The sequence below is a fragment of the Oncorhynchus gorbuscha genome, linkage group LG19 (genome assembly GCF_021184085.1).
Source record: "Oncorhynchus gorbuscha isolate QuinsamMale2020 ecotype Even-year linkage group LG19, OgorEven_v1.0, whole genome shotgun sequence".
NCBI classification, from domain to species: Eukaryota; Metazoa; Chordata; class Actinopteri; order Salmoniformes; family Salmonidae; genus Oncorhynchus; species Oncorhynchus gorbuscha.
This window is the reverse complement of record NC_060191.1, coordinates 48,531,317-48,653,212: the sequence shown is the minus strand read 5'-3', so window position 1 is coordinate 48,653,212 and position 121,896 is coordinate 48,531,317. Positions and strand designations below refer to the sequence as shown.

At 43.1% G+C, this 121,896-nt stretch overlaps 5 protein-coding genes across 8 annotated transcripts; 2 read left to right on the top strand and 3 right to left on the bottom strand.

Moving 5' to 3' along the window:
- Positions 1 to 4,798: 4,798 nt before the first annotated feature.
- On the bottom strand, positions 4,799 to 14,124 carry LOC124006290. Its single transcript, XM_046316209.1, has 4 exons — positions 13,437 to 14,124; positions 12,351 to 12,508; positions 9,039 to 9,086; positions 4,799 to 6,621 (listed from the first exon to the last, which is right to left on the bottom strand). The coding sequence occupies exons 2-4, from the start codon at positions 12,484 to 12,486 to the stop codon at positions 5,810 to 5,812; spliced, it is 996 nt and encodes a 331-aa protein (XP_046172165.1). The 5' UTR covers positions 12,487 to 12,508; positions 13,437 to 14,124; the 3' UTR covers positions 4,799 to 5,809.
- A 9,079-nt stretch (positions 14,125 to 23,203) lies between these two features.
- LOC124006098 (TLC domain-containing protein 2-like) lies at positions 23,204 to 44,843 on the bottom strand. The gene is made up of 5 exons (XM_046315870.1): positions 44,559 to 44,843; positions 44,079 to 44,161; positions 38,402 to 38,484; positions 24,518 to 24,686; positions 23,204 to 23,493 (listed from the first exon to the last, which is right to left on the bottom strand). The coding sequence occupies exons 1-5, from the start codon at positions 44,735 to 44,737 to the stop codon at positions 23,252 to 23,254; spliced, it is 756 nt and encodes a 251-aa protein (XP_046171826.1). The 5' UTR covers positions 44,738 to 44,843; the 3' UTR covers positions 23,204 to 23,251.
- Positions 44,844 to 49,497: 4,654 nt separating this feature from the next.
- On the top strand, positions 49,498 to 82,152 carry LOC124004818 (vacuolar protein sorting-associated protein 53 homolog). 2 transcript variants are annotated; one of them, XM_046313629.1, is made up of 23 exons: positions 49,498 to 49,733; positions 52,630 to 52,784; positions 53,223 to 53,303; positions 54,624 to 54,673; positions 54,761 to 54,827; positions 61,418 to 61,504; positions 62,292 to 62,407; positions 62,834 to 62,953; positions 64,873 to 64,951; positions 65,102 to 65,245; positions 67,262 to 67,404; positions 67,836 to 67,977; positions 69,639 to 69,734; positions 69,970 to 70,064; positions 71,033 to 71,275; positions 72,264 to 72,411; positions 72,486 to 72,568; positions 72,692 to 72,770; positions 72,865 to 73,013; positions 73,171 to 73,240; positions 73,389 to 73,526; positions 79,544 to 79,648; positions 79,795 to 82,152. In XM_046313629.1, exons 2-23 carry the CDS (start codon positions 52,695 to 52,697, stop codon positions 79,957 to 79,959), a joined length of 2,490 nt encoding a protein of 829 aa, XP_046169585.1. In that variant the 5' UTR covers positions 49,498 to 49,733; positions 52,630 to 52,694; the 3' UTR covers positions 79,960 to 82,152. The 2 variants fall into 2 exon arrangements, with proteins under 2 accessions (XP_046169585.1, XP_046169584.1); XM_046313628.1 differs by lacking the exon at positions 49,498 to 49,733 and having other exon boundaries at positions 52,346 to 52,784.
- Positions 82,153 to 82,535: 383 nt separating this feature from the next.
- LOC124004819 (refilin-B-like) lies at positions 82,536 to 85,416 on the top strand. Of its 3 annotated transcripts, XM_046313632.1 has the most exons (5): positions 82,542 to 82,577; positions 82,705 to 82,841; positions 82,980 to 83,173; positions 83,411 to 83,505; positions 83,829 to 85,416. In XM_046313632.1, exons 3-5 carry the CDS (start codon positions 82,982 to 82,984, stop codon positions 84,145 to 84,147), a joined length of 606 nt encoding a protein of 201 aa, XP_046169588.1. In that variant the 5' UTR covers positions 82,542 to 82,577; positions 82,705 to 82,841; positions 82,980 to 82,981; the 3' UTR covers positions 84,148 to 85,416. The 3 variants fall into 3 exon arrangements, with proteins under 3 accessions (XP_046169587.1, XP_046169586.1, XP_046169588.1); XM_046313630.1 differs by having other exon boundaries at positions 82,537 to 82,841; XM_046313631.1 differs by having other exon boundaries at positions 82,536 to 83,173.
- Positions 85,087 to 87,301, bottom strand: lg19h17orf97 (linkage group 19 C17orf97 homolog). Its single transcript, XM_046313633.1, has 2 exons — positions 86,734 to 87,301; positions 85,087 to 86,072 (listed from the first exon to the last, which is right to left on the bottom strand). Exons 1-2 carry the CDS (start codon positions 86,915 to 86,917, stop codon positions 85,657 to 85,659), a joined length of 600 nt encoding a protein of 199 aa, XP_046169589.1. The 5' UTR covers positions 86,918 to 87,301; the 3' UTR covers positions 85,087 to 85,656.
- Positions 87,302 to 121,896: the final 34,595 nt, after the last annotated feature.

The following is a 121,896-nucleotide window of genomic DNA, read 5'->3' as shown; positions in this document are numbered from 1 at the left end:
TTAACATGTTATGTTCATACAAATATTTACACGTTTCAACAACTGAAACAAACTGAACAAGTGCCACAGACATGTGACTAACAAAAATGCAATAATGTGTCCCTGAACAAAGTGGGGGTCAAAATCAAAAGTAACAGTCAGTATCTGGTGTGGCCACCAGCTGCATTAAGTACTGCAGTGCATTTCCTCCTCATGGACTGCACCAGATTTGCCAGTTCTTGCTGTGAGATGTTATCCCATTCTTCCACCAAGGCACCTGCAAAGTTCCCAGACATTTCTGGGGGGGAATGGCCCTAGCCCTCACCCTCTGATCCAACAGGTCCCGGACGTGCTCAATGGGATTGAGATCCAGGCTCTTCGCTGGCCATGGCAGAACACTGACATTCCTGTCTTGCAGGAAATCACGCACAGAACGAGCAGTATGGCTGGTGGCATTGTCATGCTGGAGGGTCATGTCAGGATGAGCCTGCAGGAAGGGTACCACATGAGGGAGGAGGATGTCTTCCTGGTAATGCACAGCGTTGAGATTGCCTGCAATGACAACAAGCTCAGTCCGATGATGCTGTGACACACTGCCCCAGACCATGATGGACCCTCCACCTCCAAATTGATCCCTTGCTCCTGTCTAGGCGTCTCACAGTACGGACATTGCAATTTATTGCCCTGGCCACATCTGCAGTCCTCATGCCTCCTTGCAGCATGCCTAAGGCACGTTCACGCAGATGAGCAGGGACCCTGAGCATTTTTTTTTCTCAGAATCAGTAGAAAGGCCTCTTTAATGTCCTACGTTTTCATAACTGTGACCTTAATTGTCTACCGTCTGTAAGCTGTTAGTGTCTTAATGACCGTTCCACAGGTGCATGTTCATTAATTGTTTATGGTTTATTGAACAAGCATGGGAAACAGTGTTTAAACCCTTTACAATGAAGATCTGTGAAGTTATTTTGATTTTTACGAATTATCTTTGAAAGACCGGGTCCTGAAAAAGGGACGTTTCTTTTTTTGCTGAGTTTATGTTTCTAGATTTCAGAGCTGGTGTTCGTCATCAAACTGTATAATCCATGGTAAACGCATTCAAAAATATAACACACGATAGACAAACTTTAGTCAAACCTAACTTTTATTCAAATAACGTGTACAGCTCTATGCTCTACAGTAAGCTAACACAGTAGTGCGGTAGAGACAGGGGTTGGGGTGCTCAGCAAGGGACCATATGATACAGCACACCTCGGGGTCTTGAGAGGAAGCGCCTTCAGAGTGTCTCACGGCATACATTATGTTGTATGCCAGAGGGAACGTATGAAGTGGTGCCTTTTTTATTGCTTGAAAAAACCAAAAATATCAAACAATATTATAACCAAATACTTATTAAAATGCCCATGTAGCGGACATGAGTCGGACTCGATGAGGTAATGGTGACACCCACTAGTATGAAATAATGTTGCGGATTTACCTCAGTGATCTCTGACTTTTGTCGGGATTGACCCCTGGGCGTCAATGGCAACAACAACAAAAAAATGGCTCATCAAAATGGAAGACATTCTCTGCAGGAGAAATGTATTCAAATGTCTCCCTCATCATAATTTTCTTCATGCCAGTGAGTAAATATATAGAGAAACATTTGAGGAAATGTGGAATTGGAAACCAGATAGAAGATAGAAGTGATATAGTATCTCAAAAGTCTTTACTTGATTCCTTGTGTCTGTTCTCTTTGACACCTCCTCAAAGCATCAGAAGGATAACAGAAAGAGGATAACATTGACAGAACTCAACACTAAGGCTTGCCTAATAAATCAGACTGATATGAATTATTGGTATACAGTCTGAAACAAAGTTTCCTTTCAAGCCAGAATCTAAAATAAAATTACTTTTGAACTTACTCTACCTGTTGTGAGGTTGGTCCTTCAGAACATCCACAGGTAAGCATTATTTACCCAACGTTTACCTGCCGTTGCAATTTCTATCACCTGGCACATTCGCAAATCCATGTAAACACCTGCAAGACTTCGGTTAGTATTCATTCATCTCGCGCATATTCCTTTGGTCTCGAGCAAACGAATATTGATTGCCACACACAGAGACCTGCGTTTTGAAGTTGGTTTACTAATTTTGATCAACTGAATGACCAACCCCACGCACAATTGGCTGAGTAAGTTCAAATATAATTGTATTCAACATCCGTGGCACTCAAGGGACGTTTCGTTTTTTTCTATGTAATTGTGAATGGCTGTGCTGTAACTCTAAGACAGAACACCAGGCAACTGTGTTGGGCCTCTTTGGCTCATCATTGTCATCATAAAACATCTTTCACCACAATCTGATTCAACAGGATATTAAAAGCTGTTTAGCATTTTGATTCATTAAGAATAAAGGGATAGTGTTTTTATTTGTTATTTATCTGTGATATAATATCGTATCAGCGTGTCACTCTTACACATTTCAATGTCCAAAATGTGTAAGATTTGAAGTGTCAGTCTTCTCTGTTCTTATTGCTTAGTTGTAGAGTATTTTGGACATGGCTGGCTCTAGCCACAGACCACATCTGTACCTACACCACTATAAGCACAGGTATATCACAGGTACATCATCCAAGGATGTTTGCTTTACACGAAAGCTTAACAGTCTGACTTCTAGTTCCCTAAGAATCACATGTGCTGTATAAAAACATTTTCAATGAGGATTGCCATGTTACTGTAATTTTGACATTGAATAGGGAATGTGTTCTCAGGAGCTGAGGAAATAGTGCACAGTCATGACAAATTGCTTGCCTGCAGGCTAAGGGTTAAATTACATTGACCATTAATCTGGGCACCATGGCAGAACCTCCTTGCATTTTTTTTTACACGGAAAGAACGCTGTGCCTATGGGACATGGGGCATCTTTTAGGGGGCTTGACAGCAATTGTTGCCAGCAACGGTAACCGTTGCAATTTATCAGTCGGTTACTTTTCAGTAATGAGACAGGTTCTTCTTACATTGTTGTTTTTTACAACGTTAAATGTCTGCACTAAATTCAACCCATCTTCACTTATTCAAAGGCATTCCATGACAATTCCTCCTCCAAATGCCTTATAGACAGATAAATACGGAAAATAACAATAGTTTTATAACATTATGTGATATAATAAACAATCAGTTAAATAAGTTTAAATATTAAGTTAAACAATTGTAATAAAACATATCCTTCTAATACCTTTTACAGTATTCCATTTTACTACATGTATATAATAATCCATAGATGACTCTTCCTGTGTGGTTCAGTTGGTATAGAACGGTGCTGCTAACGCTACGGTTGTGGGTTTGATTCCCACGGGGGACCAGTATGAAAACCTATACACTTACTTACTGTAAGTGTCTGCTAAATGACATTATTTTTTATGTCCTCCTTGTTATATTTAGTTATAATCAGACTATATATATGTGTGTGTATATGTACATTCATATAAGGGTTATGATATATTACCTACCGAGATAAACGGTTTAAAAATGTAAGAATCTGACATTGAATGTAAAATCCACCAATTTTATCAACTAAAAGCTCATAAAAAGTCAAATAGATTAGACTAAATCTTCAGATCCATTGACACCCCACGTCTTAATCTGTTTGGGTGCTATTCTGTCTCTACACCACTGGGGTCCGCCAAGTGCAACTCAATGTCATTGGCTGTTTCTATTGTGTCAAATAATGACTTTCAACAGATGCTGCCTCCACAGCTTGGAATCTACCGTGTATATAACCAATATGACCCTTTTACTTAAGAAACATTTTCTCCTCTCAGCTCTCTGAGACTTGAGACAAATCTGCCAGAAGGCCCTAACAACCCTTTTTGCTTGACTAGTAATAGTGAAATCAATAGTGAAATCAAATCAGCCATAAAAACACAAAGAATTCAAATCAAATCAAACACTCTTCTCTGTGTACGGTATTACAAACACCTCACAAAACCTGAGAGAAACATCTGGCCAAACTGGTCCCAATATATTATCACCCAAAAGTGTCCTGTTTATGCAAAGCATCTGCTAGATTACAACCTATTCCTATTTACCCAGGAACTCCAGTTTAACTCATCCAAAAGCTTCAACAATGTTTGAAGATATTCCCCTAGTGGTTTTGGGGCTGTGGTTGGCCCTGTCTGGGGGTATCGTTGGACGGGGCCACAGTGTCTCCCGACCCCTCCTGTCTCAGCCTCCAGTAATTATGCTGCAATAGTTTGTGTCGGGGGGCTAGGGTCAGTCAGTTATATCTGGAGTATTTCTCCTGTCTTATCCGGTGTCCTGTGTGAATTCAAGTATGCTCTCTCAATAATATCTCTCTATTTTTTCTCTTCTTTCTCTCTCTTTTCTTTCTTTCTCTCTCTCTTTCTCTCTTCTCCCAGAGAACCTGAGCCCTAGGACAATGCCTCAGGACTACCTCGCCTGATGACTCCTTGCTGTCCCCAGTCCACCTGGTCGTGTTGCTGCTCCATTTTCAACTGTTCTGCCTGTGACTATGGAACCCTGACCTGTTCAACGAACGTGCTACCCTGCTGTTTTCGACTCTCTCTCGACGGCACCTGCTGTCTCTAACTCTGAATGATCGGCTATTAATCCTGAGGTGCTGACCTGTTACACCCTCTACAACCACTGTGATCATTATTATTTGACCCTGCTGGTCATATATGAACGTTTGAACATCTTGGCCATGTACTGTTATAATCTCCACCCGGCATAGCCAGAAGAGGACTGGCCACCTCTCAGAGCCAGATTCCTCTCCAGGTTTCATCCTAGGTTTTCTGCCTTTCTAGGGAGTTTTTCCTAGCCACCGTGCTTCTACATCTGCATTGCTTGCTGTTTGGGGTTTTAGGCTGGGTTTCTGTGTAGCACTTTGTGACATCGGCTGATGTAAAAAGGGCTTTATGAATACATTTGATTGATTGTAATCCTGTGATCTAATATGTTTTTCGTTTTTTTAAAGTTCAGAGGCACATTTTATTTGAAACCCACTAAGATGTTTGTGTCAGGCCAGTGAACTAATGTTACTTTAAATGATTGTATAACATATATAGTGTGCTGTAGGCCTACCTATTGTATGACCAATGGAATAAAGAAAGATTCAGAGGGATAGGACGGCATGACTACCCCTCTTGGACCTGTGGGACCTTTGCCAGTGAAGGCCAACAATGAAGATCTGAAGATCAATCGAGTTCACAGCAAGGACATACACAGATGCAGATGCTCAAACGCTACCCAACTGTGACTCAGCGCAACAGAGGTCAGACACATTTTGTCTACAAGGGCAACCCAGTGTTGATTTATGGTTGGCCCTAAAACGACACAGTAGGGTAAGGTAATTGCACAGTAGGTGCTGTGGTCTAAGGCTACAGGCCATAGGTTAAACTAACCTCCACAAAGGACGCCACACTCGGATAAGGCCCCATAATAACGTTATATAGAGCGACGCCAGTGTAAATGCATTCAACTACATGATTCCACACATTGACGTGAAGTGATTTGTAACAACAACCCCCTTTGGGTGTTCGTACACCTGGAAGTTTGAGTTAATTCAGGTCATGTCAAAATGTATAATTATAAAAAGTGTCCATTATAGCAATACATCTAAATACCAGTCATTCGAGTTAATAGGATTATAATCAACAATGCTATATTAATTTCAGAATCAATTCCATCAAGGTGTAGGATAATGGGCAATTTACAGTATTAATAAAATCAGACGGTCATAGGGATGATGATTACAATTATTATGATGATAGTAATGATGATGCTAGTGATGATGATGCATTTCTAGGGATGGTCACAGTGGGGCTAGCTATTCAGCCTTGATCTGACCAGCCAGCAGTTGGCGCTGTGGCCGTGGCTGCCATTCTAGGAGGAGCTCCATCCTGGGGCTCCATTGGCCCCTCTCCACCCCCCTCCTCCTCCCCTCTTTCCCCCACCAGAGGAGGCTGTCTGTGGGCCGGGGAGTGGGAATGCCTGGCCCTGGACCTGTGGTGTCTGCGGTGAGGGTGGAGGAACAGCGCTGGGTCAGGCATGGCGGTGGGCTCTGCGGGACCCATCACCTTCTCCTGGGGGACACACTCCCTGGCCCTCTCCGCCCGGAGCTGGTGCCCTGATGTGGCCCTGCTGCCCCTGCGTTTAGGCTTTACCACAGGGGAGGCTATGGCGGAGCTGGCGTTGGAGGCATTGGAGAAACCGGAGGGCGACTGAGGAGAAAATGGAGAAAAGGTGGCGGTGTCCCACTCAGCTGCTTGGCTGTACTGGAGCCCAGGGGGTTTCCCATAATGATCCCTATTCTCCCTGTTCTCCCTGAGGGCCTGCTGCCTCTGCTGCAGTCTCTGGTGGTGCAGTTTCTGGCGGGCGGCGTGCAGCTGGAAGGAGAGGTAGGCTGCCGCCTCGGTCTGCTTCTGCAGCTCTGTGTTGAGCACCGTGGAGCGGTGGCTGCGGCTCTTCAGCTCGTCCAGGAAGCGGCGCTCCTTGTCCTTGAGGTTAGCCCGCAGCGCGCCTACCAGCGCCCCCTTGTGAATCAGCTCTTTACGCAGCTCTCCCAGGGTGCACTGCTGCTCGGCCAGGCGATCTTCGACCTCCAGACAGCGGGCCTCCAGCTGCTCTTCCTCCTCCGCCAGGTCTGAGGACAGACACACAAAAACACAAACAGATAAGCACACACAAGTCAAATCATCAGAGATTCACAGACAGATGAGTAACATACAGACAGAAAAACAAGCAGCTGCCAGATTTACATTAAGGGCAGTGTGTACTTGGCATCTATTACCCATGCTGACATATTACCCACACATAGCACTCCTAACCCCATCCCCCAACCCCCTGTTCATCTGGACATAGGACCAGAGAACAGAGCATAGAGCACATACAGAGAAATAACACACAGCCTGGATATGATCCAGTCATTCAAATGGATATGAAATGAAATAATGACCAGAGCTTGCTGCTTTCAATCACCAATTTACCCTCAATGCACATTTGTGGATAATCTGGCAGATAGGAAATGGTATGTGGGTTTAGGGATTGCCTGGACAAAGGCAGAAGACTGAGCACATATGTGCAAAGGATTACAGAGCCATTGAGGAAATCCCTGCCAGTAGCCACCACCCAATCCCTACCAACCACGGCATGGCCACTGGCAGGATGTGCCATCTGCTGCCACTTACCCACTATAGAGAGAGATTGAAGATAGCAGACTGGCAGACTGCTCACGTGCAGTGGTGGTGTGATTGGAGGGGAAGGAAGGTGATTGTTTTGGTGGGTTGGTGGCCGATATTTAATTCAATCTAGTAACATAATAACTTATTTCCCAGTGGACAAAATTGGCTGCACTGATGTCATCATTACACCAGGAATTGGCAGTGATAACATCATTGCATCCAGTTTTAACCGCCAGTTTAAAATCATTGTACAACATTTTCAGGGGTTTTTGGTCAAACCTACGGTTCTCCATCACATTGAAATCCCTCTAGTAGGAAAAAAGCCTTAGTCAGACCTAACTGTAGCTGTACTGTAGCTGTGGATTTGGGCTTAGACAGCTGTGCAAAGGGAGAGGAATTACACCACAGCCTCTGGTATGCTGGTTGACCCAAGAATTAGGTCAAAGAAGACGGATGGGAAGGAAGAATCCCCCAAAAAGAGAAGCAAACGGTGCTGTGATTAGTTGAAACTTTGATATGAAATCCTTGTAAAATGATCAGTAGAGATATTTGTTAGGCCTTTATTAGGACTGCTGCATTACGTTTAAAATAGGAGGAACCTGATATTCATATAAGTAGCCATTCCTTCCTCTATCTCCTTTCTCACCCTCCTCTCTTTCTCTTGTTCTTCTCTCCTCTCATCCCTCTTAATCCCTCTCTCTGTACCAGTCTCTCTCATTCCATACCTCTTTCTCCATCCCTCTATCTTAATTCTTCTCCCGATCCCAATCACTATTTTACAGATTTTTCTTTCTCTGTCTCTGTTTCTCCCCTCCCTCCCTTCATGTCTCCCTCCCCTCCCCCTCTCCCTGGGTAACCCCAGCTCTCTCTCTCCTGGGTGTAGTTCTCCCTGGTCTCTGTCTAACTGTCACCCACTAGACCAGGGTGGTGAGGTCATGCTCCAAATATAGAAAATGCTATGTAATCTAATCTCCATTTCTCCATCCTTTTCCCCTCCCCCGTTCTCTCTCGCTCTCCCTCTTTCTCTCTCCCTCTTTAGTACTTTATCAATCTCTCTCTTTCTCTCTCTCCCCTCTCTCTCACTCCCTCTTTACCACTTTCTCTGTCTCTCTCTTTCTCTTACTGTCCCTCTAACACTTTCTTGTGCCCCCCTAACTGTACCATCCTCCCTTGTCACTCCACCTCTCTGTCTCAGCAAACAGACTGTAATTGGATCCCTCCACCAGGGCACAGAGGCACATGAGAGGGGAGTAAAAATGGATGGATCAATTTGCGAGGATGGAGGAGTGGGGGGGCTGTGGCAGAGTGATAGAGCAAGGGATGGACTGCTCTGGAAAAAGAGGGGGGTCCTGGGCTGCAGATGGGCATGACCCCCCCATCTCCTCCTTTCTTTCTCTCCACCACCCTTCCCTCCCATCCCCTCTGTCTCTGTAATTATCTAAGCTAAGATATTAGCATAATATCCATCTTGTATCTAGACATTCCAATTCAACAAACAACCTATTAAGGTGCATACACAGCCTTTTGTCTGATGGTTCATGTTCATATTCATGAACTCTGCTGCCAATCTACCCAATGCCCATCCTCCTATATGTTTTTCCTGGTAACAGCAGATCAAAAGCCATAAAATGTCAATCCCCTATATGATGATTGTTTTGGAATATGGTCTTTCTGGGAGAGGGAGAAGGGAGAGATTGTTTGGGGAGGTCGATCACAGGGATGTCCGTTGGGGGATGGGTAAAGTGAGGGTTACTGCCATGAGGGTGAGATGGGGAGTTGGGGTGATGAGCCAAAGAGGACAAACAGTCAGTGTCACAAAGCCAAGCTTGGAGAGAGAGGGGGGAAGAGAGAGAGAAAGAAAGAGAGACACAGAACTTACCCAGTTCACTCTTGCCTGGAGGCTTCACATTCAGCTCAGATGTCAACTCTGAGAAAACAGAGACAAGAAATGAGACATCAGTGAGACAGAGACATGAATGAGTAATGTGTGAGACAGAAATTAGTCATATGAGTAAGTCTAGGAGACAGATAGGAATTTAAAAATATAAAAGAAAGGAATGCGGGGATGTGTCTCATTCAAAGACTAAATGCTAAAACTGATCGAAACTAGGGATTCATATTTTCACAAAAATCGACAAAGTTTCAATACCAGGAATAATTCATATTTAACCCGAGAGTCTCAGGGAAATAACGCAAAAATCGGAAGTGCCATCATAGCCGCGGGAAGTGCTGCAGCACCCCCTGATAAATCACCCCAAAAATACTAAACTGTTGTGCACTAGGTCTTTATTACTCCTGTATGAGTGGAGCAAAATACTCTTCAACAGAATATTTCCTCAACACTCATATGGGCAGCAAGTCGGCCTTGGCTATGAGTCAGCGCAGAGAAGCAGGGGAAATGTTATTGTTATTGATAATGCAACCTATGGATTACAGAATAAAGATAGGGATTTTCATGCAAGACAGGAATCAGGATTTTAGGTTTCACTAGGATTGGGACTGGATAGGAAAATATCCTAGGCTCTAGGACAGAAGACTACATTTTCCTCATGCCTCCCCGAATTGTTTACAGACTTCATGTCTGTGACAGAGATGCCTATGTAGTGAATTGTGTATAAGCCTACCAAATTTGTGACTTTCTGAAGATTCACCATGACAGCTAAAAGAGGCACACGTTATTTTGTAGTCAAAAGGCTTATAGTAGAGGTTTCCTGTAGGGTTTAACTGCATTCGGGTTGCGTGTGCAGTCCGGCAGTGCATACACTTTGAATTTATGGCGACTTTGTGTGAAGTCAATGCGCTAGATAGACTAAAAGCTTCATTGACAATTTGTTTGGATAATCTGCTGTTTTGTTTTTTGCTGATCTGACACTGCGCATGTGAAGGGCCTGCATTAGTGCTAACATTGATCTGACACTGTGCATGTGAAGGGCCTGCATTAGTGCTAACATTGATCTGACACTGTGCATGTGAAGGGCCTGCATTAGTGCTAACATTGATCTGACACTGCGCATGTGAAGGGCCTGCATTAGTGCTAACATTGATCTGACACTGTGCATGTGAAGGGCCTGCATTAGTGCTAACATTGATCTGACACTGTGCATGTGAAGGGCCTGCATTAGTGCTAACATTGATCTGACACTGTGCATGTGAAGGGCCTGCATTAGTGCTAACATTGATCTGACACTGCGCATGTGAAGGGCCTGCATTAGTGCTAACATTGATCTGACACTGTGCATGTGAAGGGCCTGCATTAGTGCTAACATTGATCTGACACTGCGCATGTGAAGGGCCTGCATTAGTGCTAACATTGATCTGACACTGTGCATGTGAAGGGCCTGCATTAGTGCTAACATTGATCTGACACTGTGCATGTGAAGGGCCTGCATTAGTGCTAACATTGATCTGACACTGTGCATGTGAAGGGCTAGTGCATTAGTGCTAACATTGGGGGGAAATTGTGTCATTTTTCATGTCTTTCATTGAATTTTTTCAGGAAATGTGAAGTGTTCTCGGGACAGTCCCGGGATCCCTGTTACCCATGTTCATCTCTACTTGTAATTGTAGTGCTATTGAAGTAGCCTAGTGGTTAGAGTGTTGGGCCAGTTACTGAAAGGTTGCAAGTTCAAATCCCAGAGCTGACAAGGTAAAAATCTGTTGTCCTGCCCCCTAGGCCGCCATTGAAAAAGAAATAGTTAAATAAAGGTTTAAAAAAGTGTTGCTATTGAATATGTCCAATATATTTGTTTGCACCTAGTCTGTCAAGTAACTTGATTGCAGACAGTTCAAACAGACATGATTAGGGCCTTGTGTAGACTGGGCATACAGTAATCACATTGAGTTAAACTGATTCTGTTTATCTGGGTGGACTCTAAGCACTTCTCCAGTCAGCACAGACAGACGCCATGCTTGGGTTGCCCTCAAGGACAAAGACTAAAATATACTGTGCAGTATTTATTTTCTTTCCCTGCCCATGCCCTCTCACTCACATGAATAGACAGTTTACCTCCCAAAATAAGCACAGTAAATCCTTTAACCTATCACCCTTCTTTGCTTGCTCAGCAAATCCCACCAACCTCCACAGAGAGAGAGAGAGAGAGAGAGAGAGAGAGAGAGAGAGAGAGAGAGAGAGAGAGAGAGAGAGAGAGAGAGAGAGAGAGACAGACAGACAGACAGACAGACAGACAGACAGACAGACAGACAGACAGACAGACAGACAGACAGACAGACAGACAGACAGACAGACAGACAGACAGACAGACAGAAAGAAAGAAAGAAAGAAAGAAAGAAAGAAAGAAAGAAAGAAAGAAAGAAAGAAAGAAAGAAAGAAAGAAAGAAAGAAAGAAAGAAAGAAAGAAAGAAAGAAAGAAAGAAAGAAAGAAGGAAAGAAAGAGAAAGGGATGATGAAAGAGAAAGAGGAGGAGGATAATAGATGAACCACAGCAGAGAGGAGGAATCATACCCTCTGACTACCAGGAACAGGAAGGTATTGACCTGTGGTTCCCTTTCATGGAAACCCTGGCTGTAGTGGGGAGAGGATTCACTGAGGTAAACCTGCTCTGTTAAAGTTAATAGTCCCAAGGAACTATTGTGCTGAGAGACTAGTACAGTAGGCTACATTGAGTTTGTATCTAAGATTTGATGGCTATAGCATCTCTGCTGTGTATAAGCCTAGTCTGTCAGTCAAACCATAACACCATGTGGTGATGCCCTTTACAACAGTAGGAGAGCTGAGGGCAGAGAAGAGATGCATCGATAGGGATGCTTCATGGCCTTCTTGGCTACATCTTGTTTTGCAGTGAGGGCTCCCTCTGCATGGCTTGCAGTAATACTGCTGTTGTAAAGAGGGTCACAGTCTACTCCACTAGTCTAATTTGATCTGACCACCCCTTCTCTCTCTCCCTCTCTCTCTCTCTCTCTCTCTCTCTCTCTCTTGCTCTCTGGATCTGTTCTTTGCTGCTGACGTGTCAAGTGGACAGAGCTGAGCCTCCTTCATATTGGTTATGACATCTGTCTATGGATTATATATGATGTGTGTGTGTGAGAGAGAGATAGAGTGTATTAATTCTGTAATGGATTCTGTCCCACATCGCTTGCCACAAAGCCTGATTAAATACATACCACACCATACATTAGTCACTGACAGGAAATTATGTAATTATGTGTGTGTGATTGTGATGTATAGACGCACCGGTGCATCGTTTCTGCAAGGACAGGATCTCCAGGTGTAGGCCATGCAGTAGGGTGAGATGTTCCTGTCTGAGAAACACTGTACTCCTCTCAACACTCTTCATCTGCATGTCCAAGGTGGAGCCTGTAGGTTCCATGATGACACACCTGTCCTGCACCCTGCACAGAGAACGGGGTCACAGGGCGTTAATTAAGCAATAAGGCACTAGGAGGTGTGGTATATGGCCAATATACCACAGCTAAGGTCTGTTCTTACGCACAATGCAACGTGGTTTATAATGGATGTCTTGAGCCCTGAATGCTGATTGGCTGACATCCGTGGTATATCAGACTGTATACCACAGGTATGACAAACCATTTATTTTTACTGTTCTAAATAAGTTGGTAACCTGTTTTTAATAGCAGTAAGGCACCTCGGGGGTTTGTGGTATATGGCCAATATCCCATGGCTAAGGGCTGTATCCAGGCACTCCACATTGCGTTGTGCGTAAGAACAGCACTTAGCCGTGGTATATTGGCCATATATATACCACTTAGTGCCTTGTGGCCTAATTATACCTGCGTGTGTATAAGTGTCACTTTTCTGCTACTAATGATGAACAATAATAAAAGGATTACAAATGTGTGTGTGTGTGTGCGTGCGTGCACGTGCGTGCGTGCGCGCGTTTGTGTGTAATGATGCATTTGCAGTATCTTTCCCCCTTCTTTATTGCACTTCCCTGTAGGTTAATTATTTAATGTTACTTTATAATGCAGTTTAGAATACCACCCGACATACATTTTCCTTAAGCATTACAACAAGAGAAACACCGAAGTCTCCATGTATTCCAAGATAAATAAAAACCCACATTGATTGATGATGGTGATGTCAGGCAAGATAACATGTGTATGAGTTCACCATTGAGGTCATGCGGTAAAAGGGTCATCGATCACCCAATAGAGAGATGGGAGAAACCAACGCAACATGTTTGGTAGGTTACGGTATGTTGACAGTCCTAAGACGAGTATAATTCAATTTATCAATAGATCACATGCCTACAATACACTCAATAGATGTGGAAATGTTATGAAAATGATCCATGCTTACCGTGCTATTTTAGATAATTTTGAACGGAGTCCCACAGAATTACTATATGAAATTCATAAGATCTATAAACAAGTTCTTCGATCCATACATGATTGTTTTCCAGGAATGTTCCAAAACCATTTATACTATTCGTCCAATAATTGAGCTCAATTCAACATTATCTGCCGACGACAACGTTGTATCAAGGACGAAAGACGACGAATCTATCAAGGATAGCCTGTATGCAGAAAAAAAATCAGCGACGCATCACACAACGGTCCTGGGAGGCTACAACAGGATAAATATATATTCCTTACTGCCGCACCATATCGCTGCGTCAGTCAATGTTATTGCAAAAATAATACTCATAACAAGGTCACCATAAGCAAGTAGATTGTAGCCTACATCTGTGTAACATATTGAAACGGAGCGCGATACATTTCGACAGGCGCAGCATCCCTCTCCTCCCTAGTCTGTTGGGTTGCGCTGGTTGAGCTGGTACTGTAGGCTACTGTCGTATGATGAAAACAAGACATCGTGACCGGAACACGCGAGATGATCGTACGACTAGACTGCAGCTTGTTGTAAGAAGTGGCCGTACCCAATATCGACTTTTGCCAGGATCGATATAGCAGTAGTCCGAAGGTAGAGACAGGACAGGAGAGCCTTTATTATGAATATTAAAATGACTGTACTTTTGGTTAGACAAATGTTGGGGTGGCACCAAAGCCTGCTTATTCCAGCCAGGTCTCTTACGATATCAAATGGGCTACTTTGAGAAGGGGGGGGGGGCAATGTCTTGCTAGGCTTGACGGATAGGCCTAGCTGTTAAGACTATAGGGAAATGATCTACGTTTCTAAATAGTTTCTCAACATTTGGCATAATAATTAGGCTTAATTGGCCATGAATTAAGTCTGTCAATCATTGAGTCAACCTGGTCTCAGAGCATTTAGTATTTTTCTTTACGTTAATCCGAGACCCTACATTTAGTATGAAGTATGATATGCTACATTTGGTATGATATTTATTAATTTGTGAATGTCCATCACCCATTCATATGATATGTTACAAATTACAATTCGTATTATATGTTACGAATTTGCAAAGCGTACAATATGTTATCAATTTGCTAAATGTATGATATCTTTACGAATTCAAGCTAGGTGGCTAAGGTTAGCTAGTTGGCAAACGTTAGCTATGCTAGGGTTAAGGTTAAGTTTAGTGTTAGCTAAAAGGGTTAATGTTAGGGTTAGGGAGGGTTAGCTAAGATGCTAAGTAGTTGCTAAGTAGCTAAAAAGTAGTAGGTAGTTGAAAAGTTGCTAAAGTTGTCCGAGATGAGATTCAAACCTTTGGGTTGCTTGATGTTTGTGTTATATGCTCACCCCGACCAATCATCTGTCTTATGTAACCATATCTAACATAACATATCATACTAATTTGGGTGTCCCGGATTTACCTTTACTAATGTTACGTCTAGTCTATGAGACCAGGCTGTGATATTGAGTTACTGATGCCTCAAAGATGTTGGAAAACATCTGCACCCTGTAACGTAGCTCTAGAGCATGGCGCTTGTAACGCCAGGGTAGTGGGTTCGATCCCCGGGCATGGCTTTGGATAAAAGCGTCTGCTTCCAACTCACACCCTCAAACATGTATTTCCCCTGAACGCAGATCCCAATGACCTGAATTCTGATCACCTGTTCACACATCTGTATGTCATTATCCCACACTATTTAGTTCAGTTCTTTGCACCCCATCACTGTGAGGTGTTGTTTGTTTTGTGACACACAGCTTTTTGAGTGCTGGGTTTCCCATGAATGATAGGCGTTGTTAGCGAGGCAGGCAAAAACTATTCCCTGCCTGTACTTTATCAGATTTCCTGTTATCTCCCTATTGCCTGATCTCCCGGACGATGTTACTAGCCTTTTCCCTGCCTGTACTGTTGCACTTTTGGACCCCCTGTGTATGACCTTCTGCCTGCCCCTGGACCCAGCTACCTTCCTCCTCCTGTGTATGACCTTCTGTCTGCCCCTGGACCCAGCTACCTGCAACCTCCTGTGTATGACCTTCTGCCTGCCCCTGGACCCAGCTACCTGCCTCCTCCTGTGTATGACCTTCTGCCTGCCCCTGGACCCAGCTACCTTCCTCCTCCTGTGTATGACCTTCAGCCTGCCCCTGGACCCAGCTACCTTCCTCCTCCTGTGTATGACCTTCTGCCTGCCCCTGGACCCAGCTACCTTCCTCCTCCTATGTATGACCTTCTGCCTGCCCCTGGACCCAGCTACCTGCCTCCTCCTGTGTATGACCTTCTGCCTGCCCCTGGACCCAGCTACCTTCCTCCTCCTGTGTATGACCTTCTGCCTGCCCCTGGACCCAGCTACCTGCCTCCTCCTATGTATGACCTTCTGCCTGCCCCTGGACCCAGCTACCTGCCTCCTCCTGTGTATGACCTTCTGCCTGCCCCTGGACCCAGCTACCTGCCTCCTCCTGTGTATGACCTTCTGCCTGCCCCTGGACCCAGCTACCTGCCTCCTCCTGTGTATGACCTTCTGCCTGCCCCTGGACCCAGCTACCTTCCTCCTCCTGTGTATGACCTTCAGCCTGCCCCTGGACCCAGCTACCTTCCTCCTCCTGTGTATGACCTTCTGCCTGCCCCTGGACCCAGATACCTGCCTCCTGTGGTCCTTTGCAATAAACACCTGGTGCGCCCTGCGCTTGTAACCAGATCTCTGTCTTCCCCCGTGTTCATTACTCAACCACTGATGGAACGAATACACAAAATCATTTCCAATGTTATGTTTTTTATTTTCAGATTAAAATACTAAATATCTGTTACATTGGAATCTTATTAATTAATTACAAAACCCCAATTAATTTAAAAAAAACAGAATAAAAAAACAAAATTATCATCCTATACATAGTTTAGACAAGATTGTATGACATGATCTACTCAGGGGGAAAGGCAGATAGGCTTAAACATACACAGGTACCTGCCAAAATAATGGAAACACTTAAGTAAATGAAAGGGAAAGGTGCATAGGTGCAATGAAAGGGAAAGGTGCATAGGTGCAATGAAAGGGAAAGGTGCATAGGTGCAATGAAAGGGAAAGGTGCATAGGTGCAATGAAAGGGAAAGGTCAGTTGTACAATTGAATGCATTCAACTGAAATGTGTCTTCCGCATCTAACCCAACCCCACTGAATCAGAGAGGGATGAAATGTATATTGAAAGCAGGTGCTTCCACACAGGTGTGGTTCCTGAATGATTTCATAAGCAATGAACATCTCATCATGCTTAGGACCATGTATAATAAAAAGGCTGGCCAAGTTATTCTTTTGCCTTTTATTTTGGCTACCATGGCTATGCCCCCATAGGATGACAATGCCTCAAATCTTCAGGGCATGAATGGTCGCTGAATGGTTTGATGAGCATGAAAACGATGTAAACCATACGCCATGGCCCCACTGTCACCAGATCTCAAACCAATTGAAAACGTATGGGAGATTCTGGAGTTGTGCCTGAGACAGAGTTTTCCACCGCCATCAACAAAACACAAAATTATGGAATATCTGTTGTGTTGTGACAAGGTATACAGAAGATAGCCCTATTTTGGTCCATATTACGGCAAGAACAGCTCAAATAAGCAAAGAGAAATGACAGTCCATCATTACTTTAAGACATGAAGGTCAGTCAATTTGGAAAATTTCAATAACTTTAAAAGTTTCTTCAGATGCAAAACTATCAAGCGCTATGATGAAACTGGCTCTCCACATGAATGGAAGACCCAGAGTTACCTCTGCTGCAGAGGATAAGTTACCAAACTCAGAAATTGCAGCCAAATAAATGCTTCAGAGTTCATGTAACAGACACATCTCAACATCAACTGTTCAGAGGAGACTGTGTGAATCAGGCCTTCTTGGTTGAATTTCTGCAACAAAACCTCTACTAAAGGACACCAATAATAAGAAAAGACTTGCTTGGGCCAAGAAACATGAGTAATGGACATCAGATCAGTGGAAATCTGTCCTTTGGTCTGGAGTCCAAATTGGAGATTTTTGGTTCCAACCGCCGTGTCTTTATGAGACACTGTGTGGGTGAACGGATGACCTCTGCATGTATATTTCCCACCATAAAGCATGGAGTAGGAGGTCTTATGGTATGAGGGTGCTTTGCTGGTGACACTGTCTGTGATTTATTTTGGGCAGCCCAGCTGTTTTTAGAGAAGATTGAATTGCAAGGTATGCTATATGTGTAGGATATGCTGTGTTGGCTAATATGTACATGACTGTTCAAAAGTTTGGGGTCACTTAGAAATGTCCTTGTTTTTGAAGAACAAAAGAATGGTCCATTAAATTAATCAGAAATACAGTGTAGACATTGTTAATGTTGTAAATTACTATTGTAGTTGGAAAAGGCAGATTTTTTAATGGAATATCTACATAGGCGTACAGAGGCACATTATCAGCAACTATCACTCCCGTGTTCCAATGGCACGTTGTGTTAGATAATCCAAATGTTTCATTTAAAAGGCTAATTGATCATTAGAAAACCCTTTTGCAATTATGTTAGCACAGCTGAAAACTGTTGTTCTCATTAAAGAAGCAATAAAACTGTCCTTCTTTAGACTAGTTGAGTATCTGGAGCATCAGCATTTGTGGGTTCGATTACAGGCTCAAAATGGCTAGACAAAAATAACTTTCTTCCGAAACTCATCAATCTATTCTTGTTCTAAGAAATGAAGGCTATTCCATGTGAGAAATTGCCAAGAAACTGAAGATCTGGTACCACGCTGTGTACAACTCCATTCACAGATCAGCGCAAACTGGCTCTAACCAGAATTGAAAGAGTAGTGCACAACTGAGCAAGAGGACAAGTACAGTCCTCAACTGGCAGCTTCATTAAATAGCACCCGCAAGACACCAGTCTCAAAGTCAACATTGAAGAGGCGACTCCGGGATGCTGGCCTTCTAGGCAGAGTTGCAAAGATAAAGCCATATCTCAGACTGGCCAATAAAAATAAAATATTAATATGGGCAAAAGAACACAGACACTGGACAGAGGAACTCTGCCTAGAAGGCCAGCATCCCGGAGTCGCCTCTTCACTGTTGACGTTGAGACTGGTGTTTGCGGGTACTATTTAATGAAGCTGCCAGACCAGAGGTGGCAGAACGGAGTGCTCGGGTTGGAGTATAGGGTTTGAGCATAGCCTGAAGGTAGGGAGGGGCAGATCCTCTTGCTGCTCCATAGGCAAGTACAATGGTCTTGTAGTTGAGGGGCATGGGAGTTCTGACTGGTTCCAAGTTTGGCGAATTTGCCTGAGCAGAGTGTTGAAATATACTTATGAGAAAATGTGAAAGAACTGAAGGTGCCAACAAATTTTCCGGTCATCATAAGAATGTTGTACTCTCATATATTTAACAAAAAATCAGCTCCTCCCTCGACGGGGATCGACCAACTTCACGTTTTTTGGCTTCGCCCCACCACTTATGCAACACTGTAAGTATTGTCGTATCCTTTATTACCAAAGTTACAAAAGACTACAACAATATACAGACACTTACCAACCATCTAGGCCACAATGGTACTTTACAATTATAATGGCAAATAGCAATAACAGTATGTCATTCCTGGTATCATATCATTACAAAACAGCACACAATATAAAGCTCACAAGTTAATGCAAGTTTCAGATATTTACCATCATAACTGAAGGTTAAGCTGCTAGAAAATAAACAAATATAGCACATACATATACGTGGCGAACAAGTGAAGTTCATTCAAGAGTCTTTTCGCGAAAAAAGGCAACTTTTGAATTGAAACAAATGACTGTTTTTATAGACAAATCTTCAGCCCTTCATTGACTCTCTGTTGTTAGGGAGGTCTATTCAAGCAGCTGAAGCAAGCTTGTTAATTATTCTTTGTTAATTAGCTTCATATCAAACATCATTAGTGTCTTTTCATTGTCGATAGTAGGTACAGTATAGCAGTGTGTTGCCATTGGTAGGGTCATCTAATTTTGCTATTCTCATCATACTATTCCATCAAGAATTGGTCAAATAGAATTACTGCTTGGATGTAACCAAAACGTGCACCCACATCAGCCCTTGCAGGGTAAGACTGCCCACCCCTGCAATAGTGGATGTATTTAGTCAGAGAGCAAAATAAGCAAAAAGCAAAAAAGAATAAAGTCTCTTTCCAAAAGACCCTCATGGATGTTCTAGACTCAGGGAAACAGGCAGAACACCTCACTGGTTACAGAAACACCACAATGCCCAACAGCTTATACACCACATACTGTAGCTAGCAATCCATGTATCTCTAGCTAGCAATCCATGTATAAACAATATTATTCCAAGGGTTAACTGTGTTCATTAACAATATTTATACTTTTATTCACCCTTGACAATTAATCCACATTTTTTTAGAGTACAAATAAATTACAAATATAAAAACATTTAATTAAATAAAAACAGGAACAAAACATAGAAATACATCTTGTTATAAAATCTTCAGCGCAACAATACCGAAGTGCCGGAGTGGTGCCACACTTTCCCATCCCTAACAAACACAGCTGATTAAACTCATTTCATTCTAAACTGAAGATCATGATTAGGTGATTCTAATTATTTTTTTGTATATATATTTTTTTGTTAGTTGCCTTTTTCTCCCCAATTTCTTGTCCCATCACTGCAACTCCTGTATGGACTCGGGAGAGGCGTGCATCCTCCGAAACAGAACCCAACTAAGCCGCACTGCTTCTTGACACAATGCCCGCTTAACCCGGAAGCCAGTCACACAAATGTGTCGGAGGAAACACCGTACACCTGACTGTGTCAGCATGCATGCACCCGGCACAGAAGTCGCTAGAGCGCAATGGGACAAGGAGATCCCTGCCAGCCAAACCCTCCCCTAACCCGGACGACGCTGGGTCAATTGTGCACCACCCCATGGGTCTCCAGGTCACAGCCAGAGCCTGGACTCAAACCAGGATCTCTAGTGGCACAGCTAGCACTGCAATGCCTTAGACCACTGCGCCACTCGGGAGGCCCATGATTAGGTGATTACTGGAGTCAGGTGTGTTAGCTGGTGGGAAAGTGTGATATCAATCAGGACTGGAGCTAATCAATCAGGACTGGAGGTTGAAGTTGCCCTTTTAGGCACAAATCCAGGATTAGTTCACCTGTCCCATATCCTTCCTTAGAGACTGTAAGGAACCCAACCCCTGACCTAGATTATGAATCTATGGAGAATGCTGCCTCCTTCAGGCCAAATCTGTAAATGACACATCAATGACCACCACCCCACGTGAGTCATCAGACACCAGCCTAATGGCCCGTGGGGCTGGATGTCATTAGTGATGTCATTAGCTGGTGGGCGTGGGAAGACCTTTGTCTCTTGGTTGTCAAGGTGAATGTGTGAACCTAGAATTGACGGGTACACTCTAGACTTAAAAAGCAATCTCCAAATTGACTAACATAGCAGCTGTTGCCTCTGTGTGTGTGTGTGTGTGTGTGTGTGTGTGTGTGTGTGTGTGTGTGTGTGTGTGTGTGTGTGTGTGTGTGTGTGTGTGTGTGTGTGTGTGTGTGTGTGTGTGTGTGTGTGTGTGTGTGTGTGTGTGTGTGTGTGTGTGTGTGTGTGTGTGTGTGTGTGTGTGTGTGTGTGTGTGTGTGTGTGAGAGAGAGAGAGAGAGAGAGAGAGAGAGAGAGAGAGAGAGAGAAACCCAATCTGAAGTCAGCCTTGTTGTTTGGTTAGCAACCAAACAGTTTTGATGAATACCAACATGCCACTTCTATATCTTCTATTCTTAATTTGGATGATTTATTATTCTTCTGGTTGAAACATTAAAGACTTCAACAACCGAACAACCAGTCAAGTTCATCAACCTTCAAATAAAAAGGCCAATTTCTTTTTTACCGGTTTGTAATTGGCAACAAGACAGCTGAACCCTTACAACATAGATAGCAAAGCTCATGTTGGGAACAGATGCAGCTGCTACAGACTTTTGAGGTAGCAAGTGTTTAGTTTATATAAGAATTGGCCAATAAACGTCTTCAATTCTTAGTGCTAGTGTTAATCAGCATGTTTACAATATGTTCAAGAAGACACAGGTTTGGATTCAATAATTCCCTCTAGTATGTATATTTTTATATATATATATATGTTTTCTTTGTCAGTGCTATGGGATTTGCACCTCAACTTGTAAGACATTTCATATGTATAATTTCAAATGTCTTGACTTTTTCCACATTTTGTTAGGTTACAGCCTTATTCTAAAATTGATGAAATTATTTTTCCCCTCATTAATCTACACACAATAACTCATAATGATGAAGCAAAAACAGGTTTTTAGAAATGTATTCAAAATTTAAAAAACTGAAAGACACTTTGCTATGAAACTCGAAATTGAGCTCAGGTGCTTCCTGTTTCCATTGATCATCCTTGAGATGTTTCTACAACTTTGATGAATTAAATTGATTGGACATGATTTGTAAAGGCACACACCTGTCTATATAAAGGCCCACAGTTGACCTTGCATGTCAGAGCAAAAACCAAGCCATGAGGTCCAAGGAATTGTTCGTAGAGCTCCGAGACAGGATTGTGTTGAGGTACAGATCTGGGGGAGAGTACCAAAAATGTATTCAGCATTGTATGTCCCCAAGAACACAGTGGCCTCCATTATTCTTAAATGGAAGAAGTTTGGAACTACCAAGACTCTCGTCTGATGAAAGATTGAACACTTTGGCCTGAACGCCAAGCATCACATCTGGAGGAATCCTGGCACCATCCCTACGGTGAAGCATAGTGGTGGCAGCATCATGCTGTGGGGATGTTTTTCAGCGGCAGGTACTGGGAGACTAGTCAGGATTGAGGTAAAGATGAATGGAGCAAAGTACAGAGAGACACTTGATGAAAACCTGACAAAGATGAAAACAGGACAAAAACCCTAAGCACACAGGCAAGAGTGGCTTCGGGACAAGTCACTGAATGTCCTTGAGTGGCCCAGCTAAAGCCCAGACTAGAACCCAATCGAACATCTCTGGAGAGACCTGAATATAGCTGTGCAGCAATGCTCCCCATCCAACCTGACAGAGCTTGAAAGGATCTGCAGAGAAGAATGGGAGAAACTCTCCAAATGTAGGTGGGCCAAGCTTGCAGCGTCATACCCAAGAAGACTCAAGGTTGTTATCGCTGCCAAAGGTGCTTCAACAAAGTGCTGAGTAAAGGATCTGAATACTTACGTGAATCATTTAACAATTACATTTAAGTCATTTAGCAGACGCTCTTATCCAGAGCGACTTACAAATTGGTGCATTCACCTTATGACATCCAGTGGAACAGCCACTTTACAATAGTGCATCTAAATATTTTAAGGGGGGGGGGGGGGTGAGAAGGATTACTTTATCCTATCCTAGGTATTCCTTAAAGAGGTGGGGTTTCAGGTGTCTCCGGAAGGTGGTGATTGACTCCGCTGTCCTGGCGTCGTGAGGGAGTTTGTTCCACCATTGGGGAGCCAGAGCAGCGAACAGTTTTGACTGGGAATGTGATATGTCTGGGGTTTTTTCAAATTAATTTGCAAAAATGACTTTGTCATATGGGGTATTGTGTGTAGATTAATAAGGAAAAGATGTAATCCATTTTAGAATATGATTGTAACGTATCAAAATGTGGTGAAAGTCAAGGGGTCTGTATACTTTCCGAATGAACTGTAAAACATCAAATGTAATGAATAGTAGAATTGTATATTTTATACATACGTGTATTTTTGGCTATCATTCAATGGACTTGTGTGAATTGTAAATGCCTGTACCCCAAAACAGGAGAGAGATTATCCCACACTACGTCTCCTTCTTTCCCTCTCCTTGCCCTCTACTCTCTTTAACCTCTGTGGGCATGGGTGCACTACTCTTGAGGAAGTCAGACCTCAGCAGGCGGTAGAAGAGGACTATATTCATGGCGGTCATGACGGCAAGCCCTACACTCCCAGCTGTGTAGCTGAACAGGGGGACATTGTCCCGGTTCAGGACCAGCCAGCGGGTCATCCAGGCCAGCGTGTTGATCCGGAACACCACGTAGGTACCTGGAATGATATGCAGGTTGTTACTTTCAGCACAACGTCTTAGCACCAAGAACATATATTTATTAAATTATATGTATTTCTATACTGAACATAAATATAAACGCAACATTAAACAATTTCAAAGATTTTACTGAGTTACAGTTCATCTGAGGAAATCAGTCAATTTAAATAAATTCATTAGGGCCTAATCTATGGATTCCCCATGACTGTTGGTCACAGATATATATATTTTTAAATGGGCCTGACAATCTCGTCATGATGACAGTTATTTCTGTGCATTGAAATTGCTATCGATAAAATGCAATTGCGTTCGTTGTCCGTAGCTCATGCCTGCCCATACCATAACCCTACAGGCACCATGGGCACTCTGTTCACATCAGCAAACCACCTGCCCACATGATGCCATACACGTGCTCTGTGGTTGTGAGGCCGGTTGGACGTACTGCCAAATTCTCTAAAACAACGTTGGAGGCGGCTTATGGTAGGGAAACAAACATTCAATTATCTGGCAACAGCTCTGGTGAACATTCCTGTAGTCAGCATGCCAATTGCATGCTCCCTCAAAACTTGAGACATCTGTGGCATTGTGTTGTGTGACAAAACTGCACATATTAGATTGGCCTTTTAATGTCATCAGCACAAAGGGTACCTGTGTAATGATCATTATGTTTAATCAGCTTCTTTATATGCCACATTAGTCAGGTAGATTATCTTGGCAAAGGAGAAATGCTAACTAATAGGGATGTAAACAAATTTGTACTCAAAATTTCATAAAATATGGGACCAACACTTTACATGTTGCATTTATATTTTTGTTCTGTGTATCTCTAATTCTGTATGTAATTCTATGGTGCTAACATTTGTATAATCTACTCACAACAGTGCTTTACAACAGTTGAAACGTCATGTAAACAAACCCCTTCATGGCAACTCATGATGTGAAGTTATAGATAATGACTAGCAAAAGCTAGCTGTTCATTAAAAATATGCTTTCATCATTGAAACCTTATGAACATGACAGTACCTAGGTTGACCATGCTGTTGATGCGGTAGAGGTCGCCCGCTGCTAGGCTGGCCATGCATAAGATCTGGCGCAGGTGGAGGAACACAGAGTTGATCTCAACCAGGAGGGCCACCACAGCAAAGCCAACGTAGCGGCCGGTCAGGACGGCGATGCCAAAACAGCTGATCACCTTGGAGGAAGAAGAGTGAGAGAGAGAATGAGAGAAAGTTAGTCACTTAGTGGCAGTGATGTATTCAGGTTCCTAAGTCGAGAGTTTGACTCAAGTCCTAAGTTCCAGCTTTCGAGTCCAAGTCAACTCACGAGTCCTATAACATAACAAAAAAACATCTAACTCTTCTACCCAGAAGTCACATGGTTAACCATCATCTCATGAGGTCGTGGTGGGATGACTGGGATCTCATGACTTAGGTCATGTCTACCACATTAACAACGGTGCAAAACGCACCACACCCTGTGACCATCTCTGCCTGACTCACAACACTACAGCCTTTGTTTTTATGATAAATATTGTATTATTTCCAGGAAAATGTCATAGTTAGATTCTCATAACAAGCCCTTGTTTGTTTTTCCTTTATTTGATACATGCCTCTGAACGTCAAACACTATATAATTACATTGAGGAAGGGCATCATGCTTATCAAACATCTGCAAGGTCATGGTTATGAATTTAAAGTCAGTGAGGTTACAGCATATCAGATAGTCAAAGATTTATGTAACTAATGTGAGCAAATAAGTCATAGTGGGCAGAACAAGCAAGGAGGTGGGCAGAGCCAAGCACGAGCTAGCGAGATCTTATTAGCCGGTTCTAGCATACATCTGCATATTTCCGTTAGGGAACGCCTACTCTGTGAAGTGTGCGTATGCAATAACTCAATTCGCCTTTGCACTCCTTCTAAACAACTCAATTTTTCAAAGTCTATAAAATGTAGTCCACTCTGTTCTTAACAGATTATAGTTCTAGGAACAGAAAACTGTATTGAGATCAAATGTTTCATCGATGAGAACATTTGCAGAAGGTCGGCCAAAATCCATCTTGTTCCATCTTCTCCCACTGCCGGCCATTGGGCTTCCTCTCACTACCATATTTGGTAGTGAGTAGAAACGCCAAGCAGATGCTTCACATATACATCCTGTGAAATATCTGTCTCATTGTTCTATCTGTGAGTCTTTGGTAACAGGGCGTGATGTTGTAGTAGCGTAACAGAACCAATAGGTGGCACCCAGCGCCAGGCTACAATAGAGACACTATGAATGTATACGTACTGCTCTGTGATACAACAACTTCAGGGAAATCTTTTGAAAAATATTTTATTAGACTGCAGCTGCCTTTACAAGGTCTGTATTGTATTGTGTGTCAGAGTTTGATCAGTAAATCTCACATCCAACTTAGTTACTGTAGCAGACTGGAGGGCAGATTTATGTTTTCCTAAAAAATCCCATTCCAAAAGAACAACACCCTAGTAGTACAATGACCCTGTCCACACTGTTACTAACCCTAACCTTCTCCACACTGTCATTACTCTCCATTCAAAGCACTGGATTACTCAGCCTGTCTCCCAAATGGCACCCTATTCCCAATATAGTGCACTATATGCTTGTGCACAAAAGTAGCAAACTACATAGGGAATAGGGTGCCAATTGAAACACAGTCTTAACCCCCCAGAACTAACTGTAGACCATGTTACATAGCAGTTACTGGCACACCAATGTAGCAATGTAAAGCACAACGGTTCAAACATCCTCAATGGCTTGGTTGTGAGACTGAGCTTAACAAGGCAGGACCCAATGGGAGGCTTTAAGTGTGTGTGAGTGAGTGTGTGTGTGTGGCCCCAGGGGTGAGGCTGAAGTCAACGGAGGAGGTGCCGTCCCTAAACTGACAAATGGTCATGTGATATACAGCACCACACACACACACACACATTGGGGTCTAGTCTAAAGGTCAGCACATGTAACAGTATAACTGTAGTCCGTCCCCTCGCCCATACCCGAGTTCGAACCAGGGACCATCTGCACACATCAACAAGTGACGTCACCGATTGAAATGCTATTAGCGCGCACCACCGCTAACTAGCTAGCCATTTCACATCCGTTACACACACACACCGGCTAGTGGCAACCCCCTCCACAGGAATAAAAAGACAGAATGAGACACTTACATGTAGCAACTCAAGTCCAAGCATGTCTGAATAATAACACCTATTTAGCCAGACTACCAGTAGGCCAGCACTGACATGAGATACAGTACTATGTCCTATCTTCCCCTTGTTTTCTAATGTAGAGCCCTTAATCACATGCTGCTCTTAGTCAATAAGGTGTGTGTGACTCTTTCTCCAGAGAGAAGCCCCAGGTAAACACCCCAGTCTCTTATATATACACACTCACACTAAACCTCAAGCTGTCTTTTCATTCCTCCTGGTCACACACAAACAGACATGTTCTCAGGGACACTCAAAACAGGAACCGTGGTGGTCAAATAATAGCCTTATACAATGCCCTGATAAGAGACCTCATGGCCAGGATTCTGTTTACATACTGTAGTTATTTATCACCTAGCAGCTCTCTCTGTTACGTCTTGTATGGTCTCTCAACGTTGATCCTTGGCACTCACTGTGTAGACTGGTTCTCACTTCAGCTGAACATCAAGACAGACACTTGCTGTATGTATTAAGAACAACTGCGTGGTTAATTAGAACACACATTTTTTAATCACCTATTTCATAAATACTTTTAGATATTCAGACACTATTTTGATTACCTATCTGTGATACTGAAATAGTAGAATTTGACCATGGATTACTGGTTGAAATAAACAGCCTGCATACGACAGGTTGCCTAGTGGTTAGAGCTTTTGGGCAAGTAATTGAAAGGTTGCTAGATCTGATAAGGTAAAAATCTGTTGTTTTGCCCTGAAAAGGGCAGTTAACCCACTGTTCGTAGGCCGTCATTGTAAATAAGAATTTGTTCTTAACTGACTTGCCTAATTAATAATAATGATTCCTGGGACAATAGACTTATCAGACTCATTGGAGATCCTAGTATGTATGTTTATGCCTGCTTGTATGTCCATGGCTTCCTTGATGATATTTGAGGAGTGTTGTTAGTGAGTGGGATCTTCAGTAAAGTCACTGATTGTAGTTTCCTCCCTGGTCTTGGGAAGGTAGGGGGTAATCAGAGCCATGTATATAATAACTGACTGTAATCATTGATATAAGTGGGTGAGAAGGCACTCACTCAATAACCCCTTACACAATCTCCACACTATATTACCTTACATAAGCTACACACTATCACCTTACACAATCTCCACACTATATTACCTTACATAAGCTACACACTATCACCTTACAGTCAGGGCATCATCTGGAGATGGTAGTCCCAAAGCAGCGAATATGTCCCAACTGACCCATCTGAACTCATCCTGAGAGAGACAGGGGTCATCACTAGGCCCGAGCTCAGGCATGTGGCTCTTTGTGGGGTAGGATTAGGACCAGAGACCATAGCCTGGGTCCTGGCCGGGTCTTGTCAGTCAACCTAATTAAATCAAATCAAACCATGAGAGGGGATGAATCCCCAAACCGTGCCTGACCTTGGGCCCCACTGATTGGGGTTGAAGCTACTGTAATCCCCCTTCCCTGGATCAACACAGATAAGACAGCCCCCTGGACCATTAGAATGATTCAACATTATCAGGCGATCCCCTGCTAAGCCAAGGTAAGGCTGGACGTCTAGCTGCTGGTAGCTCATTAACAGTGCCACAGACAGACGCATAGTGGATACACACAGGGCCAGGGTGATGAGACTGCTGGCAGGGGACCCAGTCTGTGGGCACGGTGAGGTTAACCTTGTCCCTACAGTATGTGCTGCTGTGTCGTGTTCAGTAGGGTACAACGTAGCAATACGTTTTCAAACGGAAAGCAAAAATCAGCAGTAGAAACCTTGTTTCAAAAGAGTTATCTCGTTTTGTGTATATTGAACAGGTTGGGATAAAGGAGAAAAGGTGAAACAGTATGTGTGAGTGTGTGTGTATATTTCCTCAACCACAGTAAAGAATGGCAGATAAAGGACAGATAGAGCCAAGATGGCCGATATGGTTCAGGAAGAGCCAAGGTGACACACAGCAGTGGCAGACCTACGAAGGCGGAGGATAAAAACAAAGGTGGCATAGATACTCAATTTGTAGGAATAACATAGAATGGACTTTGGTGTAGAAAAAGCCTTTAGATGCAACTTCCTCCGACCACGATTTGAGGGTCATGGCAAAGATGTCAGAGAAAGATAAAGCAGCAGAGAAACCAAAATGTCAGACAGGTGTGAACGGAACAACAGAGTCAGTTCATCCTCTCTCTGAGCGGTAGAGACACACCTGGAACCAAACCTGTTCCCCTGGTTACAGATGGATTGAAACCTCTCGACAAAATAAGGCTTCCGGAGTGAATGTTGGCAGCCTGAGCAGCCTGTTCTGCAGGATAATCAGAATGATTCAATGAAGACACGCTACACACACACACACCACTACCATCTAGAAGGTGGAGACAGTACAGGTTCATTAAAGCATGGACCGAGAGACTGATAAACAGCTTCCATCTCTAGGCCATCAGACTGTTAAACAGTCATCACTAGCTAGCCTCTGCCCAGTACCCTTCCCTACACCTTTGACACGGCCACTAGCCGGCTACCACCAGGTATTCTACACTGCACTGTAGAGACTGCTGCCCTTTAAAAAAAACATTTTAAAAACTGGAATCACGATCACTTTAATAATGTTTACATAACTTTTTACCCACTTTATATGTATATACTGTACTTTAGTCATGGCCAATTCTATATAACTACTGCTGTACATACCTTTTCTATTCATACACTGTCCATACTGTCTATATCAGGGGTTGGCAACAGGAGGCCCAAAACCGTCTGCGAGTGACTATATTTGTAAAAAATAAAAAAGTTTAGTTTTTGGTCACAAAAGACTAAATTACCAGCTGAAATTTAGTTTTATTTAGTAAATCTGTTTCCAATTATTCCTGCAAATAAAATGTAAGGTATGAGAATGTAAGGTATGAAAAGATTGTTTGAAAAATAATAAATCTCTTTTTGGGGCTTAGTCGTGGTCAATTTTCTGGGCTTAAATGATAATTTTCCGGCCCCCAGACCATCACTGTAGTCAAGAAAATGGCCCGCGGCTGAATCTAGTTGCCTAACCCAGGTCTATACATACCATTCACATACATATATTTGTTTATATCCGGACTTTGATGTGGCTCATTCTGATATGTCTTAATTTCTTGTATTTATTTATTTATACTTTTGGATTATGTGTGTATTGTTGTTGTATTGCGAGATATTGCTGCTTTGTTGGAGCTATAGACATAAGCATTCCGCTGCACCTGCGATAACATCTGCAAAACTGTGTACGCGACCAATACATTTGGTTTTTATTTGACGAGCACCCCCTCACACCAAATCTTAATGTGACTCATCACAGCGTCAAAGGTGAAGGTAAACAGCCTTTGTGATGGCCACTCCTCAGGGCAGTGCAGTATGGGTAATGTAAACATGGGGACAGGGACCAGGCAGCCAGGTAGTGTCACTGCATCCCACAAATTCCTCACAGGTCCTAAATATAACAGGAAGGCATAAACAACACTCAGACCCTAACTCCCTGTACAATATACTATCACGCATATGCACACAAACTTCACACACACACTCAATAAGCATGCCAAACCCAAAATGGGGTGTTACGTGTTTGATGCTTTTGTGATTTTTCACAAGCCTAATGATTAAAGAGAGTGGGTTGAGTGGGATGACATCAGAGGGTGGGTTGTCTCATATAGTGGCCTCTGACTATGAAGAACATAGCAACAGCAGGAGTTCTGTGTCATCTCGACTAGACATGATTCTAAGAATCAAAACGGTAACAGGTATTCCTAACAAAATGTTTTTTTTATGAGGTTAAAACCCACACAAGGCTATTACTGTAAAGTTGGGTTGCACAACCAGTCTGGTAAGCTCACACACACACACACAACCCCGTAACCCCCCCCACGCCACGCTCCATAGCAACCATCACACTCAAACATTTACACTGATAGCAACGTGTCAATACTGGACTCGAGAAAGGGAAGTGAAAATGGGCTTGGCAAGTCTATGGTAAGGAACTAATGGGAAAGCCTTTGGAAGATGTCCTGTCTTGTATAAAGCAGGGCCAGGGTGTGGTTCAGGAGAGGAAGTTTTATGTACAGTACGGGAGTGTAGCGAGGGGTCAAAGTCTACACGTAAAAGATATGTGTATGAACCATCATGTTCACACATATACACATACTGTCATGCCCTGACCATAGAGAGCCCTCGGGGTTCTCTATGGTGTAATAGGTCAGGGCGTGACCAGGGGGGTTTCTAGGTATTATATTTCTATGTTGGTGTGTGTATGGTTCCCAATTGGAGGCAGCTGATAATCGTTACCTCTAATTGGGGCTCATACTTAGTGTGTCCTTTTTCCCACCTGCTATGGGGGATATTGTTTTCTGTGAGTGCCTATGTGCGCTATGTATTGCAGGATTGTTTTATCTTTGTTGTTTTGGAAAATTCACTATCATTTAAATGTGGAACTCCACTCACGCTGCGCCTTGGTCCAATTATTCATACGACGGCCGTGACACATACACACAAGCTTACATAAACACACACATCCACATGACATAAAATAACACACATCCGCAGTAGTAGATACTAGGATGACGCTTCTTGGGCTGACCAGGGTCAATGTCACAAGACTAAAGTTAAACAGACGACCATAGAGTTAGGAAAACTCAAAACATTATGTGTATGGTGTGTATCCATGGTTAGTAATGGTAAAAGAAAAACAAAGTTTGACAAGGAATATGTTTAGAGGTTGCTGTGACATTATTCATAATCAAGTCACTAGTCCTCACTAGTGGTTGCCAGGCAATAGGTGTGGAAGTGTGAATTGGTTTTGGTGTGTTTTTGCAGTGACTCACCTCACTATTTCTCACCTAACTGTTTCTTCTAGATGTTGATTAGTACAGAAGCTACTTTAAAAACAATGTACCGACACTATTCAGTGACCCCTTGGCTGTAAATGTACACTACTAGCAGTGAAACAATACACTTATCCTATGGATACTTGTGCATTACGTTTTGAGCAAATGAAAATGTTTCCATAACTACCCAGCATACAGTTTATGCTGTGTTATCCGAACAAGTGTAAGTGAGCTAAATATAGGAATTCCCTTAAACACGTTGGAATCTGGGATATCTTTTGAGTACATCCTCTCCTCCCAAGACTACACACATTCCATAGTTGCTGGAAAACCACAGACGTGCATGCTTTGGAATTCCCAGGAATCCTTCTAGCTGGCAGCTAAGTCAGTGAGGGATCTCTCTCGGTGGGAGACACACACAAAACAATTAGAGACCATTCCTCCTCAAGTCAGTAAAGACCAACTCCCTCATTCTCCTCCCCCTGAGCCTGACTCTACGGTTTCTAAACGCAGCAGAACCTCATTCCTGGTTGCCATGTCAACGTCTCACAACAGTCGCTCTGTTTAAGCACATCTGGATTTCCTGCCCAACCTTTGGAACTGAAGGTGTTGTCATGACAATGAGGGGACCGTGGGGACAATGTGGGGCTTTTCTGACAATGTGGACACTTCATAACAATGTAGGGACATCATGACTTCGCAGGGACTTTTTCTCTCGGGGACGTTGTTGGCATTCTTATTGTCAGGCCCTAGGCACAAGAAATATGTTTCTGTCCAATACCAGCGTACAACAAAATGTTTACAGTTCACTGTTGAGTTATTAGAATTCCAAGAAAATGTATTTACTTGCATTTTTGAGAACTTTACTCATCTGTCCTGCATGTTTTATGGTTGTCTGGTTTATAGTTAAGTGAGTGGTTCAATCTATGTATGGATGTTGGATGAGAGGGGCCATAGATAGGATGGTATCATTGGGTGAGTGGTTTACTGTATAGAACAACACTGAGGAATGGAAAGCTAAATGATGAAAGGGGCAGAGGCTGTCTTGAGTGGGTGGATTCGTGGGGGATGGGGTGATGTTTTGACTGTGTGGGTGTAGGGGATATAGGGGCGGACAGCTGGGCTGAGTGTGTGTGAGAGGGGGTTCATGTGGAGACCAGATGTCTCCTGTCTGGAAACACCCCAGGTGCTCTTTGGAGTGTTTCCCTGCTCCGCAAAACACACCACGACTCTCCTGCCAAGAATCTATAGACAGGTTCTCTCCCTCACCCTGCGTTCCTACCCTTCACACTCAATCTCACACTCAATCACATTATCCTTCTCTATTGTACTACACAGTAGGTGGGTGGATGCTTGGTAGAATGGCAGCCCAACTCAAAACTGGTGTTCTCACTTTGGCTATTGTAAGTTCGAATAACATTCATACAGGGACAGGGCTAAAACCCATATGAGGTTATGTTTAGGCGACATGTTGAAAGAGATGAGAATTGCGCAAGAATAAACAGCAAGCGGTATTCCTTCTGGCTCCTCAACCCACAGAATAGAACCCTGAATGGGAGTGTCAAAATGGGAGTGTCTCTGTGGAGCACATGAAGTTTTTTGGAATATTTATTTTGCAAATACATTCAGCAGCCTGCTATACAAATGAAATTGCTCCTGCTGGCATTGCTTCTTCAAGTCCAGGGACATTAAAGTGGTTTGTGAAAAGCAAACCACAATTTAACAAACAAAACAAACCACATTACGGAAATGTATGTTAAGGAATTTACTTCCGAAGCAAATTCGATATTAAAACTCAACATGCTGTTTTGCTTTTAGAGTACACATAAGAGAGAGCAGGGGGTTGAGAATGTTCAACAATGTTGGAATGACGAAACAGAAAGCATGGAATGCACCACAGCTTTGGCGGCTGCTGTACTGCCGCCATATTAGACTGCGAGTCAGTGGAATCTGACAGAACGAGGGGACATGGAGAAAGACTGGTCTGCAGGAGTAGGACTATCAGGGTCTGTAGATGTCACGTCCTGACCTTAGTTCCTTTTTTATGTCTCTGTTTTTGTTTGGTCAGGGCGTGAGTTGGGGTGGACATTCTATGTGTTGTTCTATGTTTTTGTATTTCTGTGTTTGGCCTGGTATGGTTCCCAATCAGAGGCAGCTGTTTATCGTTGTCTCTGATTGAGAACCATACTTAGGCAGTCTGTTTTCCCACTATGATTTGTGGGTAGTTGTTTTCTGTTTTGTGTGTATGGCACCTTGCAGAACTGTTCGTTTGTCGTGTTGTTGTTTTTTGTTCAAGTATTCGTATTTTATTAAAAGTATTATGAATACTTGTCACGCTGCACCTTGGTCCTCTTCTCCTTCTCCCGACGACAATCGTTACAGTAGAGAAGACGCTTGGGGGAGAGAAAATGAGAGGACAGGAGAGGAAAGGAAGAGAAGAGAAGCTGGCAGGCATGACATTCCATAAGCGTCACACCACAGTGACACAACCACAGCCACCGGTGACGTCCAAATACGGCCATGCGGAAGTTCTTGTAGAACACAGAGTCTCCAAGTTAGGCCTAAGTCATGGATCCAATCGCATGACATTCTCACAGGGAGCAATACTGCCTGCTTATATCAATCATCACTGTAGTCAACTGAACAGAGTTCCATTCATATCTTTAGGCTGGTGTTTTATGACCCTTCAAGTGGAGAATAGACTAAGCATGGAGGTGGGGTGAGAGAACCTGAGGGAGGATCAAGGAGGGTAGACTGGGTTCCCAACATGGCAGCAGTCGTAGACAGGGCACATACAGAATGTAAGGGAATGGATAACATAGTAAATCTCAAAGATGGAACACAGCAGTAAATGTCAGTTAGAGGGTAGCGCATGACACTCGCTTCCCTTCCAGCCCTAAGCACTACTAATAAGCAAACTCAATTATGCGTAATGAGACAGGGATGAGGCAAATGGCAAACACACTGTGGAAACCTTCAAAAACATCTGACAGTGAGAGAACATTTGAACTGAGGGCGTAGCTATAGAGAGTTCAATTATAAAAGCAACTTGAGTCAAATGACATCTTCCCTGCTGATCTACATATCTTAAATGAACTGTATTAGATGCAATGCCATTTTCAAAATGCTTTTTTCATTAACTTCTGCAGCAGTTCTCTAGCATCTACTCACCCACGTTCATAGCAACCTTAATATTTCCAAATATCATAGCCAACTGGGGCAGCACACGAGGAGGAGAGGGGAGTGTTTTATGGTAAATGATTCCTTGTTTTTCCATGAACCCAGTCGAGGGCAGTGGCAGCTCCAAAAATGTTACTGAAACTACAGGTGAAAAACCCCTAGAAACAAAAAGCGTCCCTGACAACTTCTACAGTTCTGAAAATGCAAATCTAGTCTTTGTCAGAATGTCTGTCCATTTCGTTCTGTTTCCAGACACTTATAAAGCCCTTATATCTTCTGTTATGAATCTTCATTAAGCTTTTTCATACATATTTTACAGTATCTTCTCAGTCAGATCTGAGTGGGGCAGTGCTGTGTTGTTACAGGTGCCCTATTTCTGCCACAGACAGTTTCTCAAAGGAAAGGAAGGGTCAGTGGTTGTTTGGCTATACTGTGTTGCTCTGTGTAATACTGCCAGTGGTGTACCCATATGTCATTGTAAGAGAACTCCCACCTTTCTTACCCAGCAAGCTCCACTTAAGTGGAAAAATTCCCAAGTTTCCATGGAACGTTTGACAGCTTATCCACCCCCAGTTATTAAGACTGGGTCATGTTCACTAGACATGAAATGGTAGAAAACGGGCTGAAACTGGGAGGTAGCCTTCTATCTGAACTTGTCCAATAAGAAACCTTAGTTTATGTTTTCCATTGCACATCGTTTTGAGCCATTTTGCTACAATTTGCCCTGATGAATACGAACCCTGGTCGACGACTACAAGAACTACTACTACAACTTTTCCTTGTTAACTCTTTAGGGACGTTCCTTAGCTTGAGTCTTTAGTGTTGTTAAGTCTGCATTTCAGAGAAACCTCTCTACTGGATTACAAAGTGAGTGACTGACTGTAACCAACATTACATTCAGAGGATGGGGATGGGATATGCAAACTAAGTTGGTTTTTGCCCGAAACCATAGAAATAGTCAACAAGACAATAGCAAAAACCAACAAAATGCTCCATTGAGATCTCAGATTCAGAAAGAGAGTTTCTCTCCCTTTACTTCTCCACAAAATCACAAAACAATGTTTTTATTTATCATTACTGCAAGGCCCAGACCCCAGCAGTAAACACCAGATGGAAGGAGGAAAAGAGAGAGTCAGAGCAAAGAGAGAAGGAGAAAGACTGATAAGGAGATAAAGGAAAAGAGAGGATGGGAGCGGGGAAATGAAAGGGATCACAACACAGAGAAAAAGGAGGATGTGAGAGAAGGAGAGGAAAAGTGGAAGTCATAGTTCCTCCCAGGCCACAGCCATGGACGGTCTGTCAACACTCATCCAGACTTCCTCCTTCTCCTGTCCTGAATGGAGCTTCCAGCAAATAAAAGGAGCAAAGAGCAACAACAACAAAACCTCAGAATGGGGGACTGACTGGCTGGCTGCTGGCCCTGGGATAGGAAAGGATGAGAACCATAGGGAGACATCAAGGGAGCTGGGAGTCCAGGGAGGGACTGAGCCAAAATACACTGGTTCACTAACCTTCCAGGGCCAGAAGCAGGTGGAGCTGCCTGACAAGCTGAGCTGAATCTAGTGAGTCAGCCAGTCAGTCAGTTTAGATATGGAGCTGCCTGACAGTGTGAGTCCAGTCAGTCAGTCAGTTTAGATATGGAGCTGCCTGGCAGTGTGAGTCCAGTCAGTCAGTCAGTTTAGATATGGAGCCGCCTGGCAGGGTGAGTCCAGTCAGTCAGTCAGTTTAGATATGGAGCTGCCTGACAGAGTGAGTCCAGTCAGTCAGTCAGTTTAGATATGGAGCTGCCTGGCAGTGTGAGTCCAGTCAGTCAGTCAGTTTAGATATAGAGCTGCCTGGCAGTGTGAGTCCAGTCAGTCAGTCAGTTTAGATATGGAGCTGCCTGGCAGGGTGAGTCCAGTCAGTCAGTCAGTTTAGATATGGAGCTGCCTGGCAGTGTGAGTCCAGTCAGTCAGTCAGTTTAGATATGGAGCTGCCTGGCAGGGTGAGTCCAGTCAGTCAGTCAGTTTAGATATGGAGATGCCTGGCAGGGTGAGTCCAGTCAGTCAGTCAGTTTAGATATGGAGCTGCCTGACAGTGTGAGTCCAGTCTGTCAGTTTAGATATGGAGATGCCTGGCAGGGTGAGTCCAGTCAGTCAGTCAGTTTAGATATGGAGCTGCCTGGCAGTGTGAGTCCAGTCAGTCAGTTTAGATATGGAGCTGCCTGGCAGGGTGAGTCCAGTCAGTCAGTCAGTTTAGATATGGAGCTGCCTGGCAGGGTGAGTCCAGTCAATCAGTTTAGATATGGAGCTGCCTGGCAGGGTGAGTCCAGTCAATCAGTTTAGATATGCAGGACTTGCCCTGGACAGTGTTGATATATTGACGAGGAACAGTCAGCTGTGAGTCATACATACACATGAGAGGCTGAGTGTGAATACTGTACTACTCACCAGCATTTGAGCGAGAGATACTGAGACACACACTTATAGAGGCTCACACATATAAACAGGCATGTGCCCATATACATTGGCTAAATTTCAGACGGGTATACACAAACATTAAGTATATAAGTAAGAAATCTATGAGATAGGCAGAAAGAAACCGACACAACAAAATCCTTGAAAGGCAGGTGCAAATCTATACAAATAATATTCTATCCACTAATCTAAAAATGTACATCAACTTCCCAAACAGGTCCTTAAAAAAAGTCTTCAAAAGCTCAGCATTGCCATGGAAATGGCGTTTTACACCTCAATGGTTAAGGTTAGAATGGGGGGAGGGAAAAACTGATCCTAGATCTGTTGCCAACAGTCAACTATATTCCCTGAGGTAAAGCCTGGAGCAGCATTCTACAAAGATGAGACATCCATTCTCAAGGGAATGAGAACAAGACCATCAGGTCTTTCTCAAGAACACTGGTAAACAATGAACACTTTTCTCAAAGGACAATGATGAATAATGAGGGTTTCTTTTCACCAGGTGCTCTCATTTGAGGCCTAAAGCTGTCTAGCTTTCATGGGAAAGAGAACGATAATGAGGCGTAGTTCCTAGCTACTGTGACCGATGGGGTTAGAACTCTGATTTTCTGAGGGACAGAAGAGCACATTAGCCTGCTAAGCTAAAGTCTAGGCATTGACTTAGGGAGCCAATGCAACTCATCAGGTCTCTGGCAAATTTACTCGTCATGCGAGTGTGGTTGCCCAAAGTCCTCTTTTATACTGGAGTGCCTGGGGTTGACATCCTCAAGGGGATGTCTGACAGGTCAGGAGCCTGATGAGGAATGCTAGCTGGACAAGGTTAACAGTCAGGTTCTGATACGTCTTCATTTCTTGTTCTTCTTTTTATGTGTGATTATGTGATTATTGTTATTGTATTGCTATATATTGCTGCGTTGTTGGAGCTAGAGAGATAAGCATGTTGCTGCACCTGTGATGCCATCTGCAAAACTGTGCAAGCAACCAATAAAATGTGATTTGGTCTGTGCTGTATGCTAACAGGGGCCAATGACTGTGGTAGTTTTATGTGTAAAATGTTTCAGTATTCTCTGGTGGATGTGTTAGCTAGATAATAAGGTTGAGACAGGAGATTCTAGGCTAGGTCTCAACTAACCGCTGATATATGATCAAGGTTATGGTGAGTGAGGTAAGGTAACCTGATCCTAGATCTGTGGTTGTACACAACGTGTACTTCAAACCTCCTAGATGCTACCAGGAGGACCACTTACCACTGTGTGATGGAATAGGAGCTCCCATGACAGGATCATCTTCTGGTTGAGCACCATATCAAGGAAGTCATAGATGAAGTAACCTGTTGAACAAAATTTGGAAAAGGCATATTCTAGCTTAGAACCAAAACAAAGGAATGGAGATTGATTGAACAAAGGCTTTTTCAGTAGGACCATTTGGCTTATCAAGTATATTTAGTGGGGACCCCTCTTGCCAGTCGCTTCCATGACGAAACCAAGGATGGTAACAAAGATGTCAGTTAGAGAACGCTATTTAATCAGTCCTCCGCTATGGGTGTCATGTTTTGTCATTGATTATCATGTCTTGTCCCTGTGCTTCCCCTTCTATTCGTTTCCCTCTGCTGGTCTTATTAGGTTCTTTCCCTCTTTCTATCCCTCTCTCTCCCCCTCCCTCTCTCACTCTCTCGCTCTCTCTTCTCTCTATCGTTCCGTTCCTGCTCCCAGCTGTTCCTATTCCCCTAATCAATCATTTAGTCTTCCCACACCTGTTCCCGATCCTTTTCCCTGATTAGAGTCCCTATTTCTCTCCTTGTTTTCCGTTCCTGCCCTGTCGGATCCTTGTCTATAATTCACCGTGCTGTGTCTATGTATTGCCCTGTCGTGTCGTGTTTCCCTCAGATGCTGCGTGGTGAGCAGGTGTCTGAGTCTGCTAGGTTCAAGTGCCTTCCCGAGGCAACCCGCAGTTCTTGATCAAGTCTCCAGTCTGTTCTCGTCTTTACGAGTAGTATTATGCCTTTTGTTTTGTAAAGTATCTTTACTGGATTAAAAACTCTGTTTTCGCCAAGTCGCTTTTGGGTCCTCATTCACCTGCATAACAATGGGTGTAACCATGGAGACAGACTTTCAGAATGGTGTAAAAAGATTGAAGAGTTAAAGATAGTCTGGCGTCTGTGTGTGCGTGCGCGCGTGTGTGTGTGTGTGTGTGTAGGGGAGGAGGTCCTCCTCTAGGGCAGACTAGAATTAACCCCAGTCTGCGTTCCTACTACATATTCCATTTGACATCTATTTGACAACACCAAAAAGCTGTTATATAGTGAAGAGATGTGCACCTTGAGAGCATCCTCAGTTACTACAGTATATGACAAACACACGCTGAACAAACAACTGATGTTTACTAAACCAAATCGTCCAAATTGAATCCCCAAAATAATTCTCACTGTGCATTGGGAATCGATTTTGACTGAATAGTAGCCATAATATTAGATTTTTAAAAAGTGTCATCCATTCATATTTTATCATTCTTAGAGGTGTATAAAGAAAAGCCATTTTACAACCAGTGAAGACAGGCAACTTAGGTCAAGTGTTCACATTATCGAACCATGGTAGCATGTGACCAACACTCTGTCAGTTGGCCTTTCAACAGGCTCTCTTATCATTATGACACTGACAGTGTTTCATAAGGATTCATTGATTCTGTCTCTCTCTGCCCCTCTCTCCCTCTCTCTCCCCCTGCCCCTGTCCTTCTGCCCCAGTCTCTCACCTGTCTAACACCACACGTGGCTGAAAAACTTGTATTTTTTGAGTAGTGTTTAAATACGACAGCAGCATAGCTCTATATGTTGTCACAATGGGGACTGGAGCCAAACTCTTCCGTTCTGTGGGTTTTGGGCAGTGACCGTCCAACAACATAGCGATCAAACACACCTTGTCTTTATACTGGCTGACAGCCAAACCCTGGAATGTTTGGTTCTTGAGATGGTAACTAATAATACAGAAGTCTACTGAAATAGTTATTATCAGAAAATATTGTGACCGATCACGGATTCTCAAAACAAAAATATTTTTGAATGAAAAGAACGACACACCCAATAAGAGAGGGGCACTTCATGAGTGTCATGTCTGGTGTCTAACACTGCGTTTACCTTTGGTCAGCCTGGGAGGGTACCTAATGTAACCGTTCTGCATTCCAAAATGTCAACACCGTTGTCTTGGCCTGACAACATCAACTTGGCCCAGAAACAGAGTCCCAGGCTAGTGTTTGTTTGGTCAATCAGAGCAAAAGAAAAAAGAAAACATTATGTCAATATGTCCTCCGAACATATAGTGGGTTTTCACTATGTGGCCAAACTGCCATGTTGAAATTGCCTATAGTGAAAATACTTTCTCTCTTTGCATTGTGGCCTGATAGAGACAACCATACTATAGGCTCAGTGTCATGGTCACGCCACATTGTTGTAGGCAGGGCCCAGAGGACGTACCTTCCTCACCCTGACTCCCTTCTCTGTTACATATGGCATTTGACCCGGGCAGGCTGCTGTGGCATAAATCAACAGCCTTCTTCTCAGGCGCTACAGCCCATTCTAGAGTCACGTGATCTATGGGGGTAGGTCCGGAGCGGTGCTTGGGACGAAGCAACATAATGCCCCTCCATTGATTCTAGAACTCTGGCAAAACTAACAACACTGGCAGGCAGCATTCGGGGGTGGGTGGGATTCTCTGGGAGAATGCTAACAAGCCTTGGAATTCTAAGGGAGCCCTTGTTGGAGCCCTTGTTAGCAAGGCATATATCCAATAAATTAGCAGTTTATAGCATGGCATGCAGTCATTTAAATGGGCTCATGCCATTGGGGGAAACAATACACTAGCCAATTAGAGTCAAAGTCAAAATAGAGGAAGTGATATTTAAAGGAGCTGTACTGCTGGGGTTTACTCTAAGCTTGGCGTAAAGATTTTGTCCATCTAGCCGAGACTCCTAAAAATGTGAAAGCTATGGTCTTGTGCTGCAGGCTTAATTCTCATTCTACAGAGCAATTTTAGCTGTCAGACACATGAAGCGTGTTGGGGAGATTGGGGGAGAGATCAGTGGAAGGGTATAGGCTGCCTGACACACACACACACACACAGTATTTTTCGAAATCACCTGAAAGATAGACATTGTAAGGTGGCAGGTCAGGGTAGCCTAGTGGTTAGAGCATTGGACTAGTAACTGGAAGGTTGCAAATTCAAATCCCCGAGCTGACAAGGTACAAATCTGCCGTTCTGCCCCTGAACAGGCAGTTAACCCACTGTTCCTAGGCTGTCATTGAAAATAAGAATTTGTTCTTAACTGACTTGCCTAGTTAAATAAATAAAATAAAAATGTAAATGTCAGTCCAGTGTGTCCATCCACACAATTTCATAGTTGCCTTATAATGGTTCTCACAGATCATTGTGATAGTTAACCATTCAAATAATAGAAAATGGCCATATGAATGCATCAATTAAGGGAGTCCAGCTTTTCAGTGAATTGGTGTGGCATAACATGTCCATCTATAGAGGATATACATGTTGTGGAAGGTGGTGTGTGTTCCACATCGCGGTGCCTCTGTTGTTGATGGTCTAATCTGTTGATCCAGCCAGCTTCACTAAGCCTAGTGTGTCATAGTGCTGATATCGGATCAGGTCCCCCTCTCTATATAATATTATTCATTATAATCTAGATTAAGGCTAAACTGATACGAGACCAGCACCCCTACTTTGAGACTTTATGAATAAAGAGCCTGGTGTTGCAGGTTAGAATATAGGCAAAAACATTTCTGTTTTTTTTCCCTCATTGTGTCACATTACAAACATGAGTTTGTAGAGTCTGGGTCCCACACTGCTTCAAAACAAATCAAATGGTATTAGTCACATGCACCGAATACAACAGGTGAAGGTAGACCTTACAGTGAACTGCTTACATACAAGCCCCTAACCAACAACGCAGTTTCAAAAATATACGAATAACAATAAGAAATAAAAGTAACAAGTACTCAAAGAGCAGCAGTAAAATAACAATAGCGAGAGTATATACAGGGGGCACCGGTACAGAGTCAATGTGCGGGGACACCAGTTAGGCAAGGTAATTGAGGTAATATGTTCTACTAGGTAAAGTTATTAAAGTGACTATGCATAGATAATAACAGATAGTAGCAGTGGTGTAAAAGAAAAACGTCCTGTGGCTATGGGGGTGGGGTTGCAAATAGTCTGGGTAGCCAGCATACCGCCGGCATACCTCTCTCTCTTTCTCTGGGGCTAGAGCTAAGTTTCTCTTCATTTTTATTCATTTTTTAAATATGAATATCACAGTAGACGCCTAAGCCTATAGGCCTATGCATCCCTTACGATGATGCATTTAGTGCTCAAATCTCTGACAGCTGAATGTGAGGGTGACAATTGTTGCTTTAGGAAAGTAATAACCCACAAGGAAACACAAGGAATAGTGTTTTTGTAAGTTGTTATATGCTGTTTTTAACGTCATGTAAATGTGGCTTATTTGGCTAATGTCCCTCATTTAGGGCTCCTGAGCCTCAGTGGTGCGTCACTGCAGTAGCTGGTTTGAATTCAGACTGCGTCACATCCGGCCGATATTGGGAGTCTCATAGAGCGGCGCACAATTCGCCCAGCGTCGTCTGGGTTTGGCCCGGGGTAGGCCATAATGGTAATTAAGAATTTATTCTTAATTGACTTGCCTAGTTAAATAAATAAATAAAAATATATATATATTGATTGTGCTGGCTGCGTGGGTGGGCATCCTAATAGGTTATGAACCCAGTACATATGGATGACCGGTAAATTTGTCCGGCGACGAATCTTCGTAACGGAAACCCTGATATATAGTATAGGCTACAGTAGGGTACAAAATAAACTATCCAGTAACTGACTCAATTATGAAGATGAAGCATAGGCTACTCACCGGTGATGGCTGATGTGCTTGTGCCAATATCTCAAGATAAGCTACTTTGAAAAGCAGTGCTGTTCGCTCAGAATCGCTCAAAAGTTGAGAAATAAAGTTAACTTCTACAGACAGATTAGTATTCTCTTTTCACCCGTAGGCATTTGCTTTCCAAACGGTAAGGCCACGTTGTTCTCGTGAATGTATTTTGAAATTTGTGAAATGCTTACTACAGCAGCCGTAACCAACCACAGAAATATAATTAATAGATGGCAGTTCCCACTCAAGTCAGGACTGACAGAAATTGCTAGTGTAGCCCATGAGTTTAACAGTCAAAGTTCCAAAATCCTTCTATGGGTTATATCGATTTGTATTTATTATGGTTCCCCATTAGCTGCTATAAAAATAAATAGAGTCGCACACTCTATAAATAAACTCCCCATTAGCTGCTGCCAGCTACTCTTCCTGGGATCCAGACACATTAAGTCACATCACACAATTAACAAACACTTTTCTTAATGAAAGTACATCAAATAACATCATTAACCCACTACATATTTACAACAAAATGTATAATACCACCATATAACAATATAAAAATATACGTGTGTGTATAGTGCGTGTGCTAGCGTGTGTGAGTGCCTGCGTGTGTTTGTCTCAATCAGTCGGCGTTGGCCACAACCGAACAAGCTGTTATATATTTGGAGGGTGTATTGGTCAAATTGCAGCCTTCCCAACTGTACGTGCCTGTGATAAAACTTAATCGACTGCTATTTTTTAGAAGCTATTGACCCTCTGTAGCTAAATTAAGCTCTCTGGTGTAGTATTTTGAATAATTTGATTTGTGTCTGTTTAAACAGGAGTAATATCATTTTGGGGGAAATGATTTGTTATAACCTAATTTTGGCAAAAATTATTTTAAATTATCAGCTGCAGCACCTCCAGCACACCTACTTCCTGTGGCTATGTGTGGAAAGCTCACACACCCCTTCCCTTTACCTCTGCCCATCCACACACACTCACCGATTGATACAGAAACCAACGCATGCGAGAACACAGAATGGGTTCCTATCAAATCTTCGGCCATCTGTGGGTGTACGAAAAAGCTGTAGGGGAAGAATAGACAAATTAATTTGCGATAATAAGCAGAAATCAATTAAAATGTATATTTTATTCAAAACAATGTAATATTTTTTACATTTATTATTGGGAGAGAAATTGACATAATTAGAATAGTGAAAATATGTGTTGGCTAGATAAAAGTAGAATCTGAAGCATTTTATATGACCATAGATTCATTGGTTTAACATTTCACAATTCAGTCCAGAACAAAACATTGTCCACATTATTCTGTTACCTTATCCGACAAAAATCAACATATAAAAATGTATTGTAAAACCTATTATATCAGTTACTAGTCTGTAACGTATAAGCTTTCAGTAGGCTAATTGAAAACAATGTATCTTTACATTTTAAGCATCATGGCAGTGGAAAACGACTCACCACAGTACAGCCCATATCCCAGTTATCAGACTGTGTGTCAAAGATGTGCATACATTTCTCCATTTCCAGGCGTTTCTGCACGCAGACTCGGGTATAGGGAGTTTACTGACACCACAATTGACAAGTTTAAAAAATCCAATAGAGCCACCCGCCGTCAAAAGCACTGAATTCAACTCCATGGCCACGACCAACTCCTGTCTGTGTCTTTCTCCACTTGAAGAATTCAACGTCTGAAAATTCGCGCGCTGAAGTTGTTAAAGATCTGACGCGCTCGCTCTCTCTGCTCGGGACTGATATTTACGCTGTCAACGCGGGTGCAGCTACACTCACTGAAGTGTGCGTCATGAATTTATCGCCCCGCCTCTGTTCATTCATAAAGCGTTATGGGAATCGTTTTTTTCCTGAAACGTACCAGACAAAATAGACGCAGATTGATTTTTGTGTTGAAAAGGGCGACTTCTTGTGGTCATGGTAGATATTAGGCCACACAATTGATTTTTGTAACTCCTATATATGGTATGTGATTAGTGGTTATTGCATACATGACCGCTAATTAGGCTACTACTGCACAATACATATCTATCATGTGTAGTAGTTATAATTACTCCCTCATCCATATTGACTCCTTATTTTCCTAATCTACTAGGCATATCCCATGTAAATTACATTTATTTGGAATTTACATGTATGGTTGTGCATGGACTGATAGGCTTAAAATACAGTTGGCTACAATATTCAGTGGGCTATGACAGGGTTTCCCAAACTCGGTCCTTGGGCCCATACTTGGTGCAACCAACTCTGGTTATTTTAATCAGCGGTGTAGTGCCGAGGAGGTGTGGGGTATGATTGTATGGATTATATAGCTATGTTATTCCCTTGGATAAAACGAGTTCAGCTTGGTTTGGCTCTTGGTGCTGCTGTGGGTAGAAAAGGTCTCCGACGTCTCGGGACCATCAGCGCCGTGACAGACTGGGATGCACGCGCGAACGACTCTTTGGTTAAAAAATAAAAGAGCCGACCAACGGTATTGTACAGTCTGATACGTTCAATGTTTCATTTTCTCGGGACTAGTGCATTGTCCGGCAGGACAACAGGTGAGCAAAGTTTGTTATTTAGAAAATGAATGGCCTGTTCTAACTATGTTCGCAATTTTGACAGTGCACGCAATCTCATCGCCATCGGATGGAAAACAAGCAAGTGCTTGGAGAGAATGGTTCCCCATTTGACAGCATTTGCTTTTAATGTAAAAAATAATGGCTTCTTTAAACCATCCTCTTTGCATTATCTTATTTGTGGGAAAAAAAATACAGAGATAACCTTCCTTTTACATTTTCCCTGCGGAATATGATTTTTCCCCCATTGCAGATATGAGTCAATGCCAGGGTCAAGCTTCTACAGGTCAGGATCAGGTCACTGGGATGGTGTGTCTGGAGTCTGACCTGCAAGATGGACATTAAGATCTTATCACACACCCATCACACAATCGGATAGTTTGTTAATATTATACTACTTTTGCTGTAACTGTAAGATACAACATGTATTATTCCATTGTAGGCCTGCGGCTCATGTACACGAGCACACGGTAAATTGTCGCGTGCTGCTAGGCGCCCAGAGTGGCTCGCTTTTGGGTGTGCTGGCAGCATATGGCAGCATATAGCAGCACCTTCGACTGTGCGTCAAGAATTCAGGACAGCAAGTTTGTATGAAGGTCTGGTTATAAATGGGTAATTAGTTTAATCCATTCTCCATTTCATGAATGTATTCACAGGTATACAGTAATATGCTCTATAACGCTCTGGTGACAAACAAACTTTGCTGCCTTGTTTCCAATCATCCACATGGCTGGGAGAACCTATTCAAGTAAGTAAATACGTTTAGAAAATGAGGTACACTACTGGTCAAAAGTTTTAGAACACCTACTCATACAAGAGTTTTTCTTTATTTTGTATTATTTTCTACATTATAGAATAATAGGGAGGGAATTCATAAAAACTACGAAATAACATATGAAATCATGTAGTAACCAAAAAGTGGTAAACAAATCCAAATATATTTTATATTTGAGATTCTACAAATAACCACTCATTTGCCTTGATGTCAGCTTTGCACACTCGTGGCATTCTCTCAACCAGCTTCATGATGTAGTCATCTGGAATGCATTTCAATTGACAGGTGTGCCTTCTTTAAAAGTTAATTTGTTGAATGTTTTTCCTTACTGCGTTTGATCCAGTCATTTGTGTTGTGACAAGGTAGGGGGGTATACAGAATATAGCCCTATTTGGTAAAAGACCATATTATGGCAAGAAAAAGCTCAAATAAGCAAAGAGAAACAACTGTCCATCATTACTTTCAGACATGAAGGTCAGTCGATACGGAACATTTCAAGAACTTTGAAAGTTTCTTCAAGTGCAATCGCAAATACCATCAAACGCTATGATGAAACTGGCTCTCATGAGGACCTCCACAGGAATGGAACACCCAGAGTTACCTCTGCTGCAGAGGATAAGTTCATTAGAGTTACCAGCCTCAGAAATTGCAGTCCAAATAAATGCTTCACAGAGTTCAAGTAACAGAAACATCTCAACATCAACTGTTCAGAGGAGACTGTGAATCAGGCCTTCATGGTCAAATTGCTGCAAAGAAACTACTCCTAAAGGACACCAATAGCTATAGGCCTACAACGTTTGTCACCATATTTTCCATGACAATCACATTCTAATTTGAATTGGTGACCATTTGAATATTAAATGTCAAACTACTGAATCTGTATGCCTATCTACTGCTCTGTCCTATGCTTGCATATTTACATGTTAGCTGTTGTTTTACCCACGTCTCCCTCTATACCTGCCTCTCTAAAGGCGAGGCCTCTGAGCTGTCCTGGCTCTGAGCTGGAGGGAGTGAGGATACTGCAGAGCTACGAGGACGAGAAGGAGATCCACCAGTTCTGTGTGGGAAAGAAAGCTGTGGTCATTGGAGCCTCCTTCATAGGTTAACCATAAATATATCATTTCATACTGTACACTGAGGAGAAGTCCTATTTTTTTCTATTTTTTTATAAATGTAAATAGTAAATAGTTTATATACTATAGGTTTGTGACTTGGTTGTTTACAGTAAGGTAAGGTTGTTGAATTTGATAAGTAAGACTTTCATTTGATTTGTGTGCCTCAAAACCAAGTTTTCCCTCCTCCATTATTAAGTCATAAATATGGAGTGGCATCCTACTTGGCAGACAAAGCTGCCAGTGTGGTGATGGTTGGTAACTGCTCATATCCCTTTGAGAGGTGCCTGGGCCCAGAGATTGGGAAGATGACAATGCAGGCCTGAGACAATGGTTATCATATGTAATGTACTCTACCTGATACAACACCCACCACTAGGCTACAAATGTTTATGTATATGTAAATCCCAAGTTTTGATAGTACAAATATCAACATGAGTGCGTGTTTCTCTTCTGTCAAAAATGTTGGAGGAGAGCAAAATCAAGTTCTACATGAATGGGGCGGCAGGGTAGCCTAGTGGTTAGAGCGTTGAACCGGAAGGTTGCAAGTTCAAATCCCCGAGCTGACAAGGTACAAATCTGTCGTTCTGCCCCTGAACAGGCAGTTAACCCACTGTTCCTACGCCGTCATTGAAAATAAGAATTTATTCTTAACTGACTTGCCTAGTTAAATAAAGGTACAATAAAATACTTTTTTTAAATAAAAAAATGACAGAGTGGTGGAGATCAGAGGGGAGAATGGTAAGGTAAATTAAACCAATATTCACCCATCAGCAAACATCATCACAACCTCCTCACTTAGGGAGTGTTATATCACTGTAATACACATAATCAACATTCTCTCAAGACCCATAGTGATGATTAAGGATTTGGTGATAGCAGGGATTGGTAGGTAATCTCTGATACTTCTACATATCCTCAAATATACATCAATTATCTAGTATAGTTTCCATCAGCTCACACTTTCACTGTTAAATCTCTCTACATGGTCTCTGTGGAACTTTCCTATCCAATTTCCACAATTTGTTTGAATTAACCAGACCTGGGTTCAAGTAGTATTCAGTGTCAGGCAAGCTCAATCAACCAGAGCTGAAATATTTTAAAGAAAATAAATACTATTTGAACCCAGGTCTGATAGATGGGGTTTCACTATGTCTCAAACGTACACACTTTTGTAGTTATTGAGGTAACCATCATGATCTCTCCTTACATGCTGACCAGACCGGACACGTCGCAAATTAAATTTAGAAATCCATGTTATTCAATTATTGCACCCACACTGCACGCGCGCGCCAACGAGCGTCTGCGACACCAAGGGCTAAAATAGAACTCATTCCTATTTCTGATGCAGATCGCGCTGAAAGTCCTGCCTCTCCCATCTCCTCATTGGTTTATAGAAGCAGGTACCCACACGTTATCTCCTCATTGGTTATACCCACGTAGGTGACTGAAAGACGAACTGTTTTGCTGGTAGTTGTGGTAATACAATGAACATTTAGATGCGATCACTATATAAGTTTAACAATGAAAAAGCCTGGAAGGAGGAGAGATGACTAGAAACGATTCGGTTGGTCGTTTTTTGTCAGAGTAGAGGTCCTTGTGCATTTTAGGTAAAATAACCACTCAATGTTTATTTCCCAGGACAAATTAGCTAGCAACATCAAGCTAGCTAAATAGGACAAATTAACGTTAGCTAGCAAGTACAAGCTAACTAGCTAAATTGTCATACATGTTTAATGATTTTCGACCTGTCCCCAAATTAATGTCTTTGGTTCAGTTTGTTTTGATATTTTAACCTGCGTGTCGTGATCGCGTTTGGTGTGGGGGCAAAATAAGTGTATGCACGATGGCGCACATGCGCAGCTGGTTTGGGTTCGGTGTTAGATGTCATCGCTAACTCTGACTTCCTGGAGGAAAGCCAGGTGGAGGTGGATTCTAGAAAGGCTGTCATCATTGATAGTTAACTATGGAGATGGTTATCATTGACAAACTATAGTTATGTTGATGTAATAACTGTGGTACTAATGGTTTACACTCCCCAACACATGGCTGCTTCCATACAGTTCATGACATTCCAAATGTTTTTGGAGACATGGAGACATGACGTCCTTTCCTCTCACCATACCGAAATACCAGAGGATCAACATTAGACATTGGCAGCTGGCATCAGCTCACGGTAAAATCTCATTTTATTTGTCACATGCTTCATAGACAAAAGGTGAAAACTAACAGTGAAATGCTTACTTACAGGTCCTTTTCCAACAATGCAGAGTTAAAGATAAGATCAAATAAAAAATATAAATAGTGACATGAGGAATACATGCCCAGTGAATAATGAATAGAAATAAAGAGTAAAAACTACAAGGATATATATTGGGAGGACCAGTACCTAGTCGATGTGCAGGGGTACGTAGTTGAGGTAGCTAAGTATTCAGACCCCTTGACTTTTTCCACATTTTGTTATGTTACAGCCTTATTCTAGAATTGAATAAATCTTTTTTTCCCCTCATCAATCTACACACAATACCCCATGATGAAAAAGCAAAAACTGTTTTTTAGATGTGTTTTCTCATTAAAAAAACAACACTGAAATATGTATTCAGTCTCTTTACTCAGTACTTTGTTGAAGCACCTTTGGCAGAGATTACATCATTGATTCTCCTTGGGTATGATGCTGCAAGCTTGGCACACCTGTATTTGGAGAGTTTCTCCCGTTCTTCTCTGCATGTCCTCTCAAGCTCTGTCAGGTTGTCTGGGGAGCGTCGCTGCACAGCCATTTTAAGGTCTATCCAGAGATGTTTGATCGGGTTTAAGTCTGGGCTCTGGCTGTGCCACTCAAGGACATTCAGTGACTTGTCCCGAAGCCATTCCTGCGTTGTCTTAGTTGTGTGCTGAGGGTCGTTGTCATGTTGTAAGGTGAACCTTCAACACATTCTGAGGTCCTGAGTATTCTGGAGCAGGTTTTCATCAAGGATCTCTGTACTTTGCTCCGTTCATATTTCCCTCAATCCTGACTATTCTCCCAGTCCCTGCCGCTGAAAAACATCTCCACAGTATGATGCTGCCACCACCATGCATCACCATAGGGATGGTGCCAGGTGTCCTCCAGATGTGACGCTTGGCATCCAGGCCAAATAATTGATTTGATTTGATAATTTAATCTTGGTTTCATCAGACCAGAGAATCTTGTTTCTCATGGTCTGAGAGTTCTTTAGGTGCCTTTTGGCAAACTCCAAGCTGGCTGTCATGTGCCTTTTACTATGGAGTAGCTTCCGTCTAGCCACTCTACCATAAAGGCCTGATTGGTGGAGTGCTGCAGAGATGGTTGTCATTCTGGAAGGTTCTCCCATCTTCACAGAGGAACTCTGGAGCTCTTTCAGAGAGACCATCGGGGTCTTGGTCACCTCACTGACCAAAGCCCTGCTCCCCCCATTTGCTCAGTTTGGCAGGGCGGCCAGCTCTAGGAAGTGTCCTGGTGGTTCCATACTTCTTCCATTTAAGAATGATGGAGGCCGCTGTGTTCTTGGGGACCTTCCCACCTTGGTTGCTCCCTCAGCCAGTGATGGGTCTAGAGTTGCTTGAGCTGTTGAGGAAGGAGTAGATTCAGTTGTAAGTTAAGAACACAATACTATGCTTTCTTGACTATATTAACAGATGGATCTAAGGACCCTAAAACAGGGAGGACAGGTACAGCTTTTCGTGTTCCCGGGTTTAAGGTGGCAGTGACAAAAAGAGCAATGGATAATTGATCTGTTTACACAATGGAGTTGATTGTGTTAAGTTCCAAATAAACAGTAAAAACTAACGGACAACTATGAAAAGCTCAAAACAAGTTTATTCACCCACAGAAGCAGTTTCATTTAAACCTTTCTCCTATGCTGAGTCTCCTGCTTACACATCTAGACAGCCAATACACCTCTGTTGCTAGACAAGACTTTAGTGATGTCTGTTCTTTCTCACTTCATCTGACCTGACCTCGGCCCAAATTCCTCACACCTCCCTAACTCACGGCTGTCCTGTTGACTTGTACCAGACCGTGGCCCTTCTCCCTTCCACATGATACCTGATGTATAACAATAACATGCATTCCCCTCTCTCCCTCAGCACCATGAACAAGGATATTTCATATTTCAGGTGTAGAAGTCAGAACCCATCAATGGCCATACTCTTGGCTGCAGAGTGGCTGGAAGACGTGAGGCCAGACAGGGTAGTCATCTGCTCTGACTGCCGTGCAGTGCTTAAATTAATTTGTATTTCGGAGCAGACTGGATGTAATTGTTTGAGGTTTTTAGGGTGAGACAGATGGGGATATTTGTGATGTTCCTCTGCATACCAGCTCATGTGGAAGTAGAGGTGAATGAGGAGGTGGATGTTATCGCCAAGCAGACTCTTAAACATCCTAATGTTGAGATGGAATTGTCAATCAGTAAAACAGAAGCTAAGGGGTTGATAAAAACACTGGTTATAAACAAATGGCAAGAGTTGTGGAAAAGGAAGTGAAGAGAAGACTAAAAAAGGGAAAGGGGGATACCTAGACAGTTGTACAACTGAATATATTCAATTGAAATGTTACTTCCACATTTAACTCAACACCTCTGAATTAGAGAGGTTCGGGGCTGCCTCCGGTATTAGAGATGAAAAGGTGGGGGCAGGGAGGATCCTCAGGCCGAGGGAGAAGGGAGGAAAGTGTAATAACAATTATGAGATTGGGACACAGAAGGCTCAATAGTACATTGAAATTGGTGGGAAAACATCTGACTGGGAGGCGCGATCAGTGTCAGGAGGAGATAGAGACAGTGAAACACGTTCTATTTCAGTGTCAGAAATATGGGAGGGAAAGAGAGTGATTGTTATTAGATTTGAGGTGTAATGGGGTTGAAGAGTCAAGATTAAGTGCACTGTTGGGGAAATCTTCAGGGGATGTAGCATTTAATTATGTATTTAGTTTCCTTAGGAAGACGATAATATTGGGTAGGATGTAGACCTTCCCTGTCTCTGGTCCACGCTCCAATCCAGTTAGTGACGGTAATACACCTTAATGTTGTTTGCCAAACACCACTTAAAATCCACAGAAGAAGAAGAACAAGGTGAAGGAAGTGACATGCCTCGGCTTTCTGCGGTAGTTTGCTAGCCGTGCATGATGATGGAGGAGGAAGAATTGGAATTTTCGGAGGGTTTGGAGGCTATTTTGCATCTTACTCCAGAGGTGCAGTTGGCCATCGAGCAGGTAATCATGTGCTAAGAAGGATACGTTTCTTATCTACAATGACAATTGTAGTCTGTATTCAGGCATGAGCTAGATAGCTTACCTAACGCTAGCTGTGTTGCTATCCTAGTTAGCTACTGACGTTAGCTATTTTTAATACACGTCAACAGTCATCATTTTGTCAGTGTATAGTTTTGTATTTCTAGCTAACTTAGTTAGCAGACTAGCTAGCTTTGTACAACATCACCTAGTTACAGTGCTACCGTAAGATAATTATCTGAAAATGTCATTAGTGTAATGCATGGTTGTTGATTCTAATTAATTAGGAAAACTGTTTGTTAGGTTAGGCTAGCTACATAGATAGTAACGTTAGCTAGCTATTAACCACTGTATAGGCTAGGTGTTAAGCAATGAAGAACCAACAACGTATTCATTGAGTCATCTTTTTTTATGCCTTAGGTTTTCCCCAGTCAAGACCCATTGGACAGAGCAGATTTTAATGCTGTGGAATACATCAATACATTGTTTCCCACTGAGCAGGTAAGAGTACATTACTTCACAGAAACTAAAGTGTTACACTCTAGTCTTGGATACTTCTGTGATTCTAAGCAAAGCTATGTTGTTACATGATAATAAAAAAGTTATAGTCTAGCACCTGGCTGACACCAAACTTGAAGTCTTCCTGGCTTCAATCTGGAAAGGGACTCCCGAAAAACACTGCCTGACTTTTCTTAGCAGGTTAGGCGAGCATTTTCCCTAACTTTTTTTTCTTTTCTTTTTTAAATAAATGTAATTTTAATCTGTACCCCTTTTTCGTGGTATCCAATTGGAAATTACACTCCTCGCTGCAACTCCCATACGGACTCGGGAGAGGCGAAGGTCGAGAACACAACCCAACCAAGCTGCACTGCTTCTTGACACAATGTCCACTTAACCCAGAAGCCAGCCGCACCAATGTGTCGAAGGAAACACCATACACCTGGCGCCGCCACAGGAGTTGCTGGTATGAGATGGGACAAAGACATCCTGCCGGCCAAAACCTCCCCTAACCCAGACGACGCTGGGCCAATTGTGCTCCATGGGTCTCCCGGTCACGGCCGGCTGTGACAGAGCCTGGACTTGAACCCAGAATCTCTAGTGGCACAGCTAGCACTGCCTTAGACCACTGCGCCACTTGGGAGGTCCCTTTTCCTAATCTTAACCTAATTATCCTAACCTGCTGCGTAAGTTCTCCTAACCTGCTATGAAAAAGTCACTTAACGGTCATAGTTGTATCGAAGTGGCGTGTTTATAGGGAATCTCACCTCGAAAGGCTCCTTGATGTTGTAGGCACGCTCTGTCGATATACTGATTGAGGGGATTCGATTAAGCTACCAGGCTATGGCCTGCCACGTGACCGTGCAAAGCGGCTGAGCACGGCGCGCCCTGCTCGTATCAAACAGACCTTGTAGCCGAAACGTGTCGGATTTTTTACAACTTTGTTTCTGTTGAACATTCCATACAAATAAAGGCATTTTAATTAATTATATGATGAGTGCCTTGGTCCTCCTTTCTTTTTAAAGATCCTATAGTATTTTAAAAAGTGTTTACTTATTTTTCTTTTGTCGCTTGCTCACCTTTCAAAAAATGAAATTCATTAAACATTTTGTGAAATGTATATGGCCTAGCAAAACAAAGGTCTGATTGACCAAGTCGAAAGTAATAATCATGTAGACATGCCCAGTAGGTGGCGCTGCCTGCATACCTTTGTAACATTAGAAAAGGATCCTTCATCATCCAAATCAGTCCATGCAACTTGGTTTTATGTGGGGGAGTAGATTTTGGTCAATTGATAATCATGATACCCCTGTTTCCTCACAGTCACTGGCAAATATAGATGATGTGGTCAACAAGATCCGTCTGAAGATTCGGTGAGTGACCTCATTGTGTTGTTTTGGTTGAAGTTTTTTAAAAGATGAGTTTGACATAATATTATTGATTTTGTGTGTGTGTTTCAGGTGTCTGGATGACAATATCAGGATGGTGGTGAGAGGTCAGACCAACGTGGGCCAGGATGGCAGACAGGTGAGTGAGGGGACCGTTTGGGATTACTCTTCAGTGTGTTGTTATTGGTTAATTTTCCTAGGAATTGCCCCTGACTGTGTAAATAGTTTGGCTGTTGTTTGGTTGGTTGTTATTAATGAGCTAATTAAGGACTAAGCTGTGTGCATGTGTAAGCTCATGTTTGGAAGGGGGGGTAATGTGTGTTGTGTGTGGCAGGCAGTGTTTTGTTATGCTTGGCTTTAAGCACTGGGCTCAGCGACAGCATGCTGTGACAGATGAATAGCAGTAGCAGTTTACTGTTAGACACAGTAGGGCCTTTTGGTGACGAGAGAGACCGGCCAGTCAGTCTACACTGGCGGGCCCTCGCAGAGGGTTGACTTTGGGGCTACAAGACTGTAGCATGTTGCTTCAGTTTCACACTGACTACACACACACACATACATACACATCATCCTTCCAACAGACTGGTTGAGATGATGTTTTGCAACCTTTTCCCCAGGATTAGTCCTTCTAACCCAGACAAATATGTTGTGCTCCTTTTTCTGTTCCTCTGTCCTCACTAATACCATGGAAAAGGACAGGATGAGTCAGAACCATCTCATTCCCTACTGTTAGAACTACTGCTGTCTTAAAGGAAAAGAATACCCTTCATTATTCAGGGATTAGATTTGGACCTGTGGCTTGGTGTCCCGCCATTTCTCGTCTGAGAAAGTCAGAAAAAAGCCTTGATTTAGCTCAGACCCTCGCTCTGTCAGGGAACTGTGGTTTTGAGGAGTGACACCTGATGGGGGAGCTGTTTCTGTGTGTGTGTTGTGTGTTTCTGGGATGGTGGTCCCGTCCTGCTCTGTTTCCACTGGATTATCAGAAGTGTTCTGGACAGAATCTACTAACCCATGAGGTTGGTAGGCACGGCAAGCATGACACTGTACTGTACCGTTGGGTTTCTGGGTCTTGTGGTCTCGTAGCTGAGGCCCACTGAACAATCCACATCTCCCTCCCAAAGAGCTGAGGGAAAATCCTATTTGCAGACAGAAAAGTGGAGAGGTGTTCATTACAGCCAGAGATGGAGACTGAGAGAAGAGGAGAGCGGGATTTGATTTAGCTCGCCTGGGGCTCTAGTTTGGCAGAGTGTGTCCGAAGGTGCCAAATCCACCTAATTAATTGAGCGCTCCTAATGACAAAGAAAGGGAACAGAAAAGAACTGAGGTGGAGAAGGACTGTTAAGATTTCCCTTGTATTTAGTCTGTAGGGGCGGCAGACTTGCAGTGATCAGCAGGGTGGGGATGGAGGTGTCTGCTTCAGATGCCTAATCCCCAGGCAAGGGGTAGATGGAATCAGAATGCCAGGGATATTGGGGGTATGTATGTTGGTGTAGGTGCATATCAGAGTCTTAGAACTAGGAGGGGGCTCTTTGATGTTGTTGATTGATGGAATTACATGCACACACATTCCATTCAGTCTTCTCTTCCTTGTATAAGCAGTTCTGACTGGTTTGTTGTTGTTCGCTAGCTCTTCTACTAAGCAGCTGTCAAAATTAGCTACAAGTGGTTTGTCTGTCCAGCCTATCGTCATGGTAACATGGACCAGAAGGCCAAACATGTCTCACTCTGGCTCACTGCAGTTTAAACTGCCTCAATCCCAAGTCAACTCTAGTTTTTTCCATTCCTCACCATTCTCTTTAGCCTTTACAATCTCAGAGGGAACAATTTTATAAGTGATTCATAATTTGCTCTCAGACATACTGATACTTTGCAGCCAAAACTAAAAGGGGAAGTTATTTCTGCCCTGAGGAAATTAATTGTTCTCGACAAGCAATGAGTCAGTATGGGAGAGTGAGTTGCAGAGGCTCAGTGGGACGTTATGGGGAAAGGAGGATAACTAGTCAGTTGTCCAACTGAATGTATTCAACTGAATTGTGTCTTCCGCATTTAACCCAACCCCTCTTAATTTACTTTTTACAAATATTTTATTTAACTAGGCAAGTCAGTTAAGAACAAATTCTTATTTACAATGACAGCCTACCCAGGTGATGCTGGGCCGGTTGTGCGCCTCCCAATCATGGCTGGATGTGATGCAGCCTGGATTCGAACCAGGGACTGCAGTGACACCTTTTGCACTTAGATGCAGTGCCTTAGACTACTGCGCCACTCAGGAGCACCTTCCTGAGTGTCTCCCAGGGACATCCACGTCTTCGGCGTCCGGGGAACAGAGTTAAACTACCTTGCTCAGGCAGGGGCAGAACGACAGATTTTTACCTTGTCAGCTCTGGGATTCGATCCAGCAACCTTCTGGTTACTGGCCCAACACTCTAGTCACTAGGCTAGAGAGGCTCATTCACAAACCAACATTTGTTATCAATTACACGTAGCCTAGCCATTCATGCCAGAAAATGTTAACAGCATTGAGCTTGCATAGCTCAGTCACCATAGCCATTATTCAGCTAAGCACCAAACTTGTCCCATGTGCAGCTTGATGTCCCCACATGGTCAGGTCAGCTGTGGGGCTTTATGGTCGTCAACGAGGCAGCGGGTGGGGATCCGGCCGGGGGTCATGTGGATGGGTTATGGCTATTGTGTGTGTGTGTGTGTGTGTGTGTGTGTGTGTGTGTGTGTGTGTGTGTGTGTGTGTGTGTGTGTGTGTGTGTGTGTGTGTGTCCATGCAAATGTCTTATGTGTGTGTGTTGCAGATGTGTTACTGTAGCTCCTAGCATCTGGATGTACTTATTAGGAAGACTGAGACGGAATGGGAACCTCCTTGAGAAGCAAACATAACATAAATATTTCATCTAAACTCAGGGAGGTTTACTGCTTCAAGTTGGGTTCTCTGCTCTTTCATCTGCTGTGTATCCCTTCCTATCTTTTTTTGTTTCTCGGTTTTTCATACAATATATTTTATTGTCCACTTACATGGAAATGAATTTTGTGACCTAAGTATACAAAACGCAATATATTACATGCAGTACGGAAAACTCTCGATTACCCTCTTCCTCTCTCCCTCGCTTTCTCTTTCTCTGTTTGATGTGTTGCTGTTGCCTGTTCCCCAAAACAATATGAATATATCCTTTAACACTGGGTTATTGTGATGGTTACCATGTAATTTGGACACACGTGTGGCCCACCCAACCACAGAAATAGATTGACCAGAATGGACATACAAACCAATGCTCATTCTATTTCTATGGACCAAGCATCCAGCTGTATATACTGGATTCTCAATGGCTTTGCCCTCTCCTGTAATAAATCAGAACATATTTCTGTCCTTGTTATCATGGAGTACTTAGTTCAGACAATTGGCTACTTATTGTTGCCTTGCCTGTTTGCTTTCTTAACAAATGTATGTGATTGTTCAGCTAGGTACATATGAAGAATGCCTTGTATGCTGTTTTTTGCATGTTCAATAAGTCTTCATTCACTATTTCAGGGGGACCGAGTGGCACTGCGGTCTAAGGCACTGCATTGCACTGCTGGAGGCATCACTACAGACCCGGGTTTGATCCCGGGCTGTATCACAACCGGCCGTTATCGGGAGTCCCATAGGGCGGTGCACAATTAGCTCAGCGTCGTCCGAGCTTAGGGAGGGTTTGGCCGGGGTAGGCCGTCATTGTAAATAAGAATTTGTTCTTAACTCACTTTGCTTTGTTCAATAAATAAATAAATAATACATGTACAACCTAGGCTTACCCCATAAACTACAGGGTCTGTGGATAGGAGGAATGTGTGACTTGTCATTGTGGGTGTTACGAATCCCTTTTGGCCCGACAGTCTAGGGGGGATGGTAATGAGACCCGTAACATAACTCATGCAAATTATTATTGTGACAAAGTAAAAGTGTGCACGAAATAACCACGACAACAGAAATCTACCGTCAAACTCTAGGTTTATTTATAAACACACGGTAATGGGGGGAGCAGGAAAAGGGGCTGAGCTGGACCCAAGAAAAGAAACAAATATACAAAAACACACCCCTAAGCTGGACTAGCCTACTTTAACAACAGCTAACTAACTAACCAAAAATACAGTGGGTGGTCCGCCCAGTTCTAACTAGTGTATTTAACAAAGTTCACCTACGGGTAGTGTATGCATTTACATTTACATTACATTTAAGTCATTTAGCAGACGCTCTTATCCAGAGCGACTTATCCCATGGGCGATTTGTCTTGGTTTCCCCCTTTTCCCACCAGCAACAAACAAACACCATAACCAAAAACAATACTCACAGGTGATGACAAAGTGCTATGAGGTGCTTAAACAAAAGAGAGGATAAGACACAAAGCGAGAGTGAACCACAGAGACCTACAGACATGGCATTTACAGAGAGATTGAGCTCTAGAACAAACAAATGATGGGGTTTTTAAACCATGTGGAAGGAACTGTGATAGGATAGGAAGTAGGAGGAGGTGTGTCTTCTGATTGATGATTGATTGTTGACTGATTGGGGAGTGATGGTTTTCACCTGTGAGGGGAGAAGGAGAGAAAAGAAACACACACACAGGATACACACACACACAGGATAACTGTATCCGTAACAGTGGGGTACATCCACATCTCTTCATATCTGACCGTGAAGAAACCCCCCTCTAACCGCCCCCTGGCTTCCCTTCTCCTCTAAAAATCCCCAAATAGAGTCCACATGTGTGGCAGACTGCTCTATTTCTGCAGGGTTGAAATATGGCCTCTCCCCGTCTGGGACTGGGTTGGAACAGGGGATGGATGTGGGCGTAGTAAAGATAGCGATCTCAGCCAGGCAGAAGTGTGCTGGGCTGTGGTCTCCCCACTCCTTTCCCAATGCTTAGACGCTTTGGCGATTAGGCTAAATGTAGGAAATTAACATTCGGAGGAGAGAGGCCAGACAGGCTGGCTCACTGAGCAGCTTCTCTAGTCTAATTCTTTATCAAGGTCTTCAGACTATGGACTCTACTTAGTATGTGTGTCTGTGTGTGTTCTTGGTATTGGTTGTTTGATTGGGCCATAGGTTGTTGTGAATGAGGGGCTTTGGAATTAGTATTCTGGTGGGTTCTTAAGGTGGTTAGAGGTATTTTGTCTCTAGGGGCCTGTTTGAATCAAAATAACATCCTCCCTCCCTCCCTGAGGTAATCAAAGATCTGAGAGGGTTGGATTGGTGGAAGCAGTTACGGTTGAGACCTTTCTTTCACTTATTTAATCAGATATAGATCAGTCAATGGTAAGCTCAAGGAAGTAAGAAGAAAAGGAAGCATTTTGTAAAGTATTCAACGTATGTTGATGGTCCTGGCCAGTGGCAACCCTCAACAGGTCATGACCGACCAAGGTTCTCAGCTTCCTGCCCCTGACTTTCCTCACTTTTTCCTGGTAACAGATGGACTACATGATTATTATCAGAGCCTGTCCTCCATGCCTGCTGGTTTAACTGAAAGGTGCGTGTGTGCGCGACCTTGTCTGGCTCTGTGACCCTGTCATCATGCTAGGCCTCTAAACAGAATAGATGTGTGTTTGCATTTGCCCTGTTCGTCCACTTGCGTTTTTGAAGAGCCTTGTAAAAGTGGTACATTCCTTGGGCAGCTGGTGCCGGCTGTTAGGATTCCATCTGTGTGAGAAGGAGAGGAAAGGCCCCCCACAGACACAGACACCCCACGCTGGACCAGTGTTGGGACCAGCTACCCCCAATTACCCTGGCATTGGATGGCAGTGCCAAAGCCCAGCTCAGACCATCAAAGCCCAGCTGTGTGGCCTAAAAGGGAAACATAGCAATTAGTTTACTTCTCTGTGAAAGAAGCACCACTCTGTTCCCCTCCACTCTGATTGTTTCAAGAATTTGTGGCCAAACACTAGTTACTAGGCCTACATTTTGAGAGAGTTGGAGATTCATCTTTTGATCAGAGTTGCACTTTATTTGACATTTTTCTTTGCACCTCTCTCTATAAGCGATGTTATAACGCATGTCATGAGCATGTCCACAGGCTATTCCATTAGTCAGTCAGTCTATAACATGGGTTGTTGGGGTTCAAATCCATGTCTATTGGGTTGGGAATGAGTAGTTGGACATCTCTCTCTCTGTGCATCGGTTGGCAGTAGGGAGAGACCGCTCTTCTTACCAACTGGAATGTGAGAGCAAACTGTGGGAGATGTTTCTCATCCCCACGCCGTTCCTTCTGGTTTCTCATCACGCCATTTTCTTTGGTTTTCCATCCCCCTGATGAGGCGCTATAAATACGACCCGACGAGGAAGAGAGGAGAATAGCATGACTCCAGAATGTCCCTGGGTTTTCCTACTAAACCAGATATAGTGATTGGTTTGATTAGGCTGTAATCTCCAAACCCAGAGCCAAATTCTTGCGTGAACACTTGCTTCTGGCCTGCTGTAAGGAGAGACTAAATAGCCTGGTCCCAAGTCTATTTTGCTGTCTTGCCAACTCCTATGGCCATTGTCACGGCAAACAAACAGATCTGGTACCATGCTAGAAGATGATAAAGAAGTTGAAAAGAATCCCTCTTTGCCTTAATGCTAGATGTCAGCTTCATCTCAATGTGTCTGAAGAGATGTCTGCCAGAATGTTAACTTCTTTAGAGATTACTGGTACCTAAATGACATCTTTCAAACCTGTCTCTCTTTTTCTTTCTTTCTCTCTCTCCCAGGCACTGGCAGAGGCCCAGGTAGCCATCGGCCAGCTCTTTGGCAAAATCAAAGACATTAAGGACAAGGCTGAGAAATCTGAGCAAATGGTGAGCAAACAAACAAAACACAACCAGACCACCTCACAGGAGCCATCTTGTCTACCCTGTCTAAAGCTTCAGGGTGTGTGTGACTGAGGGTGCCCCCTGGGGACTCTGACATCCTCTTGGGACATGTAGTGTTGTTATGAGTGGAGGTAATTCTCCTGGTGTGTGTGGGTTAGACCTAAAATCCCCCAAATTCCCCACAAGAACAAGAAAACAAGAGAAATTCTCCACCGTGGGGACATTTCCCACGTCCCCAGGAGGACAAAAGCTATTTTAAGCTTAGGGGTTAGGTTTAGGGCTAGGGTTACAATTAGGATTAGGTTTACGGGATAGGATTTTGAATTGAAATGTATTTTAGGTCCCCAGAAGGGTAGAAGAACATTACGTTGGGGGGGTCGCAGGAAGGACGCTGGATTGGGTGGGTAGACAGGGAGAGGGGAACCCCTCCCTCAATGTGTATGTTGTAGCAATTATGTGTCAACTCAAACAGGTATGTCTTACTCTTCCATCTCCCTTCCACGCTCTCTCTCTCTCACCCTCACCTCCCCCTCTCTCTCATCCCTCGTCTCTCTCTCATCCCTCGTCTCTCTCTCACCCTCACCTCCCCCCTCTTTCTCATCCCTCGTCTCTCTCTCACCCTCACCTCCCCCTCTCTCATCCCTCGTCTCTCTCTCACCCTCACCTCCCCCCTCTTTCTCATCCCTCGTCTCTCTCTCTCTCATTTGTCCTCTCTCACCCCTTCTATCTCCTTTCTCTTTCCCTTCATCCTCTCTCTACCCCCCTCTCTCAGGTCAAAGAGATAACGCGGGACATCAAACAGCTGGACCATGCTAAGCGTCACCTGACCACCTCCATCACCACCCTCAACCACCTGCACATGCTGGCCGGGGGCGTTGACTCTCTAGAGTGGGTACTCACCTATGTGCCACCTATGGGCATGGAGGAAAGGGCCAACTGTTTGAAAAGCACCCATCGAGAAGTTACACAGGGATGACTCCGAAGTTAAATATTTGTGGGCAACTCAGACTTTCTTGTAATACATACGTTGTTGTCAATGGAAGATTTGTGTGAAAATGTACCTACATCAGTTGGCACATAGAAAGGAATACTAAAGACCATTGGAAACCATTGTGCACTTTTACTGCCTCAAGCCAAGGTGCTGGGTCTGTCTTAGTTTGACACATATACCATTGACTACATGTTGAAGTGGCTGATTGAGAACTTGTTCTCAACTAGCCTATCTGGTTAAATAAAGGTGAAATAAATCAAATAGAAATGCGTAGCCACTAGACAGGACTCTAAGCTAGATGATGTGTTCTGTGTGTGTCCCAGGGCCATGACGAGGAGGAGGCAGTATGGCGAGGTGGCTAACCTGCTACAGGGGGTGGTCAACGTGCTGGAGCACTTCCACAAATACATGGGCATCCCTCAGATCAGACAGCTCTCAGAGAGGTAACCACACATGCACACACACGCCATGCTCAAACACATTCCCTTTCTGAACTGACCATAACACTGTGCAAGTAATACTGTAGGGAAACAATCAGTATTTCAAACAAACACAGCTCAATCTTGCATGCATCATACTGTATTTCCCAGTCACCTCAATTTTCCTGTCATTATTGTATTCATCCCTAACGCCACTGTTTTGTTATTATTGGTGCTCTCCCTAACCGTAGCGTTATTTTATTTAAACGGGAAGTCACATTGAAATTAAACATTTTACAAGAGCCCTGTACACATTACAAGAAAAACAGAATATTTAAACTACATACACACATATATGTGTGTGTGTGTGTGTGTGTGTGTGTGTGTGTGTGTGTGTGTGTGTGTGTGTGTGTGTGTGTGTGTGTGTGTGTGTGTGTGTGTGTGTGTGTGTGTGTGTGTGTGTGTGTGTGTGTGTGTGTGTGTGTGTGAAACAATATAATTCAGCACAATAAACAATAATAAAAGCAATCACATTCAACTACAAAGAGATCCTCAATCAATAATTTAGACTGCAGCCAGGCCAAGCCTGTAGATCCCAGAGGTATTCTGTTGTGCTCATCAGAATCAGATCCTGTTTAATATTTACTGAGGAGAGGAGGCTGCAGGCTGCTGAAATACACAGGAAGGAATGTACTAAATAGGAACTTTTTTTATGCAGACATTTATTTCCACTGAGGGCTCGGGCTTTCCTTCTGCTGGGAGTGTGTGTGTGTGTGTGTGTGTGTGTGTGTGTGTGTGTGTGTGTGTGTGTGTGTGTGTGTGTGTGTGTGTGTGTGTGTGTGTGTGTGTGTGTGTGTGTGTGTGTGTGTGTGTGTGTGTGTGTGTGTGTGTGTGTGTGTGTGTGTGTGTGTGTGTGTGTGTGTGTGTGTGTGCCAGATAGGAAAATTGTGTTTGAGAGAGAACGAGTGTTTCTTTGTGTGTGATTGAAAAGTAGGCCTTTGTTCTCCCTCTTCTATCCCCTTCACAGGATCAGTTGTGGGTTGTGTTAAGCACTAGTCCAGACCCCATACCAGAGTACGGTCTGTGTTCAGCCCTCAACCCAGCTAGTCCCTGTGTCTCTGGCCGGGGGAGCTAGCTAGGCTATCTGCTCTGTTTGCCTTGGAGTGGATGATAAGAACATGAATTTAGGAGAGTAAGGAAGTGTGTTTGTGTGTGTGTGGGAGGGAGGGGTCATTTTAATGTTTTTTTTATTCCATAAACTTTGATGTTTTTCCAGGCTTGTGTCTGTGTGTCCAATATCATTCAAAGCCACCCACACACTCTCTGACCGCCACTGCTTTGTTATCTGGAAAAGGGTAAATGGGAGAAAAAAATAAACAGTCTTCAGAAGAAATTGACAAACATATATGGAGGGATGACCAGACAGAAGGACAGCTGTAGCGTGGGTCTGACTGATTGTCGGGGGCATCTGCAGGGCACTGCCTGCCCTGTGGCATGGTATCCATCTTGTTTATTCTGGAAGGTTCTTCTTGTTGCTCTAGGATTGGACTCAAAATGCCCTACCAAATTCACTCATCACATTAGGCCAGTGGTTCTAGTTCTCACCATGGGTATGTGCCTGTGTGTCTTCTCCTCTTAAGCCAGTGGTTCTGGTTCCCACCATAGAACTATGTGATTTACTGTGTGACCCAATAAAGACTTCTGGAATATCTATGACCCAATTAGTTAACACAACCACTGGCCCAAGTCATGCCAGTTTTGCCACGGCCTGAAACCAGTCAGTCACGACTTACCAGTGGGTCCCTCTCAACCTAGCTACCATTTGCGAAACCGTTGCATTTTTTAAATATCTACAGTTATGCTACACCAGCTCTATACCCAGTTCCAGCTTTCATGATGGCAATGTTTTCTCAATGTTTCTCCACTGTTTGTGTCATCCACAGGGTGAAAGCAGCCCAAAGTGAGCTGGGGACTCAGATCCTGGCAGACTTCGAAGAGGCCTTCCCCGCTCAGGGGTCAAAGGTGAATATTTTTGTTTTATGAATGCCTTGTGTGTTATCATATGAGCTTCATTAAACAATTGTATATGTATGACTATACATTATATAATGTATATTATAATTGTGTGTGTGTTACCCCAAGGTATTTTGTGTGTGTACTCTATATCCCCAGAGAGCAGGGGGACCCAGTAATGTTCTGAGAGATGCCTGTCTGGTGGCCAACGTCTTGGACCCTCGCATCAAACAGGAGATCATCAAGAAGTTCATCAGACAGCACCTCTCTGAGTACATGGTGCTCTTCCAGGAGAACCAGGACGTGAGTTTCAGTTTATTGTACTGCTAAGCATTAAAGTGGAACTGACAGCGTTTTAGCAACATAATCTTATTCAAATCTGATCATAAACACCCCCAGGAAGAATACAATTTTCTGACAAGCAAGCACTTTCATAAATTCATAGAATGTTTGGGAATGACATCCAGTAAGGCATTTGTGAAAATGTTGCCATGCGTTTGGACAATTAATGGACACTGCAGCAAATAATAGCTAATAAAAACATCTGTCTTGTCCATGACCGGAGTCTATGCATAGCCAATCAGAGCCACAGTAGGCCTATGTGTTAACAAGCCATTTGCCACACGGGCCTGCCATCATTCACTTTGAACTGGACTGTGTTTACAGGGTGGTAGCAACAGCACAGCTTTAGATCATTAGAATGCATTTGCCAAAAGCCACAAAATACACCTGAATGGATTTCTGCAAATATGTAAATGCCATGGGAGTCCTCTTACATTAGGGAACTACAGTCTTATTGATCAAAAAACATGAAAAGGTAGGCTCTCTCAGTTGCCTATGCACATCAACAAGATCAACAACTAACACTAGTCAGAGGGAGAAGAGCTAAAATCTAATGAGGGAACATTAGGTAAACCCTTTCAAACATTTTAGCTAGTTGGCTGTCAAAATTGCACTGATAAGCGATGGGGATGCGTGTGTGTGTGTACCCTGCTCATCGTTCTGCAGCTTGCCTGCTAATGCATGCTTTTTCCTTGATGAAAACCTGCTCCAGAGTGCTCGGGACCTTCCAACAGGACAAAGACCCTAAGCACACAGCCAAGACAACGCAGGATTGGCTTTTGGACAAGTCTGAATGTCCTTGATTGGCCCAACCAGAGTCGGGACTTGAACCAGATCGAACATCTCTGGAGAGACCTGAAAATAGCTGTGCAGCAGCGCTCCCCATCCAATCTGACAGAGCTTGAGAGGATCTGCACAGAAGAATGTGAGAAACTCACCAAATACAGGTGTGCCAAGCTTGTAGCGTCATACCCAAGAAGACTCGAAGCTCTAATCGCTGCCAAAAAAAAACAAAAAAACAGTTTGCTTTGTCCTTATGGGGTATTGTGTGTAGTTTGAGGGAGGAAATAACTATTTTATAAATGTTAGATTAAGGCTGTAATAATATATAATATATATAATATATGCCATTTAGCAGACGCTTTTATCCAAAGCGACTTACAGTCATGTGTGCATACATTCTACGTATGGGTGGTTCCGGGAATCGAACCCACTACCCTGGCGTTACAAGCGCCATGCTCTACCAACTGAGCTACAGTTGGTAATGTAACAAAAGGTGGAAAAGTTATTGGTCTGAGAACTTTCTGAATGCACTGTCGATGACTCAACTGTTGACTTATTTACAGGACTTGTTTGACATGTGCCCTAGCCTATTAGCCACATAATGACTGACTTGTGGTCATTGCCTTTCCTAGTTTGATTCTATTGACATTCCCAGCCTTAGTTGCAGTCGTTCGTTTTTGTTCAAAATATTGAGTCATTGAAATGATATGTCCTGAATGGGTGGCGGCAGCAAACCATATACCAGGTCAGCTGTGATTTACGAACTGATAGCAATATTGTTTTGGACTACCAAAACATGTATTGGTGAATTATATTAATCATGCATTGAACTGCATCCACCTATTCTGCCAATAATGCCTCACTGTACATCAGGTTATATTTTACTCAAAATTACATATCTTTAAAACCTCTTATAAAGTTGGTTTTGAAGAATGAACTTGGAATTTGATCTTTTTCCAGTTACACTTTAATCTAAGGCGTCCATTTTGGGCCCACTACACAAGGGATTTTGGGTAGGTACAAATGGGGATAAGTGACATTTATTTATATTTTTTTTACATCCCAGTATTTGTTCCTTTGTAGATCATGTGAATCATAATTGAGATGTACATTGACTGATCTTTAATAATGCTAGTGTTGTGACAGTATGTCTGTGGACCCTCCACCTGAAAGTGTGTTTGTCCACTGACCCAGGTAGCTTGGCTGGATAAGATCGACCGGCGCTACGCCTGGATTAAGCGTCAGCTGGTGGACTATGAGGAGAAGTACGGACGCATGTTTCCTGAAGAGTGGTGTATGACCGAACGCATCGCTGTAGAGTTCTGCCACATCACCAGGTACCCACACACACACCCCCTGTGCTGGAAACTGTTGAGACAGCCAGTGCCTCACTGTCTACACATTCTATCAACTATTGTAATAGTTGTGCTCTATCATCCCCTAATAAAATGTATGAGCTGGAGCACAGAGAATTATTCTGTGTGGAGGTGCTGACTAACGGCAAATAAACTGTAAGCCACTATATACAAATAAATAGTTGCACACACTCTCTATACCTAGAGAGTTTTACCCAATAAGTTACTGGGAGTTATTTATATATGTGTGTGTGTGCGACTCTTTATTTCTTTTGATAGCTCCTCTATTATCCCAACACTATTCAGTAGACAGTTGATTTAGTCTTTGTTAGCCTACATGAGCACTGACCTGCGATCAGTCATTCATGCTGCAATGTGACGTATTGACGACCCTATGTGTCTCTGTCATCCAGGACAGAGCTGGCCAAAGTAATGCGGACGCGGGACAAAGAGATCGAGGTCAAGCTGCTTCTGTTTGCCATTCAGAGGACCACCAACTTCGAGGGGCTGCTCGCCAAGCGCTTCTCTGGGTGCACCCTCACCAACGGGCCCGGGGTTAGACACACACACACACACACACACACACACACACACACACACACACACACACACACACACACACACACACACACACACACACACACACACACACACACACACACACACACACACACACACACACACACTGCATTCGGAAAGTTTTCATACCCTTTGACTTTTTCAAAATGTTGTTACATTACAGCCTTATTCTAAAATGGATTAAATAGTTTTTTTCATCAAACTACACACAATACCCAAAATGACAAAGTAAATACAGTTTTCTTTCAAACTTTTTACATACGTATTCAGACCCTTTACTCAGTACTTTGTTGAAGCACATTTGGCAGCGATTACAGCCTTGAGTCTTTTTGGGTATGATGCTACTAGCTTAGCACACCTGTATTTGGGGAGTTTCTACCACTCTTCTCTGCAGACCCTCTCAAGCTCTGTCAGTGTCAGGTTGGATGGGGAGCGTTGCTGTACAGCTATTTTCAGATCTCTCCAGAGATGTTTGATCGGGTTCAAGTCCGGGTTCTAGCTGGGCCAATCAAGGACATTTGGAGACTTGTCCCAAAGCCAATCCTGCGTTGTCTTGGCTGTGTGCTTAGGGTTGTTGTCCTGTTGGAAGGTGAACCTTCGCCCAAGTCTGAGGTCCTGAGCGCTTGGGAGCAGGTTTTTATCAAGGATCTCTCTGTACTTTACTCCGTTTATCTTTCCCTCGATCCTGACTAGTCTCCGAGACCCTGTCACTGAAAAACATCCCCACAGCATGATGCTGCCACCACCATGCTTCACCGTAAGGATGGTGCCAGAGGTGAAGCTTGCCATTCAGACCAAAGAGTTCAATCTTGGTTTCATCAGACCAGAGAATCTTGTTTCTCATGGTTTGAGAGTCCTTCAAGGTGCCTTCTGGCAAACTCCAAGCGGGCTATCATGTGCTTTTTACTGAGGAATGGCTTTCATCTACTCACTCTACCATAAAGGCCTGATTGGTGGAGAACTGCAGAGATGGTTGTCCTTCTGGAAGGTTCTCCCATCTCCTCGGACGAACTCTGGAGCTCTTTCAGAGTGACCATCAGGGTCTTGGTCACTTCCCTGACCAAAGCCCTTCTCCCCCCATTTGCTCAGTTTGGCCAGGCAGCCAGCTCTAGGAAGAGTCTTGGTGGTTCCAAACTTGACACAATCTTGTCTCGGAGCTCTACGGACAATTCGTTCGACCTCATGGCTTGGTTTTTGCTCTGACATGTACTGTCAACTGTGGGACCTTATATAGACAGGTGTATGCCTTTCCAAATCATGTCCAATCAATTGAATTTAGCACAGGTGGACTCCAATCAAGTTGTAGAAACATCTCAAGGATGATAATTTGAAACAGGATACACCGAAGCTCAATTTTGAGTCTCATAGCAAAGGGTCTGAATACATATGTAAATAAAGTATTTCTTTTTTTTATTTTTAATACATTTGCAAAAATTTCTAAACCTGTTTTCACTTTGTCATTATGGGGTATTGTGTTCAGATTGATGAGGAAAATGTTTTTTTTAATCCATTTTAGAATAAGGCTATAGCGTAACAAAGTGGAAAGTCAAGGGGTCTGAATACTTTCAGAATGTGCTGTATACACACACATACACACACCATTGGGCCATCATTGTTGACTGTAGTGTTGTTTTCAGGTGAAAAAGCCTGAGCCACCACTGGAGTCCACCAACCCTTTCCTGGAGGACGAGGTTGGAGATGATGGTTCAGAGATGGAGGAGGATCTGGATAGGGTAAGACATGTTTGAGATGATCCTTTGACCCGGTCTGAACTTCGATCTTGATAGGCATAAGCTGACCTTCTGAGGTTATTTCCTGTGTCATGTTGACTCATGATTGGAATATCTCTTGGAGGATCTCAGTAGGACCATTTTAAGGAATGACTTTGGAAAAATATACTCATCCCCAAAGAGAGAAATCATGAGTATTAACTACATTCTACATTGTTGACCATTTTCCGCTCCCCAGCCCAAGAAGCACAAGGCTCCTGACAACCCCTTCCATGGCATCATTTCCAAGTGCTTTGAGCCTCACCTCTATGTCTACATCGAGTCTCAGGACAAGTAAGTTGTGTGTGTGTGTGCGCGGCCTGTTTTTCTTTCTGTCTCTCTGCTGAGGCAGAAATGGTTCCTATTAGCTGCATGACCACAGACGCTGAGAAAGATGGATTGAAAAGTGCTGCTGCAGCAGTTCGTTCTTTTCTCTCTTTACTCCTCCGCTTTTTCTCCCACTTTCTCCTCTTTGTTTCTCTCTCCCACTCTATTTCTCTCTCTCACACTATTTCCCCCCACCACAGACGTGGGGTCTCTCCAGGAACATGGTTCTGGGGCTTGTCTGTCTCGTTGCGGCCCCTAGTATTGGATATCTGGTGTGTTTAGTGCTGACTGGGCCTTACATGATCTGGCTATGGTTTTCTGTCACAACAGACAGGGCCAGACAATTCTACAACAGAGATTTCCAAAGCAGCTTGTCTCAATGGATACAACAGGAGAGTGAATAGTGACCTGATTGTTCATACAAAGTAGATTTTGTTTTCTGTCCTTGGCTTCATTTTACAGTAACAGTGGATGGGCAGGGGTAAAGTACTAGATATTAACAGCCATGTAGACATTGAAATCAAAGGACAGTGAATACAGCTGCAATAGAGAGAGAATCTCCTACCCTGTCTGTCTCTTCCTCTTCTCTTTTATCATTACTGATGTGTGTGGCAGGTTGGCATTTGTCATGAATCTTGCTCTGGAAGCAGCTCTGCAGAGTGGTTGCTATCTGGCACAGCCACAAAGCCATAAATATTTGATTTTATACCTAACCACACTGCTAACCCTCAGGCCAAACCTTCAATTGAGAACAAAATGCTCATTTTTTGTTTTCAGAAATTTTTACGATCGAGACTATTTTGACTTTGCAGCTGGGCCATCTAGTGTAAATCGCTCAGTTCTACCTCCAGGGCAAGATTCATGGCAATAAATGTCAACCTGTGTGTGCTGGTGTCTAGGGGTCATCACTGAGCTGTGTGTGTTACTATTCTCAGGAACCTAGGGGAGATGATTGACCGTTTTGTGTCAGACTTCCGGGCGCAGGGCCCCCCTAAGGCGGGCACGGAGGACGGGGGAGCAGTGCTGCCCAGCTGTGCTGACCTGTTTGTCTACTATAAGAAGTGCATGGTGCAGTGCTCCCAGCTCAGCACAGGAGAACCTATGATCGCCCTCACCACCATCTTCCAGAAGTACCTCAGAGAGTATGCCTGGAAGATACTGTCTGGAAACCTGCCCAAGTAATTTACCTATATAATGATATGATGATCAGATGTATTTGTGAGGATGTAGGTCTAGTGATGATTTAGTAAGTGCTTTTTATTCATGCTGCTCACATACTGTGTTGGGCCCTAGAACCAGGAATGCAAGTTGCAGTACTTCCAGTATGGATTCCGGAAGGACACTGTGTACTCTGGTTTTCATTCAAACCATTTTCTGGATGGTTTCTGGCTTTGTTAGGAACATATTCTGACACAGGTGGCACTATGACAACCAGTATAAACTGTGGCCTACTAGGAGCTGGACTTGGACAAATGCTTCTGTCAAAGCAAGATTCAAATTCTTATGGATGATATATGCTGTCATCGGCTTCAATTCCCTTTTTGATGAAGGAATCTGCCAAAGTGTGTTAATTCAGAAGAGTGATCCATCATTCTCAGGGGTTTGTTTGATCATTTTACGTGTTTAGTCGTCATTGTGTTTGATCGTCTTTGTTTGTATGTCATGTGGTTTCTTGAGGTGTTTACATCGCGGTGAGGCCTAATACTTCATGAGCGAAAACATCTTTGGCTCGATGGCCACATAAGCCCTATTATTCACCGGGGTTGATACACACACACCCACACAGACCTCTTGTGTGGCGTAGTGTATGTATTGTCTTGTGGAGTTTTAATGCTGGCTCTTCTGGGGGGTTGGAGCTGTGTTGTGGTTTTCCCAGAAGTTTCGGTTGTGGCATTTAATAATGAGAGGGAGGCGGTTTAGCCATGGTAACACTGCCCCCCCTGTCTGTCTGTGTGTATGTTTCTGGCTGTGTCCTCAGTTATCCAAAACTTTCTTTGAATAATAACCTATAACTAGGTCCAGGAGTTTCTCCTTGTCAGTTCACACTAGGTCCCAGTGTTTTCCCTTTAGAGCTCATGTGTGCAGACTTCTGTCTTTAATTCATGAGAAAAGGAAGCTAGTTAAAACTATTTAGATGCTTTGTCTCTCTCGGTCTCTGTCTCTCAGGACTAGCAGTAATAGTGGAGGACTGACCATCAAGAGTCTACTGCAGGAGAAGGAGGGTTCGGAGGCTGCTAAGTTCAATGTAGAGGAGCTGTGTCTCATCTGTAGCATCCTCAGTACTGCGGAGTACTGTCTAGCCACCACACAGCAGGTTAGAACACACACACACACACACACACACACTCAAACGGGTCTAGACTTAACGTTAAACCTATTCTGTGTCAGTTGGAGGAGAAGCTGAAGGAGAAGGTGGATAAGACTCTGGTGGAGAGAATCAACCTGACTGGAGAGATGGACACCTTCAGCAAGTATGCACCAAATCCTAACCTTCACTATAGGGGCAACTTCTGCCAACTCAAAATGAACAATAGTTTAGGAGATTAATTGGATGTGAAGTCCATGACTGTAAACTCTCTCTCTGCGTCGATCAGTGTGATTTCCAACAGTATCCAGTTGCTTGTTCAGGACCTGGACGCTGCCTGTGATCCTGCTCTCTCTGCCATGTGCAAGGTGGGACACCCACTGCATTCCTCCATCCCTCTTCTCATGCTGTCATATTATATTTTCACTTTCAACCATTCTCTCTTGGTCTCCCCCCCTCTAGATGCCATGGCAGAGTGTAGAACATGTAGGTGACCAAAGTCCCTACGTGACGTCAGTCATCATGCACATCAAACAGAACGTCCCCATCATCAGAGGGAACCTGGCCTCCACACGAAAATACTTCACCCAGTTCTGCATCAAGTTCACCAAGTGAGTTACTACCCTCTTCACTGTTCGTCAATATGTGTGACGAAGACTTGGTACTCCCATTGACAAGACAATTGATTTCGAGATTTAGAAGAAATTGTCAGTGTTCAGAAATAAAAACTGAATTGATATTCTTTCTTGTCTTTTTTTTCCCCCTCAGCTCTTTTATTCCTAAATTCATCAACCACTTGTTCAGGTGTAAGCCTATCAGCATGGTGGGGGCTGAACAGGTAAACATACTTACCCTTTTATTTAATTAGCCTTTATCTAAGTAGAATTATGCTTACGGTCTCCGTAACAATACAAACGTTTTAACATTTGTTTGTTTGCTCCTGTAGCTGATAATTCAGCTTAGTTTTCTTCTGCTTTGTTCTTCAGCTCCTCCTGGACACCCACTCCCTGAAGACAGTGTTGTTGGATCTGCCCTCTATAGGGTCTCAGGTGGTCCGCAAGGCCCCAGCCAGCTACACCAAGATAGTCGTGAAGGGGATGACCCGCGCTGAGATGATCCTCAAGGTGAGCCCTGTGACGCTAAAACTTAATTCAGAGTCCACAGACACAGAGACGCGATAGTCCGGCATTCCATTGTGACTCAGACATGACCACCATCCACAGGGGATGCACAGCCCGACTGCGCACCTCCCCAAAATCCCCAACCAATGCAGCTCTGCATGCAAATCCTCTATTCATTTGAATGTGTTAAGTTGGATAAATTGCATAAGCCGCACTGAGAATTCGAAAAGTATGAAAGGCAGCAGTCCAATATTCTTGAACACTGCTGTGCGTATACCTACATGTTTTGGACTCTGATAGGCACTTCACACAACCATGCTACAATGTTACACTACAACCATGCTACAACGTTACACTACAACCATGCTACAACGTTACACTACAACCATGCTACAACGTTACACTACAACCATGTCACACTACAACCATCCTACAATGTTACACTACAACCATGCTACAATGTTACACTACAACCAGGCTACAATGTTACACTACAACCAGGCTACAATGTTATACTACAACCATGTTACACTACAACCATGCTACAATGTTACACTACAACAATGTTACACTACAACCATGCTATAATGTTACACTACAACCATGTTACACTACAACCATGCTACAATGTGACACTACAACCATGCTACCATGCTACAATGTCTATCTTTGACCACGCTACACCCACCGTTTCTGTACAACCACACAACAAAGTTTCACTACAGCCACTTCTACCTAATCCTACCACTTAATTGACCCTAAAATTTAACCTTAACCCACGCCTCAAGGGTAATCCTAACCATTAACCTCTACCCTTTTTAAATACACTGGCTTGGCTAAACATGATTATAACCACTGTTCATTCCTGTGTTTTGGCATTTAACAATAAGTAACAATAACTAAATACTGGATTTTGTCTAAATGTGTGCTGTTTGACTGCCGAGCCAAGTATGAACATTGTCTGACTTGACCAGATTATCAACTTATGTTTTATTTTAATTGAATAACTGCTTGTCTACAGGTTAATTATTTCTCTTTAACCCCACTAAGGAAAGGGTTTTATGACCAAGTTCCCATTAAATAGCTGAGGAATAGGAGCTGAACTGTGCCCCTGGGTTTTAATGAGAGAGACCGGAGAAGAAGGCAGGCTTTAAACACACATGGGCGTGCTCATGCAGTGTGTCAACCTGCTGGAGCCAAGAGAGGTGTGAGTGGTTAGGGAATGCAGGCTTCCACGCGTATACTCACGCAAGCAAACACACACACTTTCGGGAATGCTCACATACGTCAGACACATGTATCCTTGGCTTGTCTCTTCTACAGAGTAAACACAGTTTGTGATTGGTTGACCTTGCCCCAGGGTTGGCCAATAGAATGCAGAAAGACAATGGCATGCACCTGTCTTCTCAGCCAAAACCCACCCATCCCTAGAGCCTATCCCCTCACCCTACCCTAGTCCAGTTACCCTGCCCCCAAGGCTTGTGACCTGATCCCAGAGGAAATTTCCCTCACCCCCTTGTCTCCCTCACACACACGAAGGAAGGCAGCCTTGATGTCTGTCTAATGGGCTTAATGGTCTGTTTTATTGGCCAGCCTGGGACCTGCTCTAATGGCCAGGCTGATCTGTCTTAATGGTCAGCTTGGGACCTGCTCTAATGGCCAGGCTGATCTGTCTTAATGGTCAGCCTGGGACCTGCTCTAATGGCCAGGCTGATCTGTCTTAATAACCTCTTGTGACCAGTATTTTCATTTTTGGAAAAATAACGTTCCCAAAGTAAACGGGATATTTTGTCAGGACAAGATGTTAGAATATGCATATAATTGACAGCTTAGGATAGAAAACACTCTAAAGTTTCCAAAACTGTAAAAATATTGTCTTGAGTATATCAGAACTGATATTGCAGGTGAAAGCCTGAGAAAAATCCAATCCGGAAGTGCCTCATGTTTTGAAAGCTCTGCCTTCCAATGCGTCCCTATTGAGCAGTGAATGGGCCATCAACCAGATTACTTTTTCTACGTATTCCCCAAGGTGTCTACAGCATTGTGACATAGTTTTACGCCTTTATGTTGAAGAATACCCGTAAGCGGCTACATTGTGTAAGTGGTCACCTGATGGCTCTGAGTGATTCTTGCGTAAAATACAGAGGTAACCATTTTTCCAATCGGTCCTACTGAAAAACCAATTGTCCCGGTGGATATATTATCGAATAGATATTTGAAAAACACCTTGAGGATTGATTATAAACAAGTTTGCCATGTTTCTGCCGATATTATGGAGCTAATTTGGAATATTTTAAGGTGTTGTCTGACTGAAATTTCCGGTCGATTTCTCAGCCAAACGTGAAGAACAAACAGAGCTATTTCCCCTACAAAAATATTATTTTTGGAAAAAAGGAACATTGGCTTTCTAACTGGGATTCTCGTGAGTGAAAACATCTGAAGCTCAAATGTAAACAATTTAATTTGATTTGCTTTTCTGATTTTCGTGACCAAGTTACCTGCTGCTAGCTGGACATAATGCTATGCTAGGCTATCGATAAAGTTACACAAATGCTTGTCTTTCTTTGGCTGTAAAGCATATTTTGAAAATCTGAGATGACAGGGTGATTAACAAAAGGCTAAGCTGTGTCTCAATATATTTCACTTGTGATTTTCATGAATAGGAATATTTTCTAGGGATATTTATGTCCGTTGCGTTATGCTAATTAGTGTTAGTCGATGATTACGCTCCCGGATCCGGGATGGGGTGTCACTAGAGGTTTTAATGGTCAGCTTGGGACCTGCTCTAATTCCCAGGCTGATCTGTCTTAATGGTCAGCTTGGGACCTGCTCTAATGGCCAGGCTGATCTGTCTTAATGGTCAGCTTGGGACCTGCTCTAATGGCCAGGCTGGTTAATTTGCTAAATTGTAATTACTTTGCTAATATGGCCTATTTATTGCCTTACCTCCTTACCTGATTTGTACACACTGTACATTGATTTTTCTATTGTTATTGACTGTACTTTTGTTTATCCCATGTGTAGCTCTTTTTTTTGTCGCTTTGCTTTGGTTTATCTTGGCCAGGTTGCAGTTTTAAATGAGAACTTGTTCTCAACTGGCCTACCTGATTAAATAAAGGTGAAATATAAATTTTAAAAATGCTACATCAGCCATCAGAGCCATCAGGATGTCATCTATTCTGACCACAATCATTAGGACTATTGAAGATACAAGCATAGCCTCGTCGCCCTTTCTGTGTTTTTTGTCAAGATCATGTATCAGATTATTTTATACCAAGGGACTTCTAGTTATCAGATATTCAGGATATGTGGCCCTACATTCAAAACAGTTTAGCGGCCTCTTCTCAGTGTCGACACCTGGGACGTGTATGGATGTTTCCACATGTGAAGCACACAAGGCCGTTAGTCCATAGAGGAATGCCTTGAATGTGTTTACATACAGTACCAGTCAAAAGTTGGGACACACCTACTCATTCCAGGGTTTTTCTCATTTTTTTACTATTTCTACATTGTAGAATAATAGTGAAGACATCAGAACTATGAAATAACACATATGGATTCATGTAGTAACCAAAAACGTGTTAAACAAATCCAAATATATTTGAGATTCTTCATATAGCCACCCTTTGCCTTGATGACTGCTTTGCTCACTCTTGGCATTCTCTCAACCAGCTTCATAAGATAGTCACCTGGAATGCATTTCCAACCGTTCGAATGAGTTCCCACATACAGTGTCTTCGGAAAGTATTACAGCCTTACATTACAGCCTTATTCTAAAATTGATTAAATAAATAAAAATCCTCAGGAATCTATACACAATACCCCATAATTACAATGAAAACAGGTTTTGGACAATTTTAGCACATTTATACAAAATAATAAACATATACCTCATTTACATAAGTATTTAAACCTTTTTCTATGAGACTTGAAATTGAGCTCAGGTGCATCCTGTTTCCAATGATCATCCTTGAGATGTTTCTACAACTTGATTGGAGTCCACCTGTGGTAAATTCAATTGATTGGACATGATTTGGAAAGGCACACACCTGTCTAGTTTTGATGTCTTCACTATTCTACAATGTAGAAAATAGGAAAAATGAAGAAAAACCCTTGAATGCGTAGGGGGCAACTTTTGACTGGTACTGTACATTCCCCTTTGTCTGCTGCCCATTTCACCTGTGTGTGTGTGTGTGTGTGTGTGTGTGTGTGTGTGTGTGTGTGTGTGTGTGTGTGTGTGTGTGTGTGTGTGTGTGTGTGTGTGTGTGTGTGTGTGTGTGTGTGTGTGTGTGTGTGTGTGTGTGTGTGTGTGTGTGTGTGTGTGTGTGTGTGTGTGTGTGTGTGTGTTAAGGCCTTGAACCGACATACAAGGCGTATAGAATTGTTTTCTTCGATCTGGTGAGCAGTTCAGCCCTGGAAGTTGTGGTACCTATGTGCCTGTTAGGTAATTGTTTTATGTTGGGCCTGGCAGGGCCTACAGATGCTGAAAGTCTAGAGAAATACATGTTACCATATTTCCTATGTAGTGCACTACTTTTGACCAGAGCCCTAGTCCTTATCAATCCATACACATAGGTCAGTGTGGGGCCTCAGGCCAGTATGGATGGACTATTCCTGGTCAAATGTTTGTAGGATGTCCATGGGTGATCAAAGCAAAGGTTATGGTGATGATGACTGATAAAGTAGTTTAGGCTGTTTGAGTATAATGGTCTGGACCTAATGGTTTAGAACTGTTCTGGTGAGTCTGTCTGTAGGTTGTGTCTGTCTCTCAGGCTCAGGCAGCCCTCCTTGGCCCATGAGACGTGGCTGTTTTCCACGCTCTCCAGCCCTCTATCCACCAACCCCATCACTCTCCCCCACCACCAGAGTTCTTTTCTGGGGAGTGGAAATGCTACAACACCCCTCCACCCCACCTACTTCTAGCCTGGGTGTTTTTTTTTTTTTTTTTCGTTCTCACTCACTCTCCCTCCCTTTCGTTTTTACGAGCTAACTACAACAGTCCCTCCCTGCTTTCCCTGGGCCTCCCTCCAGGACAGTTGCTAAGTAAATCACTCAGTCCAGAGGGGAAGGAACCTCAAGAATTCCAGACAATCCAGTGTTCTATGTTCCGTCTCTCTTTGGTTTCGCTCTTTTATACATTCTGGCCCACACCCCTTAGGCACAGAGAGAGGACAAGAAGGGTTGGTGAGTGGCAAATGTTTTGGGTAGAGAAAAGGAGGGGGGGGGGGGGTGAAATTTCCGATTTAAAAAATATATATATATATTTATAAAAAATTTAATTTGATTTTTTTTTATTTTTTAAAATTTAAATGATAATATATTTTTCTCAGTGTTATCTGTCAACCATATTTGTCTGCCCGTTCTGTAACAACCCACTACAATCAGTCTCAATGCTATCTGATCCAGCTTTTCCTATCTCTCTTTGAAAGCAAAAAATAAATTCAACCTACAGTATTTCAACTTTTTTTTAAAAACTTTTTGTTTTTTTACTAATCTCCATTGCAATTTGCCCAAACACTCGATCTCTCATTATAGCCCCAAATAATGACCGGTGAGTCTTATTTCCATCCAGCATGCGTGGAGTAATTGGTGTGTAAAAAGAAGAGGGGTCAGGTCTCCTAAATATATAGCCTAACAGTGCAGTCAGTGTGTGCTTCTATAATGGCACCCTATTCCCTATAAAGTGCACTACTTTTGACCAAATCCCATAGGGCTCTTGTCAAAAGTAGTGCAGTATATAGGGAATAGAATGTAGTTTTGGAAGCAGTCAGTGTTATATTCGGGCTTTGTTTGCAGCTTTAACCACTTGCACACTGTCTGGTCTGATAGTTGACTGACTCTGGGGCCCGTTTGTTCTTACGGGACACAAGCACTTACCGTGCGCACACAGTTTATGAATCTTGGTCATCTCATCATGGCTCTTGGGAACTGGGGGGGGGGTCTAAAAATCTGATGTTGTGCTTCAGGATTGAGATGTGAATGTATGAGCAACACTGATGTCTACTACCCACCCTCTACAGGTGGTCATGGCCCCCCATGAACCCTCCGTGGTGTTTGTGGATAACTACATCAAGCTCCTCGCTGATGGAAACCCAGAGACCTTCCAGAAAACTCTGGATATGAAGGTAAGGCCCACTTTGGTTGGGTTCACTTGTTTTGTCTTTCTCACTGACCTGTTTTCAACAGTTATCGCCTACTTCCTCTGGCTCTGTTGTCTTGTTCTCTCTTGTTTTTTCCACTTGCAATAACGTGTGTGTGTGTGTGTGTGTAGGGGTTGAAGCGCAGTGAGCAGAGCAGCATGTTGGAGCTCTTCAGACAGAGGTTACCCACTCCACCCTCAGGGGCCGACGGAGGCCCCTCTCTCTCCTTCAGCACCCCCGAGCAGGAGAACTCGCGCATACGCAAACTGGAGAAGCTCATCAAAAAGAGACTATGAGCGTGCACACACTCATCACCATACCACACACAAAATATTCCAGTAATTCATCTCAAATACTTTTTCTTGCTCTGTTCAAGCATAATGGAGAATTGCAGGCAGAGTAAAGACATGATTGTCTCATTTTTGTTAGAAGCATTAATGACCCTAATGATTTCAAAGTCAACTGTCGAATTATGAAGAAATCTCCTCAGCTGCAGAGCTGTTGGCATGTATTACTCATTTACTTGTGTTTTTCTTTTCTGCTTCTCTTTTTATGACACTAAATACCCAAGCTTTGTAAATGTTAAATGTAGACTATATCATACATACGCTATGCATTTTAACAAAATGTGTTTGCACTTAGACTGAGCTACTAACTAAAAACGGCTTTAGGAGCAATTTGCTGCCGCTTTGGCACCTATCCTCCCAGTCCCAGACTGAGAACAAGGAACTTCAATGCGTTTGAAGCTAACATTATGATATTCTCCAGTCCTGTGCCTTTGTGTGTTTCTCTTGGTTCCCTGTTCAAGGGGAGGATGCAGTTAGTTAGGAGTTTGTATGTTTCCAGTGTCCCTTCACAACAAGAACACCCTCCAGGTGGATGGACCGCATCCCACCATGCATTGATGTCTCCAGGTTCAGTGGTTAAGCCCCCAGCCAGGTCCAGGACAGAAAGGATCTTGGGATTTCCTATCTCCTCAATTAGACACGAGACAGTTTCTGTGATTTTTGAAAATCCCCCATGAAATGAGAACCAGTCAAAGCCTTTTAACTCTGGCCCTTCGCCAGGAACTGTATGCGTGTGAGACATTAAGCATGTTCATTTATTTAAGCTCTATTTCCCCATGTAATTCCTTGCTGATCGTTTTATAAATGTCAATCTGAAGTGTGTGTGTGTGTGTGTGTGTGTGTGTGTGTGTGTGTGTGTGTGTGTGTGTGTGTGTGTGTGTGTGTGTGTGTGTGTGTGTGTGTGTGTGTGTGTGTGTGTGTGTGTGTGTGTGTGTGTGTGTGTGTGTGTGTGTGTGTGTGTGTGTGTGTGTGTGTATATCTCTCTATATAAGTCTGAATCGATTTGATTACAGTGAAGGAGAGTTGCAGTACTTTATAACAGAGGAACTCATGTTCACTGTTGTACAAGGATGCATTGTACAACATTATATTGATTTCTGTTTTAAGACTTATTGTCTAAACCTTTTTTTTCTGTTATTCCGGGCCTCTGACATTGACAGGCCTAGATTACCTGTCGATAATAATGAAAATTTACTGACACTCCCATTATGCTTGTTTGCACTGAGCTGACCGGTGTCAGAACGCAATATTGGTTACATTAAGACACTGTGTAAGATTGAAATACCGCTAGTTTTCCCAGAAAACATCCTCATGCTAGCTAGCAGTAGCCACTGCGCCCAGTTTGGAATGACAGTGTCAGCCAATCAGCTCCTTTATTGTTCAACCATGGTGCTTCACGGTGTGTGTAACCATGATTGTGATCCGACCCCAGTACAGCTCAAGCGTAACGGTAGGGTTGGTATCTTCTGGCAAGTTCTCATTATGATTGACAGGTCATCTAGGCCTGTCAGTGTGAAACACAGGCCTGGAATAACGACAGAAAAGAAAAAGGTTTAGACAAATCTTCAACAACAAAAAACATACATTGTAGAAAATGATCATTGTATAACAGTGAACATGAGTTTCTGTTAGACAGGGAACTGAGAAGTTGGCACAATGATGCTAGTGGAGAACAACAATATATTATTGAACACAGTTGCTTTTCATACTGTCTTTGAGCTAATTATTTCTACTGTGACTTGCTTCGGATAAAGTACTTATTGCATGTAACAGCAAATACTCTGGATCAGTGATGATTTGAGGTGGTTCATTCATATTTGGTGGTGTAGCACAAGATAAGGATGGGGTCTGAAGAATGTGTCTATCGTCAAGTATCTATTCTAAATAATTGTGGTTGAGGCATGAACGATTGTTTTTGGATTTCATCCTTGGAAATTCTTATTCTCCCCAAGAGATAAATGTATGTATTAATATATTAATGCTTTTCATGTACACATTCATGCCTTTAGTTAATAATAAGAAAAACGTGTTACTTTATATTGTCAGTAGGGGTAGGCCATCATTGTAAATAATAATTTGTTCTTAACTGACTTGCCTAGTTAAAGGTTACATTTAAAAAATAAAAATAAATTGGCTACTGTAGTGGCAACTGGTCAAAAACATGAATACTACAAGTTTGCCATCATGTTTTCCTTGTAGAGATGTTGTATCTCACACACACACCGCTCTCTATCCGATTCCATAGATGTAATCATTAGTCCAAACATTTTTTGTATATATATATTGGACAAATTCAGATGGGTCCCTACCGGTTTCGTTCAGTTCGCTCCCGTTTAAGACATGTTTTGCAACAGAACCGGCCCAATGAATAGGTCCAATTCAGTTTGAACTTTTACCAGGGTATTTTTTCAGGTGGTGAGGGCAAAAGGAGTTCCCATGTTTCGTTTTGTTGCCTTTCATTTTTCATCCAATCAGAGGTGAGGGTGCGTTTGAAAGGCGTTTCCTTTTCTATTTTACTGCTAACAAAACTATGAAACCTTTTTGAAGGGAGAGAAGATTGAAGACAGGTAGGCGTGGACAATCTTCAGTGCCTTCTCGTGTTCTTCTATACTTCAGTGCCCTTGACACAGTTTGATTTCACTATTGTGTTAACTTCAAGGCCAACGATTTATGTTGAATCTCTTTATTTGGAAGGGCAAAACCATTGGGGAGGAGAAATGTTCGTTGACTTATGGACGATTTAAATAGCATGCAGTACAATTTGTCTAGACCGTAGCCTATTGCGAAGCAAGAAGTTGATGCAAGCCAATTGCCAACTTGCTTGATCATTGGTAAGTTACCCAACGTGAAGGATCAATTGCATTCAAGGGAAGTCGCTTCTACGAATTGGAAATCAATTTTACATACAGTTCTGCAAACTCGTCGCGCAGTAGGGCTCATTTTATTTTTTGACTTTTCTTTTTTTAAAGCAATGGTGGGCAGACTAAACTTGCTGAATGTATGTGACGACGAGCCATTGGACATGAGTTGCAAAGCCGAGCGGGGACTTGACAGCCCGGACTCCGGACTACCCCCCAGCCCCAGTCACTGGCTGCTGACTGATTGCGGGGATAAAGGTGCCACAAGCCCGGTGTCTGAAGACGAAAGGACAGGGTCGTCCTTGGTACGTAGGCCGTCGCACGGTTTACTACAATTGTTACAGTAACTGATCAAATCCCGCTATGAAATTGTAAGACAAAGTTGTTGCATTGTGAAAACATTGTTTCTGAATACGTTTCCCTGCATGGCCCATAGTGAATCTGGGTCATGTCAATGGTAAATTGGGTGAGGAGCTTAAGCCAATCACATTTGCCACCTCCACCAAATATGTTCTCCTTATGCGAGTGCTGATTGCTTGCAGGTCCCGATTTTATCGATTGGATCTGTTCCTCAGCTGCACACGTTGTCCTACGGGGAGGGCATAGAACTTGATCCACTACCGTCCAAGGAAATACGGTATGCTGTTTTAAATGACTGCATGTAGGCTATGAATGTTTGTGTGTGGTTTGAAATTGGCTTAGCACTGTGTGCTGCATCTGCCTCGCTATTGGTATAAATACCTTTTTTTTTTAAAGAAATGTGGTGGACCACAGATCAAATGTTGCATTTAAATTTAAAAAAGTTATTTTACTTATGTCAGCCTGTGTAGGCCTCCTGTAACCAAGTGTCTATTTCTTGGAGGTTTGCAGTGCTTGAAAACTTGTCGCATTCCAGTTCTAAAACGATATCTAGCTGAACATGCAGTGAAATGACACTTGCCCAAACGTTGTCATTCCTAGATACACATCGTCTGTCCACTATGATTCTGAGCGTCACTTTATCCACGACGTGGCCATGCAGCCCAGAGGCCTGGGTCTGGAGAACTGCAGCCAGACGTTCCTGGCTGTCCCTCACAGCACCTGGAGACACTACAAGACCCAGCTAGACCTCCAGCCTCGCCAGCGGGCCCAGCATTTCCAGAGCACCACCATTGTCTACCCCAAGCACGCTCGCACCATCTACACCACAGAGCTGAGCTACGACAGCCACCGGCTAGCCAGGAGATTCTTGTCGAGCGTGGAGCTGGAGGCTGCTGACCGGAGAAGGATACCCCATTGAGGTTAGGGGGAAGGCTGGGCATGGCCTGAGGGAGAGGGCCCTGTGGGGCCCAACCATCCACCAGGTCGACGCCACACATGGACCCAGGTTACACAGTCTATTGGTTTAGATTGGTACTCAAATGTGGGCTACGATACTTTCCAGTCTCCAGGAGGGCAGAAGATGGAAGCCATATCTCTAGATCTGGAGTATCAAACAAATAGCAGGGACATCTGAGTGAGGCTGCCATCTACCAATGTGTTGATCCATTAGTAGCTAGTAAAGAGTTCTTTGGTATGTCAAAGTTGGATTCAGTTTAACCAAGTGTTGAGCTGTGGACTGAGACAGGTGATGGTGTACTGTATACTATCACCATGGAGGAACTTAGAAACCAGATTTGGAAGTGAAGGATTGTTAGGGAAGTGTAGTCTGGACCATCACTGTCAACATTCTGTGTTTAGGCCTAACCATTGCAGTGGAGCTCATTGAACAATGATCCAACAATATAAGATTCAAGGCAATAGTGGAGTTTCCATGTGATTTTTGTAAGTTTTTACATTTGTAGACATGGGGAGTTGTCAAATTACTGTTTATGACTGGGCTTCAAAATGGCTTGTCAAATCATGGTATTATGGTGTATTTGTTGCACAATATTACTTACCACAAGCAGAATATATATTCCTGGATAGTGTAACACCGAGCCATGTATAGAGATGTATGCTCCTGGTGAAACACCAAACCCCATCTAAGTCTTGCCTAAACCAACATTGTCTACTGTAAGTATGGTCATGGAGCAGAAAGCCACAGCTTTTTTCATATTGTGTAAAAGAGTTGCAAGTTCTGTGTTGAAAGTTAGGACATTTCTTCCCACAGACCATTGCGAATTGAAGAAGTTTGTATTAGTTGGTAATGAGTAGCGAGATATTATCAAATGTGTCATTATTTTTTTCAGTTATAAAGTTTTTGTATTTTCCTAACAGTGAAGTCTTGTTCTTACTAACACCTTATGGACTGTCCATAATCTTTGCCTATCCTCTTCTGGTTGCTTCCAGAGGTTTAATTTAGTTATGCATTTATTTGATGCTAATAAACTCCTTTTGGTAGCCTAATAGATTACTATGAGGCTACCAAACACAGGTAACTTCCCTCAAGGTCCTACAAGGATACACATCTAGAGGACCTGAACTGTCTTGAGATACCCAAAGGGCCTTATTGAAGTAAAATGATTTCGCTTTTAAAGCACTGTTTTTATAGTGTTTGTTTCAAATAAAGACCAACTGTTTTATATCAGATTTGAGAAGTGTTACAATTATTTGATATGTACTCCAATGCCATAAGCAAATTCAAAATAGTCTTATCAGGATTTTCTTTTGGTTCTCAATTAGGGATATGTTTTTTTAAATGGCCACTAGTTGAGTAAAAATGAAATTACAATGTTCCATCTCAGATTGAGACTGCTATGCCATCTGCAGGATAGAGAAGGTACTGCACATAAAACCTATAGATTTATTCATGTTAAAACAGCCCCACCTAGATATTGTGTGTAATGGCACTACTGCTCTCCATGTGTCCCTTGAACAAGCCCAAGTAGTCCATCACCCCCTGCTGTGAGGCCAGGTACCGTTTCCTCCGGTTGGCCTTGTACACCTCTATCCTCTCTGCCTCAGCCACCGGATCCTCCAAAACTCCATCCCACCTCAGGCTCTCCCTGGCTGGGTTGTTCTGGCCAGCCTGGTCCCATGACAGTGGGGCTTGGTGGGTACCAGCGTCTGGCCCTGTCAACGTTTCCTTGTGTTTCATTGCCTCTCGCTGGGATTTATTGTTGTGGAGGCTGGTCAGACTTCTGGCCTTGGTCTTTTTGCTGTTGGAGCTCTTCAGGGTGGGTTTGGACCGTGTGGAGGAGCCTTTGACGACCTGTTGCTGCTCAGTGTTGGTGAGTTTATCTGCTGTGAGTGCAGGCCGGCAAAGTGCAGGTTAATCTTAATTTGACACCAAAGTGTTTTGATTTCACAACTATCACTCAACACATTCTCCCCTTGCAGGTCACTTTAGACTCTTGCATTTAGTGCCTTTTTAGTGAAGGGGCAGGCAGTATTTTTTTTTTTTAAAAAATATATATATAATGCTATAAGCTATTCATTGTTTATTGAAGGTGCAACATGCAGAAATAACTCATTTCCTTTTTACTAATATTCTAATAGTTCCCCTAATTTCCGTTTTTGACAAATGTATAGTGTTGAAAATCATTAACATCTAAACCGCTGTGAAATATTAACCAAAAATATTGTTTGAAGCAAAACCGAAAGTAAAACGCACAAACGAAACTTCAGAACAGGAATCAGAAATGGTGCACATAAAACATATCTACCGCTTTTTTTCCTTTATCAGGGGGTCAGACTTGCTTTCAATGAGTGACAGATCTACAACTCACATTTCTATGCGAATTTGGTCGGGTCACCCAAAAAGTTACATACTGCAGCTTTAACAAAAACGATCCATGTTGGGGTTACTATGATAACGTTATGGTAAACCCGTTATGGGTAGGCCTATAGGTCCACACTAGGCATTTAAAACTAGATTTTGTGAGCATCACCAAAACAAACCAACCTGCTGCATCATCGGAGTTTGAAGGCGAGCTCGGTCCTCTTCTCGTCGAACCACTCTTCTTTTTATCTTTTGTTTTGTGCTTTCTCTTTTTCTTTCGCTTGCTGTCATTTGTAAGGCTCACGTTGGTAGACATCAGAGCATCCTGGCTCCATACCGCCGTATCAACGTTTCTGCTGTGGTTCATTCTCTACGGATGCTTGGGCGAACTCGATACACCATCAAATTATTGATAGTTGATACATTGTGTCAACTGCTTTAAATCGAAGGATACATAAAGGCCTAAACTTTATACAACGGTTACACCGACGTGATGAATTGAGAAACGATAACCTAATCAGATACTTTCAAGGTGTGCACTCCGATCCACTCTTCTCACATGGAACTTCTCCATGGAAACCAAAGGATCACCATTCCCAAATTCTTCGCGTTCGTCTGACCTATTCTAGAATATTTTCTATGAGTTGTACAGTAAAACTCGCGCGTGATACAAGGTATAAAACAAGAAGATCACGTGAGGAACTAGTGTTGCAGCGATTGATTACTGTAGCAACATTTTAACAACACTAGTTACTCACGTGATCTTTCACAGACACGAACCAATGAGACACGATCAAAACTATTCTGATGTCATATGGGGAGTGACTTTACTCTGACAAGTCTGGGCAAAAAATCAATTGTACAGTCGTGGCCAAAAGTTTTGAGAATGACACAAATATGAATTTTCACAAAGTCTGCTGCCTCAGTTTGTATGATGACAATTTGCATATACTCCAGAATGTTATGAAGAGTGATCAGATAAATTGCAATTAATTGCAAAGTCTCTCTTTGCCATGCAAATGAACTGAATCTCAAAAACCATTTCCATTGCATTCTCAAAAGAATTTAAGCAATCAGATGTGCAATAACCAGTAAGAAGGGTACATTTATTTTTCTAACATTTGCATATAAATATCTGTTCTACATTCCTTCAGAAAGCATTCATACCCCTGGACTTTTTCCACATTTTGTTGTGTTACAGCCTGCACTTTAAAAGTTAAATGGATGAAATGACATTTTTGTGTCACTGATCTATACACAGTACCCCATAATATCAACGTGCAATTATGTTTGTCGAAATGCTTACAAATTAATTAAAATTGAAAAGCTGAGATGTCTTGTGAGATGTCTTGAGTCAATAAGGCTTCAACCCTTTTGTTATGGCAAGCCTAAATAAGTTCAGGAGTAAACAATTTTGCTTAACAAGTCATATAAGTTGCATGTACTCACTCTGTGTGCAATAATAGTGTTTAACATGATTTTTAAATGACAACCCTGTCTCTGAAACCCCCACTTACAATTATCTGTAAGGTCCCTGAGTCAAGCTTTGAATTTCAAGCACAGAATCAACCACAAAGACCAGAAAGGTTTTCCTATGGTTCGTAAAGAAGGGCACCCATTGGTAGATGGGTGCAGTTATTAATTACACTTTGAATGGTGTAGCAATACACCCAGTCACTACAAATATACAGGTGCCCTTCCTAACTCAGTTGCCAGGAGAGGAACCACTCAGGGATTTTACACTGGAGTTGCTAACCAAGACAAGATTGAATGTTCCTGAGTGACCTAGTTAGAGTTGTCACTTAAATTGTCTCGAATATCTATGGCAAGACTTTAAAATGGCTCTCAAGCGATGATCAACAACCACCATGACAGAGCTTGAAGACATTTTTTTAAAGAATCATGGGCAAATATTGTACAATCCAGGTGTTGAAAACTCTTAGAGACTTAGAGACTCACAGCCGTAATAATGCCAAAGGTAATTCTAACATGTATTGACTCAGGGTTGAATACTAATTAAGATATATTCGTTTTTTATTGTCTATTATTTTGTATTTATTTATTTTTTCTTCCACTTTGACATTACAAATGTTTTGTGTAGATCGTTGACAAAAAAGACAATTCAATCCATGTTAATCCCACTTTGTAGCACAACAAAATGTGGGAAAAAGTCAAGGGGTGTGAATACTGAGTATACAAAACATTAAGAACCTCTTTCCATGACCGGTGGAAAGACCAGGTGAAATCTATGATCCCTTAAGATGTCACTTGTTAAATCCAATTCAATCAGTGTAGATGAAAGGGAGGAGACAGGTTAAAGATATATATATATATTTTTAGCCTTGAGGCAATTGAGATATGGATTGTGTTCATGTGCCATTCAGAGGGTGAATGGGCAAGACAAAAGATTGAAGTGTCTTTGAACAGGGTAGTAGTAGGTGTCAAGCACACCGGTTTGTGTCAATAACTGCAACGTTGCTGGGTTTTTCAGGCTCAATAGTTTCACGTGTGTTTTTAATAGAATGGTCCACCAGTCAAAAGATATCCAGCCAATTTGACAAAACTGTGGGATGCTTTGGAGTCAACATGGGCCAGCCTCCCTGTGGAATGCTTTCGACAACTCAATATTAAGGTGTTCCTAATGTTTGGTATACTCAGTGTATGTGTGTTTAGATTCTTCAAAGTAGCCAACCTTTGCCTTAATGACAGCTTTGCACACTCTTGGCATTCTCTCAACCAGATTCACCCGGAATGCTTTTCCAACAGTCCTGAAGGAGTTCCCACATATGCTGAGCACTTGTTGGCTGCTTTTCCATCTCAATTTGTTTGAGGTTGGGTGATTGTGGAGGCCAGGTCATCTGATGCAGCTCTCCATCACTCTCCTTCTTCATCAAATAGCCCTTACACAGCCTGGAGGTGTATTGGGTCATTGTCCTGTTTAAAAAAAAATGATAGTCCCACTAAGCGCAAACCAGATGGGATGGAGTATTGTTGTAGAATGCAGTTGTAGCCATGCTGGTTAAGTGTACCTTGAATTCTAAATAAATCACAGACAGTGTCACCAGCAAAGCACCCTCACATCATCACATTTCCTCCTCCATCACCTACACTGCGCCTCACAATGATACAAACGGTGGTTGGAACGAAAAATCCAAAATTTGGACTCATCTGACCAAAAGATCGATATCCATCAGTCTAATGTCCATTGCTCGTGTTTCTTAGCCCAAGCAAGTCTTATCTTCTTATGGGTGTCCTTTATTCTTATTGGCAGACTCAACAGCCTTGGTTTCTCAAATGATTGCCTCACCTGGTTCACCAACTACTTCTTTGATAGAGTTCAGTATGTCAAATCGAAGGGCCTGTTGTCCGGACCTCTGGCAGTCTCTATGGGGGTGCCACAGGGTTCAATTCTCGGGCTGACAATCTTCTCTTTATACATCAATGGTGTCGCTCTCGCTGCTGGTGATGCTCTGATCCACCTCTACGCAGACGACACTATTCTGTATACTTCTGGCCCTTCTTTAGACACTGTGCTAGCTAACCTCTAGACAAGCTTCAATGCCATACAACTCTCCTTCCGTGGCTTCCAACTGCTCTTAAATGCAAGTACAACTAAATGCATGCTCTTCAACCGATCGCTGCCCGCACCTGCCCGCCCGTCCAGCGTCACTATTCTGGACGGTTCTGACTTAGAATATGTGGACAACTACAAATACCTAGGTGTCTGGTTAGACTGTAAACTCTCCTTCCAGACTCACATTAAACATGTCCAATCCAAAATTACATCTGGAATTGGCTTCCTATTTCGCAACAAAGCATCCTTCACTCATGCTGCCAAACATACTCTCGTAAAACTGACCATCCTACCGATCCTCGACTTTGGCGACATCATTTACAAAATAGCCTCCAACACTCTACTCAACAAATTGGATGCAGTCTATCACAGTGCCATCCATTTTGTCACCAAAGCCCCATATACTACCCACAACTGCGACCTGTATGCTCTCGTTCGCTGGCCCTCGCGTCATACTCGTCGCCAAACCCACTGGCTCCAGGTCATCTACAATTCTCTGCTAGGTAAAGCCCCACCTTATCTCAGCTCACTGGTCACCATAGCAGCACCCACCCGTAGCACGGGCTCCAGCAGGTATATCTCACTGGTCACCCCCAAAGCCAATTCTTCCTTTGGCCGCCTCTCCTTCCAGTTCTCTGCTGCCAATGACTGGAACGAACTGCAAAAATCTCTGAAGCTGGAGACTCTTACCTCCCTCACTAGCTTTAAGCACCAGCTGTCACAGCAGCTCACAGATCACTGCACCTGTACATAGCTCATCTGTAAATAGCCCATCCAATCTACCTCAAACCCCATACTGTATTTATTTATTTATTTATCTTGCTCCTTTGCATCCCAGTATCTCTACTTGCACATTCATCTTCTGCACATCCTACCATTCCAGTGTTTAATTGCTATATTGTAATTACTTCACCACCATGGCCTATGTATTGCCTTACCTCTCTTACCTCTCTCATTTGCACATGCTGTATATAGATTTTTCTATTGTATGTTTGTTTATTCCATGTGTAACTCTGTGTTGTTGTATGTGTCAAACTGCTTTGCTTTATATTGGCTAGGTCACAGTTGCAACTGATAACTTGTTCTCATCTAGCCTACCTGGTTAAATAAAGGTGAAAGAAAATAGTATTGGTTTCTTTGCAGAAATTAGACCATGAAGGCCTGATTCATGCAGTCTCCTATAAACAGTTAATGTTGAGGTATGTCTCTTACTTGAATTCTGTGAAGCATTTTTTGGGGGGCTGAATCTGAGGTGCAGTTAACTCTAATGAACTTATCCTCTGCAGCAGAGGTAACTCTGGGTCTTCCTTTCCTGTGGCGGTCCTCATGAGAGCCTTTGGCACTTGAGGGTTTTTGCGACTGCACTTGAAGAAACTTTAAATTTATTTAAATTTTCCATATTGACTGAACATAATTAATGTCTTTAAGTAATGATAGACTGTTGTTTCTCTTTGCTTATTTGAGCTCTTCTTGCCATAATATGGACTTGGTTTTTTACCAAATAGGGCTATCTTCTGTATACCACCCCTACCTTGTCACATCAGAACCGATTGGCTCAAACTCATTAAGAAGAAAATAAATTCCACAAATGAACTTTTAATATGGCACACCTGTTAATTGAAATGCATTCCAGATGACTACCTCATGAAGCTGGGTAAGAGAATGCCAGAGTGTGTAAAGCTGTCATCAAGGCAAAGGGGGGCCAGCTTGAAGAATCTCAAATATAAAATATATTTTTGTTTAACACTTTTTTTGGTTACTACATGATTCCATATGTGTTATTTCATTTTTCATGTCTTCACTATTATTATTTAATGTAGAAAATAGTAAAAATAAAGAAAAACCCTTGAATGAGTAGGTGTCCAAACTTTTGACTGGTACTGTATATACTTGGAATAATGCCTTGTAATGCTTGTTAATGCTTGTAACTTAAGCTGTATGCCTTGTATGTGAATCCATTCATTGTACAATGTAAATTAAACATTTGCCTTTAATATAGATCATTCTTAGACCAATTTTTGCTGTTCAATGTCAACTCATTGGCTAATGCTTGCTTGTATATTTCAATTACACTGAACAAAACTATAAACGCAACCTGCAACAATTTTGAAGACGTTACAGTTCATATGAGGAAATCAGTCCATTTAAATCAAATCATTAGGCCCTAATCTATGGATTTCACCACTGGGAATATAGATATGCATCTGTTTGACACCGATACCGTTTTAAAAGAGGTAGGGGCGTGGATCAGAAAACCACTCAGCATCTGGTGTGAACACTATTTGCCTCATGCAGCGCAACACATCTCCTTCACATAGAGTTGATCAGGTTCTTGATTGTGGCCTGTGGAATGTTGTCCAATTCCCCTTCAATGGCTGTGCAAAGCTGATGGATTTTGGCGGGAACTGGAACATGCTGTCATACATGTCAATCCAGAGCATCCCAAACATGCCCAGTGGGTGACATGTCTGGTGGGTATGCAGGTCATGGAAGAACTGGGCCATTTTCAGCTCCCAGGAATTGTGTACAGATGCTTGTGACATGGGGTCGTGCATTATCATGCTGAAACATGAGGTGATGGTGGCAGATGAATGGCATGACAATGGGCCTCAGGATCTCGCCACGGTATCTCTGTGCATTAAAATTGCCGTAGATAAAATGCAATTCTGTTGTCCATAGCTTATGTCTGCCCATACCATAACCCCACCACTACCATGGGGCACTCTGTTCACAACGTTGACATCAGAAAACCGCTCGCCCATACTATGCCATACACGTTGTATGCTATCTGTACACCATTTTAGAGAAATCAGATTTTTGTGCATATGGAACATTTCTGGGATCTTTTATTTCATGAAACATGGGACTAACACTTTACATGTTGCGTTTGGATTTTGTTCAGTATATAGAGGTAGAGAAGAAAGCACAGAAGTCTTGCATGTGAAGTAGCAACACAAACCCTGTCATTTCTCCCACCTGGTGGTGCTAGTGTGTAAGACATGTTTTAAACTGATCCTTATTATGAATGAAATGTCCCCAAGCAGTCATTTTGTATGCCAGTTTTCATTATTCATAATCTATAAGTCACCTATGATTTGGTTGATATATTGCCTGGTTCTGTACTATGCAATTCGCTACTCTTTAAAATCCTGAAAGCAAGTTTCCTAAAATGAATCTTAATATGAATAATAAATGAATAATTCATAATAATGAACTAATAAGGCCTATTTCTCTCTCTGTTATTGTCAGTTAGAACACAGTATTCTGTGCAGAGTTCAGTCCAGGTTAATTTTAGTTGGTCCCAGATCTCTTTTTGTGCATCACAGTGAATGGCTAATTGTACGTCATAAACAGATCTGTGATCAGGATAGATTCGCCTAGCAGTGTATTGTTATTGAATCAGGATTGGGCAATGGGGTTGGTTGTTTTTTCATTTGGCTGTCAGAGACAAGGATTGTGACACATATGGCAGCCTATACCCTATATAGTGCACTACTTTTTACCAGAGCCTTGGGCCCTGGTCAAAAGTAGTACACCATACTGTATAGTGAATAGGGTGCCATTTGGGACAAAGTCAAGGGTGCATGGTGTCTGGACTGCATTCTTGCTATCGGCTATGACTCATTAGCGGTCTAACGCATCACACGTCTGGCATCATAAACAGCTACAGCAGAGACTGCGTGAATCCTTTGAGACACATAAACAATCTACTCGAGCTCAAACAAAATGTGTAGAAGCTGACGTGTTTAGGAATTGTCCCTGGCATTGAGGACTTTCATCAAATGGTATTAGAGCCTGGGTCTTACTATGACTTGTATAAACTAGTAATATCCCCTCAGGGAGGAATACAGTTATTCTATTCTGTACAAGACCTCCCCTCACTTGCTGCTGGTAAGCTAGTTGTTGCAAGCAAGGTTTTGTTCTAGGCTACAGACATGTCTCTGAAATGTGGGCTTGAATCTGTGACCAGATGGTGTGTTTACAAAAATACATTTCTCTGTATGGTTACTTTGCCAAAAGCCTTTTCAGGTTAGCTTCATCTCTCAAAAAGGAGACATTTTTACAGACACAGCTGCCATAGGCCTGAGGGGGGTTAGGTGTCTGTTTTGATTATCTATTAGATGAGAAAGGGCATGCTCTGGTATGAAGACTGTCTGCCATTTGTGAGATATTTTGTACCAAAGCAATCACTGCGCGATTTTAGTACAGCATCATAACACTTCCATACAAATAAGAGTACCCCTTTATGTTCATGCTTTACCTCCAGAGAATGACTTTCCCTGTCAATCAAAATACATTCTTAAATCAGATCAGAATGGACAGGCCCTAGTATGAAGCCATCTGTAAGGTATTTTGACCAAACCAATTGCTGCCTGGAAAATAAATCATGGCATGAGTAGCCTCTATCTCTGATGGACTCCCATCAGAATACATGCTTCTAGTTTCTCTGATGGACTCCCATCAGAATACATGGCCTCTAGTTTCTCTGAATGACTCCCATCAGAATACATGGCCTCTAGTTTCTCTGATGGACTCCCATCAGAATACATGGCCTCTAGCTCCTCTGAATGACTCCCATCAGAATACATGGCCTCTAGTTTCTCTGATGGACTATCATCAGAATACATGGCCTCTAGTTTCTCTGATGGACTCCCATCAGAATACATGGCCTGTAGTTTCTCTGATGGACTCTAGTTTCTCTGATGGACATCAGAATACATGGCCTCAGAATACATGGCCTCTAGTTTCTCTGATGGACTCCCATCAGAATACATGGCCTCTATGGCCTCTAGTTTCTCTCCCATCAGTTCTAGTTTCTCTGATGGACTCCCATCAGAATACATGGCCTCTAGTTTCTCTGATGGACTCCCATCAGAATACATGGCCTCTAGTTTCTCTGATGGACTATCATCAGAATACATGGCCTCCCATCAGTTTCTCTGATGGACTCCCATCAGAATACATGGCCTCTAGTTTCTCTGATGGACTCCCATCAGAATACATGGCCTCTAGTTTCTCTGATGGACTCCCATCAGAATACATGGCCTCTAGTTTCTCTGATGGACTCCCATCAGAATACATGGCCTCTAGTTTCTCTGATGGACTCCCATCAGAATACATGGCCTCTAGTTTCTCTGATGGACTCCCATCAGAATACATGGCCTCTAGTTTCTCTGATGGACTCCCATCAGAATACATGGCCTCTAGTTTCTCTGATGGACTCCCATCAGAATACATGGCCTCTAGTTTCTCTGATGGACTCCCATCAGAATACATGGCCTCTAGTTTCTCTGATGGACTCCCATCAGAATACATGGCCTCTAGTTTCTCTGATGGACTCCCATCAGAATACATGGCCTCTAGTTTCTCTGAATGACTCCCATCAGAATACATGGCCTCTAGTTTCTCTGATGGACTCCCATCAGAATACATGGCCTCTAGTTTCTCTGATGGACTCCCATCAGAATACATGGCCTCTAGTTTCTCTGATGGACTCCCATCAGAATACATGGCCTCTAGTTTCTCTGAATGACTCCCATCAGAATACATGGCCTCTAGTTTCTCTGATGGACTATACTTAATCACTTTGTCTGTAGATTAATACACTCTGCCTGTTTGGAGCTGAAGAGCCAACAGTTTGATGTGTGTCTGTCTAGCGCCGGTCCTTTACTATGCCGACAATAAGACCACATTAAACACACAGTACACACACTATCTGTGTGTGTGTGTGTGTGTGTCTGTCTGTATCTCACTCATTCACTCAAAATGGAATTGTTAATGCATCCATCCAGCTCTAAGGCAGAAAGCCCTATTAGGCAGTCGTTAAGTGAAGGTCTGCTCTACTCTATGGTCCAATATAACCACCAGAGCAGGTGGAAGGGCAGTGGCTAATGGCCATCTCTGTGAAATGTTTGCTCTGCATTAAATGTTTTATTATCACGTACAACAGGTGCAGTGAAATGTTTTTTAACATTTTTTTAACCTCCCCCTCTTTCTCACCAGGGCAGGGGCCACTAATAAAGTTACTCCAGGCCTAACAACACTCCAGGGGCCACTAATGAAGTTACTCAAGGCCCTAATGACAGTCCCTGCCGCAGCCTGAGATGATGGTGCTTGTTGCTGCAAAGTGCTCCCGCTCGCCCTTCGCCCTCATTCACCAGAGCAAACACCCCCTCTCCTGGCCACTAATGTGCCAATTCTGTCTGGGGCTTCTGGTCACTCTTTCTATTTTTCTCGCTCGTTATCTTCTACTCTCTGTCTCACTATCTTTCCCTGTCTGTCTTGCTATACTGTTTTCTCTCTCCTTCTCTCCTCTCTCTCTCCCCTTCTCACGCTCTCTGTCCATCGGTCTGATTATAAACCTTGTGAAGAGACATGGTGAGACAGCTGCTTACACTGCAAGTGACAAACAAGCCCATCCATAGAGAGGGAATATGGTTTAAACACACTTACTTTGAAATATGCCTATAAAGAGTTAAAGAAAGAGAGAAAAGGAAAAGGTTTCTGTTCACTATGGAAAGAGGAGTAAAGAGTCAACATTTCTGCTAGCTTCCTCAATGAAAACCAGAGTGTTTTCATTCTGAGGGTATCCCGAAAATATTTTGACTAAGTGTACATTTTACACTGACTCGACATTTCAGGGACATAGCGTGCCTGTGTGGTTCCTGCGCACCAGCCACCCCTGTCCCAATGACCCCACCCTACCCTGAAACGGATCCCTGTACTGTAAATACAGTAAGCTTTTACACGCTTCCCTTCTCCTCTGTGTCCCTTTAGCAATAACTCCATTTAACAAGGAGAAACTGCTTGACTGGCAACTGAGGAGTAATACAGTATATCTCAATTAACAACATAAGCTTCATGTTGCTATAAGGAAGTGGGGACCAATAGGAGTTTACAATGCCAGCTGGAACTGGTCCTTTATTGGTCCAACTCTGGGGCTACATCCCAAATACCACCCTATTCCCTTTGTAGTCCATACGGCTGTGGTCAAAAGTAGTGCACTATAGGGAATAGGATGACATTTGGGACACGTCCTGGTAAGATCTAATGGAAATATACATTAGACATTAGATATATACAATATATACAATATATTGTATATATACAATATATACAATACACGCAACATAATCTCTCATTTTAAAATCAAATCACATTTTATTTGCTACCCTATGTAGTGCCTTTCGGTCGGATGCCGAGCTGTTGCCATACCAGGCGGTGAGGCAGCCGGTTAGGATGCTCTCGATGGTGCAGCTGTAGAACTTTGCAGTAATATAAGTCTCTTCTCTCTCTATGCATGGTTGTTTTCCTCTAAGGAGGTAAGGCATCGCAGTCCGTCTCCTGGAAAATTAGACTGAAAAGCATTGTGAGTAGAACAGGATACTTTTCAGTAGATACCCAGACATAAATTCACCACTTGTCAGCTAATTGGCAATTTAAATGGCTGTAATGTCTGCAACGTGAAGGAGATTAATTATTTTTTGTTATGTAACATTCCCAGAGGACAATATTTTAAAAACCACAAATGTTTTGCCTCATAACCTTTCATGATGTTTTACCTTGGTGACTATTGTAAATCATTTATGAAGGTCTCCTGAGCCATACCAATGGATGTAATAATAGTCATATAAATGTTTGTGGTAGCTATCATTATTATAATCCATAGCCTTAAACTATGACGACAACACCTGCAGCATCTCAAACCGTACAGTAGTTATTTGCAAGCTGACAAGGCTACTGTATGTAAATCTTCTATGTGTTATTCTATGCCCGACCCATTGAATTGTCAGGGGTACCCAGAGCTAATGAACTCCAGGAGTGAGTGACAAGGGTAAGGAAGGTACACCCTCAGCCCAACCCTCTCTCCTCTAGTTCTCTTTCTCCTTTTTTTCCAATTCCCATGGGATACCTAGTGCTGAGCTGAGTGTGAGTGACTAAACTCAAGGCAGGCATCTCTAGCTTGTTCTAGCTCTTTCTATGTGAAGTGGTGAGAGAGGGGAGAGAATAGATTGTTCCTCGGTTCAAAATCCGACACTGCCAGCCAGCCATGACAGAACCCAAGAACCACAGTATGGGACTGAGTGTGCCAGTGGAGCCAGCTAGATGGTAAAAACATATTTACCCAGCTGCTTGCCTCTGTCTTCTGTCCCTCGCAGGTCCCTCCCTGGCCTCAGCAATCCCTAAAGGCTGGGAACCAATCTGCTGTCCCTCACAGGTCCCTCCCTGGCCTCAGCAATCCCTAAAGGCTGGGAACCAATCTTCTGTTCCTCGCAGGTCCCTCCCTGGCCTCAGCAATCCCTAAAGGCTGGGAACCAATCTTCTGTCCCTCACAGGTCCCTCCCTGGCCTCAGCAATCCCTAAAGGCTGGGAACCAATCTTTGGAACAAATGTGGAGCTGTCTATACCAACTAGGCAACACTTGGGAAATCCCAGGTTGCCCAATTTCATTCTTTCTTGTCTCAAGGGAAAAAATACTTTTCATCCCCTTTAGAGCCCTGGCTGAAATAAAAGTTTTAGTACCAGACAAATTGGGTGAATTAAGGTTTTACTTTGATGTGGCCTATCTCTTTGAGCCTCATGTTTAGCTTGAATGTACAGTCAGCATAAGAAGAAAACATCTGTAGACTACCTGTTTATCTTACTAATGAGGATACCCTTATGGTGTATTTTTCAGAACATAGTCAGGATGTATATGGGCAATTGCCTCTGGCTAATAGGTCCTTTACAGTCGTCCATTTGCTAGACTCCACAATCAGCTACAATCCATTTAGTCACTACCGCTACAGGTATCTTTTCAGTGCTCATTCACTCATCCATGTGCTGTGGTTGTAGATCGAACATGAAGAGTTGGAGAGATTATAGGACAGTTATGTTTAGGACAACGATACACTTTAAATTCCACGAGTACGGTAAATAACATGGAAAGTCTCCTTCCTCTTCTATGATATCATAGTCGTGTCCAATATCTTGTCCTATGTTTGAGTGAAACAGGTCAAATCTGAAATGTCTCCCTACCCTATTCCCTAGCACTACAGGGAATAGGCTGACATTCTGGACCCAGCCAGAACCTTGGATGGGCTTTTAGGCTGGCTGCAGTGAGAGAGACTGTCACTCTGCATGGCTGCTTACTGAAGTGGGAAAGGGTAGGGTGTGTGTGCGCGTGTTTATTTTATGCCTAAGTAGTTCTCACACCACTCCTGTGTGTGGAAAATTACACCCAAACAGCAGTTAGCTGTGTAAAAACTACTAGTGTTGTTCCCAGCAGTGAACAGGGAACACAGATCTATGAATATGAAGTCGATTGTTATATACAGTGGGGAGAACAAGTATTTGTTTGATACACTGCCGATTTTTCAGGTTTTCCCTACTTACATAGCATGTAGAGGTCTGTAAATTGTATCATAGGTACACTTCAACTGTGAGAGACGGAATCTAAAACAAATATCCAGAAAATCACATTGTATGATTTTTAAGTAATTAATTTGCATTTTATTGCATGACATAAGTATTTGATCACCTACCAATCAGTAATAATTCCGGCTCTCACAGACCTGTTAGTTTTTCTCTAAGAATCCCTCCTGTTCTCCACTCATTACCTGTATTAACTGCACCTGTTTGAACTGGTTACCTGTATAAAAGACACCTGTCCACACACTCAATCAAACAGACTCCAACCTCTCCACAATGGCCAAGACCAGAGAGGGTGTAAGGACATCAGGGATAAAATTGTAGACATGCACAAGGCTGTGATGGGCTACAGGACAATAGGCAAGCAGCTTGGTGAGAAGGCAACAACTGTTGGCGCAATTATTAGAAAATGGAAGAAGTTCAAGATGACGGTCAATCACCCTCGGTCTGGGGCTCCATGCAAGATCTCACCTCGTGGGGCATCAATGATCATGAGGAAGGTGAGAGGGGTCAGCCCAGAACTACACGACAGGACCTGGTCAATGACCTGAAGAGAGCTAGGACCACAGTCTCAAAGAAAACCATTAGTAACACACTACACCGTCATGGATTAAAATCCTGCAGCGCATGCAAGGTCCCCCTGCTCAAGCCAGCGCATGTCCAGACCCGTCTGAAGTTTGCCAATGACCATCTGGATGACCCAGATGGGATGGGAGAAGGTCATGTGGTCTGATGAGACAAAAATAGAGCTTTTTCGTCTAAACTCCACTCGCCGTGTTTGGGGGAAGAAGAAGGATGAGTACAACCACAAGAACACCATCCCAACTGTGAAGCATGGAGGTGGAAACATCATTCTTTGGGGATGCTTTTCTGCAAAGGGGACAGGATGATTGCACCGTATTGAGGGGAGGATGGATGGGGCCATGTATCGCGAGATCTTGGCCAACAACCTCCTTCCTTCAGTAAGAACATTGAAGATGGGTCGTGGCTGGGTCTTCCAGCATGACAATGACCCGAAACACACAGCCAGGGCAAATAAGGAGTGGCTCCGTAAGAAGCATCTCAAGGTCCTGGAGTGGCCTAGCCAGTCTCCAGACTTGAACCCAATAGAACTTCTTTGGAGGGAGCTGAAAGTCTGTATTGCCCAGCGACAGCCCCAAAACCTGAATGATCTGGTGAAGGTTTGTATGGAGGAGTGGGCCAAAATCCCTGCTGCAGTGTGCAAACCTGGTCAACAACTACAGGAAACATATTATCTCTGTAATTGCAAACAAAGGTTTCCTTACCAAATATTATGTTCTGCTTTTCTGATGTATCAAATACTTATGTCATGCAATAAAATACAAATTAATTACTTATAAATCATACAATGTGATTTTCTGGATTTCGTTTTAGATTCTGTCTCTCACAGTTGAAGTGTACCTATGATAAAAATTACAGACCTCTACATGCCTTGTAAGTAGGAAAACCTACAAAATCGGCAGTGTATCAAATACTTGTTCTCCCCACTGTAGATGTTCTACAATCGTCATGTACCAATTGTGTTCTTTTCAGCTGTGCTGTCAACAGGGTGTGTGATATGTTATGGTGGGCCGATTGAGACAGATTCCCTGTCAATCAATAGATGACAGCTTTTGTGGCTATCAATGTCAGGAAGATCTCAATCTACTCTGATGGACCTCACTTCAGCTCTCAACAAATCAATAAAGAATCATTTATCAAACATTGATTTGTTGAAGAGTCAACGACAATGAGGCATACAATCATTATGATTTCTATCTGTGTCTATTCTGTATCTATGATATCTCCCCCATCTCTCTCTACCACACACACACACACACACACACACACACACACACACACACACACACACACACACACACACACACACACACACACACACACACACACACACACACACACACACACACACACACACACACACACACACACACACACACACACACACACACACACACACACACACACACACACACAGAGAGAGAGAGCCTCTTGGTACAGTTTTACTTATTCCCTCAGAGGCTAGAGGGCTGAATTAATGAGCTATTTTTGGAAAGTTGAGCTTGCCAGCCAGGCCATTTAGAACCGTTCACGGGTCATTGGGTGATGGATTGAACAGGATACATATCCTCTGTAATATGGTTGGAACAGAACAGGTCTACCTCTGTGATGACAGTCTCTTCCTCTTGTCTTTTTCCATTTTATTTGTGCTAATTCTGGTGTTCATCACCAAAACACATCACCAAAACACATCACCAAAACACATCACCAAAACAATTGAATTAAGGTCATCCTGTTTTTCCTTTTTTCAGTGTATTTTCCCTGACCATCACCTTTTCCTTGCATATTCACTGACGGATAGAAATTCAATGAAAAACAGCTCTATTACGTTTGGCATTAAACTAGGATTCATCTTTTGTGAATCAGTGCTTTCCCCCTGTATGCTATGTGTACACAAATTAATTTGAAAATGATTAGTGACACTATTCCCTTTCTCTTTATTTTGGAAAATCTTATCAATTTTATCTCAGGATCCGGTTTATCTTAATTTCATGCCTATCAAACACAGGTTTGGCTGCTACTAGACTCTAAGAATACAGCTAGGCTTTGACCACAAAAACAACACCCAAAGAGTGTCTGTTTCCTGGACAACAGTGTTTTTAGTATATTAATTAATGGTAGTATGTGGCTCAAGTGACATGCAGGCTTTGTACAGTTCAATAGTGTTAAGTACTTAAATAAAAATACTTGAAAGTACTACTTAAGTCATTTTTTGGGGGTATCTGTACTTTACTGTTTATATTTTTGACAACTTTTACTTTTACTTCACTACATTCCTGAAGAGATTGATGTACTTTTAACTCCATGCATTTTCCCTGACACCCAAAAGTAATTGTTACATTTTTAATGCTTAGCAGGAAAGGAAAATGGTCCAATCCCGAATGCCTCTGGCGGACTCACTAAACACATACTTTCACTTTTGATACTTAAGTATATTTTAGCAATTACATTTACTTTTGATACTTACGTATATTTAAACCCAAATACTTTTTTACTTTTACTCTAGAATTTTACTGACTGACTTTTACTTGAGTCATTTTCTATTAAGGTATCTTTACACCAGGAGTCGCTGGTGCGCGATGAGACAAGGATATCCCTACCGGCCAAACCCAAGTATGACAATACGATACTTTTTCCAACACTGGTACTATTTATTAGGACTTCAGTGTCAGGACCAACAGACCTGAGATCAAATACTATTTAAAATCTTTCAAATACAAAAAGTATTTGCTTTAGCCTGCCTGGAGTGGCAAAGGGGTGGAGTCTGCACATTTGTGACCACTTTTATGGAAGCCAGTATATTTGAATAAAACAGAGTAATAAAATGTGGCCTGGACCTTTTATTCATGACAGTTGTCAAATATCCTGACTGTTCTCACTAATTATAAACGAGAGAGAGGATACATGGGACATTTTTGGGTTTGCGATCCTGACCTGAACCGAGGACTCGCTAGTCCAAATAAGGCTGTATATCTTTCCTTTTCTGTTATCCTCTCACTTTCTCTGTGTCCCTTTCTCCTATCTCTATTTCCTTCTATTTCTTAATTTCTCACTTTTCTGTCTCTATTTCTCTTAATCTCTCTCTCTCTCCATCCCTCGCCCATCCTTCCCTCCACACTGCCTGTTCTTGTCCTTGGGAGAGTCATTTGAACATTGAGAGCGGCTCTATTCCCTATCCATTACACAGTGTGTCTGTTAGCGTTCAGGGTGCTCTGTGCTTGATGTCACAATGGCCACTGTTGCTAAGCTTGAATTTTCAAATCACAAAGATCCTATGAAATGACTTGCCTTTTAATTTAGTATTCAAATGGCTAATTATATGGTTCCAATCATGTACTATCTCTTCTCCACATCATCACAGTGAAAGAGATTGTGGAAAATTGACTAACAGGAACAAAACAACCAGAGGTGCTTTCTGATCTCATCACCATTATTCTTGATGATGCCATTGGCTAGCTGGTTGGCTGGCTCATGTCATTCCCATTATACCCAATGTCCTTTCCTCCAATGTTGCAATTAAAAAACAAACCATGGCATCATCAATTTGGTGCATTCTGAAGAATCACAATTTCTGGTCCTTGCCTTCAATTTCTCAGTATACGTTCAGTAGCTGCGTCTCAGTCTCAGTTGTTTATGTAGCTAGGAACACTGTGAACCAGATAACACGGCGCTCATCAAGATCAGATGTCCATGGAAACCTCACATATACCAGTGAAATGGAATCTGACGCAGCAGGGGATGGTGGTGGGTGGCAGGTTGGCATTTACAGGTAGACAAAGGCAGATGGATCCGAAGAGGTGTTGTGCTGATGGTGTACCATGGTGGGCAGCAGGGTTGTTCACAGTGTGTGACTGTGAGATTATTAAGGATAACTACTGTCTTATTGTGTGTGTATGCATGTGTGGGTATGAATTTGATGAACCATAATGTATAACCCATTATGTAAATGGTGTTGGAGTCATGTTGTCATGGTTGCTGTGTGGCCACTGCTTTAGGAGGGACAGCAGAACAGACAAACACACACACAAACACCTGGGGTGCTCCTCTACAGACCTTTATTTATAGACCTTCTGAGTAGTCCGTCTTTAGGATGACGAGGGAGCAGGGCGTTGGCAGAAAGGCAGAGAGATGATAGATTGGGAATCCCACTGGAAGCCCTGTGCCCTTTGGAGTAGTTCAGTCAACTCTGTGCAGGAACACAGTTGTTATTGTTGTCCTGTCTGGTCTAGGGACTTTATGGGAACTGTATGGACTTGAGATCGGCTGAAACTACACCGGATGACATGTGGGTTGTGTGTGTTTACATCTTTCCATGGAGTCCACACTTTATTGTTAAGTTAAACAAACCCTTGAATGAGAGCAGCTGTCTGAATGCATATAGTTCTGTACAGTTCTGCATATTTATGTACCAGGTTCAACTGGGTGCCATATGGTACACCCTCATACTGTAACAGTACTTCCTAGAGGGGAGAATCTGTGTGTGTGTGCATGTGCGTGCTTGTCTGTTTGTGAAAGCCCAGGAAGCGGTGTTCACTGAGGCAAGAAGCAGAACCTCCAGTGCGTCACACACACTGTGTATAGCCACCGTCAGACAGTCCCCATTCAGACCTCGGATGTTCTCTGAAACCATGTGTGAAAATGCTTAAGACAGGAGACATGATTCCTTTCCCATTTTCATTAACCTTCATTTATCCAGGTTATACTCACTGAGATCAAATCTAATTTGCACGAGAGACCTGTATAGACCATAGATAGAGCCAATGACAAAATATTTTCACAACAGTTATCTCCTTCATAAAAATGCTTCAGGTTGGACAGGATGTCATTCCATTAACTTTAGGGGCAGTATGGGAAATGGAAAAAGGAATAACATTTTGACTTTATATGCTGGGTGGGTCACCCATTAAATGTGTGTGAATTCTAACAAGATCTCACCGTTTTACCAATTTGTCTTTTGACACCCTGGGTTGACTCCTGCTTAGCATCGTTCTGTTTATTCAAACCTCAAATTTCGAAGTTAAGGTTTTGGATAGGGTTGAAACATTAAGGGCTCTATTCAATCAGGTCCGCTTCTCCTAAAGTGACCTCTCCTTGTCCTAAAATGTGAGACTACAGTCACCTCTAACAAGTAGACCTAGATGGTTTAGGAAAATCTCTTCAAGCAGAGAAGGAAATACAGATGTTTAAAACTAGATCAATTTCTCAGTCATGGAGTCTTTTCTCTCTATTGAAGCATGGCATAGTGACGGATAGAATGAGAGTGCTTTGACAGAAGAGTGCATTTAGAAGAAACGACTGTCTTGCAGAGAGAGAAGCTATTTCTTTCCACTTTAGCCTCAAGGTTCAGAGGCTCATTCTCTCCATCCAGTTCAAACCAGGTTAAACAGGTTCATCGAAATTAAGTTCATGGCAAAACATCATTATTTACTGAAAAAATAAGTTCCTAGGGAAATGTAAATGTTCAATTATTTTTGCTGTAAAAACAGTGGCCATGTTCCTTTGTTGTTCTAGTTGGATGGATGTTATCTAATGCATTGTGTGTCTGTAGAATGGGCTTGTGTGGGTCTATTCTTTTCAAGGGAGAGACTGTTAAGGGCATCGAGGATGAATGCTCTTTTTTCTCTAACTTCCTTCCTGTCATTCACTGTTGTAATTCACTTTATTTTGAGAACACACAAAAGCTCTTGGGGATGGATTTGTCATCACTGTCTAACTGACTGGAGAAAGCAAGACAGGAACAAGGACAGCTCTAGATGCAAGGTTCACATAGTGTAGTTTCCACTCAGAAATACACCATATGCGATAGAGGGTCTATAGTGTTGTAACAGGCTTTGTACATACCCTCCACAAACAGTGCCTTCGGAAAGTATTCAGACCCATTGACTTTTTCCACGTTTTGTTACGTTACAGCCTTGTTCTAAAATGGTTTCAATAAAACATTTCACTCAGCAATCTACACACAATACCCCATAATGAAAAACAAAAACAGGTTTTTTGAAATTTTTGCACCTTTATAAAACATAAAAAACAGATACCTTACTTACATAAGTATTCAGACCCTTTGCTATGAGACTCAAAATTGAGCTCAGGTGTAGATGTTTCTACAACTTGATGGGAATCCACCTGTGGTAAATTCAATTGATTGGACATGATTTGGAAAGGCATACACCTGTCTATGTAAGGTCCCACAGATGACAGTGCATGTCAGAGCAAAAACAAAATTGTGCGTAGAGCTCTGAGACAGGATTGTGTTGAGGCACAGATCTGGGGAAGGGTACCAAAACATTTCTGCAGCGTCCCTAAGAACACAGTGGCCTCCATCATTCTTAAATGGAACCCCCAGGACTCTTCCTAGAGCTGGCCGCCCGGCCAAATTGAGCAGTCGGGAGAGAAGGGCCTTGGTCAGCTCTAGAGTTCCTCTGTGGAGATAGGAGAACCTTCCAGAAGGACAACAGTGTCTGCATCACTCCACCAAACAGGCCTTTATGGTATAGTGTCCAGACGGAAGCCACTCCTCAGTAAAAGGCACATGACAGCCCGCTAGGAGTTTGCCAAAAGGCACCTAAAGACTCTCAGAGCATGAGAAACAAGATTCCTTGGTCTGATGAAACCAAGATCGAACTCTTTGGCCTGAATGCCAAGCGTCACAACTGGACGAAACCTGACACCATCCCTACGGTGAAGCATGGTGGTGGCAGCATCATGCTGTGGGAATGTTTTTCAGCGGCAGGGACTGGAAGACTAGTCAGGACCGAGGGAAAGATGAACAGAGCAAAGTATAGAGAGATTCTTGATGAAAACCTGCTTCGGAGCGCTCAGGACCTCAGACTGGGGTGAAGGTTCACCTTCCAACAGGACAATGACCCTTAGCACACAGCCAAGACAACGCATGAGTGGCTTTGGGACAAGTCTCTGAATGAGTGGCATGGCCAGAGCCCTGACTTGAACCCGATCAAACATCTCTGGAGAGATCTGAAAATGGCTGTGCAGCAACACCCCCATCCAATCTGACAGAGCTTGAGAGAATCTGCAGAGAAGAATGGGAGAAATACTTGTGTAAATGTGATATTTCAGTTTTATTTTTTATACATTTGCAAAAATGTCTAAAAGCCTGTTTTTGCTTTGTCATTATGGGGTATTGTGTGTAGATTTATGAGGAAGAAAAAACAACTTAATCAATTTTAGAATAAGGCTGTAACGCAACAAAATATGGAAAAAGTCCAGGGGTCTGACTTCTTTCCGAATGTACGGTCTATAGCATGACTGCCTGACACTTCTTACAACATGTCAGGATCAGCATGTCAGCTGCAACACATCAGGGTCATAGGTTCTGTTACTGATCCAGCCTCCATGGAAGAACTAGAGAACCTAGATGATCTCAAAGAGGTCAGAACACAACATATTCTGCAGCGGGACATATAAGCGGCTGTCATTATACCATTCAGTTTAAACTGAAAGATGAGAATCAGGGATTTTGTAAGATATTACCCTGCCCTGCCCTGCTCTCATTTACTGGAAGTAATGTATTATGAAGCCAAGAGCAATGACATAAAGCATGATGGAACAAAAACTTTGGAGCACTTTAAATGTAATTATGGGCAGTAAGACATTCAACTCCATCTTTCATCGAATCAGATGGCTTATTCATCACAAAACCATTTGATGTAGCCAATTATTTGAATGATTACTTAATTGGCAAAGTGGGCAAATTTAGGCAGAAAATGCCAACAACAAACAATGAGCCAATGTACTCATGCATCAACAAAGAAAAAGAAAAAGAAAGCATTGTAAGTTAGACTTTTGTAAACGTTAGTGTGGGAGGGGTGGAAAAATGTATTGTTATCGATCAATAGTGACAAATCTGGCATTGACAACTCAGATGGAAAGATACTGAGGATGGTAGTTGACTCTATAGCTACTCCTATCTGTCATATCTTTAATCTGAGCCTAGAGGAAAGTCTTTGTCCTCAGGCCTGGAGGGAAGCCAAAGTCTTTCCTCTACCCAAAAGTGGTATTGTGGCCTTTTCTGGTTCTAACAGCAGACCTATCAGCTTGCTGCCAGCTCTTAGCAAATTGTTGTAAAAAATATGTTTGACCAAATGCAATGCTATTTCTCTGTAACCAAATTAACAACAGACTTTCAGCATGCTTATAGAGAAGGGCACTAAATATGTACTGCACTGACACAAATGACTGATGATTGATTGAAAGAAAATGATAAGAAGAAGATTGTGGGTGCTGTGCTGTGAGGTTTCAATGCAGCCTTTGATATTATTGACCATAATCTGTTGAGAACTTATGTGTTATGGCTTTTCAACCTCTGCCATGTAGTGGATTCAGAGCTATCCATCTAATAGAACTCCAAGGGTTTTCTTTAATGGAAGTTTCTCTAATGTTAAACATGTAAAGTGTGGTGTACTGCAGGGCAGCTCTCTAGGCCCTCTTTTCTATTTTTACCAATGACCTGCCACTGGCATTAAACAAAGCATGAGTGTCCATGTATGCTGTTGATTCAACCATATAATGAAGCTAACGAAGTCACTGAAACCCTTAACACAAAGAGTTGCAGTCTGTTTTGGACTTGTTGGCCAGTAATAAACTGGTCCTGAACATCTCTAAAACTAAGAGCACTGTATTTGGTACAAATCTTTCCTTAAGTTCTAGACCTCAGCTGAGTCTGGTAATGAATGGTGAGGTTTTTGAACAAGTTGAGGAGACTAAATGATTTGTTTGTTACCTTAGAATGCAAACTCTCATGGTCAAAACATATAGATTCAATGGTTGCAAAGATGGGGAGAGGTCTGTCCATATTAAAGAGATGCTCTGCTTTTTTGACACCACACTCTACAAAGCATGTCCTGCAGGCTCTAGTTGTATCTTATCTTGATTCATGTCCAGTCATATGGTGAAGGGCGGCAAAGAAAGACCTACACTGAACAGAAATATAAACGCAACATGTAAAGTGTTGGTCCCATGTTTCATGTGCTGAAAAAAAAAGATCCCAGAAATGTTCCTGATGCACAAAAACCTTATTTCTCTAAAATGTTGTGCACAAATTAGTTTACATCCCTTTGCCAAGATAATCCATCCACCTGACAGGTGTGGAATATCAAGAAGCTGATTAAACAGCATGATCATTACACAGGTGGACCTTGCATGGGGATAATAAAAGGCCACTCTAAAATGTGCAGATTTGTCACATAACACAATCCCACAGATATCTCAAGTTTTGAGGGAGTGCGCAATTGGTATGCTGACTGCAGGAATGTCCACCAGAGCTGTTGCCAGATCATTGAATGTTAATTTCTCTTCCATAAGCCGCCTCCAAAGTCATTATAGACGTCTAACTGACCTCACAAACACAGACAATGTGTAACCACGCCAGCCCAGGACCCCCATATCTGGCTTCTTCACCTGCAGGATCATCTAAGACCAGCCACCCGGACAGCTGATATAACTGAGGAGTATTTCTGTCTGTAATACATTCAATTTGTGGGGGGAAATTAATTCTGACTGCGGCCCTGCCCAGTCATGTGAAATCCATAGATTAGGGTCTAATTTATTTATTTCAATTGACTGATTTCCTTATGTGAACTGTAACTCTGTAAATGGTTTGAAATTGTTGCATGTTGCGATTATATTTTTGCTCAGTATAGTTAAGCTGCACCTTGCCCAGAACAGAGTGGCACGTCTTGCTCTTCATTGTAATCAGAGGGCTAATATGATTACTAAGCAAGCCAGTCTCTCTGGAGGAAAGTTGAGGAAAGACGGACTTCTTGTTTTTATAAGAAACATTAATGTGTTGGAAATTTTTTATTGTTTGCATAGTCAACTAATACACACACTTACCCCACCAGACATACCACCAGGGCTTTTCTCACGGGCCCCAGGTCAGGAAACAAGTTCAAGGAAACGTATAGTATTATACAGAGCCTTGAGTGCATGGAACTCTCTTTTTTCACACACTGAGCAAGTGTGATGTACTTAATGTTTGTAAATGTTAAGTTGTCTATTGTTTTTGTCTATGTGTGTTTTTGTTTATTGTCAACTCAAATAAAATAAAATATTACAAAAAAAGAAAGGGAGAGAGAAGGAGGGAGGGAGAGTGGGAGGGAGAGTGGGAGAGAGTGAGGGAGGGAGAGTGGGAGGGAGAGTGGGAGAGAGTGAGGGAGGGAGAGTGGTAGAGAGTGAGGGAGGGAGAGTGGGAGAGAGTGAGGGAGGGAGAGTGGGAGAGAGTGAGGGAGGGAGAGTAGGAGAGAGTGAGGGAGGGAGAGTGGGAGAGTGGAAGAGAGGGAGAGTGGGAGTGTCACGTAGAGTAGGCCAGAAGGCTAAACTGGATAACCTAACCTCTATCAAAATAAAAAGATGGCGGAACCGCAAAAGTTCTTCTGTGCAAAGGTGTTTATTTACAAGTGATTCCGGAACAAAAAAAACAACAGTACTGCCATCAACGTCTACCTTATGGGACAGCTTAAAAACAATGCTGCCCCATCCACAGCTCAATCCAAAACAAAAACCTCCTCCATGACAGAAAGAGAGGCTCCTTTTGTAGGGCTAGCCCCTCCCCTCAGAACAATTAACTCTAATTAATTAATCAATTAACAAAACAAACCTACATTTTCCATGAACTACACATACTAAAGGATATACATTGCAACACGGTTTTAAACAATATCACAACATAACATTTACAACATTACATCACTACTGACAATATCTTTCAATAAGCCCATATGCATTAATGAGCCATTTGGGACAGGCACTATAAAGCCAACCCAATTCCCTTAGCTCGGGTCCTTTTCCAGCATAGCAATGGGGGCCCTTTGGTTCCCCCCTCGCACAGACTATCACACAAGTCAGGCAGAGGTTGTAAACCAGCTTTGGCCTGGGCACGAGTGACAACTGAACATGCCATCTGAACATCAGACTGGCAAACTGACTGCTCATATAGCTGACCCCACACACTTCCCAACAGATCAGAGAGTACTGGCACATCCCTCCCCAAAATCATCTCAAAAGGTAGCTTCTCCATTACCCCAACTTTGAGGAGGTATTTCTGACCCTGAATCTCAACTGTGAGCTCAGCTGTGGGCTGCTGTGACTGGTCACCATAGACACATTGGATCAGTGTCTGATGACCATAATCAATGTCATTAACAGGTACATTACCTTTTCTGATCAATGACAGGGAACTGCCGGTGTCAATCATTGCAGTAAGACTTTTACCATTCACTTTTACAGGTACCAAGCATGACCCTTCCCGAGTCTGTCTATTCTGAACACCATCCCCCTCTCTGGGTACATAACAGTAACCCGAGAGCTTGGATTTACGTAGCGGACACATTGAAGCTTTGTGCCCCTGCTGCCGGCAGTAAAAACAGGTCAGACCCCTCCCATCAGAGCGAACTGCATGATCCCTTACCTCCCTCCCAGACACATAACCCCCAGAGTTACCTCCACCATCTCTGGCGTTTCTGATGTGTCTGGGTTAGAGGTGCAATGGGATGTTCCACAAAATTTTGCTACACTGCAGAAGTCTGACGCAACCTTGAAATGTTTGTTTGACAAGGCCTTAGCTGGGGACAGTCAATCTTCATGTGGGGGGATTTACACAGTAGACAACCACATACTCTACCTTGGGTCAGAGGCAGATAGCAGGAAGTTGGTGGTGCCATCTACCTGTAGACCACTTGTTCTCAACCTTGCACATACAGTTCCATGGGCAGGCCATCTAGGGCAACATAAGACCTATCTTAGGCTAGGCTCCCGTTTCTTTTGGCCCTCCATGTATACTGATGTACAAAAATACTGCAAATCATGCCCCACGTGCCAGAAAACCAGTGCTGTCCGTAGGTCTGAAAGGGCTCCTCTATGTTCACTGCCTGTTATCTCTACCCCATTCAAGAGAATTGCAATGGACATTGTTGGACCCTTGGAGAAGAGTAGTGCAGGTTACAAGTATATATTGGTGATCTGTGACTATGCCACCCGGTTCCCAGAAGCCTTCCCACTCCGTTCCATAACCACTCCAAAAATAATCAGTGCTCTTGTTCAGCTCTTCTCTCGTGTAGGAATCCCAGATGAAATCCTGACGGACCAAGGGACAAACTTCACCTCGCGACTGATGGTTCAACTCCACCGACAGCTGGGCATTAAAGGCTTGAGGACTACTCCCTACCATCCCCAAACGGATGGGCTTGTAGAGAGATTCAATCAAACGCTCAAGAACATGCTGAGGAAGTTTGTGGCTGACACTGGTAGAGACTGGGATAAGTGGTTACCCTTTCTGCTTTTTGCTTACAGGGAGGTGCCTCAGGCATCGACAGGTTTCTCGCCATTCGTACTCCTCTATGGATGGCCAGTGCAAGGACCACTGGACCTGCTGAAGAAGTTCTGGGAAGGTTCCCCAGTAGCTACCTCAGGACAGGGGATTGTCCAGTATGTCCTCCAGATGCGAGACAGGTTGGAACGGTACCGAGAGGAAGCTAGAGCAAACCTTCAGCAAGCCCAGAAGGCCCAGAAGAGAGGCTATGACCAGCACGCTCGCCACAGAAAGTTTGAGCCAGGACAGAAAGTCCTGCTCCTCCTTCCCTCGTCTACCAGCAAGCTCCTTGCGCAATGGCAAGGACCGTACCTAATCAGGAGGAAGATGGGCCCAGTGACCTACGAGGTGCTGCACCCGGACAAGGGTAAGAAAAAGCAAATCTACCATGTGAACCTTCTCAAGGCCTGGGAGGAGAGAGAGGAACTCTCCAAAGGAAAGTCCTTTCTGGTCCGCAGAGTAGAAGAGGATGAGTCGGATGGGGTCACAGAGGCATGGAAAGAACGAGCAGAAGTCATACTGGCTCACCTGGAAGAAGACAAGCAAGATGAGCTGAAGCAGCTGTTTGGCAAGTATCCGGCCCTCTTCAGTCAGAGACCAGGAAGAACCAAAGTCCTAGAACACGTCATTCGTTTGAAACCTGGCCAGAACCCTGTCCGCCAGCATCCTTACCGTGTGCCTGAGAGGCTGGTGGTAGCCCTCAAGGAAGAGGTCCACACCATGATAGAGATGAATGTTGTCAAGCCATCTTCAAGTGAATGGAGCAGCCCTATTGTCATTGTCCCAAAGAAGGATGGCTCTTTGCGCGTCTGCATGGACTTCCGTAAGGTGAATGCCATCTCCCAGTTTGCTGCCTATCCCATGCCCCGCATTGACGACTTACTGGAGAGAATAGGTAGAGCTCATTACATCACCACATTGGATCTCTGCAAAGGGTACTGGCAGATGCCCCTGGATGAACAATCCAAGGCCTACACTGCATTCCGGACGCCAATGGGCCTGTTCCAGTTCAAGGTCATGCCGTTTGGCCTTCATGGGGCCCCTGCGACTTTCCAGAGGCTGATGGACAAGGTCCTCCAGGACTGTGACGATTACTGTGCTGCTTACTTGGACGACGTGGTGATCTACAGCCACTCCTGGGAGGAGCACATACAGCATCTTAGCAGAGTCCTGGGGAAGATTCATGAAGCAGGCCTCACGCTTAACCTCCTGAAGTGTGAGTGGGCGAAACAGGAGACAAAGTACCTGGGTTACCAGCTGGGTAAGGGTGAAGTTCGGCCTCAGGTGGAGAAAGTGGAGTCCATCAGGAATAGCCCTCAACCCAGAACCAAGAAACAGGTGAAGTCCTTCCTAGGTCTGGCAGGGTGGTACCGGAGATTCATTCCACAGTTTTCGACCATCGCTGTCCCTCTGACCAACCTCACTTCGAAGGGGGCCAGCAACCCTGTGAAGTGGACTGAGGAGCGTGAGGAAGCCTTCATGACACTGAAAAACCGACTGTGCTCATTCCCTGTTCTCCAAACCCCTGATTATCAGAAGAGATTTCTCGTGCAGGTGGACGCTTCGGCTGTAGGAATTGGAGCTGTACTGGCCCAAGGGGAGCCAAGAGAAGAGCTTCCTGTGCTGTACCTGAGTCGGAAGCTGTTGCCCAGGGAAACCAGGTATTCTACAATTGAAAAGGAGTGCCTGGCTATAAAGTGGGCCCTAGATAGCCTCCGTTACTACCTTCTTGGGAGGGAATTTGACCTGCACACGGACCACAGAGCACTGACCTGGATCCAGACCATGAAGGACCGGAATTCTCGTGTGACCAGGTGGTATCTGGAGCTCCAGCCCTTCAGGTTCTGTGTCAGTCACAAGGCAGGAAAAGAGAACGTTACTGCGGACTACCTATCAAGGCTCCCGTACATGGTCGCTTCAGGAGAGGAGGAAGGTAATGTGACGTAGAAGTCCGTCACTGGCCGCGGGCAGCATTTGGTTCTTTAACGCACACACATATTCTTCACTCCTCCCTGCGCCATTATAAGATAAGTTAACAATGTGGGTCGACACACAAATTAACTTCTGTCTTGGTGCATGCATTTCACACCTGTCAGTGTTCATATTTGAGAGATACAATAATTATTATACTTATCAATGTTGTGGATGAGCGCATTGTTTGTTTGTTCTGTTCCTCTCTCTCCATCTCTGTAGCTTCCGGGTATGCTGGAAAAGGACCCGAGCTAAGGGAATTGGGTTGGCTTTATAGTGCCTGTCCCAAATGGCTCATTAATGCATATGGGCTTATTGAAAGATATTGTCAGTAGTGATGTAATGTTGTAAATGTTATGTTGTGATATTGTTTAAAAACATGTTGCAATGTATATCCTTTAGTATGTGTAGTTCATGGAAAATGTAGGTTTGTTTTGTTAATTGATTAATTAATTAGAGTTAATTGTTCTGAGGGGAGGGGCTAGCCCTACAAAAGGAGCCTTTCTTTCTGTCATGGAGGGTTTTTTTGTTTTGGATTGAGCTGTGGATGGGGCAGCATTGTTTTTAAGCTGTCCCATAAGGTAGACGTTGATGGCAGTACTGTTGTTTTTTTGTTCCGGAATCACTTGTAAATAAACACCTTTGCACAGAAGAACTTTTGCGGTTCCGCCATCTTTTTATTTTGATAGAGGTTAGGTTATCCAGTTTAGCCTTCTGGCCTACTCTACGTGACAGGGAGAGAGAAGGAGGGAGGGAAAGTGGGAGAGAGGGAGAGAGAAGGAGAGAAGGAGAGTGGGAGAGAGGGAGAGAGAAAGTGGGAGAGAGTGAGGGAGGGAGGTAGAGTGGGAGAGAGTGAGGGAGAAGGAGAGAAGGAGAGTGGGAGAGAGTGAGGGAGAGTGGGAGAGAGTGAGGGAGAGTGGGAGAGAGTGAGGGAGAGAGTGAGGGAGAGTGGGAGAGAGGGAGGGAGAGAGGGAGAGTGGGAGAGAGTGAGGGAGAGTGGGAGAGAGTGAGGGAGGGAGGGAGAGTGGGAGAGAGGGAGGGAGAGTGGGAGAGTGGGAGAGTGGGAGAGAGTGAGGGAGAGAGGGAGAGTGGGAGAGAGTGAGGGAGGGAGGGAGAGTGGGAGAGAGTGAGGGAGAGTGGGATATAGGGAGGGAGATAGTAAACTGAAAGGAGGTCAACAATGCTGTCTGTGTGGGTTGAGGGAGAGGAGAGTTGAAACGTATTGCAGGGCAATGATAGAGTTGGTTACAGCATAAGTACATAAGTACATACAGTACATACAAGTACATAAGGTACATAAGTACATACAGTACATACAGTACATACAGTACAGGCTAATACAATGCTGTGTGTCGGTTGAGGTAAAGAGGAGTAGAAACCATGATGACGGAGTGTAATATCTGTATTTCACATTCCTCAGTTTCACACCAGAGGATTCCTCTAAAATATTGAAGTTGAGAGTGAAGCTTGTTTTTGACGATAGTGTGTAGAACGCAGAATGCTCTTCCTCTGAGCCCAGTGGAGCATAGCAGGTCTTTAATAGGGGTATTTCAAATATCTGTGTTAAATAAGACAGTAATGTTCAAAAGAACATCACATAAAACACTTTCAAGGAGGCTGTTATTCTTCAAATAAAGACAGAGAAGGCCAAACAGAAAGAAGCAGAGGGGGGTTCTTTTTCTTGTTTTCTTTTTAACTAAAATCTATTGATTTTGTGGGTCTCGTGAACTGTAGACCTTGTTAAAGACTCAAGGTTGTTACGGAACCCACTCTGCAAAAACTGGCTGAATCAACATTCAACCGTTTCATTTCAACAAAACATTTTTAAAGTGATGACGTTAAATTAACGTGGAAAACAAATTTGCAATAAGCCATCAACGTAAGGGAATGTAATATTTTTTTTGGCCAACTTTTAACCTAAATTCAGTGACATGGTGACATGTTTTGTTGAATTCATGCTGCATTCACATTAGTTGACAACTCAGTCAAATGTAAATCAAAACTAAATTAAGTCTGTGCCCAGTGGTTAGCTTCGATCGCATACTTGAAGAAATCTATTGGCACTGTGAAATGTAATGGCTTACTCCAGCCCTCTATAAAACAAAGCTGTAATTTTCTAAAACCAAATCTCCATCTTGAAAAGTCTTTATTTTCACTCCAATCTATTGATGATACTGTAAATGAAGAGAAAGTGAAGTGCAGGGTGTTTGATCAGACTGCAGTGTGCAGAGCTGTATCCTAATGAGATCTAACTCTTTTTATCCTCAGATGAACTGAAGAACACTTTGATCTCTAATCAACATAGTAGTCCACATCTCCGACTAACAGATTCCAACTGTGAGTTCCTCTGTGCTTAATTGGTAGGTAGAATATGATTTTTGTTTAGATTTTGCACACGTACAATAGTGTACCTTTAATTTGTGTCGGAGAGAGAGACTGAGAGTGTCAGAGCCTGTGTGTTCATTCCTGCCAGTCCTTCTCTCTGCAACCTGCTTGTTAATACTCTGTTTCACACAGACACTTGGCAATTACTCACTGCATGTGCAGATCACCCCTGCTGAGGTAGCACAAAGACCTGCCTCATCCCATCCCACCCCCAACCACAACCCCATCTAGAGCCAGTGAGCCTGGAAAGCAAGCTGTTGGGCCTTTCACGTTCACCTTGTCATGTGCTATTTGCCTCTCTGCAGTGTACATATGTCCAGGTAACTGTCAAAATAAAGGAAACACCAACATAAAGTGTCTTAATAGGGCATTGGGGCACCACGAGCCAGAACAGCTTCAATGCACCTTGGTATAGATTCTACGTGTCAGGGAACTCTTTTGGAGGGATGCGACACCATTCTTAATTTGATAACACTATTGGTGCTGAAAATTGTCCATCTCCGCAGGCAATGCAGATGACTTTCGTGATTTACATAAATTCTCTGAAAACATATGGTTATATTAGCAGTACTGCACTTTTCAAGTTGCCTACTTTTGGTCAGCTAATGGCCTAACCACCGATCAAGCAACATTATGGACTAAAGGTTAAAATCCTGTTGCTGCAGGATTATTTTGCTGTGACAATATGTACAGTCTAAAGTGTGTGTGTGTGTGTCTCTCTGTTGGAGAAAGAGTGCTTTGGGTGCATGAGAATCAAAGTGCATCGTGGGAACATGGAGTTTAGAGCATTGTCCGCTCTGGAACCTTTCATCTTCTTGGGTCCTCAGCACTGAGAGACCTGCTTCTCAGAGGTCATCATAGAAAGGAATCATATAAATAGAATAAGCAGAACCAAAAACAGGTTCTCAAGTCACTTTGGATAGACCAAATGTATTTAGCTAAACCGTGATCTGACTGGCTAAATCTCTCCTCTGATTGTAGTTCTAGCTTTCAGTCCCCACTCCCCCTTTCCACCCACTCACCCATCTCTCTCTCTCTCTGTCTCTCCAGGGTCGCTCCCTCACTGTCACCTCACAGCGTCATAGTTTTATCCCTATGGCCTCTTTTTCAGGAGCATATGGCCACAAGGCCATTTTCTGTTTACCATACTTTCAACACACACACAAAGCACCCAGACAGGGCCTGAACACACACACATTTTCAGAACATTATGCCCTCAATGGTGACCCGCTTAGCTACATTGTCTGTAAGTGAGTGGTCAACTGAGAGGACCGTACACAAAGAGGGTGTGTGCATGTGCGTGTGTGCGTGCATGTGTGTGCGAGCGTGCATGTGTGTGCGAGCGTGCATGTGTGTGTGCGTGCGTCCATGTGAAATTAAGCAGTTCGGCTAGCTTCATGCACTGATATAGGGAAGGTTTGTCATTTGAGGATATAGTTCAGTCAAAGATTTGTATCTGCGGTTCAGTATTGGGGTAGGGAAATCTAAACCCTAGAGTGGTAGAATAAAGAGCTAATGTTTGCTATTATATTTATAGTGTTTTCAATTAGCTCTACCACTCCTCAGGCTCAACCATCACTCTGGTGAGGATGATCTCTCCCTTGGGACCAAGAGGGTACATGGAGTTATAATTAGCTGATGAAGACTCAATGTATATATGTGTGTGTGTGTGTGTGTGTGTGTGTGTGTGTGTGTGTGTGTGTGTGTGTGTGTGTGTGTGTGTGTGTGTGTGTGTGTGTGTGTGTGTGTGTGTGTGTGTGTGTGTGTGTGTGTGTGTGTGTGTGTGTGTGTGTGTGTGTGTGTGTGTGTGTGTGTGTGTGTGTGTGCGTGCGTGCGTGCGTGCGTGCGTGTGCTCACACACCCAGGGGAATGGGAGCTAAGGTAGCGTAGCCAAACAAAGTATATTCATCATATTCTTTCAATGAACTTTAGGCAGACATGGCAGCACGTTATGAACAGAAGTTTTGTTTGTTAGTTACTCTGTCACTGTTATGTTATGTAGCTGCCATGAGGGAGAGGGGACTGAATATTCAATTAGCTGGTTCACCTTCTACAGTAGCCTATCTATGTGGCTTCAATGGGATTTTTAAATCATCCATTTGACTGATCTCTATGTCTGCAGGTGTTCAGACATGCTGTGGGTTTTGCATTGTGAACAGTTGGTAGGCACACTGTTTGGGATGGAAACTTTAACAAACAAACACATGCTTGCATCTTCGCCAACTCCTCCCCAGGTTGTCATGGGAACTGGGGCTGCCCCCACCCCCTTCAGTCCCTTTGTCTTCATTCTCTCTGCAGTCCACCACTTTGCCTTGCAAGTGAGATGAATTCAAGTGATAAAGTAAAACATAGCAGAAACTGTTACTCTACTTAAGACGTCCGATATTGACCTATGACAATGCCTTGGTTTGGTTTGTCTTTAACAGTCATGATCAGTTATGTCATTTATATAACAGTGTTATGACGAGACACTCCAGAGATCCTATAGAATAAACACTCTCTATAGAGCTACTGTTGGAACAGTCAAGATCTACACTCTCTCTGGTTGAAGATCTCTTCATCTCTGTCTAATCTACTTCTAATGCACCTCAATAATCTCTATTCAGATCATCCAGGAGCAGGGTGGGAGGTCGAACAACATCCGCATTTCTGTCCCTCTTTTTTTCCTGACTCTTTCACTTTATCTCTCTCTTCTTTCTCTAACTCCCTCCCCCTCTCTATCATTATCCTCCTACCTCTCTCCCCTCACTTCCTTTCTCCCTTCTCCTGACTCACAAACTGAATATTTCTCTCTCCTTCCCACCATTCTATCATTCTCTCTCTCTCTATCTCCCTTTCTCTCCTCCTTTGATGTCATACCCAAACTCTCCCTGAGGGGTCAGGATGTGTAAACGTTGAGCTCTCAGATTAGCTTCTCCCCTCCTGGCTGCGTTGAGGATTCAGGACAGACAGGGCTGCAGGCTTTGTCATAGTACAGCTACAGTATGTGCAGTGACGGGCCCCAGCCTCCAGCGACGGTCTCCAGTCCGGAGCCTCCAGCGACGATCTACGTCCGGAGGTCCCGGCGACGATCCCTGCACCAGAGTCGCCACCGAAGTGGGGGGGAGCCTCAAGCGGAGCGGGGCCTGCGTCCCACACCGGAGCCCCCACCGAGAGCAGATGCCCACCCGGACCCTCCCCTATAGGTTCAGGTTTGCGGCCGGAGTCCGCACCTTTGGGGGGGGGGGGGGGGGGGTTCTGTTTAGTATCTGAGCCTGACAGAACTGTGCGCTTTAGTTTTTTTGTCTTTGTTATTTTGTTTGGTGTCGTCAATAAAAATACGATGTACGCCAACCACGCTGCGCCTTGGTCTCCTTCTACAAACGGAGCCGTTACAGTATGAGGAAGCTAGTTTATTCCCATTTGTGACACTTGGAATATACTGTGGTATTTAACGTTACAAGAAAAACAGCCTCATTTTTTATCAACTATTTGTATCAAATCAAATATAATGGCACAGCATCCCTGCTGCTGTTCTTTTGTATGCTTCAAAATGTGTTTTACAAACAGAAAGTTGTGCAGTCCTGGGATACTGGTCTCTTTCAAAATATTTGTCTCTTTTATAAACACTCCCTGACTGACTGACTCTATAGCTTATCCTCAACCTGCCAATAATGAATAACCGAATAACGTGTCAATCAATAGTACTGTACTTTAGCATTTCAGCTGAGGTCAGGGCCATCACGGACACTGCTATCGAGCCTGTCAGTCAGTGGAGTAAAGAACTCCTGATTATAGTGCTGTGGTACAGTATACAGTCTGGAAGGACATGAGAGAGATTGTCTGATATAATTAGCTAAGGTAGTCTACTCTTAATGCTTTTGACTGTTAGTGTTATGTCTCTTGGTTGGGGATTGTTTTCAGCATTACTCCTTAAACGGGATGTGTAAGAGGGACAGGAAGTGAGCCACAGAGGATGTGGTCGCACAATTTGACGCATTACCCCACATCTCTGAGTCACTGGTGTGGCGTACCACCAGTGTGCACTGAACCAAGCCAGCGTTACCACCTCTGTGCATCAAGCAAGTTTCCATCATACCAGTGCTTACTGCTTACCCAACAACAATCTACCAAAGAAAACAGTGTCTATGACATTTCAGAGTGTTGTCTGTGCAGATCTGGCTAGACATACTGCACGTATGCGTGTGACCAATGGAGTGTGAATAGAGGACTTGTTGCCGCTAGCATTTGGCTAGATGATTTCTCAGAATTTATTGATGTCATAAAAAACAAACTGTGTCAAAGTAGATGAGTGTTAAGATGACATTTCAGTTGTTTACGCCTTTTAATTCATTAGAGGATAACATTTGAGGCTGAAGTGGGTTTCGCCTAAATACGAGTCAGTCTGGTCAGTGGTCACAGACGTCAGTCAACTACACCCTGCATTCTACCTACGTCATGATGGGGTTCAGGAGAGGGACAGTTTAGGAGGACAACAGAGGGAGGAAGCTTTAAAAAGATGTTGAAGCCAAAACTTTCATTGGGCTCTTGAGCGTCTCTGCATCCTGGTAGTAATAGACTTCACACATGTACTGCACATTAGCCATGTTATGTCAAGGTCTCAGTGGTGGATGTTGCCTAACAGAATTTGGGATCATTGTACATTAAAAAGTTTAATTGAAATGTAATGTAATATTGTTGGATGTGAGGTTCAGGGATGTGGTTGACACCAGAGTGGATGAGCTCATACTTTATCTGAAAAAAGCAAACTGAGGTAGTGTTTGCCTTCTAACACAGGTCTTGGATAATTTAACTCCACACTGATCAAGCGTTAGCGATTCAGAGGTAAAGAAGCAGAACTGAAGTTATATCAGCATTTAGGTGATCTCATCCCACATCAAAAAGGTTACGTGAGCTTGTGTCATTGTGTGAAACTTTTGCTTTGAAGTAGTGGTAGGCTGGGTTTAAATGTAGACTCCCCCTCCCTCACACATGCAGTGTTGTGACTCCTGCGAATGGTGCCATGGTGACCGTGGTGGGTGAGGAGAGGAAGTGAGGGTAGGGGAAGGATGGGGAAAGGTTGGAAGGAATGAGGAGAGGATGGGAGGGCTGGGCTGGGGGC

Bases quoted from the DNA above. Each gene is read 5' to 3' on its own strand.
- LOC124006290 (XM_046316209.1), bottom strand. From the start codon at position 12,486: ATGGAACCTACAGGCTCCACCTTGGACATGCAGATGAAGAGTGTTGAG. The intron at 9,087-12,350 runs GTGCGTCTATAC...CTGTTTTCTCAG, and splicing joins CTTGCAGAAACGATGCACCG to AGTTGACATCTGAGCTGAAT. The intron at 6,622-9,038 runs GTAAGTTCTGTG...GTCTGTCCTCAG, and splicing joins TCCAGGCAAGAGTGAACTGG to ACCTGGCGGAGGAGGAAGAG.
- LOC124006098 (XM_046315870.1), bottom strand. From the start codon at position 44,737: ATGGAGTTGAATTCAGTGCTTTTGACGGCGGGTGGCTCTATTGGATTT. The intron at 44,162-44,558 runs GTGAGTCGTTTT...CTTCCCCTACAG, and splicing joins GGGATATGGGCTGTACTGTG to CTTTTTCGTACACCCACAGA. The intron at 24,687-38,401 runs GTAAGTGGTCCT...TCTTCCTCCAAG, and splicing joins TCCTATTCCATCACACAGTG to GTGATCAGCTGTTTTGGCAT.
- LOC124004818 (XM_046313629.1), top strand. From the start codon at position 52,695: ATGATGATGGAGGAGGAAGAATTGGAATTTTCGGAGGGTTTGGAGGCT. The intron at 61,505-62,291 runs GTGAGCAAACAA...CCCCTCTCTCAG, and splicing joins CTGAGAAATCTGAGCAAATG to GTCAAAGAGATAACGCGGGA. The intron at 62,408-62,833 runs GTGGGTACTCAC...TGTGTGTCCCAG, and splicing joins GGGGGCGTTGACTCTCTAGA to GGCCATGACGAGGAGGAGGC.
- LOC124004819 (XM_046313631.1), top strand. From the start codon at position 82,982: ATGGTGGGCAGACTAAACTTGCTGAATGTATGTGACGACGAGCCATTG. The intron at 83,174-83,410 runs GTACGTAGGCCG...GATTGCTTGCAG, and splicing joins AAAGGACAGGGTCGTCCTTG to GTCCCGATTTTATCGATTGG. The intron at 83,506-83,828 runs GTATGCTGTTTT...TGTCATTCCTAG, and splicing joins CTACCGTCCAAGGAAATACG to ATACACATCGTCTGTCCACT.
- lg19h17orf97 (XM_046313633.1), bottom strand. From the start codon at position 86,917: ATGAACCACAGCAGAAACGTTGATACGGCGGTATGGAGCCAGGATGCT. The intron at 86,073-86,733 runs GTTGGTTTGTTT...CTGCACTCACAG, and splicing joins AAACTCCGATGATGCAGCAG to CAGATAAACTCACCAACACT.